This window comes from Magallana gigas, chromosome 10, assembly GCF_963853765.1.
Source record: "Magallana gigas chromosome 10, xbMagGiga1.1, whole genome shotgun sequence".
Classification (NCBI taxonomy): Eukaryota; Metazoa; Mollusca; class Bivalvia; order Ostreida; family Ostreidae; genus Magallana; species Magallana gigas.
Window position 1 is genome coordinate 1,110,030 of NC_088862.1, and position 125,473 is coordinate 1,235,502.

The 125,473-nt window shown below is 35.3% G+C and overlaps 4 protein-coding genes, 1 long non-coding RNA gene and 1 other non-coding gene across 9 annotated transcripts; 4 read left to right on the forward strand and 2 right to left on the reverse strand.

Annotated features, from left to right (window-relative positions):
• Positions 1–10,590: 10,590 nt before the first annotated feature.
• On the forward strand, positions 10,591–47,105 carry LOC105340585 (adenylate cyclase type 1). 4 transcript variants are annotated; one of them, XM_034454857.2, is made up of 21 exons: positions 10,591–11,432; positions 15,648–16,627; positions 25,217–25,366; positions 25,845–25,966; positions 27,316–27,427; positions 28,625–28,752; positions 29,141–29,299; positions 29,452–29,593; positions 30,348–30,527; positions 32,699–32,757; positions 33,206–33,353; positions 34,399–34,496; positions 35,896–35,980; positions 40,701–40,796; positions 40,956–41,212; positions 41,486–41,723; positions 42,268–42,414; positions 42,555–42,653; positions 42,743–42,860; positions 43,091–43,215; positions 43,472–47,105. In XM_034454857.2, the coding sequence occupies exons 2-21, from the start codon at positions 16,001–16,003 to the stop codon at positions 46,556–46,558; spliced, it is 6,177 nt and encodes a 2,058-aa protein (XP_034310748.2). In that variant the 5' UTR covers positions 10,591–11,432; positions 15,648–16,000; the 3' UTR covers positions 46,559–47,105. The 4 variants fall into 4 exon arrangements, with proteins under 4 accessions (XP_034310748.2, XP_034310749.2, XP_065928829.1 ...); XM_034454858.2 differs by having other exon boundaries at positions 15,651–16,627; XM_066072757.1 differs by lacking the exon at positions 10,591–11,432 and adding an exon at positions 15,409–15,427.
• A 3,901-nt stretch (positions 47,106–51,006) lies between these two features.
• LOC105325038 (indoleacetate--CoA ligase) lies at positions 51,007–53,264 on the forward strand. Its single transcript, XM_011424410.4, has one exon. The coding sequence runs from the start codon at positions 51,135–51,137 to the stop codon at positions 52,839–52,841; it is 1,707 nt and encodes a 568-aa protein (XP_011422712.3). The 5' UTR covers positions 51,007–51,134; the 3' UTR covers positions 52,842–53,264.
• Positions 53,265–53,687: 423 nt separating this feature from the next.
• LOC105325046 (ethylmalonyl-CoA decarboxylase) lies at positions 53,688–55,498 on the reverse strand. Its single transcript, XM_020065687.3, has 3 exons — positions 55,386–55,498; positions 54,973–55,156; positions 53,688–54,384 (listed from the first exon to the last, which is right to left on the reverse strand). Exons 2-3 carry the CDS (start codon positions 55,151–55,153, stop codon positions 53,705–53,707), a joined length of 861 nt encoding a protein of 286 aa, XP_019921246.3. The 5' UTR covers positions 55,154–55,156; positions 55,386–55,498; the 3' UTR covers positions 53,688–53,704.
• Positions 55,499–60,806: 5,308 nt separating this feature from the next.
• Positions 60,807–64,032, forward strand: LOC105346561 (uncharacterized). Its single transcript, XM_034453168.2, has 5 exons — positions 60,807–60,943; positions 62,170–62,309; positions 62,503–62,627; positions 62,733–62,844; positions 63,025–64,032. The coding sequence occupies exons 3-5, from the start codon at positions 62,613–62,615 to the stop codon at positions 63,405–63,407; spliced, it is 510 nt and encodes a 169-aa protein (XP_034309059.2). The 5' UTR covers positions 60,807–60,943; positions 62,170–62,309; positions 62,503–62,612; the 3' UTR covers positions 63,408–64,032.
• Positions 64,033–69,732: 5,700 nt separating this feature from the next.
• LOC117684097 (uncharacterized) lies at positions 69,733–72,598 on the forward strand. Its single transcript, XR_010710193.1, has 4 exons — positions 69,733–70,097; positions 70,780–70,973; positions 71,081–71,187; positions 72,310–72,598. It is a non-coding gene; the product is annotated as an uncharacterized protein (transcript).
• A 66-nt stretch (positions 72,599–72,664) lies between these two features.
• Positions 72,665–73,201, reverse strand: LOC136272066 (uncharacterized). Its single transcript, XR_010709951.1, has 3 exons — positions 73,085–73,201; positions 72,901–72,968; positions 72,665–72,730 (listed from the first exon to the last, which is right to left on the reverse strand). It is a non-coding gene; the product is annotated as an uncharacterized lncRNA (long non-coding RNA).
• Positions 73,202–125,473: the final 52,272 nt, after the last annotated feature.

Below are 125,473 nucleotides of genomic sequence, written 5' to 3' on the forward strand. Positions count from 1 at the left end.
ATGGTGTGATTACACACTTGTTCAATGTCACAATGGTGATTACACACTTGTTTAATGTCACATTGATTAACATACACTTGTTCAATGTCACAATGGTATGAATACACACTTGTTCAATGTTACAATGGTGTGATCACACACTTGTTCAATGTCACAATGGTGTGATCACACACTTGTTCAATGTCACAATGGTGTGATTACACACTTGTTCAATGTCACTATGGTGTGATTACACACTTGTTCAATGTCACATTGATTAACACACACTTGTTCAATGTCACAATGGTATGAATACACACTTGTTCAATGTCACAATGGTGTGATCACACACTTGTTCAATGTCACAATGGTGTGATCACACACTTGTTCAATGTCACAATGGTGTGATTACACAGTTTTTCAATGTCCCTATGGTGTGATTACATACTTGTACAATGTCACAATGGTGTGGTTACACAATTGTTCAATGTCACAATTGTGTGGTTACACAATTGTTCAATGTCCCTATGGTGTGATTACACACTTGTACAATGTCACAATGGTGTGATCACACACTTGTTCAATGTCACAATGGTGTGATTACACAATAGTTCAGTGTCACATTGGTATGATTACACACTTGTTCAATGTCACAATGGTACAATAGTTCAATGTCCTAATGATGTGATTACAAACTTGTTCAATGTCACAATGGTGTGATTACACACTTGTTCAATGTCACAATGGTGTGGTAACATACTTTTTCAATGTCACAATGGTGTGGTTACACAATTGTTCAATGTTCCTATGGTGTGATTACACACTTGTACAATGTCACAATGGTGTGATTACACACTTGTTCAATGTCACAATGGTGTGATTACACACTTGTTCAATGTTACAATGGTGTTATTACACAATAGTTCAGTGTTACATTGGTATGATTACACACTTGTTCAATGTCACAATGGTGTGTTTAAACACTTGTTCAATGTCACAATGGTGTGATTACACACTTGTTCAATGTCACAATGGTATGATTACACACTTGTTCAATGTGTGAATTGTGTGGTTACACAATAGTTCAATGTCTAAATGGTATGGTTACACAATAGTTCAATGTCCCAATGGTGTGTTTACACACTTGTTCAATGTCACAATGGTACAATAGTTCAATGTCCTAATGATGTAATTACAAACTTGTTCAATGTCACAATGGTGTGATTACACACTTGTTCAATGTCACAATGGTGTTTGTTACATACCTGTTCAATGTCACAATGGTGTGATAACACACTTGTTTATTGTCACAATGGTGTGATCACACACTTGTTCAATGTCGCAATGGTGTGATTACACATTTGTTCAATGTCACAATGGTGTGATTACACACTTGTTCAATGTTAAAATGGTGTGATTACACAATAGTTCATTGTCACAATGGTGTGATTACACACTTGATCAATGTCACAATGGTGTGATTACACAATAGTTCATTGTCACAATGGTGTGATTACACACTAGTTCAATGTCACAATGGTGTGATTACACACTTGTTCAATTTTACAATGGTGTGATTACACACTTGTTCAATGTTACAATGGTGTGATTACACAATAGTTCATTGTCACAATGGTGTGATTACACACTTGTTCAATTTCACAATGGTGAAATAACACACTTGTTCAATGTCACAATGGTGTGATCACACACTTGTTCAATGTCACAATGGTGTGATTACACACTTGATCAATGTCACAATGGTGTGATTACACAATAGTTCATTGTCACAATGGTGTGATTACACACTAGTTCAATGTCACAATGGTGTGATTACACACTTGTTCAATGTTACAATGGTGTGATTACACAATAGTTCATTGTCTCATTGTCACAATGGTGTGATTACACACTTGTTCAATGTCACAATGGTGTGGTAACATACTTTTTCAATGTCACAATGGTGTGGTTACACAATTGTTCAATGTTCCTATGGTGTGATTACAGACTTGTACAATGTCACAATGGTGTGATTACACACTTGTTCAATGTCACAATGGTGTGATTACACACTTGTTCAATGTTACAATGGTGTTATTACACAATAGTTCAGTGTTACATTGGTATGATTACACACTTGTTCAATGTCACAATGGTGTGATTAAACACTTGTTCAATGTCACAATGGTGTGATTACACACTTGTTCAATGTCACAATGGTATGATTACACACTTGTTCAATGTGTGAATTGTGTGGTTTCACAATAGTTCAATGTCTAAATGGTATGGTTACACAATAGTTCAATGTCCCAATGGTGTGTTTACACACTTGTTCAATGTCACAATGGTACAATAGTTCAATGTCCTAATGATGTAATTACAAACTTGTTCAATGTCACAATGGTGTGATTACACACTTGTTCAATGTCACAATGGTGTTTGTTACATACCTGTTCAATGTCACAATGGTGTGATAACACACTTGTTTATTGTCACAATGGTGTGATCACACACTTGTTCAATGTCGCAATGGTGTGATTACACATTTGTTCAATGTCACAATGGTGTGATTACACACTTGTTCAATGTTACAATGGTGTGATTACACAATAGTTCATTGTCACAATGGTGTGATTACACACTTGATCAATGTCACAATGGTGTGATTACACAATAGTTCATTGTCACAATGGTGTGATTACACACTAGTTCAATGTCACAATGGTGTGATTACACACTTGTTCAATTTCACAATGGTGTGATTACACACTTGTTCAATGTCACAATGGTGAAATAACACACTTGTTCAATGTCACAATGGTGTGATCACACACTTGTTCAATGTCACAATGGTGTGATTACACACTTGATCAATGTCACAATGGTGTGATTACACAATAGTTCATTGTCACAATGGTGTGATTACACACTAGTTCAATGTCACAATGGTGTGATTACACACTTGTTCAATGTTACAATGGTGTGATTACACAATAGTTCATTGTCTCATTGTCACAATGGTGTGATTACACACTTGTTCAATGTCACAATGGTGAAATAACACACTTGTTCAATGTCACAATGGTGTGATCACACACTTGTTCAATGTCACAATGGTGTGATTACACACTTGTTCAATGTCACAATGGTGTGATTACACACTTGTTCAATGTTACAATGGTGTGATTACACACTTGTTCATTGTCACAATATGTTGATCACACACTTGTTCAATGTCACAATGGTGTGATTACACACTTGTTCATTGTCACAATGGTGTGACCACACACTTGTTCAATGTCAGAATGGTGTGATTACACACTTGTTCAATGTCACAATGGTGTGATTACACACTTGTTAAATGTCTCGATGGTATGATTACACACTTGTTCAATGTGTGAATTGTGTGGTTACACAATAGTTCAATGTCCCAATGGTATGGTTACACAATAGTTCAATGTCCCAATGGTGTGTTTACACACTTGTTCAATGTCACAATGGTACAATAGTTCAAAGTCCTACTGATGTGATTACACACTTGTTCAATGTCACAATGGTGTGGTTACACATTTGTTCAATGTCACAATGGTGTGGTAACACACTTGTTCAATGTCACAATGGTGTGATTACACACTTGTTCAATGTCACAATGGTGTGATTACACACTTGTTCAATGTCACAATGGTATGATTTCACATTGTTCAATGTGTGAATTGTGTGGTTACACAATAGTTCAATGTCCCAATGGTATGGTTACACAATAGTTCAATGTCCCAATGGTGTGTTCACACACTTGTTCAATGTCACAATGGTACAATAGTTCAATATCCTAATGATGTGATTACACACTTGTTCAATGTGTGAATTGTGTGGTTACACACTTGTTCAATGTCACAATGGTGTGGTTACACACTTGTTCAATGTCACAATGGTGTGATTACACAATTGTTCATTGTCACAATGGTGTGATTACACACTTGTTCAATGTCACAATGGTGTGATCACACACTTGTTCAATGTCACAATGGTGTGATTACACACTTGTTCAATGTCACAATGGTGTGATTACACACTTGTTCAATGTTACAATGATGTGATTACACACTTGTTCAATGTCACAATGGTGTGATCACACACTTGTTCAATGTCACAATGGTGTGATTACACACTTGTTCAATGTGTGAATTGTGTGGTTACACTATAGTTCAATGTCCCAATGGTATGGTTACACAATAGTTCAATGTCCCAATGGTGTGTTCACACACTTGTTCAATGTCACAATGGTACAATAGTTCAATGTCCTAATGATGTGATTACACACTTGTTCAATGTCACAATGGTGTGGTTACACACTTGTTCAATGTCACAATGGTGTGGTTACACACTTGTTCAATGTCACAATGGTGTGATTACACAATAGTTCAATGTCACAATGGTGTGATTACACACTTTTTCAATGTCACAATGGTGTGATCACACACTTGTTCAATGTCACAATGGTGTGATTACACACTTGTTCAATGTCACAATGGTGTGATTAAACACTTGTTCAATGTTACAATGGTGTGATTACACACTTGTTCATTGTCACAATGTTGTGATCACACACTTGTTCAATGTCACAATGATGTGATTACACACTTGTTCATTGTCACAATGGTGTGATCACACACTTGTTCAATGTCACAATGGTACAATAGTTCAATGTCCTAATGATGTAATTACAAACTTGTTCAATGTCACAATGGTGTGATTACAAACTTGTTCAATGTCACAATGGTGTGATTACACAATAGTTCAATGTCCCAATGGTATGGTTACACAATAGTTCAATGTCCCAATGGTGTGTTTACACACTTGTTCAATGTCACAATGGTACAATAGTTCAAAGTCCTACTGATGTGATTACACACTTGTTCAATGTCACAATGGTGTGGTTACACATTTGTTCAATGTCACAATGGTGTGGTAACACACTTGTTCAATGTCACAATGGTGTGATTACACACTTGTTCAATGTCACAATGGTGTGATTACACACTTGTTCAATGTCACAATGGTATGATTTCACATTGTTCAATGTGTGAATTGTGTGGTTACACAATAGTTCAATGTCCCAATGGTATGGTTACACAATAGTTCAATGTCCCAATGGTGTGTTCACACACTTGTTCAATGTCACAATGGTACAATAGTTCAATATCCTAATGATGTGATTACACACTTGTTCAATGTCACAATGGTGTGGTTACACACTTGTTCAATGTCACAATGGTGTGGTTACGCACTTGTTCAATGTCACAATGGTGTGATTACACAATGGTTCATTGTCACAATGATGTGATTACACAATTGTTCATTGTCACAATGGTGTGATTACACACTTGTTCAATGTCACAATGGTGTGATCACACACTTGTTCAATGTCACAATGGTGTGATTACACACTTGTTCAATGTCACAATGGTGTGATTACACACTTGTTCAATGTTACAATGATGTGATTACACACTTGTTCAATGTCACAATGGTGTGATCACACACTTGTTCAATGTCACAATGGTGTGATTACACACTTGTTCAATGTGTGAATTGTGTGGTTACACTATAGTTCAATGTCCCAATGGTATGGTTACACAATAGTTCAATGTCCCAATGGTGTGTTCACACACTTGTTCAATGTCACAATGGTACAATAGTTCAATGTCCTAATGATGTGATTACACACTTGTTCAATGTCACAATGGTGTGGTTACACACTTGTTCAATGTCACAATGGTGTGGTTACACACTTGTTCAATGTCACAATGGTGTGATTACACAATAGTTCATTGTCACAATGGTGTGATTACACAATAGTTCAATGTCACAATGGTGTGATTACACACTTTTTCAATGTCACAATGGTGTGATCACACACTTGTTCAATGTCACAATGGTGTGATTACACACTTGTTCAATGTCACAATGGTGTGATTAAACACTTGTTCAATGTTACAATGGTGTGATTACACACTTGTTCATTGTCACAATGTTGTGATCACACACTTGTTCAATGTCACAATGATGTGATTACACACTTGTTCATTGTCACAATGGTGTGATCACACACTTGTTCAATGTCACAATGGTGTGATTACACACTTGTTCAATATCACAATGGTGTGAGCACACAATTGTTCAATGTCACAATGTTGTGATTACACACTTGTTCATTGTCACAATGGTGTGATTACACAATAGTTCAATGTCACAATGGTGTGATTACACACTTGTTCAATGTCACGATGGTGTGATCACACACTTGTTCAATGTCACAATGGTGTGATTACACACTTGTTCAATGTCACAATGGTGTGACCACACACTTGTTCAATGTCACAATGGTGTGATCACACACTTGTTCAATGTCACAATGGTGTGATTACACACTTGTTCATTGTCACAATGGTGTGACCACACACTTGTTCAATATCACAATTGTGTGATCACACAATTGTTCAATGTCACAATGGTGTGATTACACACTTGTTCATTGTCCCAATGGTGTGATTACACACTTGTTCAATTTCACAATGGTGTGATCACACACTTGTTCAATGTCACAATGGTGTGATTACACACTTGTTCAATGTCACAATGGTGTGATTACAGACTTGTTCAATGTCAAAATGATGTGATTACACACTTGTTCAATGTCACAATGGTGTGATTACACACTTGTTCAATGTCACAATGGTGTGATTACACAATAGTTCAATGTCACAATGGTGTGGTTACACACTTGTTCAATATCACAATGATGTGATTTCACACTTGTTCAATGTCACAATGTGATTACACAATAGTTCAATGTCACAATGGTGTCATAACACACTTGGTCATTGTCACAATGGTGTGATTACACAAGTGTTCAATTTCACAATGGTGTGATTACACACTTGTTTAATGTCACAATGTTGTGATTACACACTTGTTCATTGTCACAATGGTGTGATTACACACTTGTTCAATTTCACAATGGTGTGATCACACACTTGTTCAATGTCACAATGGTGTGATTACACACTTGTTCAATGTCACAATGGTGTGATAACAGACTTGTTCAATGTCACAATGATGTGATTACACACTTGTTCAATGTCACAATGGTGTGATTACACACTTGTTCAATGTCACAATGGTGTGATTACACAATAGTTCAATGTCACAATGGTGTGGTTACACACTTGTTCAATGTCACAATGATGTGATTTCACACTTGTTCAATGTCACAATGGTGTGATTACACAAGTGTTCAATTTCACAATGGTGTGATTACACACTTGTTCAATGTTAAAATGGTGTGAGTACACAATAGTTCAATGTCACAATGGTGTGGTTACATACTTGTTCAATGTCACCATGATGTGATTTCACACTTGTTAAATGTCACAATGGTGTGATTACACAATAGTTCAATGTCACAATGGTGTGATTACACACTTGGTCATTGTCCCAATGATGTGATTTCACACAATAGTTCAAAGTCACGAAAGTTTGATTACACACTTGTTCAATGTCACAATGGTGTGATTACACAATAGTTCAATGTTCCTATGGTGTGATTACACACTTGTTGAATGTCACAATGGTGTGATTACACAATAGTTTAGTGTCACAATGGTGTGATTACACACTTGTTCAATGTCACAATAGTGATCACACACTTGTTCAATGTCCCAATGGTTTAGTTACACACTTATTCAATGTCACAATGGTGTGATTACACAATAGTTCAATGTCACAATGGTGTGATTACACACTTGTTCAATGTCACAATGGTGTAATCACACACTTGTTCAATGTCCCAATGGTGTAATTACACACTTGTTCAATGTCACAATGGTGTGATTACACAATAGTTCAATGTCACAATGGTGTGTTTACACACTTGTTCAATGTCACAATGGTGTGATTACACACTTGTTCAATGTCATAATGGTGTGATTACACACTTGTTCAATGTCACAGTGATATGATAACGCAAAACTTCAATGTACTAGTAACAACGGTGTGATAACATGATAATCTAATATCACAAGAGTGATTTTACAGCAGGTTTTTTCCAAAATCATGGGATTATTTATTAAATGGTTCAATTACAATTTTTTTTGAATATGCAAATCTTTTGAAAACCAAACAAAATAAAACAATCCTTTTCTGTTATCAGAGAATTGAAAACACATTATCCCTATATCAAGGCCAAATAAGCCTCTCTCAAAATCTTCCATGCAGGTTTTCAATATCGAGGGAAAATGTAGAAACAGGAGTTCATTAATATAGATTGAGCTTTTCTTCATGTTGTCATCTGTGCGGAGATAATGTTTTAAATCTGTATGACGGAAACACTACTTTGAATGACCCAGCGTTATGATGAATTTCTTTTCGATAAAATCTCCTGTCTTTTCGATTTCATCAAACAATATTCAATAATTCATATGATGTTCAAAGTTATCAAGTCATAAATTTAACTTGATCGTAAAAGATATGTTGGCGATTTTTTTTTTAAATTATGAATTTTCTCTTCTATAAAATCTAATGTGTTTTTATATAACGCTTTTCGATTCCAATAAACAATATTTAATAATTCATATGCATGATATTTAAAGTTGTCATTAAGACAAAAATATAGCTTGAAAGTGTAAAATATTCTGGCGATTTTGAATCAAAACAGTCACGTAATTTAAAACAAGTGAAAGCTTTAAGCAGGCAGTAAAATACAGTTATAATAAGCATACTAACCGACCCGTCGGAAAATGAAGTAAGTTTAGAGGGTTAGATTGTAGTGGCCATTTTTAGACTGTATTTATCTCCTTTAGAAGAGCTCTATATAAACATATAGGAAAATACCCCAATTTAAGAAATAAGATAAATGTATTTTTCTATATCAAATATTAGTTTATAGGTAAATAAATCATATCTTGAAAATTTCATCAAATCTGATGGTTAGTTTGTTGGCCATCCAGCCTCTTTAATCCACGTCCAGTTCGAGAGTCGCCATTTTTTTTTTACATATACACAAATTGGTAATGCTGTTTCAAGGCATATATGTCAGAGCCAAGTAAAGAGACGATATATCAGTAGTAAATTGGAACGCCATATATAGCTGCCTTATGTGGCTATTTCATAAGAAGATGGTGCTTTATTATATGAAGATGATGCTTTTTTACGAAGGTGATGCTTAATTATATGAAGATGATGTTTAATAATATGAAGATGGTGTTTTATTATGTAAAGATTGTGCTTTATTATGTGAAGATGGTCCGTTGTTATGTGAAGATGGTGCTTTTTTATATGAAAGTGGTCACTCGGAACTTTATTTTTGAAGACTGTGTTAAACATAATATATTATTTTATTTCGAAATTTTGAAATCTAGGTTACGAGATGAACTGTACGACTTGATCTCAACTGAATTGACAAATTAAAATTAACAATTACAAGAATAACACAATATTTTGTTAGTATTTCTTGACATTTTACTTTTGCCTTTACCACTTGTAAAAGGGCCTTCTTTGAGCTATATTGTTGTATAGTAGACCTTTCCCTTTGACTTTTCCTTACTTTCTCTTCAAGTCAAATCCGATCACCTAGGGCATCAATCTGTTTAAAATCAGATCCTCAATCCGTTTCTTTTTTTTTTATAGAATGTTTTGTTTTGAAAACACTCAGAGTGTGAACTCTTCCTCCAGCTCGCCACTTAGGTTAGAGAGGGGGACGGTCATCAATGATGAGGACCGGCTGGGCAGTGACAATAACAAAATTAGGAGCGGATCAAGATCTGATTTTAATCCGATTGCTAAAAATACTAGGCTTTAATTCTTGTAATATTCCGCCATTATATAGTTGTCACTTAATAGACATAAGTTCAGTTGAGGTTAAGTCGTACACATATCATCTCGTTAGCTTATATACTAATTATGCCAGAAAAATAAAAAGGAACTAGCATTGGTGTATAAAATGGACTTTGATTGCAAAAAATTTTTATTTTACTTTTTCGAGATAAATCGTAAATTAACTCAATATTTAAAAAAAGAGGAGTTCCGAGTGATCATCTTCACATTAAAAAGCACCATCATATATAAAAGCACCATCTTCACATAAAAAAGCACCATCTTTATACTTGTATAATAAAGCACCATCTTAATATTCACATGAAAATACCACAGCATAATATAATAAAGCACCATTTTCACATGAAATAGCCACATAAGGCACCTATGGCGTTCCATTATATGGAAAATTGTCTGAAAAATTTAATGATACTAATTATTTAACAGAATTTGTGGGATGATTCTATTAATCAACCAAACACTAGCGCATTTTTTGTGCTAATTGCAATATTTTTAATACGAACGGAACTGTACGCAGCTCCCAGGTCGTTTTCATACACGTGAACATGTATTAAATCATTTTAAAATGAAATAAATCTCTGTACACCCTGTAGCTTTTTTCAAAATTTCCATTTAATATCCTGATGTTTCGACCCCCCGCCCCCACTCCTGATCGCGATCCGCCCCCGTGTTTGTGTACGGATCACCGGGTGTCGGGGCAGCGTGCTGGGTCCTCGTCTCCGTGATAACATCTCCCACCGTGACACTGTCAGACAATGCGGCCCATTGTTTGACCACGGGGCACAGAGGCAAACAAGATTAAGCGATCTCCGCCATCACTCTCACACGATTAAATCCACGCTACCCCTGTCCACGGTCAGCTGAGTGGGACATTTACTCGCTTGACTTCTTAAGAACACCTTCCATCCAATATTAATGTGTTATTCTGACCTTTGAACCGCGATCCCCGGAGAAAGGCGAGAAAAATGTAAACAAACAAGGCGTGCAGGTATTGGGTTCGGCGCAGGTAGAGAATGGCCCAGCACTTCATTCAGGAGTTTGGGATTTAACAAAGCCAATATTCTTCTCAATTAACAACGAGTTTACACGTAACTTTTCGGCCGTGACTGACAGAAAGCTTTTCTGACAGATTCTAGGGGGAGATATTCTCTGTACCCCCGCTTCCGCTGAAGTTTTCCCCCTAATTTTTGCAGACGACATATGCACAGATTGGGTATAGCCGTGTACACACGTGGGGAACAGCGGAGGTACAGCGCAAGGCATTCCGCGCCGTGGAGGGTTTCTTCTCGTTCTCTGTCGAACCCCGTGTTCCCTCAGCGGCGGTCATTGATGAGAAAGGTAAAAATCAGGAACTTGATTCTCGACTAGATCAGTTGATCTCTTGATAGGGAGATTGTGAGAGAAAGAAAGAACAAGGGACCCGCCATCAGCTGTGTAGTGTGTTGTGAAGGATTTTAAAACTCCCCGAGTCTCTCTCGCCACTGCTGATTTTTAACAAAGACGTTCCCCTTCAATTTGACCGGAGAAATTGTTAAGATAATACATCCAGTCCACGAAAGGTAAGGACAACTTTTCTCTGTAAATCAATGGGTTATTCAATTTTAAAAAGAATTAGTGTTTGGATTTTTACACACCAGAGAGTTTGATTTTTATCATTATTTTATCAGAACATTATCCTGTATAATCGGACCGTTGTTAATGTTCAACATGTAGATACTATAGTTGTAACCAGCGTTTGGCAATCACCGTGTATTAATTAATTTCCACAATCAATTCATCTTTGAAAAATCATGTCGAAAACCACTATGATTGACATTTATACTTAAACTAGGAGAGAGGATATTTTCTTCATAGCTTTTGAATTCTTACCTAGCCCCGATCCCGTTTGTAAGACCCCCCCCCCCCCCCCCCCCTCCAACACACACACATACACTCCTCATATTTTTACCTAAAGTTATACAACTACGTTATTAGCCGAGTGGTATTAATTTTCACAGAAGCTTACATAGGTATTAGCGGCAGTATAAATAGAAGGATTAAATCAGCTTACTAGATAACACTTTTCTCTAAATCTAGAACTGATTGTCCATCTCTTACATTTATATGTTAACCCCCAATCGATGTGATTATAGAAGCCTGACCCCACATGCTGCGGTGTTACGCATCTTTTGATAAGCAGATGGATTCTCTATATTATTTCATTTCCATAAAAATGCGAAAAATGTGTTGTCTTTCTCTTACATGTTAAAGTGTCTGTAAGAGAGAGAGAGAGAGAGAGAGAGAGAGAGAGAGAGAGAGAGAGAGAGAGAGAGAGAGAGAGAATGATGTAACAATAATGTTGAATTCTTTATTCCGCTGTTCTCTGGCTTTTCCTACACGGTAGGGGATCCGGATTCTGAATTGCTTTTTTGACGGTTTTTGATCTATTACACGGCTGATGTTCGGGGCACGCGCCAAAAAACACTCGTATTAGAAGGCTGCCAAGTTCTTTGTTTCCGCCATTTAGCGTTTTCTTTTGTTGTAAGAATCTGGTCGTCACTATCAGTGAAGATGGTACAGGGCATCCAGATTCATTCAGAGCAGAATAAACTCTATCAGCGAACAGCTAGAGGACGAGCCTACATAGGGTACATAGACAAAATAGTACATTGAGAGATCAACAGAAATGTTTCGATTAGTTAGAACGACGGTAAACTACATATAATGTAATGCATGTGAAATGCCAACATGGAAATAAGTGCATTTTCCGACGAGGTTTTAGATATACTCGCGATATGCACACTGTGTGACGATGATTACAGAGATACCGCGGAGAGTGCAGGTGCATTGCACAAAGTTTACTGACGTGCCTATGTGTATCACACGGAGATGAATACAATCACAATGTAGACAGTACGACTTACAGCTGACAGCGATGCACACGTGACAGTAAAACCCGTGACATTTATACACGTAACAATAGTCGTGTATGTTGACAACAGTGCACGGACGGTGTCAACGTGTAATGCACGTTTACTGACAGTTTACTGTACACGTGTACAGTGGCAATAAACAATATATGTACACCTTTACAGTGGCAATACACAATATCGATGCATTGTGTAGAAAAAACAGATGAAACTTTGTAGTCAAGACAAAATTCTGCCATATTCTCGACAATTTGAGACACCTTAGTGCGTTAGACACAATAATACATAGACATCACTATCAGAATGATGTTTGAAATGATCTGAGACATCTTACTGTTTAAATGCTGTATAGACTTGATATTGAAATACAATAGTATTTTAAGTGGAAGTACAATAAACACGTATAACAAAACCTCTGGTAACGCCACATAAAAGAAATCGTTTCAGCGTTATGCGTCATTAAGTGGGTTAAAGTCGGCTTAGACTCCCCCCACCCTCCCCGTCTGTTTTCCCCTGACTAATATCGTACAAATGATGACCCCCTGTCAGCACTTTCTCATTACCCCCCAATAATCGGTCGCCAGTGCAACGATCGGACCCTCATATCTCTGAGAACCTTGTCATACTAAGAAGAGAGGGATAATCTGAGGAATATATCCACGCTAGGGCTTTCAATTTGAGTCCGTCCGGTTTTTCATCAAATCTGTACCAGATATGTGGAATAGCTTTGATCTGGTCGACCCTTTAATCAAAACACTCTGCTGTCTATAATGTCTGGCACGCGCCCTCTGTGGGTGTTTGAAAGCAGGTGCCCGCGCACGCACATGCATTCATGCATTTTTTAGAATCCGAAAATTACATTTTTTTAAAAGCGATTAATGAAACATTATATCAGCCATTCAATGTTCTTTCGCTCATAAAATTCATACCTGAAATATTTTGCGATCAGATTTAAGTAAACTGTTTATATTGAGGCATTTTTTGGCTTAATGACAGCTATTATGATTAAAGGCAGTGTCCTATTCAAAAATACGATATCGAATTGTGTTTGTTTTTATTAGACACCTGTTATGAATTATATTTGATTATAAATATTCTGACATTCTGATAAAGTGTTTATCTGCTTGCATTCTCCTGATTTTGTAACAAACTTTTTTTTTTGTATTTTTTATTTTATTCTCCAAGTTGTGGAAAAAATCTAATTAAGACAATATATATTCAATCTTTTCATTAATTTATTACATTTCTAAGCACTAATTTAAAAAAAAAAAATTTACTCTTTTTTCTTCACCCATGTATTTCCTATCATTTGATACAATTTCTCTTGCGAAAGGAGAACATGGCATTTTTGTACAGAGCTATTACATTGTCAAAAACAACTCCCACGTAGGGACATTTCCTAGTTCTGTTTAATTCTGTTTTACGAGCCATCAACACGTCAAGAAGGGTCTCTGTAAAATCAAAAGACCATATTTTAACCATCAAATTAGTTCCTCGTCCATTAAAAAAAAATGGCCGTGAATTTTGACGTGCGCGTGGCTGCTGCCGGGCTATCAGCCTCTGAGATTCCTAGGGAGCCGTGTCCCTGACATCTCTCCGTGTATCTCCACGGCCCGACACAGAGACAGGAAATGGTCGTCTTAGAGAGAAGTTGTTGGTCCTAGAGATTCACTTGTCGTTTTGTGAATCGTCTGTCGGCGTTGTTGTAGCATTTGTGTATTGATAATCTCTTTAGACTGAAGGGTCTGTATCGCTTCGTCATGGATATCAGAAGGTGCGACCAGACATGCAATCGGTATAAAAAGTTCATCCCCTAGTCCCTCAAATATGCTAGTGTTTACTATAATGGTTGACTCTGGACTTGTTCGGTCTGAAAACTTCCAGTCTGATAACTTCCTCCCTGATGTGAACGATTGCCTGATTTCAAACTGAGCACCCTCTGTGCATAGATTGAAACTGAGCTGGCCGTGAGAAATTATCACCAGGAATGCATTGGTCATCTACAGTGACTGACAGGCTGTGATTGGGTGCACTACGGGCAACTGTGCCGATGTACATTGTAGTATCATAATAGGATAATCGAGTCCATTATGTGAAATGCTTCTGGTTTGTTCGTAAAGTTATCCACAATGATTACAAAAACAAGAGAGTGAGAACTACACGTACTTGTTTCAGTTCTAGAATTATGTCAGAAAGGTAAACATGTATTTCAGAAATGTTCAGAATTGTGAAAAAACCGGTATCTGTGTGACTGATGTAAACTTGTGGTGGGGTGTTGGTGGGGTGTTGGTCAGGGTGGAAACTGAACACATAGTGTGCCTACGGTCTAAGTTTAACAGCAGTGCTAAAGGTAGGGACGACACTTCTTCTAGGTAAATGAATTACATATGTATTTACTTTATGTGAAATGCCACATAATTACACAGGTAAACTCCAGAAACACACAGACACACGATGAAATCACATTCAGGCTCCGCTGAACGTACATATTGTTTTATCTGACCCATAAATGAACTCTCGTCAGAATAATTAGATTTCTGCTTCGTTACCTGAAAATAGATTAGCAGACTAAGATAAAACCAAGAGATGTTCCGCAGGAGCTCTGTATAGTTCTCTAGGGCGATCACTGTAAAACGTATGTGTAGGTAGGTACTATGTATGTATGTATGTGGATAAGAGAGAGAGAGAGAGAGAGAGAGAGAGAGAGAGAGAGAGAGAGAGAGAGAGAGAGAGAGAGAGAATGAATGGAACGCTGAGACATTTTTATAGAGAGTACACAGTGTTTGTATATCATGCACAATTTTGCTTCAGTTGATATAATATTTACCTGTGTAAATTGATTATTGAATTCTTTCATTATTCTAGCAGGTAAATCAACAAGATCACAGACCTACATCTAAACACAGCAAAATGTGAAGCAGAGAGAAGAGACGGGGAAAATCGAAGTCAAGTTTGAAATGAACTTGCTACAAAGCTATTTCAAACTGCTTCAAGAAATGTCATAGTGTAACATGGTTTAAGCATGGAGAGGTGTGGTTTTTACGGAGCTGCCTCGGCTGACATGGGTTAGTATCAGATTTTAGGGATAAAATCATTGGTGTTTGTACCTGAAGCACGCAAGGATAAGAAAATGACAGAGGACGCAAGAATGTTTCAAAGCCTACATTTATAAAACCTATAAGCCAGACTCAAACAAAGAAAAACTTTCAAAACCGGAAATGCAGAACAACAGTGCTGACGAGACGGATCCGGAAATGGAGGGTGGACCGGAAACAAAGCCTCTGACAAAACGAAAAAACTTGATGAAGCGGCGACTGAGTCCATACAAGTTCAAAAGTGAGGAGTTAGAGAAATTGTACCAGAGGTATATATACAACCTCCAGCAGTCGGCCCTTCGGTACACATTAGGAGTGTTCATAATTCTCACGGCAACCCTATCTGCATTGGAGTTTGCGTATATTCGGGATTTTACCATCTATGGCCTGTGTCACGGAATTATGTGTCTTATCTTCATCGCAATGTTCATTCTGATGCTGTTCTTCCTCTTTAAGTACGACTGCATGAGAGAGGTCCACTTCCGGGTGGTGGTGCACGTGATTCTGTTCTTCATGGTGTGTTTCGCCGTTCTGTCGTTCCCCTTTGACCTGGACCACCCCCTGGCGCCCCGCCCCACCTACACGCACGCGGACGGTGTGTGGCAGATCGTATTCGTGGTGTTCATCATCTACTCCCTCGTGCCCCTAAGGACCCTACTCGCCGTCATCTGTGGCGTCATCATTCCAGCCAGTCACGTGGTCGTCTGCATCGTCACCAAGACCGAGAACGATTCTGATTGGTGGAGACAGGTAAGCGTTCGTAGAAAAAAACTATTTTTGAAAATCTTTGATTCAGTTTGCTTCATCTAAACCACAGTTAATCAGACACACATATACCACACTTTGCTAAAACTGTAGTCTAGATCCAGAGAACACATGTATATCTGTTTTCTTTGTTGTAACCAGACAGTCGTTCTAACGAAATCCCGAACAAGCAGACTATACACCAAACGACCTTGATAGATGATCTTTTGTGACAAAAACTAATTGAAGTGGTTAAAAAAAATTAAAATTCGCTTTAAGATTATAAAATTTCACTTTCAAGAAAAATGAGACAACAACGTCTGTTGTTTGGTAAAAAAAAAAGTGTGGTGTGTGAATCGAGGTTCTCTCCAGGTCCCGGTGCCCGCCGGAAGGAATGTGCCCCAGTTAATTGGGGAAACCAATAGTGTAGCCCCTGGAATGCCTGAATCTGACATAAAGACAATCTGTAAGAAATGTGTTACACATCAAAATGTTGTTTTATTTACGCAGAAGTATCTTGCTGCTAATCACATGTTGTATGAATATAGTTTTATTGATTTTTTTTTTATAACCATAATTGAAAGCGAAAATTGCAAACGAAATATATGACAATTGTGAATTGATACTGTAGATTCTTAATTAACCCCGAGGAATTACTTTCCGCGTAAAATCGCGAGAGGCACCCTTCACGGATTTTTAAATCTCGCTATTATTTTCTTAAGAGTTAAAAACTAAAAGAAATAAGGATGGGAATTCCGTGATCGCGTTTTCTTTTCTCGCAATTTGATCCGAAACCGCGGGATCGCGGAAATAAGTACTCGCGTAATATAAAGAATTTGCAGTAAATAGCTAGAAATAAATGTGCTGATGATGCAGACATTGAAGTTTATTTTCTATATCAATTATAATTGTATAGGCCTACTTATAAACATGTAATTCATAACGTTTGATTGATGCTTAACGTAAGCTGGGCTCATTAACTGACAGAAAGGTTTCTAGGAACTGTACCGCCAGCCGTCCACCAACATGAGAAAGATCACACTCGGCTTCATTTCTTCGAATTCCAAGTAAATACGTTAAATAATGACGTCACCATATAATAGAACATAGAAATAATTTTAACACCAATAAACCGCGATAAATGGTATATGGACTACTAAAGCCAGAAATATTAAATTCCATGTACCTTAATGAAACTGAAGGAGAGTAATCAAAATTTGATACTCAGTTTCTGTAAATCTATCCGATTTTAATGACAAGACTTTGGACATGAAGAAATGTAGGATCTCTGAGATTGGTGGCTGATTCCTCGGATACCACACGCATTTTGTAGCACGTGATTGAATTGTATGTAAAGAAGCAGTTAGTGTCAGTGTAAAAAGTCCCACATCGATCCACAGTTCTAACAAACTGAACTCAAACAGTTTAAGCTATCAGAGCATTTACTACGTTAAGCATTTAAGATCTCAATTTTATGGCACAAAAAGAACCATGAGAGAACTTCAAAACTCATCGGGTTGAACATCCTCAAGATTTCGCTTTTTTTTTTTAACGACCCATTATCTTTAGAGGAGGTATTCTAAATCAATTTCAGAGTAGGGTCCAGATTGTAGATAATTAGTAATTACTGTTTAACGGGTTCGGTAACTCGATTTCTAAGTGCTTGTGTACGCATTAGTGTGGTGCCCAGATGTAGATGTATTCAGTTCTGCTGTTCAAAGCTAAACACCTTGTTTAAAGATGTCACACAACACTTATTTGCGACAATGCGATGTATGAATTACATCACAGAAACTTGAATTCATTAAAACATATAACGCTGTTGCGTTAAAGCGCTTTCATGCAGACGCCTAACGAGTTATGGCGTAATGGTCAACGACATCACGGCGTAATGTTAAAAAAAACATCGACAATAAACGCTTACAAATTACATGTGTGTGTTAATGTACTGGAGAACGTCAATTTAGATAAAATCTCCGGCTTTTATATTTAGCATCACTCTATCAAATGGAGGACTTCTGATGCGCGAATGATTATGATTTTATTGGTTGTAATAGCAATAAAAGGATGGAGAAAGTAGACTCAACATCATAAGGATTTTCCCTAGAGTCGTGCAGCGCTAAAAGAAATGTATTGCATAATAACACTCATTACGTTAATAAAAGATAAAAATACGACCGCTTACATCAATTTGGCTGTTCAGACCGTTTACATCAATTCGGCATTTCATAATGAATAGTTCCCCTGTTGATGGTTAGTTTACATAAGAATGTTAATTGTTATGAAAATAATCTGTATAGAGCACAGATTATTGCAATTGAAGAAAAAAACACAGCATAAAACATCCACAGAAATAGAGAGATAGGGGCGGTCAAGGGCAAGAGGCATCGGGAGAAAAACTGCTTGCAGTGCACTCTGGGATTGATAAGAAGGCTGAAAATGAAAAACGATTTAAAATGGCTCAATGATTAATTAACGAGTTAATAATAATTTGAGGCCCTCGTTAAACGCAGCGGTAGGTGTTGACAAGTCGTACGCCGATATCCGCCATGATGGATCGCCCTGTCAACGCGGGATCATGCGCGCGGTGATGCAATGGTAGATAGAAGGATGTGCGTTTCCTGCAGGTTGCGCCGAGTTTAGAACTTTATCGCCGATACCACAGCGATATTGAGGCTTGAGATACACGGCGCTTGCTAAGGTGAACACCACAGTACACCTTCAATCCGTCAACCCACGGCCTTATCTTGTTCGTCAATCTCCTCCTCTCCCCTACCCTTACCCTAGTTCTCATGAGAAGAGGCAGTGGATGGAGGGCTATACTGGATGTTGTGAGGCAGTGGATGGAGGGCTATACTGGATGTTGTGAGGCAGTGGATGGAGGGCTATACTGAATGTTGTAGAAGAGTGGATGGAGGGCTATACTGGATGTTGTAGAACGACCGCTAGTACCACCAAGCATGTCCAGGCCGCTCTGTCTCTTGACCATGCAAGGCATGGGATATTTAGTTGGATGCCTGTTTATTGCATGAGACGACCTGCGCTGTAGCTTGTCTGAGAAATCAAGGGGGCAGTGGTAGAGGGCACATGTTGTTAATGCAGATACATGTACATGGTGTACCTTAGGAAATGGACACAATAGGTCGAAGGTCATGAACAGGTTCGGCGGTATACTGTGTAACAATCCTTGTTTGATTGGTTGTTTTTTTTCATTTTCATCCTCCTCAGAGTCTTATAAATTCATTGAGAACAAACAACTTCACGGCGATCGATTGTGAGTATAAAAAGGCGAGCTTTTAGAAAACACACGGGACATTAGATGCCATAAGAAACTATCAGAAATTGAAATTAATGGATTAATGCATGCCCGATTACAGGACCCTGATGGCGGGCCACATAGATAGATAGATCTAATCTGACGGAGATCGATAAAAAGACGGCGACAGGGCGAATCTTAAGGTGAACATACCCACTCGACAGGACAGATAACCCATTAATGCACATTTACTGAGATTGCTATCCTTTCAAGTAAATGCAGATATTATCTTTGTAAAATAAAATGAAAATTGGATCGAGTTCATACATTGAGTAATAATTAATTGCGATTAAGAATCGAAATGACACGTCGTATTTTCAAGTAAAAGATACAATCTATATAAAATAAGCACATGAATAATATACATAAATTTGGTTGCTATGGTGATTAATCTTAATAATGAAACGAACTTGTAGACTAGAGCAAATATTCTCCCCTTCGGTTTTCTACTGGCAGACATCATGATAAGGATAAAAAAAGTCTACAAGACTAACTTAACCCATCTGTGTAAATCAATCGATGGATGGGTTAACACTATTTTAAAATTCTTGTTTCCGTAGTCCAAAATGTAGATTTTCAAACAGAGATACATTGTAAATCAATTACAGGACAATGAACGCCACTTCCGGTTAGTTTCCTCGTGAAAGAGATGACATTTTATTGCATTATACGTCTACTTCCGTCCAAACATCTATCTATTGATGTATATACACTGGTCAGTCCCCAGACATAGAGGGGTCCTGATTACATCGACCGAGAGGTCTGTTAACATTGCATATACCAGCCATTAATACAGCGGCAAAGCCAATCTGATTATTGCGGAACAAATCTAATTGCCGGGTATATCTGTGTAAACACAGATCACAACACGATACTGAACCACAAGTCAGCGATACAAACACTCTTTGCAATTCCTATATATATAGCATCTAATCAAAAAATTTAAAAGATTATTGCAAGTAAACTATTTACAAGTGATACATGACTACAAAATTCTATCCTCGCCCCATTTCTTTTCGGTGTGCATTGTTGACCGTTCTTTATAATTCATCGAAGTATTCCAGTCAGTATCGTATTAAAGATTTTACTTCAGCTAGAAAAATCTGGCATTAACTTTTCATACTTATTTAAAATATAGAAGACCAACTGCTTGTTTCATTGCATTCCTTTTTAATCTGAAACATTTTCCACTCGTGTCTCAAGTTATTTTTAATTCAATTTTAATGATAAATTATTGATAACGCAGTTAAAAATACTACATAGGAAACTGTGTTATTCATGTTATCTGAAATGAATTTTGGGGATTTTTTTAGAATACTAAAAATTGAAAGAATTTAAGACCGTAGCTTAAAGCAATCAAAGAAAAATTAAAGACTTTAAAATTTTTCTGAATGGATCGTATCAAAGCGCGTGAAAAAAGGGAGCTTTTCGCTTTTGGGTTTTGAAGGCGGGATTTGAATGATACGAAAACTTTCTTTTTCATGATTTTTATTCTTGGGGTGAAAAAGTTATTCGAATGTATGTCCCTTATGAAAGTAATATTTTTGTCAATGGCTCGTGTGGAATACCAGACAGCAAACAGTCGATATCTCCTTTACAATCATGATTATTTAAGATAACAAAAAAAAAAGCCATGGCATACGCTTATCATCCCACCATTGTTAAATCCCAAATGTTTTCATACGAATTTTAAATTAATTGTCAATATTTTATACTTCACTAATTTCGGAAATAAGGAAACGAAAATAAAAACGAAAGCCTCATTCATGAATACCATCCTTTGTTGTGCTTTAAGAGAGCACCTCCCATCATCTGACATGTGTTGACTTTGTGATGAGTTCATTGAGACTCGGTAAGTAGCTCCACAAAACAAACAAGGAATGGTGGCGGCAAGATGACGTCACAAAAGGAACAGACGATGAAAGAGGAAGCAGGCGCGCGTCTGTAGCCGATGTTGTAAAGCGATGTTTGCATACCTCCTCATTAGACGGAGAAAGTGTTTAAGATAGAACGACGGATGCTGGAAGGAGAGAGAGTGTGTTTACATGTAACACTGCTTCAAATGATACAGAGCTCGGTAAAGAGAGGAAATTTTGTATATGTAACAATGCTTTAAATGATACAGGGCTCGGTAAAGAGAGAAAATTTTGTATATGTAACAATGCTTTAAATGATACAGAGCTCGGTAAAGAGAGAAACGTGTGTATATATAACACTGCTTCGAATGAGTTGAGTTGTAGGCAACAGCAGTAAATAACTGTGAATAAGTAAGTGAAGTCTTTACAGTGGCGGATCCAGAATTTATTGAAAGGGGGCCCAAAACGCTGGAGATATTGGGCCACCTTCATGCCCCCAGTGGGTCCAGGGCAAAAACCCTGATGGGGGCCCAGGGGGCGAAGCCCGAGGAAACTTCCAGGTTTTGGGTTTTTAAAAAATAACTTTTTAGAGCTATTAATCTAGCTATTCTTGACTTATTATAAGATGGATGAATAGCAACAAATACTGATTTGCTGTAGTATACTACTAATTTGTGGTTGTTTTTTTTTTTTACATTTTGATCACTAAAGGAGATGGGGGCATGCCCCCCCCCCCCTTCCCCCTCTAAATCCGCCAGTTTTTACTGGAAAATATACTTGCATTTCACAATAACTGATACATCATGAAAATACACTTTGGTTTCACATAGCACGGTACTAATATTTTATTTTAAATATAAAGTAAGACAACATTACGAAAGGTCTGCTTCAATATGTACGGTACGGATACTGTATATACGAGAGCTAGATCGAGATAGAGGAGGAGAGAGCAGCAAACTTGTAGAATAATAGTATGAGAATGTCTGAGTACGAATTATCAATTCAACAAATTCAAAGAAAGCTTATTATCGTAGCTGACAATTACAACCTCAGCTGCTGACTGTCTATGGGTCCTTGCACCCTACACGGCCTTCATAACGACCTCCAAGCGAAGCGTCGCGCTGAGAAAACGACTGTCTTTGGATACTCGTCATTAGTTATTAAAGAAGACAGAATGCTTTAATCTTGGAGGATTAGAGAAAACTTGTTTATTTTTGGTTTAATTAGAGCTCACTTAAATGCAGGAATCAGACGGTTGTTGCTTTAGTGCATTAGGGTCAGAGTATATTTGTTTAGTCTCTACTCTGATTTCACTTCCTTGTTTCGACAGAAACCAGTTTTGATGGTTTTGCACTGGCTTCATCTAACGATGCCTGATTTTGAATTTTTTTCAATATTTCTAGAGAAGATATTTGGATTCTTTTATTTTTAGGAAAGGTACATGTTTTATCTCTCTGAGAGAGAGAGAGAGAGAGAGAGAGAGAGAGAGAGAGAGAGAGAGAGAGAGAGAAGAGAGAGAGAGAGAAAAAGATGGCAGAGAAAATATTAAAGAGTTGAACAATGATTAACATAGTGAAGAATCAAATTACTTTCTTTTTCTTTTCTGTTTTTTTTTTTTTGCAAAACTTCTGCACAATTTAAGAGAAACGAACTTTTATTTGCAAACATTTGAGATTTGTTACAGACGAGGAGTATGGAAAGCGTTGTACCACACGAAGTAAATCCTCGGATAGAAATAAATGCTAAAACCCTGCTCAATAAAAGTCACAGAAAAACACACGAACATCTTGAACTCCGCCGACCTTTGGTTAAAAAGTGAGCGTAGATCCTTTTTGACTGTTATTACCTTTCTTACAAATATACGTATCCAGTAAATGCCCGGATGTGACGAGTTTACGAGAGCGTTGACTGTGGGGCCCTGTCCGCTAATTAGGAACCCCTTAGCTGTGATTTCAGTACTTCACGTTTTTGCAGTAGAGATTAAGAAAATTTAACATAGCTACCGTCCTCCTACCTTCTGAGGGAGGAGATACTGTGGAATCACCGTTGTTCGTGGAAGACCAATGTTCGCGGCTTTCATGGATAACCATTGCCCTCGAATTTACATCCCCGCGAACTTATATATGCAATCATTTGTTTTATATTTTATTATAACTACTCCGATTACACTACCAACGAAACTACGTCCCCACGAAACAGGAACATTTTGGCTACCCCACGAAAATTATTGCACGGTAATGTCAAGAAATATGACTACTGTGGAATCATTAGATTTCGTGGTGGTCAATTTTCGTGGATTTCGTGGGTATCTCTCATCCACGAATTAACATCCTCCACAAATAATATTTTAGGGTTATAATGTCATGTTTCGTTTTATAGGAATAAGAAAATACACGAAATTACGTCCCCACGAACCTATAAAATTTCAGCAATCCACGAAAATTGACCCCCACGAAAATTAATGATTCCACAGTAACTAAATTGGCTATTTCAAAAGTATATGAATTGACTTCTTTAATAAAGTTGTGCATACCTTTAAGATTTTGAAGAAGATTTTGCGTGTTGATTATTTAATTTGTCTTGTGTATCATCTGGTTGTAACACATGCTGGAGGTTTATCAGCCGAAGGAATTTTCACTTCAAAGAGAGTGTAGGGATACACCTTTTTTATGAACCATCATTTTGATCTGTTACGATTGCCGGAGAAAGGGAATTTTAGTGATTTTGCACAATTTGTTATTCTGTTACACTTAACATCATAAACCGAGTGTCTATAAATTGTATATAAACTCGCTTTTCATGAAACATTATTATCTCGAGCTTAAACATAAAACACAACAACAAAGAAAACAGACCGAAAGATAACGTAACAAAAAGTGGTAAAACGTCTGGAATTACACGAAACGGAATCCGTGGTAGCTGCCACCATAACATATTACTATATGCTGGTATAGAATCACTTGCACCACCACGGCTTCACACAGCTATGACATTACAACATGTAACAATGCAGGCAAACAACGCTTACCAAACTATCAAAATAAATATCTTGTAATATATACGTCGAACCATACAAGCAACATTAACAATGGTAGTCACAACCAAAGTACATGTACACTGTACATGTGTATATATATATGTACACAACGATGTTGCATATAATTGATACAAGGCAAATTAGAAGGATAACATTAAACGAATTTTCATTTCCAAAAGATGTTATATATGTAGCCTTTACTAATAGTTAAAAATTGATAACTGACGAATTTTTTGCCACGTAAAAATGATTTTCCAAGAATCTTGTTTTACTGTATAGGACATGTTTATAGCTGTTGATCGGATCTCTCCACACATTTATTCTGTTTGTGTTGATTGTAATTGTTTGTGTTGATTGTTGATTGTAGTTGTTTGTGTTGATTGTAGTTGGTGGCCAACATCATCCTGTTCGTCTCGGTCAACGTGGCGGGAATCTTCATCAACAACGTGACCCAGCGCGCCCAGAGGAAGACCTTCGTGGACACCCGCAACTGTATCGCGGCCCGGAAGGAGATACAACAGGAAAACGAAAAACTGGTAAACTTTGCTGACGTTGCTTTTATCATTTTTAATTTTTGTATGATTTGGACTTTGGGCATACATGTAGACGTCAATCTGTTATGTTTTTATAGAAGGAAAAATAGTTGCATTAAATCTCGAAGATTGATTTTTTTAAGAAGTTATTTTTTAACTGTTATTTGACAGATGTTATAGCTAGCTCTTACGTCGTTATAAGAATAAAAAATAATTTTGTATCTTCAAGTAGGCTTATTCTTTCCTTGATTAATCCCGCTGTATTTTGACGGGTGATTATTTCTGAGTAACGAGGATTCCAGTAGCACCTGCTACCATCTCTCATTCCCTTTTTTAAATATGAACAAAATATGTTTATTTATAAACTGCATTTTGACGTATGAGAGGTTTTTTCCTCTTATTTTTATACTATTTTTTTATTATTTTGTTCTACCGGTGTGTTGTTTTGTGCCTGAGTTTTTATTTTTTTTCCCTCCTACAGGAGCGCTTATTACTAAGCGTGCTCCCGCAGCACGTGGCGTCAGAAGTCAAGGATGACATCACAATGAGAGACAACGAGCGGCAGTTCCACAAGATCTACATCCACCATTACGAGCCAGTCAGGTGAGGGACCCCCTTAAACTGGAGGGAGGGGTGTTAAAAAGGCACCATTGACACAGTCTGCGTTTTTCAATTATTTTCCGACGGTATTCTGTGGTGGAACGAAGTAGTTGAACATTTTAAATTCTAATTGATGAAGAATATTTTTAAAATGAAAATGAAGAAGAATAAATAACTACATGTGATCACGAGTATTTTATCGCTATAACGACCCTCGGGGATAGATAATTTTTGAAAAACTGAGCTTTATTTATTTTACAACGATTGATAAACAAATTCTACAACTTATATTAATATCCCTTATTGGTACCGATGTTAGCGTGAATGGGTCATTGATGTGGGAGGAAGCCGGAGTACCCGGAGAGAAACCCACGTGTCCAACAGATAGATATCATATTACGAGCCCACGAGGTATTCATTACATACTGTAGTATTAAAGGACAGACTCACGGGAATCCCTAGAACAGTTAGAAGGCTGCTTATGATATTCTGGGGGTTGGTTGGGTGGCTAAAACATTTTATAAAATACCCGACCGGAGACTAAATAATCACAGAGAGCTCGTCGCTAGTACATGTAGTATGAAGTCTGTGTTCCTTTGAAGTTGATCGACTCAGAACTATATTTTGGCGAGGCTTTACCAGATCAACATTTTATTACAGAAAACTGACATGTTGTCGATTGAATCGTTTTAGAACTACTTTTATGTTATCACGTAAAATCGAGAATGTTATTTTTTGAAACATTACGCAATTATTTGCAATGAATTCCAAAACCAGCACACATTTCGATTTTTAATTGAAGGTCAATAACTGTTCATTTTCCTTTCATTCATCATTTTTACTGCATATTTATTTGTATTTCAAAGCATAGACGTATAACGGACGATTGTATGTCTATAATTAAATTGTTCAACACTGCACATTTTGCATACAAAAACCGTTTACCAAAGTGACTGCATATTTCTCCACATCGATCGTTCTAAACTGCACATGTTTTGAATAAATCATTTAGAACTTACTGTACTTATAAGATAACATTTACATTGACCGTTTAAAACTGCACATTTTATTAACAGATTACCAACTAATTTCTTACATTGACATGCGCGGATCTAGATAGGGGGCCTAGAAAAATCAAACTTCTTGAATTCACTTTATAGAAATACAGAATTAAGTTTTTGGACTTCTCAGTTAATTAAAATACTTTAAATAATCGACCCCCCCCCCCCCAAAAAAAAAATCCCGATTCGCGCATGATATCACCGTTTACTGTTTTGTATTACAGTACATGTATTTCTTTGCTTGTTCGGTATATTGTTTGTTTTTATTTATACGTTTTTTCATCATTCCAGCATCCTGTTCGCTGACATCGTGGGCTTCACTAAGATGTCCTCTCAGTGCACGGCACAGGAACTGGTCACCGTCCTCAATGAATTGTTCGGCAGCTTCGACCGACTCGCTAAGGTACGGATGTCGTAAAATCTTGTATCGCCGAAGTACGGTAGTCGTAAATGTATTTCTATTAAGAATTTGTGGTATTTTGATCACACTGCGACGTCAGATATTAGCATCAGATTTATTTCCGCCATTTGAATTGGGTTTAATAAAAAATTAAAACTGTTAAAGATAGATTATATGAAGAAGAAGAAAAGTAAGTTACTGTTCCGCCGCAATCCAAACTATTGTTCATTTGTAATTAAATGTGACATCATCTTTATACGATATGCTATGAATAGCATCTTTTCTGCAAAGCTTTGCTCAAGCATACACATTCTAAGCGATTTCTTAAAGGTCTCAGATCGAATAGACAACACAGAATGACATGTTTTCAAGTTTATCTTCGAGAAGAACTTAAACCGTTATCACATGGCTTTTCACAAAGAGATAATACATTGTTTGCAACGCAGCGACACCTCGCAATATCACAGCTTAGCTAGCCGAAGTATGGCTTTCCGATAAAAAAGGGATAACATGCCTGTCAGGTACATGCGTCTTTATGTCTAGTATCTTAATCTTCATCGATTGCTACTGAAATTCAGTCCTGTTTGTTCAAGATTGAATTAAATTGCGCTAAACATACACATTAAAATAAATTACACTAAACGTGCACATGAAATATGTCTGACTGTGATAGACCTATATTTTACAGTTCTTGCATGTCTGATTCTCATATATCCCTCTCTATGACTGAATACATACGGTTAACCAATCTTGTTACATTTCTACCGATTGTCACATACCCTTCTTGGTACAATTTAACGACTGTCTGGTTACAGTAGACCTATCTCGTTACAGTTCAGTAACTGTCTGATTATCGTAGACCTATCTCGTTACAGTTCTTCGACTGTCTGATTATTGTAGACCTATCTCCTTACAGTTCTTCGACTGTCTGATTATCGTAGACCTATCTCCTTACAGTTCTTCGACTGTCTGATTATCTTGTACCTGTCTTATTATCGTAGACCTATCTCGTTACAGTTCTTCGACCGTCTGATTATTGTAGACCTATCTCCTTACAGTTCTACGACTGTCTGATTATCTTGTACCTATCTCGTTACAGTTCTACGACTGTCTGATTATCTTGTACCTGTCTGATTATCTTGTACCTATTTCGTTACAGTTCTACGACTGTCTGATTATCGTAGACCTTTCTCGTTACAGTTTTACGACTGTCTGAGGATTAAGATCCTGGGCGACTGTTACTACTGTGTGTGTGGAGTCCCGCAGCCAAACGAGGACCACGCCAAGATCTGTGTGGACATGGGGCTCGACATGATTGACGTCATCAAGTAAGACAGTCTGAGGTCATCCTAACGCAAGCGAGTTAATTTAAAAAATCATGGTGTGATTTCATTTTATACTATTTTTCAGCTGTATTACTTTGTGGTATTTTACTTCTTGACGATTTGTTTTGAAAAGTTCCTAATGTCAAATAGATTTGTTACATGGCTTCAATGTTTTTTTTTCATTAACTTTACGATATTTGTTATTTTTATTTATTTATAGTTTATGTTCCCGACAGACAATTTATAACCTTAACTTTGTTAAGAGGTCAATTGATTTTTTTTTTCTCTGTAAGTTTTACAACTCCACATTATTAATATGAATTATTCAGGTACATTTTTATAATAATAAGTCGAACATAGATGATTTTTAAATAAAGTTCTCAAATTTCAGGATGGTTTGTGATAGAACGGACGTGGCATTGAACATGCGCGTGGGGCTACACACTGGACGGGTGCTGAGCGGAGTCTTGGGATTGAAAAAATGGCAGTTTGACGTATGGAGTAATGACGTCACACTAGCTAACCAAATGGAGTCCGGGGGAATCCCAGGGTACATTTGACTTAGTTTAAGACAAAGCTAACCATGTAAAATTTTCAGAAGAAATTTAATCCCGAATTTCATATAACTAAACAAACTGAGTTTTCAACGCTCTTCCGTGTAGAAAAGTAAATAAACATTGCATATTCTTTTTTCTTGTTTAGGCGAGTCCATTTGACACGGGAGACATTGCGACATCTTCCGGAAGAATACAAAGTGGAGCCCGGAAACGGCGGAGACCGGAACGCCTATCTCAAGGAGCGGGGAATAGAGACCTTCCTGATCACCGAGAGTCCGCCCAGAAACGTAAGTCACGTGTCAACACGAGTTTTGTGTTCTGTGTCACGTGTATTCATATGTTGTGGAATCTGTAGAATTCCTTGGGGCTGTAAATTGATTGGGTACCATTCAACCACAAAGACCCTGCCACAAATAAACATCCCAATGAAATTTGAATAACTGTATATTTTTTAAAGTTGTAATTCATTAAACACACAAGATGATGAATGAAATTTCATCTCAATAATGAAAACTCAGTGAAACTGGTCCCCACAAATCAAGATCATTGCACCCAAAACAAACTAGGAGTACTGACCGACTGTCAATTATTGCACACTATACAAACTAGGAGTACTGACCGACAGTCAACCTTTGTGAGTCATTGATGAAGTACAAGTACCCTACAGCGATCGTTTTATTTAGTCTTTTATTCATTAACTACAGAAAGATGAGCCAATGCTCATATAAAAAAGTTATGGTACATGTATCTTATATCTTACAAATTGGAATTAACAAACAAAAGGGCTTCCTGGAAATAAGAGGACAAAGAAAAGACATTTATTAACAAATTTTGGTGAAATGTCGGTCGCTTAAAAGCCACTATCATCGCTTACTTCTGTACCGTGCATTCCATTATCATTGTAAGATAATCCTTCATTCTTGCAAAGCTTTACAATGTTTTGCTGACGTAATACCATTACTGAAAAAGAATCGTTAACTTTTATCAACCTCCATGTGGATTAAACAGCCAACATTGATAAATAAAACTCACTCTTTACAGACACCTGGAATCTGCATGGGACGAAGTAACATGATCAAAGCCAAGAAACCCTCCTTTCGGAACACTTCTAGAATCGTCCTGCGTCTGATGCAGATCCGGTTTAATGCGGAGATCCCATTTTCAGATGTTCTGAACCCCCAGTCTACTGACACGCACCGCCAAGAACCCGGATCTAAGCTGGTGAGGAGGATTCAATTCTTATTTATTTATATATTTTACAATGTTATTGTAATATGTTAGATTATACTGACTTAAGCCTAATTGTGCCCTTAACTGATATGATTTTAGAGAATTATGAGGACTAATAACAGTAGCTTAAGGGTCCTCCATACACCTGGGAAAAGTTCTGCATACAAACCTGGATTTCTAGCATGTCTCTTTAAAATGACAGAAAAAAATCCGAAAAATTCATTTCTTTAAAATTCTCAGCTATTCATGAAAATTCCTGCAGTATTCGAACTTGGGACCTGCAGATTGGTAGATTGAAGCTACCCCCATTGCGCCACAGTTATAAACACTTTACTGCTTGATAATGCGTTCAAATCGCCATGTTGTGACATATTGTCATAAAAAGTAGAAGTCACGGGGTGTCGAGATTCCTTAAAAATAGACAGATATAATGACATGTATGATCAATCTCTCTATACGTTTTATTTTACATCATTGTCAAAAATGATCAGTAAAATGATTAGACTTACCACCTTTTCGCGGCGAATGTATCACGAAGTTGCAGAATATGATTACAGGAGTTCGTGTACAATACTTTCTGTTATAGCCATATAAACCATTCACCTTTTGCCAATCTAATCAAGACCGTGGCTTATCGAAAACCGGGGAGTGGATAGAAATTCTAATTTTAAATAGATTGCCTTTTCTTGAAATAAAGAACAAACCACAGGTTTCATCTGGCATATTTTCATACACCATATCAGAAATACATTTGTGTTATTTTACTACATTATGGTAAACTCACACTGGAGTAATACCACTTAAGGTACCTCACTACACCGAGACTTATACTTTTTAAGACACTACGTCACAAGATGGCGATTTAAAGGTTTTGTTAAACTGTTTGTATCAATCGATTTAGATGTATATCATAATAGCTCAGTGGTTAAAGCATCAGGCTTGTGAACCGCAGGTCATGAGTTCGAATCCGCCTGGGGCTTTTGTTCATGTTTACTGAATGAAATTTTTTGAAAATATAATTTTTTTAAATCTAAAATTGCACATTTTTTCGCCTATTTGACACATATACTTCTTATCCATCATGCTATTTATCATAATCAAAGTAATTTTCTGCTGATTTGAGAGAATATTTCAAGGTGTAGTGAGGCACCTTAATCAATATTCCACGATGTGGTTGGCTTTTGACTTGATTATCACAAAAATATACATCTAGAAAAGCATTGTAGGAACGTCTCATACCATAAGATATTCTAGAATTCATTATTAATCATTTTTTAAATAAAAGAATATATAATTTTTTTTTAGAAGTTTAATATAAACCGTACGTGTTACTTCTCCAAAAAAGAAAATTAATTCACATTCCTTATTACTTTAAAAACATATATATTCTTTAGAAACGAAACTTGCTGAAAAACAATTCTGCTCTAAGTTCGCTGGCTTTGAAAACCACACAACGTGAATTCGTGCATGATAGCATATATTTCTAATCTGTAATCTGGCCATTAATTTCCGACAGGAATTTTTAAGTAACCCTTTTTTTCCCTGTCAACTGAACATACTAATCGATCAGTGCGCGCGGGCCGGTGCTGTCTTGATTTCCCACACGGCTGCCTGTAAATATCGCTGTCCCCGAGCTCTAATATTTCAGGCTTCAATAAAGTTACGCAACTCCCTGATGTGTAATCAGCCAAATTTTTTGTTTGAAAACGTGATAAGAAAAGGTGTTTCTGAATTTATAAAAAAATCTTTTTTAGTCAATTACTGCAAAATTCTCCTCGTGTCTTTTACGAACTTTTATTTTACTAAATTAAGTTAAGTGCACGACTTTTTAAAAGTCATAGACTTAATTAGATTTGATAAAAATCAAAATTCAGTAAACGACACTCTTATGCATTTGAAGTAAAAGAGCAGTGTTTCGAAGCTAAAGTCAATATAATTAAGATCATGTTATACCATATCACTTCCTACCAACCTTATTTCAACCTCATTTCAAGACAAGGTGTGTCAAATATTGTGTATCTAACCATGTGTTATTCCTGTTTAGATTCGAACCCAGTTTATTGAGAAAAAAAATGTCGGATGTGATAATCAACACATAAAACAGATAAGTTATAAGTTTATCTGTAGATGATGTACTAATGAGACCTTTATTTTTTTGGTAGTCGAACTTCGGATACTCTGTAAGAGACAAAATTAGAAAGGCCTTCCAAGGGCAGTCAAGGTATGCAATCAATGACCTGTACATGATTAAATTGAGGAGAATGATTATAACGATAATCAATTACGTATGTTTACTGTTGTAGCAATAATAAGTCACGCTGGCATTAGCGTTTTAGCGTCCATTTGTGTGATCTCTTCATTCTTAGTTTTAAAAAATTTCTTCACATACTCATAATATATTTATGATAAATTTACCAGTACATCAATTTGTAAAAAAATTTGTCAATAGTTATACATCTTATATAGAGAAAATATGACTACGTTTATATCTTTATTTAAAATTTTGTCAAAATCTCATGATGCATCACATCAAAAAATAGTTTCATGAACAGTTATCATAAAAATATGTTCTTGTGGTCTGTATTCAATGGGATGCCTTCTACTGATTTAAATGGTCTTATAAAGGAGTGCAATGTGTTAACTGTAGGGTTTTTTTCTCTCTCGTTCAGTCGGAGTCCGTCCAAACAGCAGACAACCACAGAGTCGGCCAACAAGTACATCTCCCAGGCGCTCAAGGCCCGGAACCTGGAGAAGGAGAAGCGCGAGCAGGTCAACAGCTTCACGCTCAGGTTCAAGAGCTCCTTCCAAGAGAAACAGGTACCAATGACTAAATTTTCTACCTCATTGGTTATATTGTTTTTGTAGTTTCATTATTATCTGAGGACTTCAATTTTTAATTGTTTTCGAAAATACGTAGATTTGAGATTTCGTAAGCTCAATGGCAATGACAAGACTGAACCAACACATTGTTTTCATATTTTTTATTTCTTTTAAGTTAAGGTAATTTGAAAGTGAATCGCTTAAGGACTTGCTTAACAAAAACGACATAAAAACTAATAATAATGAATCAAAGACGTTAGAAACTAAAATGAGTTATCCAAGTTTTTAAAATCAGACAGCTTTCAGTTCTTTCATTCTTTAATTCTATTTGACAGTTTAAGTCCACCAACGACTATGTATTATTATCATTAGACATTCATTATTTAAAATTCTAATTGATAGTTTCTATTCGACAGCTTTCAGAACTTTCATTGATTTGATTTTTTTCACAGCTTTCAGTACTTAAATTACTTTGATTCTAATTGACAGTAACAGTGCACCAACGACTTTTCCTTCAAAAGTTCTACTGCTTTAAACAGAACCATATACACTTAAATTAGTTATCCTAGATTTTTTTAGCTAGACAGCTTTAAGTGTTTTCATTACCTTGAATCGATTTGACTGTACCAGTCCAATAACGACCTTTTTATCTATTTGACAGCTTTAAGCCCTTTCATTATTTTGTCTTACGTTTTGACAGTCTTTCAGTACTTTCATTACTTTGACTGTATTAAAAAACTATTTGACAGAATCTTTTAGAAAGCTTTCAGTACTTTCATTACTTTGATTGCATTTTTCAGTATCTGACAGTATCTTTTAGACAGCTTTCAGTACTTTCATCATGCGCGGATCCAGAAAATTTTTCCAGGGGGGGGGGGGGGGTCCGAAGGATAATTGTGTTTGCCAGGGGGGGTCCGAGGCATATTTTCGCGATAATTTTACTATGTAAATTTAATAAATTTTCATTTTCCAGGGGGGGTCGGGACCCCCCCGACCCCCCTCTAGATCCGCGCATGTTCATGACTTTGATTGTATTTGACAGTACCAGTCCACCAACGACTTTGCCTTCAGCAGCAGTATGATCTGTTCCCTGGTGATGTTGATCTGTATGGCGGGGATGCAGACAATCATTCTTCCAAGGTAAGTTATCGGCATTAACTACACCATTTACAAAGGAAAACTACTTTTACCTTAAAAAATCGAACTTCTGCAGATCCATTACGATATTTGAATTAGTCGAAAGGAATATTGCAGTAGATTTAAAGACGTAAAGAAAACTGAATTAAAATTAAAATTACTAAAGAGCACAAATACATTCTGTCAGAATCTAAACACACTTGGGGATTTTTCTTCAGTTCCCTGAAGCGTTCTTGAAACATCAAGTGAACTATCAAAATTTTATATTTGCATTTCCATTGTTCTTTCCCACTGTAAGCCCATACGGAGGAGCTGCAATTATATCTCTATAATCGCAATTGCTCTGTCAGTATACTATGACGTCATAAAGGTGTAACGTTATAGGCGATATACTTTTCCATGACGTTATAGATTTAAACCACTATAAGATACATCATGTGTTTTCTCCAACTCCATTAAAATTGACGTATTTACATGTAATATTAAAACATGTTTTTGATAACATTTTAAAGGAATTACTGTTATATAACATATCATTGATTCTGTTAACAAATCTATGTGAATTAAAAAGATACATTACAGTCTGAATGTTTACTTTTGATGTAATAGCTAAATGTCAAGGTCTAGGCTAATACAGAGTATTTGCGAGTGGTAAAATGCAAATATAAGTAATAAACAACGATTATTTAGTGAACATGGCGTTATGAATAGCAACTGCTCTGCTGGCATATTTTCCATGATGCGCTAGCGCGCATCATGGAATATGCCAACAGAGCAATTGCTATTCATAACGCCATGTTCACTAAATAACGTTGTTTATTTCTTAAATATTTACATTCTACTGTGTTTTTCCATTAAATGCCGTGATGTTTAAATGCCTCTAAATGCAACAAGTAGTCAAAGGTCAAATTGGCGAGTTTTATTATGACGTCACAAACGTTGAACGCTGTAAACTGCAACGTCACAAGCGAAAATCAAAGTTCACGCTCGTGGCTGTTACTGTGGCTCTTCCATCAATATTAATTACCCTTAGGATAAGATAGGAATTTTAAGGTATGAATCACACTTGCAGACAAGGCAAGAAGTTAAAAAAATGTAAATATAAGCATTAAATCATGATTTTTTGAAGTATACACTCTCATAACTGCAGCGGTGTGTGCATACAAATTTTCATAACGCGCTAACGCGCGTTACTCAATTTGTATGCACACACCGCTGCAGTTATGAGAGTGTATACTTCAAAAAATCACGATTCCATGCTATAGTGTTTCACATCTTATGTTAGATTAAAAAAAAGCTTTATTTCAATTTACATGTATGGTTATGTTACTCCTTATTTATTTCAATGCATTTATATGATGTATATCATTCAACTCATTTAATTTTATTATATTAATTACAGAACGCTGCTGTTGTTGATTCTCTTCCTGACGACATTTTGTTGGATCGCCCTCGTTTTGATTCTCATTCTCAGCGTCAAACTCAAAGTAAGCAGACGATAATGCATACGTCACTATTGATCGATCTCACGTGATTATTGAGAATGATTGTCCAACTTTAAGTCCAATCTCGCATTTTAGAAAAAAAAATCAAAATAACACATGCTGTTTAACAGAAAAAATAAGTAAACATGAAATGAAAAGTTCATTCAGTGGCATCGCAAACTATGGTCATATACAGACTTTGAAGTGTTTTGTAGACAGAAGCCACGTGAATTCATAAATTAAATAAGAATAACAGTAAAAATCGAAAGAAGTTTCATGGTATACAAACAACAAACTCGTATTTCACCACCGACATAAACAAGGAATACATAGAGTTATGATTATATGATGTATGAATACAATGAAAGCGATTAAAGCTGATTTACGACTGAATCCTTTTTAACGCGGAGCTTTATCCTCATAGATTTAAGGATAAGCCCATCAGCACTGTTCATTTGTCTGGTGTTACACAGAACAGATGTCCTGTAAATTTGAAGCACTGTTTGTCAGATGTATATGATATTTAAGGTTCACAACCCCTCCATATACACCTGTATGTTATCTCTTCTGATGATCATATCATAAATTGATAAATTGACTTAGAGGTACTAGTAATATTCATACACCTTAATAAGAGTTACTTCCCTTGTGAGAGGGAAAATTATCCTTAACCATAAGTTGATGAAGCGATGTTGTTACAGGTCTTTCTGGGAAGATTGCAGGTTATTCATTTTCCCCTTAATGTCAGATTTGGTTTTGGCAGATGGTTATTTGTTAAAATTTGCTTCCAGTTTTCTTTTTACAATTACTGATAAGTCTGTAGTCATGCTTTACTTTGAATTTGTTCTTCAACAATACGTTACTGGTCAGTGTTTTCAATAAGTTTTTGAATAGAAGGAAACAAATTTGGAACAGCAGGCAACCTAATCTCGGCGAGGGGTCTGGGGGCCGCCTCAGGCCCCCAGCGGGTCCAGGGCAGAGCCCTGGTAGGGGTACCAGGGGGGGGGGGGCAAAGCCCCCCGGCCGAAAACGAAAATAATCATTTTTGAAGTTACTTTTGCTGCTCTTAAGGCCATCTAAAAGTATAAGTTTTATGAAATGTCTACTGCTAGACAAACTCAAAAATTCCGAAATTATGAGGATGTTAGCTATCATAAACACAGCTCTAACCAATAGGAGGTATCCTCATTAGAGCCTAATTTATTAAATTGAAAAGGTGAGTAATGTTTTGGTGTTACACATTAGTTTTAACCTTTAATAAATATTTCATTAAAAGCACTATTTTTTTAAATTTTAGTTTTTTAAATATTATATAGCACTACTGTAATTATTTTAAAGAGCTGTGATAATATAAACGAATATAAACGAATAAGCATGCTGATTGGCTTTTGTTGTGGTTAATTTTTTTATTTATTGTTTTTTATGTTTATTTTTAATTTTTGTAAGCAAGTACTGTTCTTATCGGGATAACCACGACGCCCTACCAGGGCCCAGACTCAATTTGCCTAAAAAAACCCACAATATCTTACAAGCATTAATATTAAAATTACGGCACAGTATCTGTAATCTTTATTCTCTAATTATGTGAATTATTGTAATGGAAAGTAACATTAATATAACATAAATAATATCCATGTGGAATAAAATAGACACGCAACTATTACGGAATTATCAAGTTGGTCCCGCATGATCGAATCCATGCAGTTTTAATTACCCGGTTTTTCTTAAAAACTGTTATTAATTGAAAAATTATTACTTTCCGTTCAATAAATGACTATTTCTTATAAGTACATTGTATTTTATATGTTTTACCGGAATTAAACGTAAAGGTTCATTTTTTTCTTAAATAAGTCCACAAAACCGTATAATGTCGACCCGGGTTTGCCTACCCATTTTACCAACTTGGAAATCAACAATCGTCGATAAATTTCTAAATACTCATTGTTTTCCAGAAATGTTTACGGCGAATACAGTTATACAGATTGGTGACATATCCTGAAAATTTCAATGAGATTGGTTGACTGTTCACAAAGAAAATTGAAAAATATCGATCTGCCCCAGCTTTTATTTTGCCCCGGCCCGGGTTTGCCTACCCATTTTACCAAGACTCCGTTGATGTGGGTCATTGACGTGTTACTATTTTGATGCCATATTTTCAAACGCATTAACGATAAGGATTTTGGTATTAATTCTAGCCTAGTACCCGAGGCCTTCCGAGTGCACTCGGAAGGCCTCGGGTACTAGGCTAATCAAGCTCCTATGGGAGAATATCGGCAGAGGTTTTTAAAGACGGAAATCTCAGCCGGAAAATTTTATTATACAGGCGGTTAATTTTGCCGGTTGCCGGCTCTTATTGAAAACACTGCTGGTTATAAGTTTCCCTTGCATGAATTGATGTTATAAGTATTTTCTCTTGTGTTAGTTTTTTAGCTCACCAAGCTGAAAGCTCAAGTGAGCTATTCTGATCACATTTTGTCTGTCGTCCGTCTGTCTGTCCGTCTGTCTGTAAACTTTTCACATTTTCAACATCTTCTCAAGAACCACTGGGCCAATTTCAACCAAACTTGGCACAAAGCATCCTTAGCGTAAGGGGATTTAAATTTGTGAAAATTAAGGATCACGCCCTTTTGCAAAGGGAGATAATTAGGAATTTATGAAAATTTTCGAGAAATTTTAAAAAATCTTCTTCTCATTAACCATAAGACCAGGAAAGCTGAAACTTGTGGGGAAGCATCATCAGGTAGTGTAGATTCTAATTTGTGAAAATCATGACCCCCGGGGGTAGGGTGGGGCCACAATTTGGGGTCGAAGTTTTACATAGGAATATACAGAGTAAATCTTTGAAAATCTTCCTCTCATGAACCATAAGACCAGGAAAGCTGAAACTTGTGTGGAAGCATCCTCAGGTAGTGTAGATTCTAATTTGTGAAAATCATGACCCCCGAGGGTAGGATGAGGCCACAATGGGGGTCGAAATTTAACATAGGAATATATAGAGTAAATCTTTAAAAATCTTCTTCTCATGAACCATAAGACCAGGAAAGCTGAAACTTGTGTGGAAGCATCCTCAGGTAGTGTAGATTCAAAGTTGTGAAAATCATGACCCCCGGGGGTAGGATGGGGCCACAATGGGGGGTCAAAGTTTTACATAGGAATATACAGAGTAAATCTTTAAAAATCTTCTTCTCATGAACCATAAGACCAGGAAAGCTGAAACTAGTGTGAAAGCATCCTCAGGTAGTGTAAATTCTAATTTGTGAAAATCATGACCCCCGAGGTTAGGGTGGGGCCACAATTGGGGGTCGAAATTTAACATAGGAATATATAGAGTAAATCTTTAAAAATCTTCTTCTCAGAAACTAATCAGCCAGTAAAGCTGACACTTGTGTGGAAGCATCCTCAGGTAGTGTAGATTCAAAGTTGTGAAAATCATGACCCCTGGGGGCAGGATAAGGGCCACAATGGGGGATCGAAGTAAATCTTTAAAAATCTTCTTCTCATGAACCATAAGACCAGGAAAGCTGAAACTTGTGTGGAAGCATCATCAGGTAGTGTAGATTCTAATTTGTGAAAATCATGACCCCCGGGGGTAGGGTGGGGCCACAATTTGGGGTCGAAATTTAACATAGGAATATATAGAGTAAATCTTAAAAAATCTTCTTCTCATGAACCATAAGACCAGGAAAGCTGAAACTAGTGTGAAAGCATCCTCAGGTAGTGTAGATTCAAAGTTGTGAAAATCATGACCCCCGGGGGTAGGATGGGGCCACAATGGGGGATCGAAGTTTTACATAGGAATATATAGAGTAAATCTTTAAAAATCTTCTTCTCAGAAACTAATCAGCCAGTAAAGCTGACACTTGTGTGGAAGCATCATCAGGTAGTGTAGATTCATAGTTGTGAAAATCATGACCCCCGAGGGTAGGGTGGGGCCACAATGGAAGGTCAAAGTTTTACATAGGAATATATATGGTAAATCTTTAAAAATCTTCTTCTCAGAAACTAATCAGCCAGGAAAGCTTAAACTTGTGTGGAAGCGTCCTCAGGTAGTGTAAATTCAAAGTTGTGAAAATCATGACCCCCAGGGGTAGGGTGGGGCCACAATGGGGGGTCAAAGTTTAACAAAGGAATATATATATGGTAAATCTTTAAAAATCTTCTTCTCAGAAACTAATCAGCCAGATGATTCTTTATAATTGTTAAGACTTTGGCCCCAGGACAATTCTTTGGCCTCACAAGAAGGTTCAGAGTTTATGTACGTTTATATCCCATATATAAACAATTGTTAAGGATCTTTTTGAGAACTGCAATACTCAACATATGATATGACTATAAAATCGTCCTGTTAGAAAAGGGACTAATGATTATAAACATAAGAATATCCAGGGGAAAATGGATTTTATTTATACAGGATCAACATGTATTATTGTACATTGTCCAGATAGTTTGTATTATGACTCCATTAAGCTGATTTTATCATACCTATTGTTCCTCAGATGAGCGATGTGGCCCATGGGCCTCTTGTTTAATTACATGTTATTAACTTTTTTTCCCGTCAAATCTGATTATAGTTCTATAGATAAAAAGAATTCTTTTTTTATCCACCGAATCATTTTTCAAATTATATATTTTTGTAAAAAATTGTTCTTTATTTTGCTTACATTAACTACGTTATTTTTTATTTTTGAATTTAGTATTGAATTTGAGTGCCTTTATTTTACAGTGCACAGTGTTTGATATTCGGAAATCATCTGGACTTAGGCTATTTATAATGCTGGCGACTATTATTCTCATTTACTCCATGTCCCAAGTAAACATTGTAAGTAGCATTCAAACAAACTGGTTACCAACTTTAATTCGCGAAGACTTTGTTTCGCAATTAAAAGTTGGTTTTCAATATATATATATATTTAGAAGTTCAAAACCTAAATTGAGGCTGTAAACTTCCTCTTTGAAAAACTTATGTTTCAAATTTCAGTTTTGTTGTCGTTCCTCCACGCTGTTTGAGGAGTTGACCTTAAATGGCCTTAGTGGGGGAGGAAAGATGCACCTCTCGTGTGATTACCCACAATACATCTTCCTAGCCGGCGTGCTGAGTTTTATTTCCGTTTCCGTTTTTCTGAAGCTAGCGGCGGGAATCAAGTTCCTTTTGATGGCCGTCATGTTGGTCGTGTACATCGTTGTCATGGAGATCACACACCGGGACATCTTCGAGACGTTTGACATGGCTAACAGGTAGGAACGTGTTTTATATCAAAAAGCCTTTATACAGCTTGACTTCTAGTTTTGTCCTATTGGACGATTTTTGTTAAAATACATCTTGATTTTTAAGAAGAAACACCGAGCTCTCGTTATAAATACAATTTAATGTCGAGGTTTACGTCAGTGTTTTCAAAATAAAACCAGAGCTCACTATGCGTGAACAGACAATCTCATTTATGGCTTTTAGAGATCATTTTAAAAATTTTAATAGAAGTATAATCATTATTTTCTTTTGGTATTTTGCAGACATCACGTGCCGACACGGGTCACTGGCGTTGTCGTGTTAATCGTATTCATGTTGACCCTGTACTTACAAGGTCGCCAGCAGGAGTGGACGTCACGGATCGACTTCCTCTGGAAATCCCAGGCCACAGAGGAGAAAATCGGGATGACGGAAGTCCAGAACAATAACAAACGGATTCTGTGCAATCTACTTCCGGCGCACGTAGCCGCGCATTTTTTAGATACTTCTAGCAAGAAAACGGTAAGACAACACAACATTAAAAACCAGATCTAAATAAAATCAACGTATTAATGAATGTAATACGGTAAATGTTAAAAAATAGAAAAATACACAAAAAGCAAGAATAGGAATAGAATATATCAATTTAAAGCTTATCATAAGTGGTTAATGTATCGGGTTTGTAAACAACAGGTCCCAAGTTAAATCCGCGTAATGCTTTCTTTCCTCTTTACTGAATTTTACTTAAAAAATCCTATTTTTTTTCAAAATTGCTTATTTATCTAATTGACCTGTTACTTATCACGCAATATTCTATCAAGTTGTTTTCTGCTGATTTGAGAAAATATTTTAAAGTGTTATAGTGAATCACCTGAAAGATATCTGAATGTTTGCTTTATTTGAAAATCAATCAATGGTCACATAAAGATTTGGCCATAAATCCTTCATAATTAATTTCATCTGAAATTGAACTATGATAAAACACTGAACTACTTCTGATGAGCTGTTTATAAACATGTATAAATTTAACGTATACAACTATACAAAATTATTCTTGTGTTTTCAGGAGCTTTACAGTCAGTATTATCCTAAAGTGGGTGTATTCTTTGCGTCCATTCCGAACTTCTCTAACTTTTACATAGAACTAGACGCCAACAACCAGGGCATGGAGTGTCTGAGAGTACTCAACGAAATCATCGTGGATTTTGACGAGGTGAATAAAATACAAAATAAAATCATTATATGTATGAAATAGTTTAATGTTTTATCTTCTTAAATATCATATACTTTTGTCATATGTATTTGATTTAAGAATGCATTTTGTATTTCCTTATTTTCCTCGACATATTTCAGCTTTTGAACGAGCCTCGTTTCCGTGCCATCGACAAAATCAAAACCATTGGTAGTACCTATATGGCCGCAGTCGGTCTGATGCCGGATTACAAAATACAGGTAATATGGTTTCATAATAGAATTTAAAATCTTCAGGCAATTATATGAAATAAGTGTATTTTAAGGTGTAAAATCATTTTTTTGTTCAGGAAACACGTGGCTCTATGAGTCATTACATGGAGATACTGGTGGAGTTTGTTCTGGCAATGATGGATAAGATGAAAGTCATCAATGAGAACTCGTACAACGACTTCCAGCTCAAAGTCGGTTAGTGATTGGTGATAGTTTACCGTTGTATAGTAGGGTGTCTATGATAAACAGGATTTCGGTGACTAATGTAAAATGAATGAAAAGGCGATATACTAAGTGACATTCAGTTTATAACTTGTCACGGATATCTTTAACTTTGTTAAAATAATTATTATATTTGTACCTTCAAACATTTTTGTACAGAATTTGTAAAAGCCAAGTTCTGATAACGTTTTGTTCGTTTCCAGGTATAAATGTTGGTCCGGTGGTGGCGGGGGTTATCGGCGCCAAGAAGCCTCAGTACGACATCTGGGGAAACACGGTGAATGTGGCCAGTAGAATGGAAAGCACGGGGAAACCGGACCTCGTGCAGGTAAACCATTACACCTGGTCCAGGGGCCATAACACTTAAACAAGACACTTGAATGTTCGTCTTACTTATCCTCTATATGTTCAATTTGTAAACATGAGACTGAGATTAAAAGCCAGGTTATCTATGCGTTATGGTCATAAACCCTGTAACCTATCAAACAGACATTTTTGTCCGTCACTCCAATAGTGTTAAATACCTTTTATCATTTAAAAAAATGATCACTCACATAAACTGCTCTTATTTCCTCTTGTTTTAGGTGACAGAAGATGTGTACAATGTCTTGCACGAGAAATATGAATTTCAATGTCGAGGGGTCATTAAGGTTAAGGGTAAAGGTGACATGGTGACCTACATACTAGTTGGCAGGAGGAGGCCCTGCAGTATTCTTCAGACTGCGTCATCGCCGCGACTATCAACAGCGGCTATTCCAAATTCGCCACCTCTTGGTGTTTCCCCAAGTTCGCCTAACATCCCCAAGTCTGGATCACGTTTGTCGGCGATTAATGGGTCGCCCAGCATCAACAGCATGGGCAATGTATCCAACAGTCACGTGACAGGCCAGTCGGCGTCCGGAGCTCTCATCGTACGGAATCCAAGTGCTGCCAGTCTGTCGTCACATGAAAGTATATCTAGGAATGAGTCTCTACGCTCCCAGAATCGCTTGCCGTTAAACTTTGAACCCGCCAAAAGTATGCCGACTCCTCCCGGAAGCTTGAATCGAAAACGGAGGAACAGTTCTGACAGCCCCAAATATCCGGCCCGCAAACCGTCCGCAAATGCTCTGTCACATTGCATTTCCGGTCACATATCTGAAACGGAGTCTGAGGTGACTTATGCGCGCATGGATTCCCCAGAACTTCCTGCTGTACATTTCATGAATGTGAGAACTCAGAATGTCCTCCCTCTGCAGAACTCCATGTTTGATAACCTTAAGACAAGTCCAGGTACTTCCGAACAGCCAAACGATCATTTTGTCCGCAGTCTGAACTCTTACCCTGGTCATAGTTCCTCACGCCATCCAATGAACGATCTATATGCCACCCCCATATTTGAAGACGAGACTATTAGTGTAAACAGTCCACTTCTGCCCCATTCGCCTCCGCCACAGACTCGGGGCGGAGATCACTACAAACAAATCCACAGGAACATCAGCGATAGCAACATAGTGGGCCATCATCAATCCCCCTCCGGAATCCCACGCAGCACAAGTTCCCCCTGTGCCTACAGTATGTGTAATATCACCTCTACTAGTGGGATTGCTGACCCCAATGACAGGACGCAGCACAAGGAGAAATACACGGCGCCCTACTACGCCTCTGTGCAACCAATCAGAAAACCGACTCAGATGCCGGTCAGTCAGTCTAAAGGACCGCCTGTCACCAAACCCTGCCAGGTGGTCAGCCCCACGGTACCCATGGTTAGGCCAACTCCGTTTGTAATGGCAGGGGCTGTTCCCGAGCTACGACAGTCTGTGAAAGCAGCGCCTGGTCTACAACCCCGAAAGGTTCAGAATGTTCCACCAGTTAGTCCTTTTGGAAACCCGTCTTTCTTTAACCAAAGCAATAACGACAGACCGGATCCCAGTGAGATTCCTGAAGAAAGCAGAATGATGATATCCAATATGTTGAGAGAACTAAATCAAGTCGTTAGTCCTTCAAATCCAAATCGTAGAAAGTCCAACAGATTGGACGGCAACGAGACTTCACACAATAGAAATCCGTCGGATGACATCTTTGTGACAGCCACCTATCGTGAGCCACTGAGTCCTCAACAAGCTTTCCACGCTCCTAATCAGGCCGGTCATCAGCAAGGCAGCAGCCCTCACAGAAAACCTCCATCGCCTCTTCACGGCTCCTCCCAAACCTTCGCCTCACCTCCAAGACAGAGTCCGATGGCGTCTCCAGCGAAAAGAAGCTTATTTGATAGAACGAAAGAAGAAGACTCACGGTGTTCGATTTCGCCCCCACCACCTCCTATTCCGCCTAAGCCAAACCTTGAGGGAGGCCGGAGGGTGTCCCGAGGGTCGCGAGCCAGCAGTACTTCCTCACAGTCCACGCTGACACCCTCTCCTGCTTTGGTCGCCAACATCGACGGACGAACCATGTCCATTATGTCGAGTCCTGAGGACGAGGCTTTTCAGCAGTCAGAGTCCCAGCCTCCGCCATTACCGGTCAGGAGAATGCAACCCGAGAGAGCGAGCTCGCAGAGAACGGCCGAAGTGAAACCAAACGCTCTGGTTCAGCGAAGTAATTCTAGTCCCCGGGTCAGGCCCCGGTCATTACGTAATCGGAAGGACACTCTTACACCTGTTCTGTACTCCGACGATGACCGGGAGTCTGTGAGTTCCAAGCCGTTCAGCGAGCACTCGTCAGTCGTGTTGTTACAGCCAATTGAGTTAAAGCTTTCCAGGCCCGCTTACGTTAAGCAGCTCTCGTGTCCCGCCGACGACTGCTACACTCAGTATACCCGTGCCTTCCTCGCTAACACCGACTTTATGATATCAAATTTAGACCGAAATTTCTCCAGGTCTAGTGATACTATATATTCTAGCTTTTCCCATGGACCTCCGACTCCCAAGTTTCCAGTCTTGAGTTCTGCTGCTTCTTCATCCTTGACCCAATTACTTCAAGAGTTGGCTGGGGAACAACCTAATAAAAGTAATGAATATTCCTCCAAGCATAACCGGTCCCAACCGTTCAGAACCGGAGAGACAGAAGTAGAGGATAAACTGCTAAACAAGTCTCAATCTAAAGGACTAACTGGACAAAATTCAAAACGGAAACCAACACGCCTTCCAGTTCCAATAAAACCAAAACAAAATTCTGCTAAGGATGGTTCATCAAAGTCTCCGTCTGCTCAAAATTCATTTCAAGTCAAGCGGCGTGGAAATTTTACAATGCCAGTCCGGCCCTGTAAAAGTCTGGATTATATACCGAGTGATCGAGAGGACAACGCGTCTTCGGCTGCGTCATCAACATGCGGCAGTCCCAAAATGACGCGGGAATACGTAGACCCCTACTATCAGGCTCGGATCGAGGAATACCTCGCTGGCAGAAATCTCCTCGGGCTCGAGAGCCTGAGTCTGTCGTCCATCGCTAGCAGTAGCGAGATGTCTAAGAGTGACCCCGCCCTCAACATGGACTCAGGATCGGCGGCGTACGAGTCGGAGTACGACAATTACCGGCCGGGGATGACCAGTGACGACGACTTCTTTATATCTGACCCCGTCAGTGACCTTGACTTGCTGGATGAACTTGACATTGATCACGTAACAGTCAGTGATCATTTCAGTCTCGATATGCCGTTACCAGGGTTACAAAAGAAAACGACGACGGATGTGTAATGACGTCACTGTGTAATTTATTGAATTGTTATTAAGTAATTACAGTATTATAATTATCGCTGTCGGTTAGCTGAATATATGTGTGATCCAAACATTTGATGTGCAATTATTTTTAAATACAAGTGCAATTTGATTCTATTATATTGAACGCGCTTTAATATTGTTTTAGTGGAATCTTTTGCAAAAGGAATGCGAGATGTATGTTTTGTTTCCAACAGTTTAGACTTTTATGTGTGTGTGTGTGTGTGTGTGTGTGTGTGTGTGTGTGTGTGTGTGTGTGTGTGAGAGAGAGAGAGAGAGAGAGAGAGAGAGAGAGAGAGAGAGGGTAGTAACGAATGAGAGATGTTTTCCTCAATTCTGACTGTTTTCATGTGCATATGGACACGTTTATTGGCTGTTATATGTAACACTTGTTTGGTGCTTTGGTTGTTTTGATTTGATGAGGACTATATGTATGTGCTTTCTCCCCACACTAGTGTTCAGTTCGCAGTCCATGTCAAGACAACGCATTGTGTGACCTGAGATTAAACTCAAATAGAAAATGGCAGTATTTGTTTTGAATTATTTCTAATCATTTGATTTCCGTTAATGTATCAATCAATCAATCAATAAATCAGTGATTGGTTTCAATTGTTACAGGAATATAAACCGGTATGTCATCCAAAGACTATAATTTGTTGAACTTGTCAAGGGGAATGGCTTAGAAAATGCATAATTTATAGAAAATTTCATTTTACTTTGACAAGAACATCTATAGTTTTGAATAGCTTGAAAAGAGGAAAATTTCAAATCGCATTGGCTTTTGTGTAGATAAATTCATTTTACATCTGCATGAGGTAATCCAAAAGTAATGTTACAGTTTCATGGTGATAAAATGATGATAGCTTTCCATCAGGCAACAAATAGTCGTGCTCTGGTATATCTACTTATTTTAATCACATCTGAAAAGTTCAACGCCAAAAACATTTGCTTATGAATATACCATACAGTCGTTTTACTGGTAACGGACCAGTGTGCGGTTTTGTCGTGCATGCGACTATTATTATCGGAATTCCAAATGTTTTTATTTTTTGTTTAATTAAATCACGTTTCTTTGTCCTTCTAAACTGTAGTATCAAACTTCCGAAAATATAAAGGATGAATTACGGAGATAGTAAATTCAACACCCCTTCCATTTTCCTAGTTTCGAATACGTTTTCCAGTATCGAATTAAGCGCACTCTATCACTTCTGACCGAATATTTTGGGGCGGATTAATTTCAAAAATGCACTAGAGGTACATGTCAATAGACTTATTAATGAAGAAGGAAAAATAATTGTGGAAATATGTTATTTATACAAATAATATGATCGTTATTTTTATCGTACCGTTTTCCCGTCAAATTGAAAATGGACTTGAACAGTTTTCATTTTGCGTTAAATTATGAAATTGAATTTTCATGAAAACACTTTATAATAGTAATTAATGATAAGTAGTTGCCATTTGCCTTTGTTTTGCCCGTATATCTTTCAATATATCCAGCCAAATAATTCTTCTGTCGCAATGCACCGACACTAGGAAAACTACACGTGGTTCTATCTGAAGTCGTAATTTCATTCAAAGCTCAATTATTATTTGATATGATGCATAATCTCATTAAATGGATTACAATTACTAATCAGCCACTAAAAAGGGTTCAAAAACAAACTTATTTTCATAGTTAGGTTTAATTTTTTTCACACTTTCGTTTTTTCTGCCTTGCACTTCCGGCAGTTCATATCTGGGTCACCTTTTTAATTTGTAAACAATACGGTAAATAATCGTGCAAATGTCAAACAACTCCACACACTGATAGAATATTTATTTCTGTATATTAATTACCTAGCTTGGATTTTTTTAAAACCTTAACTTTGTTTTTCATCAATAATTTTTCTAAAAATTATTCGATACTGGCAAATATTCGTTACCGTTAAAACGACTGTACATGAACTAATATATAGAACGTGGTTTAACATACAATAATATATAGAACGTGATTTAACGTACATGAACTAGTAAATAGAACGTGACTTAACATGCATAAACTAATATATAGAACGTGATTTAACATACATAATATACAAATATTGACTGGGGTTGAGGGCAACATTGATTATATTAGCCCCCGAGGGACGAAATATTGCCCGACGCGAAGCGGAGGGCAATATATTCGTCCCAAGGGGGCTAATATAATCAATGTTGCCCGAAAACACAGTCAACATTTGTTTTGTTATATGAAGAAACAAATCAAAATTTAAGAAATTAATTGAAAACAGATCGCCGTAATTTTCTCAGCTCAACAAAGAATTCACGAATTCAATTTTGTGCAAAGTTCATTTCCAAAATATCCTCAGCATCAAACGGTCACTTGTGATATTCCGCCGACCGTAAGAATTATCAGACAGGTGTTCTACCTGATTTTACTTCACAGTAATTCGCAAATCCTTATATCCGTTATGATAGCAAACCGTTGCATTGCGCGTTCGTTGTTTACTTGCCTTGACTGACTGTCTATTATGACGTCACCTTGTTTTGGAGTCGCGAAGAATTATTTACGTCACCGTTTACGAATCAACAAATCAGAGGCGATTATTTGAAATAGAGGGAATGTTCTCTAGATATTATTCCTAGCCGGTCAATATCTAAAAAATATTGACCGGTCAATATTTTTCGGACGAGCTGATATTACAATTATTGACTATTCGTCTATATAGAGTTATATAGTGAGAATATACTACTGAATATAACAATCTAATTTGTTATACTTTCATGTTAAATACTGAAATCTGATTGGTTAAGACGCAGTTAATAATATTTACTATTACCCTCAGCGTTAGCAACGCACTTGGCAACGGGTAATATTAAAAAATGTTACATGCGCGAAAATTATGCGCGTACGGTTCGCTGTAGAATTCACGTTATTCCTATATAAAAGCAGTAAAATTTTCTTAAAATTTTTAAAAAAGACATTCAGTATAACAAAATAAATAGTGCCTGTTTGGGAGGATAACAGTTGAAATTGACACCCCTCGAAAACCATTGTCAACCTCCGCTTCGCGTCGGTTGACAATGGTTTTCTCGGGGTGTCAATTTCAACTGTTACCCTCCCAAACAGGCACTATTTATATAATATAGAACGTGATTTAACGTACATAAACTAGTATATAGAACGTGATTTACCAAACATGAACTAATATATATAGAACGTGGTTTAAAGATGTTAGCCGCACTCCTTTGACGCTTTGTTTTGATTCCTAACGTCTTAATTCAAATCCATAACTAAGTCCTTTAGAAAGATGGACGTAACTTTACAAAACCTTAAATGACGTTCGTTGATGGCTTCAAAGTCCTTTCGGCTATCTATTTTACTTAAGGAATGGATTCAATATTTATTTGTTTTATACGATATAAAATGGTTTGGGGCAGTTTACGCTTTATAAACGCGAAGTGGTTTATAAAAAAGCGTAAACTGTTTCAAACCATTTTATATCGTATAAAACAAATAAATATTGAATTCAATGCTTATAATGTATTTTTTTTACTCTTCATTGTAGATAAAAACGGTCATTTGACCTTTAAAATGACGTAAAATTGTACAAAATTCAAACGAAACGTCAGGTGTATTGATACGTTTTTGACTTTAGTCTTACTATGACGTAGGCAACATTCTTTATACGATATAAAATAATTTTTTAGCCAATCAGAAAGCGCGTTACAACCGGAATTAAATTATTCAAATTTAACTGAAGTTTAAAATTGTAAATGTTTATTTTATTTTATTGTTTTTTTTATTTCATGACTTTCACAAACTTTTGCTACATTGTAGAGTTGTTCCTATGCACAATATATTGTTTTTATTGATATGCATGAATGTAGAAGCATTTAAATGGAATTACATGGTAAAATTTTGTTCTTATTCATTGCACTTGACAACAGATTTAGAATCATTAGCTATTTTGGCTGATATTTTAAATACAATATTGAATAATAATGAAAGCACTACAAATAGGCAAATGATTGTAAAATTACTGTTAAATCAGGCTTTTGGAAATTAAGGATGTAAACACGTCGTTATAACACCGTAATATGCAATATGTTTGAATGTCCCTGATGTAGCAGATGTAAGCTATTCTTGTTATTAAAAAAAAATAATGATTGGTAATTTTAATGGTCGTAAAACTACACTAAGATAAATATAAAATAAACCCTACATAAATGCCACTAACCATGCATGCAGGTTATCTGCCTCATATAGAAAAGAAAATACAGTAAAACAATTTGACTCGAGTGTACTGTTATAAGCTAGCAGTAGACTAAATTTAGGGTCACGTCAAAGTAGGACACAGTCAGACCTAATGTATGCAATTCAACAGACAAAACATCCGTCGACCAAATTAAATTCAATGACATGGCTTTATTATAAATAGTTGGTTTACTTATGCAGCAGTGTTGTACAATGCTTAAAAACCAATGACAGTCGTTGCTATAAATAGATTAATATCGCGTTATAGTTTTGCACGATCGACGGGGCGACTGTGAAAATCCTTTGGAAAAAAAAATGGCTGGCAGCTACTTAAAATGTGACACTGTTCTGGACATTCCATACACTTCTTTTCCAGATTTACTAAAAAGGCGAGCAGTCGAGACTCCAAATAAGGCAGCGTGTGTTTTCTTTTACGAGAACAATGAACGGTACGTACTTGCATTCGGAGATCTTTACGACAGAGCAACCAAGTTTGCAAAAGCACTGGTCCAGATGGGAGTTAAGAGGGGTGACATCATCGGAGTCAGCGGTAGAAATGTCCCAGAGTGGCTTGTGGCTTATTTTGGGGTACAAATGGCGGGCGGGTGTTCCCTGTGTTTGCCGTTTCAGCAAAACGAAACACAAATCATAGCATTGTTAAAAAGTATCGGAGATGTGAAACTACTGATTATAGATGCAGGTACCGGAGGACAAAACTGTCAATATGTAAAGAACATACTTGACGAGAGTCTTGAATCTGGAGACTTAGATTCGGGGAAGGTTTTGGGGTTACAGCAAGTTATTCTTTTTAACCACAACGAGGGTTTGCCCTCTCTCCACAACGTTGTGGATATGTGTTCCCAAGATGTTGGCGTGGATCTCCCAAGGATTGACCCGGAGGACATGGCGATTATTTTGCTGTCCTCGGGCAGCACGGGTCTCCCTAAAGCCATACCGTACTCACAACATGCCCTGGTTATCTTCGCCTGTCATTGTGTTAATGTATACCAAACAAATAACGAGGACGCGGTATTTTACAATGACAGGGCCTTCTTCTGGGCAGCAGGGCACCCGTGCTGGGAAATCGGTGGAGGGAAAACCCGAGTTACAATGACCAATGCATTACATACGTCCTCTATGGCTGATGCAGTTGAAACAGCTTGTAAAATAATGACGAGAGAGAAAGCAACACAAGCATTTCTAGTTCCATCTGTGCTGGATTTGATTATAAAGAACGGTTTCCCATTGAAGATACAGAGAATAAGTACGGGAAGCATGGTGGTTAAGTCATCAATGTTGGAATGTATTGGCAAAATTTGTGATGAATTTCAAAATATATACGGTACCACGGAATTGGCACTTATAGGATCCAGAATTTACACCGTAAACGACAAGCCACTTGTGAACCAGGGAGTCGTCAGTTGTCGGCCTGACCCCGGGGTCGAGGTGAAAGTCACGGATGACGAGGGGTTCGTACAACCGATCGGTCAACGCGGGAAAATATGGATCCGGACTATCAGGAGATTCACGGGGTACCTCAATCACACATTTTCTCCCGAACTAACAGAGTACATCATACGAAGTGGATGGTTCAGCCATGATGACGGTGGGTACATCACAAAGGACAACTCTTTGATCATTGAGGGACGGAACCAAGAAATGATTGAAGTGCTCGGCCGGAAGATATATCCTATCGAGATCGAGGACGTCATTAAGTCAAAGAGCAATGTCATTGCGGCCATTGTGGTTCCGATAAAGGAGAGAGAAACCGGGCACTTTGTTCCCAGCGCCGCCGTGGTTTATCGACCCCAGGGTGAGGACTCGGTGGAGAGTATGCAGCGGTACCTCAGAAAGCAGTTCAATATCACGGCTGAAGACCATTTGAACGAATACTTGTATGTCCCATCCGTCATCATCAGCGTCAAAGAGTTTCCGATATTGGCCAATGGTAAGCCAAATCGCAAGGCCGTCAGCCAGCTCATCTTTGATAAAATTGATAGCCAAAGATACGATACTTCATAAAAGTATTGACACAATTATTGCTAAAATCTTGTTATTTCTAATATCACTCAGAACAAATCTTTTTGGATATGGCCATGTAGGACGAGGTACTTACCGACATGAATTGAGGATAATTAAACCAGTTGAATGTGATATTGGTATTTGGCTGAGCGTTGAAATAGTGCACATCAATTTTTATGGAATTAATTAAAAGTTCTCCATTTGAGTATATAAACAGAACTTTTGACAGCATTTCGAATTTTGTTATTTATAAGCAATATTCATTTTCCGCTCATGCACGCAAACTTCATGTGTTTATTAACAATTGTCTTTTTCACACAGCGCGTATGAAGAAACTAAAAAACTACTGTGTAGGACATTGGAGTTTCATAATACATGTATATATATTTAAGGAAGGGAAATGATATGTTACTGGTTTTGTTTTGTTTAAACAATACACAATTGTTATTGAGGTCCAAAATGTTGCAAACATTTTAAGTATGAGAATTGTAACAAATATTAAGGTTTATCATGAGAACGTGTTTCAACTAATAAATTTTACCAACAAATCTGTGTTTATGCATGTATGAAATATTTTAAGATACATAATTTACATGTACCTCTTGTTTGAAAACACTTTATATCAATTGTTCAATTTCAAAGAATGTATTTGAATATCTAGTAAGTGATTAAATAAATTTGATGTCTCAAGATGAAAAACGTATTGGTGGATGTTTAAAATAGCATGTTGCTGTGTAAAGGGCGAGGAGTATGTCCAACTGAACCAAGAAGTCGCAGGAATAAATCATTTAGAACAGTACGCCGAGCCCGATGTTTGAGCCCAACACATACCGGTATAATCAAGCATGTAATACAATATAACTTTATTCTCTATGTTTAATATTGCTATTCATTGCATCCACATGTAAAGATTGTCCCCAGGTTGACACAAAAATGTCTCTTTCATTCTGTAAAGAACACCGACTCTCCAGCTCTGAAGCCCCTATGATGATCTTTTTCATTTGTCTGGTCATCTCTGTATTATGGGGAAAGTTATCCTTAATCCAGTCTTTGGCCTCTTCAACGCTGTCACCTTTTCCTGACAGAATGTCATCAGCTAGTCCCATAGATTTACTTTCTTCGGCCCTGTATACTTTACCAGAACACAGCATACGGAGAGCCTGCGACCGTCCGATGATCCTAGTCAGCCTGGTCCCGCCCCCGAATCCAGTAACCACGCCCATTTTGATTTGGACAAATCCAATCTTTGCACAGGGCGTCAATAACCTAAAGTCACAGGCTGTGGTCAGTTCTGCCCCACCCCCAACGGCTATCCCAGGGATCACTGCAACACTTATTAATGGAAGGTTAGAAAATCGCGTCATCAAGTCGTGTAAATGTAAACTCATCTTTTGACCGCCTTCCGAATTAAGGATATTTCTGACCAAGTCTAAGTCCACACCTGTACAGAAGTCGCCCCCGTGACCACTCAGTATCACAGCTTTACCGCTTGACCACTGTTCCAATCTCTGGGTTATTTTATCAAACTCTGCCATCATTGACCCTTGATTAAGTAAATCAGTCAATATCTATACAAATCATGATCAAAATACAGTTTGAGCACGTTTAATAGCTTGATACTATATAAAAATCCCATGAGTAGTAATAATCAACTGCACAGCCCAATAAAATGCATGGTTGCTCTTAATCCGCAACATTTAGAAACGTAAAGACACTATTAATAAAATATGTTCTATAACAAGCACACAATTGAGTCACTAAATCTGGTAATGAAATCAGCTGAAATAACCTCAGAGGTGAAACGAATGTTAATTTCAACCAAGTAAAAAATTTCCCGAATTTTCAAATTAAAAGCACATATATATATATATATATATATATATATATATATATATATATATATATATATATATATATATATATATATATATTGCTAATTAACAATCATATTTTTAAGTAAATTATGTGCATATACAAGGAAAAGTACACTTACTGAAAACTGAGAAAAAGAAAATGATAAAAAGAAACTAAAAACAAAATACAAAAACACAATTTAAAGCAAAAAAATAAAACAAAAACAATTTGGCTTTCTCTAATCGACTTAATATGTGGATAACGTCCACAAACCTACCTGACAAGGTGTTCTTCTTTCCCGGATTATCCAGAGTAACTACAGCGATCCCCGAGGACTCGTCTTGTTGCATGGTCACCCGCCCACTTCCGGAGAAAAACTCTGATCCGCCACTCAAAGACCGAGATCTTGCACTATACACCGACCTCCGCCATGTCATCGTTATTGGTTTCCGAAACATGATCTGAGTATAGCATCAAAACAACCACTTCACGTAACTTTACTGAACGAAATAATACGTATATGTTAAACCGTGTGATAAGAGACACAGTAATTGTGACCCCCGGCCCCCGGCGCACACACACACACACATACACACTAAAGAAGAACCGTTCACATCCCTTGTTATATCACTATTTAATATTTATTGTATAAATCTTGCTTTGACACTATAGACAAGGTAAAAACCTTACCGAGTAAACACGAAATCTTCTAAAATATACAATCTCGTTTACATCGTCGTGTTAAGGTTAGATCTTTTTAATTTATCGACTATATGATATCGTGCTTTCGAGCCCGATTATTATGAAGTTCTGAGACTCAAATTTCCATAGGAGACGATTTGGTCGTTTCTTTTAGCTAACGTACTGATGTACATTAACAGTGATTAAGTTAATTAACTAACTGTTTACATCATTTTTTTTTCACTTCAATCAATTTATTAATATTGAAAGAAAGATGTAAATATAAAAAAAAAAAATCTTTGGCGATTTATGCGGGTTATGAAGGTAGCGATCATTGAAAAAAAATTACATGATTTTTTTCTGCAAGGTTGCCACCCTAATATCCCACATGAATCACCAAAGAAAGCATTTTATTGTTTAATCACTATTCAATTACTAATTATACAGCAGTTTGTGGTCAAGAGGCAGGTTTTGTTTTTGCTCGCCCCAGCGGTCAAAATTGAACATGACGCATTTGGAAAGTCACATTAAAGAGAAAATGATAATCATATCAAGATCTTAACATAACGTTTTTCAGTGTGTTAACTAAATAAAGATTATAATCAAGTTTTTTTTCTTCTGTAACCGTACTAAATTAGTGTGTGTCAATTGTGATTATGATACATTCATGTTAAATACTGATCGGTGAGGAAGAAGTGTATATTAAACGTAACATCGGTGTGTAACCCTTAAATATTTTAAATACATGTAAAATGATTTAAACTGGCATATGCGTGTCAAAACCTCCAAATAGTGTCATTTTTATAACTTCAATGCCTTTTTTATAGAGTGGGTCTGAGCTCCATATTTTTGCCATAGTCTGAATGTGCTTTAATGGAATTTAAACCGATTTCCATCAACAAAAATGTGGAAGATTACCTACTATACTTTTAAAATGTCATTTTGTAGCCCAACAATTGCATGTTTTACTAAAATAACTCAAGTCCGTAAATTCGTGGCTAATGTCCCATATAGCATTTAAACAACACATTTTGCTGTGAATGCAATGAGTGGGTAGAGCACTAGACATTAGGTAAATTTATAAAACTTGGCTTTTTAGGTTGCGGGTTCGATACCACCAACTCCATTGGCCGAGGACAGCATTGACCTCATTCATGTCCGCAAATAATTCCAGAAAATCTGTAGCCTAAAAAAGAATGTGGTTATCATTAAAGAACATTATCAATATACAATTTCTTTCACCAATAAGCATTGTATTACAATAGAATAGATTTGCAAGAAACTAAATAAACTGTATAACCTATCCCCACCCAAACTAAACCTCATGACGACTGTCATCTCAAGGACACTACTAGTACGCATCCAAACACTCAGAGAATCATTATTCCCTCTTGGGGAAAGAAAAACCTGGCAGATAAAACACCGAAAGCTGAAAACCCATGGTGTACACAGAACAACTCTACCCAATTCCAACCTTAGGAATTTATACCATGTACTAAAGGTCCTCAACAAACACTAAACTTGGGTTTTCATAGGTTAATTCCTAATCAAAATAAGCAAATAACATACACACCACTCCCATAAAATTTATTTATTTATCTAAGGCAAATATCGACCCTTGTCCAGGGCCTTGCTTAAGCTTTTTCTTGGAACAAGGTTGGCAAGTTTGACACCCCCGTGCAACATCGTCAGTCATTCCTGGCCAATAAAAACGATTTCTGATGGAATGCAGGGTTCTCTCACGCCCAAGATGTCCCGACGTCTTAGCATTATGCAATATTGCATAATGTCCCCCCTTAAAGACTTTTTTTGGTGCAACAAGCTGGTGACGAATTTTATTTTCATTTTCCTCCCCTACTATGTGAAGTATCTTTTAGTCGATTCTACTGGCGGAGCAAAGTGTTAACTGTTGGCAGAGGATCATTCTATTTCGGACGTTTTCTCTGATGAATGATAAGATGCTTAACTTTAGATATTGCCATCTCTTTATCTTGTTGTTCCTTTAAGCAATCTATTGCTCAAACCAGCTTGATTCGGATCTACTCATCGTGGTAATGTCTGGATGTTAAGTATCTAGCGAGCTTATAGCATTGACTGAGCATTCGCCTGATGAGCATTAGGTGCATTCTTCTCTTTTGCAGCCTTTCCGTGGTTTCCTAGATAAGCCATCTGCATTGCCACGAAGACTTCCTTTTCTGTGTTCAATTTTGAAGTCTTATGTTTTCAGTAGAGATATCCAGCGGGCAATGCTTTAACCAGATCAGTAAAGAATGGTCTGTTCTAAACAGAAAGGGTCTTCCGTATAAATAATGTCGGAATTGTTTGACAAAGGTTACAACTGCAACAACTTCTGATATGTAGTACAATATCCCATTTGGGATCTAGAGAGTATCTTACTACCATAGACAGTGACAACTTCCTCTCCATTTTGCATCTGCGAGAGCACAGCTCCAACTGTATCGAATATAAATGTATCTGTTGTTGAGGGATGCGATAACACTGGTGCAGTTGTAAGAAGGTGCTTTAAGGTATTTAAAGCATTTTGACATTCCTCTGACCATTCAAACATTTTATTCGTCTGTGTCAAACGGGTAAAGGGGTAAGCGACATTCGAAAAGTTATTCATAAACCTCCAATAGTAAGATGCAAGTCCTATGAAGCTGCGTACCTCCGATACGGAAGTTGGTACAGGCCAATTCATTACAGCTGATATCTTATCAGGGTTACATCTTATACCTTCTTGGGATACAGTATGGCCCAGAAATTCTACTTGCTCTTGAAATAAGGTACATTTCTTCAGTTTAAGATCCGCTGTACGAAGTCTGTCAAAGATGACAGTCAGGTTCTTTAAAGTGTCCTCAAATGTGGCGCCAAAGGTAATGATGTCGTCTAGATAAACTAAACATTTTTCCCATTGTAGGCCAGAAAGAACGGCCTCCATCAAGCCTTCAAATGCCACAGGGCTATTAGATAAACCAAACGGTAAAACTTTAAACTGGAACAGACCCTTGTGGGTTGCGAATGCTGTCTTTACCTCATCAGATTCGTCCATAGCGACTTGCGAATAGCCGCGAGCCAGATCGAGATTCAAAAGAATTTGGTGCCAGAAAGCGTGTCTAGTAATTCGTGGCAATGAATAAGCATCCTTAATTGTTACGTTGTTTAGCATTCGAAAATCCACACAAAACCGCGTAATTGCACCCCGTTTCTTCACAAGAACTATGGGTGCAGCCCAAGGTGAATTGCTTGGTTCAGTTATATTAGCTTTCAGCATTTTGTCTCTCTCCTGATCTGCTATAGATTTTTTATGCATAGGGAGACGCCTTGGTGGTAACTTGATTGGCTTAGCATTACTAGTATTAATTGTGTGTCTCACAAGGTCTGTACACCCTAATGGGGTATATGGTCCATGAAAACGTCAGCGTTACGTGTCAATGTATCGGCGTTGTTTTTCAGTGAGGTTGCTCGATCTATTGTTAACCAGAGGTTGCAAATAGTCAGGTAAGCTTTGTAAGCTTGTTTCCACTGGGCGGCTTTCTGTGACCTTACTGCTGCTAAATTCAGTGACAGATTCAATTGTTTCGACTGACGTCACTTTGGCGCTTTTGGGAGTTGATTTAAATGCAGTTACTCAGGCAAACCGAAAGTGAAACATTGTTTGGACCTAAGCACAAATCAACACCGCTGACAACATTTAGTTCTAATCGATAAATTCGATGTAATGAGTTCTTAGGCATTGTTTTTTGAATGAAACTTATTTATAGATACCTTGTAAATAGTCAGACTTTAAAAGGTACAAACAATTTAGATAATTTTTGAAGTCGTACATTTTATATATTCCTACTCCAGAGCTCGTTCAACCAGACGCTCAACTGTCTCCGTAAATCTACGACAAGCAGAGTGTCTCTCTTGCTTGTCGGTGGTTAACGGATACAGCTGAGAGTGTAGTTGAACGAGACTAGAGTTCTATTTTGCTTGGATCCATACAATTTCTCATAACTATACCTAGTTTGATGGAATAGATCTATGACTATTATACAATATGATTCATATTGGGTTTTCACGAAATTCCTGTGGGAGAATTCATATTATAAAAAATGTGCGTAATTCAAATACATATAGGAAAGTAATTGCCATGCAAAATAACATATCATTGATTTTAAAATTAATAATAATCGATAAAATCAACTCCCATCAGTTCTTCAGTACTTTGATTCTTATGTGTCACTGTCTCTGCTGTAGGGTTTAGGACTGAGAAAAGGACTTTGCTATCTCGTACTTCGACAACAGATTTTGGCAACAAATTCCTTTACCATTAGACAGCGGTTCTAGCAATCCTTCTGTGAAAATGCACAGTTCGTGCTTCCTTTCACAAACATTTCACATTTAGCGGAGTTGCTTACTGTCTCAGTCATGTGGATGCGTGTACATGTACTCTGTAACTTGTCCTCTTTGACCAATTTAAGCCAATCTCACCAAAGAATGGTGAATGTATACGTCCAGCATTCATGTCCATTTTAGCCTCATATTCAGGAAGGAAGTCCAGTCCGAGTATACAAGACAAATCTCCTAGCTTGGCAACAACAAGAGTTGTTGAACATTCCATCTCATTTATACACAAGTCTACATCTGTTTTACCTTTTACCGAGAGCAAATCTCCATCGGCTGTTAATCTGTAGATCTAGAAGGTCTTTGTTTCCAAGTAATGAATCAAATATTTCATTTGATATTAAACTGGAACCCGTATCAACCAGAAAGTAAATATCTTTATTTCAAATTTTTGTTTTTACAAACCAACAACGTATCGAAATACTGTACAAACTAGGGCTGGGTATTGAAAGTTTTTTTCCGATACAATACAAATTGCGATACAGAGGAGCGATATGTATTGTCAATACAGTTTTATGTGAAAAAATTCTTTCTTTTTTTCAAAATATTTGTTGTTTTTTTGTGATTTATTGAAAATGGAGACTTTCTTAATTGCAGCATATGTGTCATAAAATAATAAAACTATATTGAAAATCCTTGTTCTTTTATTTATTACACTTATCAATGATTCTGCCCCATGTTTCTTCATCATTAGTAGTGTTTTTAGTTTTGGGACCAAGGGCACTTGCCTACTCTAAAAAATGAACAATGTTCTGTTGTGCAGTTTTGCTGTTCTAGCAATGATCCATGGTGTGACAGAAAAAGTACTGACACTTTTCACCGACGGTGGGGTTAGTGTGTTGACGTTGGCTGTGATAACATCACTCGCCGATGAAGCGACAACTAAAATATTTTATTGATTGCTTTAAGTTCGAATTAACTAAACAGTGCTCTGAAATTTTAAGAAAATCTGATTTGATATTTTCTGTTTGACGCTTTTTTTACCTACCGAAATTGCCTCCATGTTTTGTTGTGGCGAACACGTCAATGTTGTGATGCCGTCTTAGTTCGATCACAAACCACGGTCACTGCAGTTCGACTAAACTAAGATCGAACTCACTTTAGTCGGTGGAAAATGAAACCGCGGTTAAACCAGCGGGAATACACTGGTCACGTTGGTTCAAAGATGGCGGAGAAAGGTGAGACCTGAGATTTTGCAGTAAAAAAATCGATATAAAATGCTTAATCTTAAATTTGAAGATGTAAATTTTGGTTTCATTTGTGTATATTACACGTGCTCCCTTTTTTGTGGTATAATACAATTACGTATTGCAGTATTTCATTGAAATAAAAGATTAATCTTATGATGGGTACTTGTGTAAAAGTGGTCCGAAGCCAGTCATAAACACTGATAAATTTTTATCAATAAGTCGCTCAGTAAATCCGGGTGGTTTCGCTCCGATCGCTTGTTCGCGCTGAGTGGTTTCGCTCCGAATACATGTTCGCCCCGGTTGGATTCGCCCGGATAGTACTACAATAAACACTACTTGTTGCATTTGTTTTTAAATACGTAATTTAAATTATTTCTATCTATACATAAGTGGTAAATTAAATGTGTTAGAAGATAATTTAGTTTAATTAGACTAATTTTATACACATGCACGAACATCGCATGAGCAGTTTAATTAGTCGGTAATTAATCCACCATCAATGAAACCGTTAAATAAACAGCTTTGACTGCGATCTAATTTGGAGAACTAGATGATGAGTATCTCAAGAACTCGTTAGCACGTTTTTTTTGGAACCAGTATTCTGAAAGAGTATAGCAAAGAAATGGTTCGTGAATGCTGCCTCTACTGCCATAAGTTGATGAGTAACTAAAACATAATGCATTCTATGATAGATAATAAAATGAATTAAATAATGCCCAAAATTCCATAAGATGCTCGCATATACATGTTTAATTAATTTTCAATCGGACTTGGAATATTTCCTATTGTGCAAGCTATATAATATTTTTTTATGTCCATTTGGCCAATGCATATATATTATTAATGTCATATTTTGTATACTGTTTTTAATGACGGAAAATTGGCTAAAAATGCCTTCACTTCACAAATGTTTATAAAAGGCATTAATTAAGACATCTCGATTAGGTGAAATCACGATAATTTTAAATTATTTCATAAAACACAACGTTAGCAATTATTTGGGGTTTGCTTAGATCGATAAATACAGGTGATCCTTGATATTTATATATTATATTGAAAAGGGGCGAAACCACTCTTCGCGAAACCTCTCAGCGCGAACAAGCGATCGGAGCGAAACCACTCGTTACCTTATCGACTGACTTACTGATAAAAATTCAGGTGCCTGTGGTATACCTTGTACAAGTATACATTAATTTTTTCACATGTACTTAAAGATGGCAGATTCAGTTGAAGAGCGTAGATCCCACTGGACGTGTTACATCTGCAAACGAAAGGCACCTATTCATTCCCTCGATTCTTTGGAGACTCAGGAAAAGTCTAAGAAGACTGAAATATTTGTTGATGGTAATTACAGGTATGGCTATGCATATCATTATTAGTGACATAAGTGAATTTTCATTTTAAAAAATTAACGTTAGACTTCTTTCTTTAGAAGACGCTTAAGAGTAAATCTGCAATACTCTTTAATGTTATTATTCAAAAAGTAACAAGTGTTTTTTCAATGCTAAGTAATAAGAAAATTCACGCATCTCATTCTTTTTTATTAGGATTTATTTGCGGTGTCCATATTGTAAAGACTGCTTCCATGCACAGTGTGCTTTCTATGAGCTAGAACTGATTCTAACTAAAGAACTAACAGATACTCTTTGTGAGAAGTATGCAACATAACAAGGTATACATTTACGATATAAAATGATTTTATAACTGGTCGTCACTGTATGCAAACTGTTTAAGATTTTTTTGTACTTAGAATGAACACAGTTTTCTTGTATTCCAGATTAGAATGTCTACAGATCAGAGAACTCTTGTTCTGAGGAACAGTGATGGAAGTGAAAAGCGGGTGCGGTGCCAGACAGAAGTTTTTAACATGCTGCTCTCAAAGGAGACAGGTACATGAAATGATAGTGGGTTGGTATATAAATAACAATAAATCTAAAAAGTTAGATTTTAAGCAGTAATAGTATCATGTGGCCTCGTTATTGTTTTGTAGTAGATCAAGGTCAGTTAGGTATTTTTCACAGCCATTAAAAACACCTGCATTTCACTTGAATATTAACTTTTCCCCCCAGATCCATCAGTCAAAAGCTTAGTTCTACAGTCTCTTCTAAATGAAGAAAAGTCGGATCTGCCATCCAGCTTTAGTAGATCAGATGACCAGCATTCAGCATCATCTGACACTTCATCATTCACTTCAGCATCATCGTCTAGATCGGAATCCCCTATTACTTGTGAAAATACCAGCAACACACACGTTTGGAAGGCAGAAGAAGAAGATGTTTTGGTAAATCTCAGGCATGAGAAAAATGAGAAGTTTTTAAAATCCAAAAACCATTCCACGTTGTGGAAAGACATTACTGCTCAACTTAAAGATACTCTCCACTGTATTGTTACCCCTAATCAGGCAATGAACAAGTATTACAGTCTGAAAAAAACGCTGGAAAGAAGTTGTTGATGCCCCAACTTGAACTGAAAGGAAATATTTTCGACAGAAAGAGCAGTTTGATGAAATATATGGTACAAGAGAAAGTACAAAACCCACCATCACGTTAAACACATTGGAAAAAACCCCTGAAAGACAAGGACCTAAACAGTCTTCAGAGCAACCTAGAAGGAATAAAGGTACAGCGAAAAGACGTTCAGACGGGCTGGAAGTACTAGAAAGACATAACAAACAATTCAATGACAAAATGGAGCAGATGCACACAGATAAAATGGCAAGACTAGACATACTTTTAAATCTTTATGAAAGAGAAATTGAAGCAAAAGAAAGCTGCAATAAGTAAATGATTTTTCGATATCGCTTTCATTAGACTAGTGCACATTTTACTGAAACTAAACATTTAGAATTTTATTTGAACACTAAGTAAAGTGACAAGTGACCTAAGTGATGAAAGCAGTAAAGAACTGTTTTCAAGTTTGAATGTTATTTTAAAAAAACCTGAATAATGTTAACCGTTTAGCATTGGTTTTCAGCATTTCCAGACTTCCCTAATGTCTTTTTAGAATGCAATGTTGTACTCTATTTTCTTTTTTGGACAAACATATTTTTGGTCGTATACTTGGGTTTAATTAATAATCGTTTTTTATGGAAGAAAACATCATTACACAAAGGATTCAATTTTCTTCTAAATGTAGATTATCTGTCGTGTAGTTACACGTATTTCGGACTTTGGTCTTAAATATGCATTTAAGAGACATAATTACAATGTATATGTAATTTTATGTAATACACGAACTAGTTGATGCATGTCTGCATATAGTTTATGAATTATTTCTTATAAGCTGTTCAGCAACAATGCTTCTATAAAGTTTATCAGCTTGAAACAAAACAAAGCTGCAATAAATAAATGATTTTTCAATATTTTTTTTCTTAAGTGCACATTTAACTAAAAGTAAACATTTAGAAAATTTCATTTGAACACTTAAGTAAAGTGACAAGTTGATGTGCGGACATTGATATTGTGATAATTAAGCTGTTATGTGTTTTTCTTGTGTTACAGATTACTTTATATTGTGCCAAATAGCAATTTGTTGAAGTTTTGTTATTCATTTTATAAATAAAATGTCAAATTTATTAATCTGTTCATTTTTTTTTATCCTGAAGACATAGCACAAAAATAATGTTTTCTTTAATATTAAAGCAAATACAAATGAGTAGTCAAGATTTTTTTCTTGCTGATGGTCGTAACTTTTATTGCATTTGACACAAATTATATTAAAATTTCAATTTGTTTTATATTGTTCTACAACATACCATACAAAATGATCACTTGCAAATTGCAAATTAAAAAAAAAATTTCAATACAATTATTCAGCCATTTAAGTTATCAGTTTAAGCTATTGACAAGCTGCAATCTCCTCACAATGCCATTGTGTCCGTTTTGGTAAATGTTATCACACTGGCAGTCATTTGGATCTTGTAATTGTTCTTCCATGATGTAATCTTCAACTTCATCATCATTAAAGATGCACATGTTATGTAATATGCAGGCAGCCAAAATCATTTGGCAAATTTCTGTGGAGCTGTGTAACGGAATGTCCTGCAGTCGACGAAACCGTCCTTTTAAATGACCAAAAGCACGTTCGACAGCTTGTCGTGCACTTGACACTCTTTTGTTGAAACGGACTTGCGTGGGGTAAGATTTCCCAATGTTTTAAACGGGGTTATTAACCAGTTCCTGAGAGGATATGCACTGTCAGCGAGAATATAGTGATCAACGAGAACAAGGTTTCCTGCCTCAACCTCTGTGTATAAAGTGGAATTTCTCAAAACACGCGCATCATGGACACACCCTGGCCACCCAGCATAAATATTTGTAAAGGACTAAGTGCGGTTTTATGCAATTTTTGCCCCCCAAAATCAAAGTTTTAGAAAGAGCTTGAAAATAAGGTGAAAGATAGTTAAAATCATATTGGAAATAAAGGTGTAAAAGGTTATCACCACAGTGACGTCATAATGTAGAAATGACGTCATGAATATTGCATTATTTTGATAAATTGATGTTTTGTAGCAAAATATGGGTGTTTTCCGATGGTTTTTCGACTGGGAAACATCGAGCGCAGGCTTGCTCAAGTACCATATTTTAGTATAATGTGTATAACTATCTGAAGAAAAACATATGTTAAAATCGCACTTGAGCAGACCTGCGCTCTATACTTCCGAATGCAAAATATAGAGCAAAAATGAGAATATTTTCATTTGTTTGCAAATTTGCGGGAATTGGGCCATTTAGGTGACGTCATAGATACACAGCGAAAGAGCAATGATGACTAAAATCATTATTATAGTTATAGGCATCCTCTATACAATAATTTGTGAAGATTTTATTTTTATACGATACTATTGAAAAATTGGTTAAAATCGGGGGCAGATATTTGACCATACCGCACATAGTCCTTTCATTTGGTGATCTATACTGCCTGCAAAATATATTACATGTATATACATGTTATCAAGAAAATGTATGCAAAGGTGTGGAAATCATGTTTTGTTATTGCTCTTTAAAAAAAAAAAATCTTCATTTTTAATAAGCATGGAGTTTATTTTAACATATACACCTTAAATTAATGTTTTTAGGTAATCTGTTTGAAAAATCACGAGAATATTTAATGCTAAGTTAGATAGATATACATTGTACAACCATATATAAATACATGATGTGTATAGGATTATCAAAATGATGTCAAAAGATGAAAATGTGGTAATGGGATAAAACAATGGTACCATGATAATACCCAAGTAATTACTTTTTGCCAAGTTTAAGTTAATGCAAAGTTATGACATTAAAACATTTATACAAGCAAGATACTTTTACATTTGCTATATACCTGTACTTGAATGGACGGAAATCCTTTTCTGTTATAAAAATCCCTTTCACCATTGAGGGCTGATGATAGTCTTATGTGCGTTCCATCAAGGAATCCAACTACCCCCTGGAAGTCCACATATGTTCTCAACTTCTCGAGAGATTTCTTTTTGTCGCTCAGCATTTTGCCAGCAAATCACCTTTAAATAGAACCAATAATTAAATAAAGTATACAATCAATATAAATTACAGGTTCTTGACATTTGAAATCAATAATTGAAAATCTATACCCATTCATTGAATACATGTGTGATATGAACATATTATTATTTGATAGAATAAGTAAAACACTTATGATGTATATTATGCCTTGTTAAAATATATGCATCAAACATTTGTGCTGATCTATTTAATGTGTAGTACACAGCAGCTGCTGTTTATCTTATAGTGTATCATATAAAATTCTAATTTACTTATCACACGTACCTTTATGCTCATAGGCGTCAGAACCCGGGGGGGGGGGGGGGTTGTCTTGATTTTTTTATAAGTCTAGCCCCCCCCCCCACTTTCAATTGCTTCCGACGCCACTGATAAGCAAGAATATTTTTTAAATTTAAGTGAACTACTTACTCTTGGTTTTAACTCTTGAAGTGCATCCAACACTCTCAGAACCCGGGGGGGGGGGGGGGGGGGGGGGGGGTTGTCATGATTTTTTTATAAGTCTAGCCCCCCCCCCCCCCCCACTTTCAATTGCTTCCGACGCCACTGATAAGCAAGAATATTTTTTAAATTTAAGTGAACTACTTACTCTTGGTTTTAACTCTTGAAGTGCATCCAACACTCTCATACAACTGCATGAACTGTTGATTTTGACAAGTTGATAATATGAGCTAACTCTCTCATTGACGACATATTTGACAGGTACCACAGACAAACAAGGAGTTCGCGGGTATGATAAGGCAACTAATAGCGATCAAATTCCTCTGATCGATATGACGTCACAGTAAGCAGCATGATGTCATATTTTACTCAGAAACATGTCGATTTTAACTTTATCTTTGGTTTAAATTATAAAAACTACAAACATAAAATATCACTAAAAACTCTTCTAACTGAATATATCTTTGATTTTTCTCTAGTACGTATAATTATCATTGATGACGTCACAAGCATGTTTAATAGAGAAGATCATGTCGGGAGACAAATCATCGGAATGCAGTGTAAACAATGCCGAAATAAGACTTATTTAATAAAGATACCTAAGATTTAGATGAGTGTCAGTTAGGATATAATCAGGATAATACAGGCATGGATATTTTGTTTAATCAGCGAGTGTTATAAGGTAAGCAGATCGACATTTATATGGCTTGACCAGCCTTTCCTCTGTCAGTGTGTACAGAAAAAGGCAAAAGTGTAACACTACCCCGGATATTATGAAAGATGACTTTGTTAAATATCAACGGTGTATGACCTAAACTACTTGAAAAGTGCTGCTAGAATCCTGTGAATTGTTGTTTTAAATGAAATTTACGTAATATTTTCCATGAAATTATAGAAGTTGAGAGGGTTTCCGATAAATATTTACAATATTTATTTTATGCGATTAACAATAGGATTCTAGCAGTAGTACTAATAAACCTGAACTAATTGCCGATCGAATTATTGTAACAAACAGACAAATGAACTTCGGGGTAGTGTTACACTTTTTGATTTTTTGTTAAGGTAAAAAATTGATCTATTTATAACTGTCACGTGATACCATGGCACGGCAGCTTCAAAGATCGAGTCGATTCCAAAGTAGAAAAATAATATCTTGGTGAACACGTTCACTTGGTATTAATATAACACACTGTTTTCATAAAAATAAACAGTTTTCAAATAGATCATAATTTTGACGGTCATTAAACTAAAAGTTGCCTTAACCTACCCGCGTTGTTGTGGAGGTTCTATGGCGTTGTATGGCCCATATCCATTTAAAAGTAAACCTCCATATATTTCCCGAAGAATAATTTCAAACAGGTTTCTACTAACACGATAGTGTACACGAAAGTCATCAATGTTTTGTGGAAGTCCAAATTCGGTAAACACTGTTTCCATATAGCTAGTAATTTTTGGGGTCCATTCTCTCTTCCTTAAAGACCAATATCTATCCGCTTGATGACGAGCAAAGAAATAAAAGTAATCGTCTTCTTCTTGTAAAAACTCCAAAAGAGGTATTTTCACTTTAAGGATCGAAGAAATTTCGGCCATGTTTACAAACCAAAGTGAAACTAAACTCAGTTCGATCACGGACATGCGCAATAGCACTTACCATACTAAACATTAGTTGGTGATCGATTTCGCCCTTAGATGGGAAGATAGATTAGTTGTTCCGCCAGAACGTGCGACTTTTTGTGGTCAAATGATACATTTTGCCTTTTAACCGTCGACTTTTGTGTAATGGCACCAAACTTTCGACATCGTGGTGTCTAGCTTGCACGCATGCGTTTAAATGAATTAGACCAGCCTTTATAGAGGGGGTTAATTAGGTCGTACGAAAAGCAAGACGAAATTATTTTATTTAAATGTCAAAATAATATAGAAATTATAGAGCAATACACAGGCATCTCTGTATCGGTTATAGTATCACTGAAAAATACCGATATATACCGATTACCGGGTCGATATAGTGATCCAGCCCTAGTACAAACGAGGCGGTACATCTCGTTTTGGCCTATTTTTATGACTCAGCTTTTCAGGGACTGGGCTTACGGCCATGGGCTCAGCCCATTCTTATTTAAATTACGGTTGTCATTATGGTTTCCGTTACTATAATTCAACTTTAGGTTTTTTTGGACACCTAGAACTAATATGGCCAGTTTCTTTGCAAGCATAGCAAAATACTTCTCGAGGCCTACCACGACCTTTTAGTCGTCGTTCTTAAGGGCCATCATGCCATTTAAATTCCAAAGTGTTTTCTGAATCATTTGTAGAAAATATTCTTCAAGGTTTTCCAGATTTACATGACTATTGTTCTCATTTTTATCCACAGGCGGAAGAACAGCGCGTGCATAACCAACATGTGGTTTCTCAAATGTCCCGTGGTTTCCATGGGTTGTCTTGTGACCCCTCAAACGGCCCATATTCGAGTGCAAGAGAAATAGCACGAACAAGTGTTTTGGGATGAGAAAACTGCACGTAGCGTTTTAGTTCGTGACAACGTAAACCAAGGACGACAAACTGTTCAACTGTAAGACTTTCACGCATATCAGATGGAAATGTTGGGAAAGCTTGACTAGCGAGTCGTCTTAGCGAGTTTTCATATTCAGACACTGTTTTGCCGGATTTACGCCTTCTATTACGAAACTCGCATCTGTGTGCCGTTCACGCTCATGTTGAGAAAGTCGCTGAGAGAGCGCGCATTTTAATTCAGAGTAGTAGTTTCCCAGTTCTCTATACGAGAGTTCATTTAGAACTCTTTGCGCTCGACCTCTTAAAATCATGTCTAATTTGCGGATCGCGGAATTTTGACTGACATGTCACGTGAGCCAATGAAATGACGCAGCTCAGTATCCAAAGACGCGCCGCCATTTTGCCCGACAACTTTTTTTATTGTCGGACTTTAAAGGTTGTCTGATTTTACTGATAATCATGGTTAAACGGTGTTGTTGGGGTACATGTAACACAGACAACAGGTACCCCCCGATCGTCTTGTAGAGGGGAAACGATTCATTCCTTTTCCTAAACCAGGCAGGCAACTAGAAAAAGCGAAGAGGTGGATACGGTTGTGTGGGAGGCCACACAACCAGTTAAACGGAAGCATTTTGAACGATAGAGGAAAAGCCAAACATCTGTATGTTCGAAGGTAATTTGCTGAAAATATTTTTTAAATGAGCTAAACAAGTGCTTTTATTTGTAGAATAGGGTTTTTAATATTTAGCCCGAGATTCCTCATTAACCATCTTATGCACAGTGCAGGGGTTACAGTCGGAGATAATCAATTTCAACCATGTTATTTTATGCCTACGATAGCTAAATTTATAAAGGAATATGATTTGAATCAAAACATTCTTGGAGCATATTAAATACTATCCATGCATAACAATAAGATTTCCGGTCAGAGAGAGAGAGAGAGAGAGAGAGAGAGAGAGAGAGAGAGAGAGAGAGAGAGAGAGAGAGAGAATTACTTATAATAAAGAGAGAAATAGATTACTTATAATGAAGCTATAAATCTGTTATAAATGTGTAATGTCCTGTTAATTTATATTATTCAATAAAAAACAATATAGGTTTAACATAAAATAATAGAACCACAAAAACTCACACTTATCATGTGCATAGATTAGGATACTATATAGCTTTTATCAGATTTATAGAAGATTAGATGTGTTATCAAATTTCAAATATTAAGGAAAATTACAATGTTAATCTCATCATTATATAGTTACATGACTATACCTTATATTATTGAAGTGCATTTATTTCATATGTTACTTCCAGTTAAGTTTGTGTTAAAAGGAAAATTGTCATTTCATTTAGCATTTCATTGATGGAACACCAAGTGACAGGTATCCAGATCCAATATCTGCAGTTGCTACCAGCTATGCCTCAGTGACACCAGCCCGAAAACCACCCACCAAAAGAATGCATGCTTGTACAGTTACTAGAAATGCTTCTTGTGAAAGTACATATTCATCAAAGCGACAAATTCTTGCAGATACTTCTGCTATTGAGTAAGTTACTAAACAAGTATTACATATATATTTAATGTGCATAAAAATGGCATTTTATTGCTATTCATTTCAAAGTTATTGTAAAATTTCATTGTTTAAACTTTAAGGAAAGACCAGAATATGAATGCTATTAGTTCTATGGCAGGACCTTTAGAACCTCCAGCTCAGCCTGAGTGTTGTCCAACTCCTTTTGTCACGCCATTTGATAGTTCAGGTAATATCCCCATCTCAACTTAATTGTTTTTTTTAAAAAGCAGAGTTTTCCATATTTTACTTATGTCACCTTTTCTTTAAAACAAAAAAACTTATTATAGTAAGAATAAAGTAATTTTATTTGCATCCAGAATTTTTTACAAAATTGTAACAAATTCAGTAACTCAGTTAACTCCATTATTTTCCACAAATGGCTTAAAGTGATGTACATAGAACACGGACAATTTTCTGACCAATGCATCCATAGTGGGCCTGTATGAATAAATTCGTTCCACATAGAAGTCTTGCTTGGTGTATGTAATATAATCACAAAAGGGGCCCCAAATATAAGAAGTTGACCCTGGATTTGATACCAGTGTGCATGACTGTGTTTTAAAGAAAACAAATCACCATTTTTTTGGAGGAAAAATCATTTCTTGTTTCGCAAGCTCCACAAATGTACATGTCTCTGACAGAGTATGAACATAGCCGTTGTTGATTTTTCACACATTATGCCATCAGGTGTTGCACCGAGAAAAGGCAAATCGGGGTTGACTATCAAACCAACTTCATGAAGATGATTTCCTGTATTTCTGAAGTACATTTGCTTAGCAACAATTTCATTAGCTTTCCCATAGGATGTAGATGAGGATGAAAACTCTTTTTTTTCAAAAGGTATTTTTCATGAAAGTTTCACTTATGTCCTTTTTCCTTCTCATTATGAGTCCAAAGTTGGAAGCAGTAATTCTCTTACTTCGCTCCGTGTACCATCTCGGGTCAGAACTTTGTAAGCGAGTTGATCTTTCTAACGCATTGGCATCACTTTGAGTTATATTAAGATTGCTCCACTCATGTGCTAGTTGCTCCACACACTGGAGATCACAGGGGGCTAGGGCTTTTGGAAATTCTGTATCTCCACAACTCCATGCAGCTGGGGGATTTGCGATTGGCTGAATCAGTGGTGCCTGAAAAATAAAGTTGAGATAATTTATAAAATAGGTCTTAAATAAATTAGTCAGTGTATCTCTTTGGAAATTTTAGTGACTATGAAATATTCAATTATATGTTTTACTTAGTATCAAGTTATAAACAAATGTGTTTATGAAATGGAATTCATGAATTATAACCCTTTTGTATTTTGCAGATGGTATGTTAAAACTAAAACTTTTGGCTGTTGTTGCGGAAAACAAAGCGTTGAATGAAGAGAGGGAAAATCTGCTTCAAAAATATTCTGACACTCAACAACAGTTTCTACAACTACAAAAATTACAAGAGGGATGTTTTGGTTGTCACAAATTGAAAGAAAAAGACTACAAGTATTATACTGGGTTTACAAAGTAAAGTTTGATGCAGTGTACATATTTTTAGTTCCAACAGATGAAGATCCCATAAAGTGGAGTAACACTGTAAAAGGTTCCAAATCCCTATCAACAACATACCAATTTTTACTTGTTCTGATTAAACAGAGTAATGAAGGTTCTGATGGTATCTCTTTGTACCCAGAGATCTTCCACTGCTCCAGTGCATTGACTACAGCTAAGACATGCGCACATTGTCCATACACCCTGCATAATGTATATTACTATTTATCACTAACACTGTAAAGACTATGTGTATCAATAATTATGCCTCATAATACGTGACACAACACGTTCTCTCTCTCTCTCTCTCTCTCTCTCTCTCTCTCTCTCTCTCTCTCTCTCTCTCTCTCTCTCAGATTCAACAAAATACAAACCTCATCTTCGAGTTTGAAATATTTTATGCTGATATCCTTTGAATGCTGATGCCAACTGCATGCATTAACTTGAAAAAGAAAAAGTAACAAGGAACTGAATATGATTCAAACAACAACATTAAACAAAAACATCTGAACATGTCAACAACCAAAAAATGAACTTTGAAACAAACAGTTTACATACCCAGCTTTGCAACTGTAATGTGCATCGTTGAAACTCTTCCCAGTGATATTAACGTCGAGATTAACTCGATGGGGATCCTCGCTCTTTCTCTGACTTCTGAATATTTTAGCGGTAATTAAGGTCTTCCGTTTCCAACGGAAGGCCTTATAGTGATTGTTAGGTTTTTTCTTTCTTATTAAGGTCTTCCGTTTCCAACGGAAGACCTTATAGTGATTGTAATGTTTCTTTTTATTAAGGTCTTCCGTTTCCAACGGAAGACCTTATAGTGATTGTAATGTTTCTTTTTATTAAGGTCTTCCGTTTCCAACGGAAGACCTTATAGTGATTGTAATGTTTCTTATTATTTAAGGTCTTCCGTTTCCAACGGAAGACCTTATAGTGATTGTAAGGTTTTTTAAGGTCTTCCGTTTCCAACGGAAGACCTTATAGTGATTGTAATGTTTCTTATTATTATTTTTTTTTGTCCGTTTTTTGTCCACAAGATTTCTCAGAGATAGCTGAATAGATTCTCTTGAAATTTTCAGGACTGATAGAAAATAATAATATCTCTAGGCGTTTTTTTCATTTTTTCAAAATTCACTTCCTGTCGTCCGTTTCCTGTCCCGCGACAAAAAGCTATGGACAATGAGATCTCAGAAACGATAAAGACTTGAACCTCCAAACTTTGAGGGATGATAGACCTATAGCTGTAGATGTGTTTAAACTATTTTGTTTTGTTCGTCGTAACTTTCGGTCGTCACCGGAAGCACTTCAAAAATTATGTTTTTACGCATTTTATTTGTTTAACACTGAAATGATATAAAGGTATAAACGCTTTCATATGTCATCTATCCGATGATTAATAAACAAAAAAATTACTTCCGGTGAGATATCTCAAATATCTCAGGTAGTCTTTTTAAAACAAATATTATGACAGCGAAGTCTCATAAACTGTAAGTGACCAAGACACAAAACTTACACGGATGATAGACATTTGATAGAAGATGTGTTTAACCGTTTTTATTTTGTCAACCGTCACTTCCGGTCCACACCGGAAGAGTTCAAACAATTCATGTTGTTTAAGAGATTTACTGCTTCTGTTTGACAAAGTAAGACAAATTGATAGTCAATTAAGTCCTGTTGTCTAATGGTTATGAAATACTGAGAGAAGCAATGTCTTACAGTTAAATTGATACATGTATATCAAAACGGAAGACCTTTTTGTTGCTTTTGCAACAAGAGTCTAGTTAAGGTCTTCCGTTTCCAACGGAAGACCTTATAGTGATTGTAATGTTTCTTATTATTATTTTTTTTTTCCTTTTTTTGTCCACAAGATTTCTCAGAGATGGCGGGATGGATTTTCTTGAAATTTTCAGGACTGATAGAAAATGATAATATCTCTAGGCGTTTTTTTCATTTTTTCAAAATTCACTTCCTGTCGTCCGTTTCCTGTCCCGCGACCAAAAGCTATGGACAATGAGATCTCAGAAACGATAAAGACTTGAACCTCCAAACTTTGAGGGATGATAGACCTATAGTTGTAGATGTGTTTAAACTATTTTGTTTTGTTCGTCGTAACTTCCGGTCGTCACCGGAAGCACTTCAAAAATAACTATTTTTTCGCATAAAATTCATTTTCGATAAAATAAATATATAAGTATAATTCTATGCATAGGTTATCTATGCGATGTTAACTCAACAAAAAATTTCGACTTCCGGTGAGATATCTCAAATATCTCAGGTAGCTTTTTTGAAACACATTTTGTACAAACGAGATCTCAGAAACTATAAGTGATCCAAGCACAAAACTTTAATGGATGATAGACATTTGATTGAAGATGTGTTTAACCGGTTTCGTTTTGTCTTCCGTCACTTCCGGTCCACACAGGAAGAGTTCAAACAAATCGAGCTGTTTATCAGTTTAACTGTTTTCCTTTGATATTTGTAGTGAAGTCGATGAACAATTAAGTAGAAAGGGCAAGTACAAAAAAAATATTAATTACAATTTACATTGAGCACTTCCGTTTGTCCGTTTCCTGTCCCGAGACAAAAACCTTGATTCCTGGAGATCTCAAAAACGGTAACGACTTGAACGATCAAACTTTGTGGGATGATAGACCTATGTATGTACATGTGTTTACACTATTTTGTTTTGTTCGGCGTAGCTTCCGGTCGTCACCGGAAGCACTTCAAAAATTTGTTTTATTCATTTTACATAAAATGAAAATATCAGTATACAATCTTACATATGTCATCTATATAATTTTAAATTGGCAAATAAATTTTACTTCCGGTGAGATATCTCAAATATCTCTATGTAGCTTTTCTTTTTACAAATTTGATGTCCGCAATATTTTCGTCATTGTAAGTGATTGAGACACCAATCTTTCATAGATTGTTTGATAGAATTTTGATTGGGGATGTGTTTAACGGGTTTAATTTTGTCAACTGTCACTTCCGGTTCTTACCGGAAGGGTTCAAACAAATCCTGTTTTTAACAAGTTTAGCTGACTTTTTGGGAATTTCATCTAGCCTGATAAACAGTGATGTACATTAAGCAAATGTACGAGAAATACCAGCTTTTGTTTTTATTAATCACTTTCGTTCGTCCGTTTCGGTCCCGAGACAAAAAATATTGTTTCAAAGAGATCTTAGATTTGGCAGAGTCGTGAACAACAAAACTTTGAGGCAAGATTGACTTATGATTGTACAAATGGTTAACATGTTTGTTTAGATCGGCGTTACTTCTGGTCGTCACAGAAAGTACTTAAAAAATTGATTTCTTTTTCATTTTCGTTGTTTTACATGTAAGTAACGTCTGGATATATCATTCACAATAATTATCATATCAACTTTTTTTGCATGTAAGAGAAGCAATGTCTTACAGTTAAATTGATACATGTATATCAAAACGGAAGACCTTTTTGTTGCTTTTGCAACAAGTGTCTAGTTAAGGTCTTCCGTTTCCAACGGAAGACCTTATAGTGATTGTAATGTTTCTTATTATTATTTTTTTTTTTCCTTTTTTTGTCCACAAGATTTCTCAGAGATGGCAGGATGGATTTTCTTGAAATTTTCAGGACTGATAGAAAATGATAATATCTCTAGGCGTTTTTTTCATTTTTTCAAAATTCACTTCCTGTCGTCCGTTTCCTGTCCCGCGACAAAAAGCTATGGACAATGAGATCTCAGAAACGATAAAGACTTGAACCTCCAAACTTTGAGGGATGATAGACCTATAGTTGTAGATGTGTTTAAACTATTTTGTTTTGTTCGTCGTAACTTCCGGTTGTCACCGGAAGCACTTCAAAAATAACTATTTTTTCGCATAAAATTCATTTTCGATAAAATAAATATATAAGTATAAATCTATGCATAGGTTATCTATGCGATGTTAACTCAACAAAAAATTTCGACTTCCGGTGAGATATCTCAAATATCTCAGGTAGCTTTTTTGAAACACATTTTGTACAAACGAGATCTCAGAAACTATAAGTGATCAAAGCACAAAACTTTCATGGATGATAGACATTTGATTGAAGATGTGTTTAACCGGTTTCGTTTTGTCTTCCGTCACTTCCGGTCCACACAGGAAGAGTTCAAACAAATCGAGCTGTTTATCAGTTTAACTTATTTTCATTGATATTTGTAGTGTGCTGGATGAGAAATGAAGTACAAAGGGCAAGTTTACAAGATATATTAAATACAATTTAGATTGAGCACTTCCGTTTGTCCGTTTCCTGTCCTGCTTTGAAAAAGCTTGTATCAACGAGATCTCAAAAACGGTAAAGACTTGAACATCCAAACTTTGTGGGATGATAGACCCATAGCTGTAGATGTGTTCACACTATTTTGTTTTGTTCGTCGTAACTTCCGGTCTACACCGGAAGCACTCAAAAATAACTACTTTTTCGCATAAAATTCTTTTTCCATAAAATAAATATATAAGTATAAATCTATGCATAAATTGTCTATGCAATGTTAACTCAACAAAAAAATTCTATTTCCGGTGAGATATCTCAAATATCTCAGGTAGCTTTTGTGAAACACATTTTGTACAAACGAGATCTCAGAAACTATAAGCGATCAAAGCACAAAACTTTCATGGATGATAGACATTTGATTGAAGATGTGTTTAACCGGTTTCGTTTTGTCTTCCGTCACTTCCGGTCCACACAGGAAGAGTTCAAACAAATGGAGCTGTTTATCAGTTTAACTGTTTACCTTTGATATTTGTAGTGAAGTCGATGAACAATTAAGTAGAAAGGGGAAGTACAAAAAAATATTAATTACAATTTACATTGAGCACTTCCGTTTGTCCGTTTCCTGTCCCGAGACAAAAAACCTTTATTCCTGGAGATCTCAAAAACGGTAACGACTTGAACGATCAAACTTTGTGGGATGATAGACCTATGTATGTACATGTGTTTACACTATTTTGTTTTGTGCGGCGTAGCTTCCGGTCGTCACCGGAAGCACTTCAAAAATTTGTTTTATTCATTTTACATAAAATGAAAATATCAGTATACAATCTTACATATGTCATCTATATAATTTTAAATTGGCAAATAAATTTTACTTTCGGTGAGATATCTCAAATATCTCTATGTAGCTTTTCTTTTTACAAATTTGATGTCCGCAATATTTTCGTCATTGTAAGTGATTGAGACACGAATCTTTCATAGATTGTTTGATAGAATTTTGATTGGGGATGTGTTTAACGGGTTTAATTTTGTCAACTGTCACTTCCGGTTCTTACCGGAAGGGTTCAAACAAATCCTGTTTTTAACAAGTTTAGCTGACTTTTTTGGAATTTCATCTAGCCTGATAAACAGTGATGTACATTAAGCAAATGTACGAGAAATACCAGCTTTTGTTTTTATTAATCACTTTCGTTCGTCTGTTTCGGTCCTGAGACAAAAATATTGTTTCAAAGAGATCTTAGATTTGGCAGAGTCGTGAACAACCAAACTTTGAGGCAAGATTGACTTATGATTGTACAAATGGTTAACATTTTTGTTTAGATCGGCGTTACTTCCGGTCGTCACAGAAAGTACTTAAAAAAAATTGATTTCTTTTTCATTCTCGTTGTTTTACATGTAAGTAACGTCTGGATATATCATTCACAATAATTATCATATCAACTTTTTTTGCATGTAAGAGAAGCAATGTCTTACAGTTAAATTGATACATGTATATCAAAACGGAAGACCTTTTTGTTGCTTTTGCAACAAGTGTCTAGTTTATTATTTTTTTTTTTTTTCCTTTTTTTGTCCACAAGATTTCTCGGAGATGGCTGGATAGATATTTTTGAAATTTTCTGGAATGAAAGACAATGATAATATCTCTAGGCGTTTTTTTCATTTTTTCAAAATTTTATTTCCGGTCGTCCGTTTCCTGTCCCGCGTTGAAAAAGCTTGTCACCTCGAGATCTCAAAAACGGTAAAGTTTTGAACACCCAAACTTTGTGGGATGATAGACCTATAGCTGTAGATGTGTTAAAACTATTTTTTTTTGTTCGTCGTAACTTCCGGTCGTCACCGGAAGCACTTCAAAAATTATTATTTCTACGCATTAAATTTCTTTTCCATAGAATAAACATAAAACTATAATTCTATACATAAGTTACCTATGCAATGTTATATCAACAAAAAAATTCTACTTCCGGTGAGATATCTCAATTATCTCAGGTAGCTTTTTAAAAACACAATTTGTACCCGCGAGATCTCGAAAACTATAAGCGATCAAGACACGAAACTTTCATGGATGATAGACATTTGATTGAAGATGTGTTTAACCGGTTTCATTTTGTCTTCCGTCACTTCCGGTCCATACCGGAAGAGTTAAAAAAATCGAGCTGTTTATCAGTTTAACTGTTTTCTTTTGATATTTTTTAGTTAGATAAATGAAAAATAATGTACAAATGGCAAGTATACAAGAAATATTGAATACAATTCAGATTGAACACTTCCGTTTGCCCGTTTCCTGTCCAGAAACCATAAACCTTATTTCGACGAGATCTCAAAAACAGTAACGACTTGAACAACAAAACTTTGTGGGATGATAGACCTATGTATGTACATGTGTTAACACTATTTTGTTTTATCCGGCGTAACTTCCGGTCGTCACAGGAAGTACACCCAATTTTGATTTTTAAAAAATATTTTGGTTATTTAGCATTGAAGTAACATTTAGCTATAGAAATACAAAAAGTCATCTACACATGGTAAAAAAAAGTTCTACTTCCGGTGAGACATCTCATATATCTCAGATAGCCTTCTTTTTTAAAAACAAAGTATAAATAAGATCTCAGAAACTGTGATAGATCAAGACACAAAGCTTATATATATTATATCCATTTTCTGTTTACAAGATAACTGGATTTTTTGTGCAGATTAATACATGAGGAACGGAAGACCTTTTTGTTGCTATAGCAACAAGAGTCTAGTTATTATTATTATTTTTTTCCCAGTTTTTGTCCACAAGATATCTCAGAGATGGCTGGATAGATTTACTTGAAATTTTCAGGATTGATAGAAAATGATCATATCTCTAGGCGATTTTTTCATTTTTTGAAAATTCATTTCCTTTCGTCCGTTTCCTGTCCCGCGACAAAAAGCTTGTCACATCGAGATCTCAGAAACGATAAAGATTTGAACACCCAAACTTTGAGGGATGATAGACCTATAGTTGTAGATGTGTTTAAACATTTTTGTTTTGTTCGGTGTAACTTCCGGTCGTCACCGGAAGCTCTTCAAATTTTTTTGTTTTTACGTATCTAATTTATTTTCCATAGAATAAAGATATTAGTATATATCCTTACATATGCCATCTATACAATGTTGAATAAACAAAAAAATTCTACTTCCGGTGAGATATCTCGATTATCTCAGGAAGCTTTTTTAAAACATATTTTGTACCCGCAAGTTCTCAGGTACTGTACGTGATCAAGACACGAAACTTTTACTAAACATAGACATTTGATTGAAGATGTGTTTAAACAGTTTCATTTTGTCTTCCGTCACTTCCGGTCCACAGCGGAAGAGTTCAAACAAATCAAACTGTTTATCCGTTAAACTGTTTTAATTTGATAGTTTTAGCTACTTCGATGAATAATAATGTAAAAGAGGAAAGTAACAGGATATAAAAAATTTAAATTTCATTAAGCACTTCCGTTTGTCCGTTTCCTGTCCCGAGACAAAAAACCTTATATCGACGAGATCTCAAAAACAGTAACGACTTCAACAACCAAACTTTGTAGGATTATAGACCTGTGTATGGACACGTGTTAACACTATTTTATTTCATCCGGCGTAACTTCCGGTCTTCACAGGAAGTACACCAAATTCTGATTTTTTAAAAATATGTTGGTTATTTAGCATATAAGTAACATTTTATCTATAGAAATACAAAAAAAGTCATCTACACATGGTAAAAAAATGTTCTACTTCCGGTGAGACATTTCATATATCTCAGATAGCCTTCTTTTTTAAAAACAAAGAATAAATAAGATCTCATAAAGTATGATAAATACAGAACCAAAACTTATATCTATTATATTCATTTTCTGTTTACAAGATAACTGGATTTCTTGTGCAGATTAATACATGAGGAACGGAAGACCTTTTTGTTGCTATAGCAACAAGAGTCTAGTTATTATTATTATTTTTTTTTGTCCGTTTTTTGTCCACAAGATTTCTCAGAGATGGCTGGATGGATTTTCTTGAAATTTTCAGGACTGACAGAAAATTATAATATCTCCAGGCGTTTTTTTCATTTTTTCAAAATTCACTTCCTGTCGTCCGTTTCCTGTCCCGCGACAAAAAGCTATGGACAATGAGATCTCAGAAACGATAAAGACTTGAACATCCAAACTTTGAGGGATGATAGACCTATAGTTGTAGATGTGTTTAAACTATTTTGTTTTGTTCGTCGTAACTTCCGGTCGTCACCGGAAGCTCTTCAAAAATTATGCTTTTACGCATTTAATATATTTCTCGGAGAATTGAAATATAAGTATAAATGCTTACATATGTCATCTATCCGATGATTAATAAACATAAAAATTCTACTTCCGGTGAGATATCTCAAATATCTCATGAAGCCTTTTTTAAAGTAAATGTTTGAACCCCGAGATCTCAGAAACTGTAAGTGATCAAGACACGAAACTTACAGGGATGATAGACATTTGATAGAAGATGTGTTTAACCATTTTTATTTTGTCGACCGTCACTTCCGGTCCACACAGGAAGAGTTCAAACAAATCAAGTTTTTTAAAAAGTTAACTCGATTTTTCAGAGATGCATGGATGAATTTTCTTGAAATTTATAGGACTGATAGAGAACGAAAATATCTCTCGGCATTTTTTTCATTTTTTCAAAATTCACTTCCTGTCGTCCGTTTCCTGTCCCGAGACAAAAAGCTATGGACAATGAGATCTCAGAAACGATAAAGACTTGAACCTCCAAACTTTGAGGGATGATAGACCTATAGTTGTAGATGTGTTTTAACTATTTTGTTTTGTTCGTCGTAACTTCCGGTCGTCACCGGAAGCTCTTCAAAAATTATGTTTTTACGCATTTAATATATTTCTCGGAGAATTGAAATATAAGTATAAATGCTTACATATGTCATCTATCCGATGATTAATAAACATAAAAATTCTACTTCCGGTGAGATATCTCAAATATCTCATGAAGCCTTTTTTTAAAGTAAATGTTTGAACCCCGAGATCTCAGAAACTGTAAGTGATCAAAAAACGAAACTTACAGGGATGATAGACATTTGATAGAAGATGTGTTTAACCGTTTTTACTTGGTTGACCGTCACTTCCGGTCCACACAGGAAGAGTTCAAACAAATCAAGTTTTTTAAAAGTTTAACTCGATTTTTCAGAGATGCATGGATGGATTTTCTTGAAATTTATAGGACTGATAGAGAACGAAAATATCTCTAGGCATTTTTTTCATTTTTTCAAAATTCCCTTCCTGTCGTCCGTTTCCTGTCCCGCGATAAAAAGCTATGGACAATGAGATCTCAGAAACGATAAAGACTTGAACATCCAAACTTTGAGGGATGATAGACCTATAGCTGTAGATGTGTTTAAACTATTTTGTTTTGTTCGTCGTAACTTCCGGTCGTCACCGGAAGCACTTCAAAAATTATGTTTTTACGCATTTTATTTGTTTAACACTGAAATGATATAAAGGTATAAACGCTTTCATATGTCATCTATCCGATGATTAATAAACAAAAAAAATTACTTCCGGTGAGATATCTCAAATATCTCAGGTAGTCTTTTTAAAACAAATATTATGACAGCGAAGTCTCATAAACTGTAAGTGACCAAGACACAAAACTTACACGGATGATAGACATTTGATAGAAGATGTGTTTAACCGTTTTTATTTTGTCGACCGTCACTTCCGGTCCACACCGGAAGAGTTCAAACAATTCATGTTGTTTAAGAGATTTACTGCTTCTGTTTGACAAAGTAAGACAAATTGATAGTCAATTAAGTCCTGTTGTTTAATGGTTATGAAATACTGAGAGAAGCAATGTCTTACAGTTAAATTGATACATGTATATCGAAACGGAAGACCTTTTTGTTGCTTTTGCAACAAGAGTCTAGTGTTTCTTATTATTATTATTTTTTTTTTTTGTCCGTTTTTTGTCCACAAGATTTCTCAGAGATGGCTGGATGGATTTTCTTGAAATTTTCAGAACTGACAGAAAATTATAATATCTCCAGGCGTTTTTTTCATTTTTTCAAAATTCACTTCCTGTCGTCCGTTTCCTGTCCCGCGATAAAAAGCTATGGACAATGAGATCTCAGAAACGATAAAGACTTGAACATCCAAACTTTGAGGGATGATAGACCTATAGTTGTAGATGTGTTTAAACTATTTTGTTTTGTTCGTCGTAACTTCCGGTCGTCACCGGAAGCTCTTCAAAAAGTATGCATTTACGCATTTAATATATTTCTCGGAGAATTGAAATATAAGTATAAATGCTTACATATGTCATCTATCCGATGATTAATAAACATAAAAATTCTACTTCCGGTGAGATATCTCAAATATCTCATGAAGCCTTTTTTAAAGTAAATGTTTGAACCCCGAGATCTCAGAAACTGTAAGTGATCAAAACACGAAACTTACAGGGATGATAGACATTTGATAGAAGATGTGTTTAACCGTTTTTACTTGGTCGACCGTCACTTCCGGTCCACACAGGAAGAGTTCAAACAAATCAAGTTTTTTAAAAAGTTAACTCGATTTTTCAGAGATGCATGGATGGATTTTTTTGAAATTTATAGGACTGACAGAGAACGAAAATATCTCTAGGCATTTTTTTCATTTTTTCAAAATTCCCTTCCTGTCGTCCGTTTCCTGTCCCGAGACAAAAAGCTATGGACAATGAGATCTCAGAAACGATAAAGACTTGAACATCCAAACTTTGAGGGATGATAGACCTATAGTTGTAGATGTGTTTAAACTATTTTGTTTTGTTCGTCGTAACTTCCGGTCGTCACCGGAAGCACTTCAAAAATTATGTTTTTACGCATTTTATTTGTTTAACACTGAAATGATATAAAGGTATAAACGCTTTCATATGTCATCTATCCGATGATTAATAAACAAAAAAAATTACTTCCGGTGAGATATCTCAAATATCTCAGGTAGTCTATTTAAAACAAATATTATGACAGCGAAGTCTCATAAACTGTAAGTGACCAAGACACAAAACTTACACGGATGATAGACATTTGATAGAAGATGTGTTTAACCGTTTTTATTTTGTCGACCGTCACTTCCGGTCCACACCGGAAGAGTTCAAACAATTCATGTTGTTTAAGAGATTTACTGCTTCTGTTTGACAAAGTAAGACAAATTGATAGTCAATTAAGTCCTGTTGTTTAATGGTTATGAAATACTGAGAGAAGCAATGTCTTACAGTTAAATTGATACATGTATATCAAAACGGAAGACCTTTTTGTTGCTTTTGCAACAAGAGTCTAGTTATTATTATTATTTTTTTCCCAGTTTTTGTCCACAAGATTTCTCAGAGATGACTGGATAGATTTATGTGAAATTTTCTGGAATGGAATAAAATGACAATATCTCGAGGCGTTTTTTTCATTTTATCAAAAATCGTTTCCGGTCGTCCGTTTCCTGTCCCGCGTTGAAAAAGCTTGTACCAACGAGATCTCAGAAACGGTAAAGACTTGAACATCCAAACTTTGTGGGATGATAGACCTATAGTTGTAGATGTGTTTAAACATTTTTGTTTTGTTCGGCATAACTTCCGGTCGTCACCGGAAGCACTTCAAAAAATTTTGTTTTTACATATCTAATTTATTTTTCCATAGAATAAACATATTAGTATAGATCCTTACATATGTCATCTATACAATGTTAAATAAACAAAAAAAATCTACTTCCGGTGAGATATCTCGATTATCTCAGGAAGCTTTTTTAAAACATATTTTGTACCCGCAAGTTCTCAGGTACTGTACGTGATTAAGACACGAAACTTTCACTAATCATAGACATTTGATTGAAAATGTGTTTAAACAGTTTCATTTTGTCTTCCGTCACTTCCGGTCCACAGCGGAAGAGTTCAAACAAATCAAACTGTTTATCCATAAAACTGTTTTTATTTGATAGTTTTAGCTACTTCGATGAATAATAATGTAAAATAGGAAAGTAACAAAATATAAAGAAAATTAAATTTCATTAAGCACTTCCGTTTGTCCGTTTCCTGTCTTGAGACAAAAAACCTTATATCGACGAGATCTCAAAAACGGTAACGACTTCAACAACCAAACTTTGTAGGATTATAGACCTGTGTATGGACACGTGTTAACACTATTTTGTTTCATCCGGCGTAACTTCCGGTCGTCACAGGAAGTACACCAAGTTCGGATTTTTTAAAAATATGTTGGTTATTTAGCATGGAAGTAACTTTTTAGTTATAAAAATACAGGAAGTCATCCACAGATCGTAAAAAAACCCCAAAAAAGTTATACTTCCGTTGAGACATCTCAAATATCTCAGGTAGCCTTCTTTTTAAAAAACAAACTACCCCCTAGATCTCAGAAACTTTGAGAGATCAAGACACAAAACTTGTATGGATAATTGACATTTGAATGAACATGTGTTTAACGGGTTCCATTTGGTCGTACGTCACTTCCGGTTTTCACTCGAAGTGTTCAAGCAATAAAAGGTTGTTGTTTTTTTTTAATTAGAATTTATTTTAGCATTTTCTCAATGTGACGAACAATAACTTATCATAGGTAAATGTACTAAAATACGTATTTTCAATTTCTTAATCACTTCCGTTCGTTCCTTTCCGGTCCCGAGACAAAAACCATTTCTCAACGAGATATTATAACTAACAAAAACTTGAACACCCAAAATTTGAGGAAATACAAGGCAATGTATGAAGATATGTTTACTATGTTTTGTATGATCCGGCGTAACTTCCGGTCGTCACAGAAAGTACTCAAAAATGACGTTTTGTCTTTTTGTTTTGTTCATTTCTTGGGAATTCCTTTTCAGTATAAATAATATCCATTTTCTGTTTACAAGAGAAATGAATCTTTTGTACAGATTTATACATGAGGAACGGAAGACCTTTTTGTTGCTATAGCAACAAGAGTCTAGTTAAGGTCTTCCGTTTCCAACGGAAGACCTTATAGAGATTGTTAGGTTTTTAAGGTCTTCCGTTTCCAACGGAAGACCTTATAGTGATTGTAATGTTTCTTATTATTATTTTTTTTTTTCCTTTTTTTTGTCCACAAGATTTCTCAGAGATGGCTGAATAGATGTTTATGAAATTTTCTGGAATGAAAGAGAATGACAATATCTCGAGGCGTTTTTTTCTTTTTGTCAAAAATCATTTCCGGTCGTCCGTTTCCTGTCCCGCGTTGAAAAAGCTTGTATCAACGAGATCTCAGAAACAGTAAAGACTTGAACATCCAAACTTTGTGGGATGATAGACCTATAGCTGTAGATGTGTTTAAACTATTTTGTTTTGTTCGTCGTAACTTCCGGTCGTCACCGGAAGCACTTCAAAAATAACTACTTTTTCGCATAAAATTCCTTTTCCATAAAATAAATATATAAGTATAAATCTATGCATAGGTTATCTATGCAATGTTATATCAACAACAAAATTCTACTTCCGGTGAGATATCTCAAATATCTCAGGTAGCTTTTTTTAAAACACATTTTGTACAAACGAGATCTCAGAAACTATAAGTGATCAAAGCACAAAACTTTCATGGATGATAGACATTTGATTGAAGATGTGTTTAACCGGTTTCGTTTTGTCTTCCGTCACTTCCGGTCCACACAGAAAGAGTTGAAACAAATAGAGCCATTTATCCGTTAAACTGTTTTCCTTTTATATTTGTAGTAAAGTCGATAAACAATTAAGTAGAAAAGGCAAGTACAAAAGAAATTTTAATTACAATTTACATTGAGCACTTCCGTTTGTCCGTTTCCTGTCCCGAGACAAAAAATCTTGTTTCGACGAGATCTAAAAAACGGTAACGACTTAAACTATCAAACTTAGTGGGATGATTGACCAATGTATATAGATGTGTTCACACTATTTTGTTTTGCTCGGCGTAACTTCCGGTCGTCACCGGAAGCACATAAAAAATAAGTACTTTTACGCATTTAATTCCTTTTTCATAAAATAAATATATAAGTATAAATTTTATGCATAAGTTATCTATGCGATGTAATATCAACAACAAAATTCTACTTCCGGTGAGATATCTCAAATATCTCAGGTAGCTTTTTTTAAACATATTTTGTACAAACGAGATCTCAGAAACTATTAGTGATCAAAGCACAAAACATTCATGGATGATAGACATTTGATTGAAGATGTGTTTAACCGGTTTCGTTTTGTCTTCTGTCACTTCCGGTCCACACAGAAAGAGTTCAAACAACAAATAGAGCCGTTTATCCGTTAAACTGTTTTTCTTTTATATTTGTAGTGAAGTCGATGAACAATTAAGTAGAAAAGGCAAGTACAAAAGAAATATTAATTACAATTTACATTGAGCACTTCCGTTTGTCCGTTTCCTGTCCCGAGACAAAAAACCTTGTTTCGACGAGATCTCAAAAACGATAACGACTTAAACTATCAAACTTAGTGGGATGATTGAGCAATGTATGTAGATGTGTTCTCACTATTTTGTTTTGTTCGGCGTAACTTCCGGTCGTCACCGGAAGAACATAAAAAAAACTACTTTTACGCATTTAATTCCTTTTTCATAAAATAAATATATAAGTATAAATTTTATGCATAAGTTATCTATGCGATGTTATATCAACAACAAAAATCTACTTCCAGTAAGAGATCTCAATTATCTCAGGTGGCTTTTTTGCACCACATTTTGTACAAAGGAGATCTCAGAAACTAAATGTTATCAAAGCACAAAACTTTCATGGATGATAGACATTTGATTGAAAATTTATTTAACTGGTTTCATTTTGTTTTCCGTCACTTCCGGTCCACACAGAAAGAGTTCAAACAAATCGAGCTGTTAATCAAATTAACATCATTCTTCTGATATTTGTAGTGTGCTCGATGAACAATAAAGTACAAAGGACACGTATACAAATAATATTTAATACAACATACATTGAGCACTTCCGTTTGTCCGTTTCCTGTCCCGAGACAAAAAACCTTATTTCGACGAGATCTCAGAAACGGTATTGGCTTGAACAATCAAACTTTGTGGGATAATATACCTATGTATGTACATGTGTTTACACTATTTTGTTTTGTTCGGCGTAACTTCCAGTCGTCATCGGAAGCACATCAAAACATTTTTTTTCTTTATTTATATATAAGACATGGAATGAATATATCAGTAAACAAATCTTAGTAACTTCATATATATAATGTTAAATTAGCAAATAAATTTTACTTCCGTTGAGATATCTCAAATATCTCTATGTAGCTTTTCGTTTTCCAAATGTGATGCCAGCGAGATTTTTGTCACTGTAAGTGATTGAGACACGCAGCTCTCATGTTTGATAGAAATTTTATTGGGACTGTGTTTAACGGGTTTAATTTTGTCAACTGTCACTTCCGGTTCTTACCGGAAGGGTTAAGACAAATCATGTTTTTTACAAGTTTAACTGACTTTCTTGGGTGTTTCATCTAGCCTGATAAACAGTGATGTACGTTAAGCAAATGTACGAGAAAAACCATCTTTTGTTTTCATTAATCACTATCGTTCGTCCGTTTTTGGTCCAGAGACAAAAAGATATTGGATCAAAGAGATCAGAGATGTGAACAACCAAACTTTGAGGAAAGATTGACTTATGATTGTACAAATGGTTAACATTTTTGTTTAGTTCGGCGTTACTTCGGGTCGTCACAGAAATTACTTTAAAAATTGATTTCTTTTTCATTCCCGTTGTTTTTATAAGAAGTAACGTCTGGATATATCACTCACAATAATTATCATATCCACTTTTTTTCTATGTGAGAGAAGCAATGTCTTACAGTTGAATTGATGCATGTATATCAAAACGGAAGACCTTTTTGTTGCTTTTGCAACAAGAGTCTAGTTTATTATTATTTTTTTCCCAGTTTTTGTCCACAAGATTTCTCAGAGATGGCTAGATAGATTTACTTGAAGTTTTTAAGATTGATAGAAAATGATCATATCTCCAGGCGTTTTTTTCATTTTTTGAAAATTCATTTCCTGTCGTCCGTTTCCTGTCCCGTGACGAAAAGCTTGTCACCTCGAGATCTCAAAAATGGTAAAGACTTGAACATCCAAACTTTTTTGGGATGATAGAACTATAGTTGTAGATGTGTTTAAACATTTTTGTTTTGTTCGTCGTAACTTCCGGTCGTCACCGGAAGCTCTTCAAAATTTTTTGTTTTTACGTATTTAATTTATTTTCCATAGAATAAAAATATTAGTATAGATCCTTACATATGTCATCTATACAATGTTAAATAAACAAAAAAATTCTACTTCCGGTGAGATATCTCGATTATCTCAGGAAGCTTTTTTAAAACATATTTTGTACCCGCAAGTTCTCAGGTACTGTACGTTACCAAGACACGAAACTTTCACGAATCATAGACATTTGATTGAAGATGTGTTGAAACAGTTTCATTTTGTCTTCCGTCACTTCCGGTCCACAGCGGAAGAGTTCAAACAAATCAAACTGTTTATCCGTTAAACTGTTTATATTTGATAGTTTTAGCTACTTCGATGAATAATAATGTAAAACAGGAAAGTAAACAAGATATAAAAATTTAAATTTCATTAAGCACTTCCGTTTGTCCGTTTCCCCTCCCGAGACAAAAAAACTTATATCGACGAGATCTCAAAAACGGTAACGACTTCAACAACCAAACTTTGTAGGATTGTAGACCTGTGTATGGATACGTGTTAACACTATTTTGTTTCATCCGGCGTAACTTCCGGTCGTCACAGGAAGTACACCAAATTCTGATTTTTTAAAAATATGTTGGTTATTTAACATGGAAGTAACATTTTAGTTATAAAAATACAAGAGGTCATCCACACATGGTAAAAAACCAAAAAAAGTTCTACTTCCGGTGAGACATCTCAAATATCTCAGGTAGCCTTCTTTAAAAAAAAAAAACTACCCCCAAGATTTCAGAAACTGTGAGAGATCAAGACACAAAACTTGTATGGATAATGGACATTTGAATGAACATGTGTTTAACGGGTTCCATTTGGTCGTACGTCACTTCCGGTTTTCACTCGAAGTGTTCAAGCAATAAAAGGTTGGTTTTTTTAACATTATAATTTTTTCAAAATGTGATGAACAATAACGTATCATAGGTAAATGTATTAAAATACGTATTTTCAATTTCTTAATCACTTCCGTTCGTTCGTTTCCGGTCCCGACACAAAAACTTTTTCTCAACGAGATATTATAACTAACAAAAACTTGAAAATCCAAACTTTAAGGAAAGACAAGGCAATGTATGAATGTATGTTTACTATGTTTTGTATGATCCGGCGTAACTTCCGGTCGTCACAGAAAGTACTCAAAAATTGACATATTGTCTTTGTGTATTTGTATTTTTGGGGAATTCCTTTACAGTATAAATTATATCCATTTTCTGTTTACAAGAGAAATGGATCTTTTGTACAGATTTATATATGAAGAACGGAAGACCTTTTTGTTGCTATAGCAACAAGAGTCTAGTTAAGGTCTTCCGTTTCCAACGGAAGACCTTATAGTGATTGTAAGGTTTTTTATTAAGGTCTTCCGTTTCCAACGGAAGACCTTATAGTGATTGTAATGTTTCTTATTATTATTTTTTTTTTTCCTTTTTTTGTCCACAAGATTTCTCAGAGATGGCGGGATGGATTTTCTTGAAATTTTCAGGACTGATAGAAAATGATAATATCTCTAGGCGTTTTTTTCATTTTTTCAAAATTCACTTCCTGTCGTCCGTTTCCTGTCCCGCGACCAAAAGCTATGGACAATGAGATCTCAGAAACGATAAAGACTTGAACCTCCAAACTTTGAGGGATGATAGACCTATAGTTGTAGATGTGTTTAAACTATTTTGTTTTGTTCGTCGTAACTTCCGGTCGTCACCGGAAGCACTTCAAAAATAACTATTTTTTCGCATAAAATTCATTTTCGATAAAATAAATATATAAGTATAATTCTATGCATAGGTTATCTATGCGATGTTAACTCAACAAAAAATTTCGACTTCCGGTGAGATATCTCAAATATCTCAGGTAGCTTTTTTGAAACACATTTTGTACAAACGAGATCTCAGAAACTATAAGTGATCCAAGCACAAAACTTTAATGGATGATAGACATTTGATTGAAGATGTGTTTAACCGGTTTCGTTTTGTCTTCCGTCACTTCCGGTCCACACAGGAAGAGTTCAAACAAATCGAGCTGTTTATCAGTTTAACTGTTTTCCTTTGATATTTGTAGTGAAGTCGATGAACAATTAAGTAGAAAGGGCAAGTACAAAAAAAATATTAATTACAATTTACATTGAGCACTTCCGTTTGTCCGTTTCCTGTCCCGAGACAAAAACCTTGATTCCTGGAGATCTCAAAAACGGTAACGACTTGAACGATCAAACTTTGTGGGATGATAGACCTATGTATGTACATGTGTTTACACTATTTTGTTTTGTTCGGCGTAGCTTCCGGTCGTCACCGGAAGCACTTCAAAAATTTGTTTTATTCATTTTACATAAAATGAAAATATCAGTATACAATCTTACATATGTCATCTATATAATTTTAAATTGGCAAATAAATTTTACTTCCGGTGAGATATCTCAAATATCTCTATGTAGCTTTTCTTTTTACAAATTTGATGTCCGCAATATTTTCGTCATTGTAAGTGATTGAGACACCAATCTTTCATAGATTGTTTGATAGAATTTTGATTGGGGATGTGTTTAACGGGTTTAATTTTGTCAACTGTCACTTCCGGTTCTTACCGGAAGGGTTCAAACAAATCCTGTTTTTAACAAGTTTAGCTGACTTTTTGGGAATTTCATCTAGCCTGATAAACAGTGATGTACATTAAGCAAATGTACGAGAAATACCAGCTTTTGTTTTTATTAATCACTTTCGTTCGTCCGTTTCGGTCCCGAGACAAAAAATATTGTTTCAAAGAGATCTTAGATTTGGCAGAGTCGTGAACAACCAAACTTTGAGGCAAGATTGACTTATGATTGTACAAATGGTTAACATGTTTGTTTAGATCGGCGTTACTTCTGGTCGTCACAGAAAGTACTTAAAAAATTGATTTCTTTTTCATTTTCGTTGTTTTACATGTAAGTAACGTCTGGATATATCATTCACAATAATTATCATATCAACTTTTTTTGCATGTAAGAGAAGCAATGTCTTACAGTTAAATTGATACATGTATATCAAAACGGAAGACCTTTTTGTTGCTTTTGCAACAAGTGTCTAGTTATTATTATTTTTTTTTTCCCCTTTTTTTGTCCACAAGATTTCTCAGGGATGGCTGGATAGATTTTCTTGAAATTTTCAGGACTAATAGAAAGTGTTAATATCTCGAGGCGTTTTTTTCATTTTCTCAAAAATCATTTCCGGTCGTCCGTTTCCTGTCCCGCGTTGAAAAAGCTTGTACATTTGAGATCTCAAAAACGGTAGAGACTTTAACATCCAAACTTTGTGGGATGATAGACCTATAGTTGTAGATGTGATTAAACTATTTTGTTTTGTTCGTCGTAACTTCCGGTCGTCACCGGAAGTACTTCAAAATTAACAACTTTTACGCATTAAATTCCTTTTCAATAGAATAAATATTTAAGCATTAATCTACACAAAAGTAATCTTTGCGATGTTATATCAACAACAAAATTCCACTTCCGGTGAGATATCTCAAATATCTCAGGTAGCTTTTTTGAAACACATTTTGTACAAACGAGATATCAGTGACTATAAGAGATCAAAGCACAAGACTATTATGGATGATAGACATTTCATTGAGGATGTGTTTAACCGGTTTCATTTTATCTTCCGTCACTTCCGGTCCACACAGGAAGAGTTCAAACAAATCGAGCTGTTTATCAGTTTAACGTTTTGTCTTTGATATCTGTAGTGTGCTCGATGAACAATAAAATGCAAAGGGCAAGTATACAAAAAATAACTAATAAAATTTACATTGAGCACTTCCGTTTGTCCGTTTCCTGTCCCGAGACAAAAAACCTTATTTCGATGAGATCTCAAAAACGGTGACAAGTTGAACAATAAAACTTTGTGGGATGATAGACCTATGTATGTGCATGTGTTTACACTATTCTGTTTTGTTCGGCGTAACTTCCGGTCGTCACCGGAAGCTCTTCAAAAATAACTATTTTTACGCATTAAATTCTTTTGCCATAGAATAGATATAGAAGTATAAATCTCTACATACGTTATCAATGCAATGTTATATCAACAAAAAAATTCTACTTCCAGTGAGATATCTCAAATATCTCGGGTAGCTTTTTTGAAACACATTTTGTACAAACGAGTTCTCAGAAACCATAAGTGATCAAAGCGCAAAACGTTCATGGATGATAGACATTTTATTGAAACTTTGTTTAACCGGTTTCATTTTGTCTTCCGTCACTTCCGGTCCACACAAGAGGAGTTCAAACAAATCGAACTTTTTATCAGTTGAACTGTTTTTCTTTGATATTTGTTTTGAGCTCGATGAACAATAATGTACAAAAGACAAGTATACAAGAAATATTTAGTACAATTTACATTGAACACTTCCGTTTGTCCGTTTCCTGTCCCGAGACAAAAAACCTGATTTCGACGAGATCTCATAAACGATGTCGACTTGAACAATCAAACTTTGTCGGATGATAGACCTATATATGTACATTTTTTTAAACTATTTTATTTTGTTTGGCGTAACTTCCGGTTGTCACCGGAAGCACTACAAATAATATGTTTTTTCTTTATTTATTTCTTTTACATGGAATGAATATATCAGTATACAATCTTAGATGTGTCATCTTTATAATGTTAAATTTTCAAATAACTGTTCCTTCCGGTGAGATATCTCAAATATCTCTCTGAAGCTTTCCCTTTTACAAATTTGATGCCCGCAAGATTTTTGTCACTGTAAGTGAATGAGACACAAAGCTTTCATGAATGATAGACATTTGATTGATGATATGTTTAGTGGGTTTTATTTTGTCAACTGCCACTTCCGGTTTTCACCGGTAGGATTCAAATAAATCAAATTTTTAACAACCAAACTTTGTAACCTGTTTTGTTTAGTTCGGCATTACTTCCGGTCGTCACAGAGAGTACTTCAAAAATTGATTTCTTTTTCAATCTCGTTGTTTTACATGGAAGTAACGTCTGGATACATCATTTACAATACTTATAATATTAACTATTTTCTCTATGTAAGAGAAGCAATGTCTACGGTTAAATTGATTCATGTATATCAAAACGGAAGACCTTTTTGTTGCTTTTGCAACAAGAGTCTAGTTATTATTATTTTTTTCCCCTTTTTCTCTCGTGAATTTCTCAGAGATGTCTCGATGGATTTTTATAAAATTTTCAGGAATGACAGAAAATAAAAAGATCTAGAGGATTTTAATTAAAAATATTCTAAACTCACTTCCGGTCGTCCGTTTTGTGTCCCGCGACAAAAAGCTTGTCACCTCGAGATCTAAAAAACGGTAAAGACTTAAACATTCAAACTTTGTGGGATGATAGACCTATAGCTGTAGATGTGTTTAAACACTTTTGTTTTGTTCGTCATAACTTCCGGTCGTCACCGGAAGCACTTAAAAAATATATTATTTTACGCATCAAATTTTTTGTCCATAGAGTAAATATATAAGAATAAATCTATACATGGGAATTCTCTGCGATGTAATATCAACAAAAAAATTCTACTTCCGGTGAGATATCTCAATTATCTCAGGTAGCTTTTTAAAAACACATTTTGTACCCGCGAGATCTCAGAAACTATAAGCGATCAAGACACGAAACTTTCATGGATGATAGACATTTAATTGAAGATGTGTTTAACCGGTTTCATTTTGTCTTCCGTCACTTCCGGTCCATACCGGAAGAGTTAAAAAAATCGAGCTGTTAATCAGTTTAACTGTTTTCCTTTGATATTTTTTAGTTAGATAAATGAAAAATAATGTAAAAATGGCAAGTATACAAGAAATATTGAATACAATTTAGATTGAACACTTCCGTTTGCCCGTTTCCTGTCCAGAAACCATAAACCTTATTTCGACGAGATCTCAAAAACAGTAACGACTTGAACAACCAAACTTTGTGGGATGAAAGACCTATGTATGTACATGTGTTAACACTATTTTGTTTTATCCGGCGTAACATCCGGTCGTCACAGGAAGTACACCCAATTTTGATATTTTTAAAAATATTTTGGTTATTTAGCATTAAAGTAACATTTAGCTATAGAAATACAAAAGGTCATCTACACATGGTAAAAAAAGTTCTACTTCCGGTGAGACATCTCAAATATCTCAGATAGCCTTCTTTTTTAAAAAACAAAGTATAAATAAGATCTCAGAAACTGTGATAGATCAAGACACAAAGCTTATATATATTATATCCATTTTCTGTTTACAAGATAACTGGATTTTTTGTGCAGATTAATACATGAGGAACGGAAGACCTTTTTGTTGCTATAGCAACAAGAGTCTAGTATTATTATTATTTTTTTTTTCATTTTTTTTTGTCCACAAGACTTCTCGGAGATGGCAGGATAGATTTTTTTGAAATTTTCTGGAATGAAAGAGAATGATAATATCTCTAGGCGTTTTTTCATTTTTTCAAAATTCATTTCCGGTCGTCCGTTTCCTGTCCCGCATTGAAAAAGCTTGTCACCTCGAGATCTCAGAAACGATAAAGTTTTGAACACCCAAACTTTGTGGGATGATAGACCTATAGTTGTAGATATGTTTAAACTATTTTGTTTTGTTCGTCGTAACTTCCGGTCGTCACCGGAAGCACTTCAAAAATAATCATTTTTACGCATTGAATTTCTTTTCCATAGAATAAACTTAAAACTATAATTCTATGCATAAGTTATCTATGCGATGTTATATCAACAAAAAAATTCTACTTCCGGTGAGATATCTCAATTATCTCAGGTAGCTTTTTTAAAACACATTTTGTACCCGCGAGATCCCAGGAACTATAAATGATCAAATCATGAAACTTTCATGAATGATAGACATTTGATTGAAGATATGTTTAACCGGTTTCATTTTGTCTTCCGTCACTTCCGGTCCACACAGGAAGAGTTCAAAAAAATCAAGCTGTTTAACTGTTTTCTTTTGATATTTTAAGTTTTTTTAATTAACAATTATGTACAAAAGGCAAGTATACAAGAAATATTTAATACAATTTACATTGCGCACTTCCGTTTGTCCGTTTCCTGTCCCGAGAGAAAAAACCTTATTTCGACAAGATCTTAAAAACGGTAACAATTTGAACAACCAAACATTGTGGGATGATAGATCTATGTATGTACATGGGTTCACATTAGTTTGTTTTATCCGGCGTAACTTCCGGTCGTCACAGGAAGTACACCCCATTTTGATTTTTTTTAAATATTTTGTTAATTAGCATGGAAGTAACATTTAAGCTATAGAAATACAAAAGGTCATATACACATTATAAATAAACAACCAAAAGTTCTACTTCCGGTGAGACATCTCAAATATCTCAGGTAGCTTTCTTTTTTAAAAATTAAAGTACCCACAAGATCTGAGAAACTTTGAGAGATCAAGAAACAAAATTTATATGTATAATTAACATTTGATTGAACATGTGTTTAACGGGTTTCATTTGGTCGTACGTCATTTCCGGTTCTCACTTGAAGCGTTCAAGGAATAGAAGTTGTTTTTTTTAACTTTAGATTTGTTTTAATATTTTACTTAATTTGATCAACAGAAACGTACCGTAGGTAAATGTACTAAAATATCTACTTTTAATTTCTGAAATCACTTCCGTTTGTTTGTTTCCGGTACCGAGACTAAAAACCTTTTTTCAAAGAGATATTATAACTTACAAAAACTTGAACATCAAAACTTTGAGGAAAGACAAAACAATGTATGAAGATATGTTTACTATGTTCTGTATGATCCGGCGTAACTTCCGGTCTTCACAGAAAGTACTCAAAATTGACATTTTGTGTTTTTGGTTTTTTTTTTAATTTCTTTGGAATTCCTTTACAGTATATGTTATATCCATTTTCTGTTTACAAGAGAAACTGACTTTTTGTACAGATTAATACATGAGGAACGGAAGACCTTTTTGTTGCTATAGCAACAAGAGTCTAGTTATTATTATTTTTTTTTTCCTTTTTTGTCCACAAGATTTCTCGGAGATGGCTGGATAGATATTTTTGAAATTTTCTGGAATGAAAGAAAATGATAATATCTCTAGGCGTTTTTTTCATTTTGTCAAAATTCATTTCCGGTCGTGCGTTTCCTGTCCCGCGTTGAAAAAGCTTGTCACCTCGAGATCTCAAAAACGGTAAAGTTTTGAACACCCAAACTTTGATGGATGATAGAGCTATAGCGGTAGATGTGTTTAAACTAGTTTTTTTTGTTCGTCGTAACTTCCGGTCGTCCTGGAAGCAGTTCAAAAATTATTATTTCTACGCATTAAATTTCTTTTCCATAGAATAAACATAAAACTATAATTCTATACATAAGTTACCTATGCGATGTTATATCAACAACAAAAATCTACTTCCGGTGAGATATCTCAATTATCTCAGGTAGCTTTTTTAAAACACATTTTGTACCCGCGAGATCTCAAAAACTATAAATGATCAAATCATGAAACTTTCATGAATAATAGACATTTGATTGAAGATGTGTTTAACCGGTTTCATTTGGTCTTCCGTCACTTCCGGTCCACACAGGAAGAGTTCAAACAAATCGAGCTGTTAATCAGTTTAACGGTTTTCCTTTGATATTTTAAGTATTTTTAATTATCAATTACGTACAAAAAGGCAAGTATACAAGAAATATTTAATACAATTTACACTGAGCACTTCCGTTTGTCCGTTTCCTGTCCCGAGACAAAAAACCTTATTTCGTCGAGATCTTAAAAACGGTAACAATTTGAACAACCGAACATTGTGGGATGATAGATCTATGTATGTACATAGGTTCACATTAGTTTGTTTTATCCGGCGTAACTTCCGGTCGTCACAGGAAGTACACCCAATTTTGATTTTTTTTAAATATTTGGTTAATAAGCATGGAAGTAACATTTAAGCTATAGAAATACAAAAGGTCATATACACATTATAAATAAACAACAAAAAGTTCTACTTCCGGTGAGACATCTCAAATATCTCAGGTAGCCTTCTTTTTAAAAAACAAAGTACCCACAAGATCTCAGAAACTGCAAGAGATCAAGAGACAAAATTTATATGCATAATTAACATTTGATTGAACATGTGTTTAACGGGTTTCATTTGGTCGTACGTCATTTCCGGTTCTCACTTGAAGCGTTCAAAGAATAGAAGTTTTTTTTTAACTTTAGATTTGTTTTAATATTGTTTTATTATTTTTTAATGTTTTAATATTGTTTTGATATAAACTTACCGTAGGTAAATGTACTAAAACATCTTCTTTTAATTTCTTAAATCACTTCCGTTTGTTCGTTTCCGGTACCGAGACTAAAAACCTTTTTTCAAAGAGATATTATAACTTACAAAAACTTGAACATCAAAACTTCGAGAAAAGACAAAACAATGTATGAACATATGTTCACTATGTTCTAAATGATCCGGCGTAACTTCCGGTCGTCACAGAAAGTACTCAAAAATTGACATTTTGTCTTTTGTTTTTTTTTATTTCTTTGGAATTCCTTTACAGTATATGTTATATCCATTTTCTGTTTACAAGAGAAATGGACTTTTTGTACAGATTAATACATAAGGAACGGAAGACCTTTTTGTTGCTATAGCAACAAGAGTCTAGTTATTATTATTTTTTTTTTCCTTTTTTGTCCACAAGATTTCTCGGAGATGGCTGGATAGATATTTTTGAAATTTTCTGGAATGAAAGAAAATGATAATATCTCTAGGCGTTTTTTTCATTTTGTCAAAATTCATTTCCGGTCGTGCGTTTCCTGTCCCGCGTTGAAAAAGCTTGTCACCTCGAGATCTCAAAAACGGTAAAGTTTTGAACACCCAAACTTTGATGGATGATAGAGCTATAGCGGTAGATGTGTTTAAACTAGTTTTTTTTGTTCGTCGTAACTTCCGGTCGTCCTGGAAGCAGTTCAAAAATTATTATTTCTACGCATTAAATTTCTTTTCCATAGAATAAACATAAAACTATAATTCTATACATAAGTTACCTATGCGATGTTATATCAACAACAAAAATCTACTTCCGGTGAGATATCTCAATTATCTCAGGTAGCTTTTTTAAAACACATTTTGTACCCGCGAGATCTCAAAAACTATAAATGATCAAATCATGAAACTTTCATGAATAATAGACATTTGATTGAAGATGTGTTTAACCGGTTTCATTTGGTCTTCCGTCACTTCCGGTCCACACAGGAAGAGTTCAAACAAATCGAGCTGTTAATCAGTTTAACGGTTTTCCTTTGATATTTTAAGTATTTTTAATTATCAATTACGTACAAAAAGGCAAGTATACAAGAAATATTTAATACAATTTACACTGAGCACTTCCGTTTGTCCGTTTCCTGTCCCGAGACAAAAAACCTTATTTCGTCGAGATCTTAAAAACGGTAACAATTTGAACAACCGAACATTGTGGGATGATAGATCTATGTATGTACATAGGTTCACATTAGTTTGTTTTATCCGGCGTAACTTCCGGTCGTCACAGGAAGTACACCCAATTTTGATTTTTTTTAAATATTTGGTTAATAAGCATGGAAGTAACATTTAAGCTATAGAAATACAAAAGGTCATATACACATTATAAATAAACAACAAAAAGTTCTACTTCCGGTGAGACATCTCAAATATCTCAGGTAGCCTTCTTTTTAAAAAACAAAGTACCCACAAGATCTCAGAAACTGCAAGAGATCAAGAGACAAAATTTATATGCATAATTAACATTTGATTGAACATGTGTTTAACGGGTTTCATTTGGTCGTACGTCATTTCCGGTTCTCACTTGAAGCGTTCAAAGAATAGAAGTTTTTTTTTAACTTTAGATTTGTTTTAACATTGTTTTATTATTTTTTAATGTTTTAATATTGTTTTGATATAAACTTACCGTAGGTAAATGTACTAAAACATCTTCTTTTAATTTCTTAAATCACTTCCGTTTGTTCGTTTCCGGTACCGAGACTAAAAACCTTTTTTCAAAGAGATATTATAACTTACAAAAACTTGAACATCAAAACTTCGAGAAAAGACAAAACAATGTATGAACATATGTTCACTATGTTCTAAATGATCCGGCGTAACTTCCGGTCGTCACAGAAAGTACTCAAAAATTGACATTTTGTCTTTTGTTTTTTTTTATTTCTTTGGAATTCCTTTACAGTATATGTTATATCCATTTTCTGTTTACAAGAGAAATGGACTTTTTGTACAGATTAATACATAAGGAACGGAAGACCTTTTTGTTGCTATAGCAACAAGAGTCTAGTTATTATTATTTTTTTTTTTTCCCAGTTTTTGTCCACAAGATATCTCAAAGATGGCTGGATAGATTTACTTGAAATTTTCAGGATTGATAGAAAATGATCATATCTCTAGGCGTTTTTTTCATTTTGTCAAAATCTATTTCCTGTCGTCCGTTTCCTGTCCCGCGACAAAAAGCTTGTCACATCGAGATCTCAGAAACGATAAAGATTTGAACATCCAAACTTTGAGGGATGATAGACCTATAGTTGTAGATGTGTTTAAACATTTTTGTTTTGTTCGGCGTAACTTCCGGTCGTCACCGGAAGCTCTTCAAATTTTTTTGTTTTTACGTATTTAATTTATTTTCCATAGAATAAAGATATTACTATAGATCCTTATATATGTCATCTATACAATGTTGAATAAACAAAAGAATTCTACTTCCGGTGAGATATCTCGATTATCTCAGGAAGCTTTTTTAAAACAGATTTTGTACCCGCAAGTTCTCAGGTACTGTACGTGATCAAGACACGAAACTTTTCCTTAACATAGACATTTGATTGAAGATGTGTTTAAACAGTTTCATTTTGTCTTCCGTCACTTCCGGTCCACAGCGGAAGAGTTCAAACAAATCAAACTGTTTATCCGTTAAACTGTTTTAATTTGATAGTTTTAGCTACTTCGTTGAATAATAATGTAAAATAGGAAAGTAACAAGATATAAAAAATTTAAATTTCATTAAGCACTTCCGTTTGTCCGTTTCCTGTCCCGAGACAAAAAACCTTATATCGACGAGATCTCAAAAACGGTAACGGCTTCAACAACCAAACTTTGTAGGATTATAGACCTATGTATGGACACGGGTTAGTACTATTTTATTTCATCCGGCGTAACTTCCGGTCTTCACAGGAAGTACACCCAATTTTGATATTTTTGAAAATATTTTGGTTATTTAGCATTGAAGTAACATTTTAGCTATAGAAATACAAAAAGTCATCTACACATGGTAAAAAAAAGTTCTACTTCCGGTGAGACATCTCATATATCTCAGATAGCCTTCTTTTTTAAAAACAAAGAATAAATAAGATCTCAGAACTATGATAGATCAAGACACAAAACTTATATATATTATGTTCATTTCCTGTTTACAAGATAATTGGATTTCTTGTGCAGATTAACACATGAGGAACGGAAGACCTTTTTGTTGCTATAGCAACAAGAGTCTAGTTAAGGTCTTCCGTTTCCAACGGAAGACCTTATAGTGATTGTAATGTTTCTTATTATTATTTTTTTTTTTCCTTTTTTTGTCCACAAGATTTCTCAGAGATGGCGGGATGGATTTTCTTGAAATTATCAGGACTGATAGAAAATGATAATATCTCTAGGCGTTTTTTTCATTTTTTCAAAATTTTACTTCCTGTCGTCCGTTTCCTGTCCCGCGACAAAAAGCTATGGACAATGAGATCTCAGAAACGATAAAGACTTGAACCTCCAAACTTTGAGGGATGATAGACCTATAGTTGTAGATGTGTTTAAACTATTTTGTTTTGTTCGTCGTAACTTCCGGTCGTCACCGGAAGCACTTCAAAACTAACTATTTTTTCGCATAAAATTCATTTTCGATAAAATAAATATATAAGTATAATTCTATGCATAGGTTATCTATGCAATGTTAACTCAACAAAAAATTTCGACTTCCGGTGAGATATCTCAAATATCTCAGGTAGCTTTTTTGAAACACATTTTGTACAAACGAGATCTCAGAAACTATAAGTGATCAAAGCACAAAACTTTCATGGATGATAGACATTTGATAGAAGATGTGTTTAACCGGTTTCGTTTTGTCTTCCGTCACTTCCGGTCCACACAGGAAGAGTTCAAACAAATCGAGCTGTTTATCAGTTTAACTTATTTCCATTGATATTTGTAGTGTGCTGGATGAGAAATGAAGTACAAAGAGCAAGTTTACAAGATATATTAAATACAATTTAGATTGAGCACTTCCGTTTGTCCGTTTTCTTTCCCGCGTTGGAAAAGCTTGTATCAACGAGATCTCAAAAACGGTAAAGACTTGAACATCCAAACTTTGTGGGATGATAGACCCATAGCTGTAGATGTGTTCACACTATTTTGTTTTGTTCGTCGTAACTTCCGGTCGTCACCGGAAGCACTTCAAAAATAACTACTTTTTCGCATAAAATTCTTTTTCCATAAAATAAATATATAAGTATAAATCTATGCATAGATTGTCTATGCGATGTTAACTCAACAAAAAAATTCTACTTCCGGTGAGATATCTCAAATATCTCAGGTAGCTTTTTTGAAACACATTTTGTACAAACGAGATCTCAGAAACTATAAGCGATCAAAGCACAAACCTTTCATGGATGATAGACATTTGATTGAAGATGTGTTTAACCGGTTTCGTTTTGTCTTCCGTCACTTCCGGTCCACACAGGAAGAGTTCAAACAAATCGAGCTGTTTATCAGTTTAACTGTTTTCCTTTGATATTTGTAGTGAAGTCGATGAACAATTAAGTAGAAAGGGCAAGTACAAAAAAAATATTAATTACAATTTACATTGAGCACTTCCGTTTGTCCGTTTCCTGTCCCGAGACAAAAACCTTGATTCCTGGAGATCTCAAAAACGGTAACGACTTGAACGATCAAACTTTGTGGGATGATAGACCTATGTATGTACATGTGTTTACACTATTTTGTTTTGTTCGGCGTAGCTTCCGGTCGTCACCGGAAGCACTTCAAAAATTTGTTTTATTCATTTTACATAAAATGAAAATATCAGTATACAATCTTACATATGTCATCTATATAATTTTAAATTGGCAAATAAATTTTACTTCCGGTGAGATATCTCAAATATCTCTATGTAGCTTTTCTTTTTACAAATTTGATGTCCGCAATATTTTCGTCATTGTAAGTGATTGAGACACCAATCTTTCATAGATTGTTTGATAGAATTTTGATTGGGGATGTGTTTAACGGGTTTAATTTTGTCAACTGTCACTTCCGGTTCTTACCGGAAGGGTTCAAACAAATCCTGTTTTTAACAAGTTTAGCTGACTTTTTGGGAATTTCATCTAGCCTGATAAACAGTGATGTACATTAAGCAAATGTACGAGAAATACCAGCTTTTGTTTTTATTAATCACTTTCGTTCGTCCGTTTCGGTCCCGAGACAAAAAATATTGTTTCAAAGAGATCTTAGATTTGGCAGAGTCGTGAACAACCAAACTTTGAGGCAAGATTGACTTATGATTGTACAAATGGTTAACATGTTTGTTTAGATCGGCGTTACTTCTGGTCGTCACAGAAAGTACTTAAAAAATTGATTTCTTTTTCATTTTCGTTGTTTTACATGTAAGTAACGTCTGGATATATCATTCACAATAATTATCATATCAACTTTTTTTGCATGTAAGAGAAGCAATGTCTTACAGTTAAATTGATACATGTATATCAAAACGGAAGACCTTTTTGTTGCTTTTGCAACAAGTGTCTAGTTAAGGTCTTCCGTTTCCAACGGAAGACCTTATAGTGATTGTAATGTTTCTTATTATTATTTTTTTTTTTCCTTTTTTTGTCCACAAGATTTCTCAGAGATGGCAGGATGGATTTTCTTGAAATTTTCAGGACTGATAGAAAATGATAATATCTCTAGGCGTTTTTTTCATTTTTTCAAAATTCACTTCCTGTCGTCCGTTTCCTGTCCCGCGACAAAAAGCTATGGACAATGAGATCTCAGAAACGATAAAGACTTGAACCTCCAAACTTTGAGGGATGATAGACCTATAGTTGTAGATGTGTTTAAACTATTTTGTTTTGTTCGTCGTAACTTCCGGTTGTCACCGGAAGCACTTCAAAAATAACTATTTTTTCGCATAAAATTCATTTTCGATAAAATAAATATATAAGTATAAATCTATGCATAGGTTATCTATGCGATGTTAACTCAACAAAAAATTTCGACTTCCGGTGAGATATCTCAAATATCTCAGGTAGCTTTTTTGAAACACATTTTGTACAAACGAGATCTCAGAAACTATAAGTGATCAAAGCACAAAACTTTCATGGATGATAGACATTTGATTGAAGATGTGTTTAACCGGTTTCGTTTTGTCTTCCGTCACTTCCGGTCCACACAGGAAGAGTTCAAACAAATCGAGCTGTTTATCAGTTTAACTTATTTTCATTGATATTTGTAGTGTGCTGGATGAGAAATGAAGTACAAAGGGCAAGTTTACAAGATATATTAAATACAATTTAGATTGAGCACTTCCGTTTGTCCGTTTCCTGTCCTGCTTTGAAAAAGCTTGTATCAACGAGATCTCAAAAACGGTAAAGACTTGAACATCCAAACTTTGTGGGATGATAGACCCATAGCTGTAGATGTGTTCACACTATTTTGTTTTGTTCGTCGTAACTTCCGGTCTACACCGGAAGCACTCAAAAATAACTACTTTTTCGCATAAAATTCTTTTTCCATAAAATAAATATATAAGTATAAATCTATGCATAAATTGTCTATGCAATGTTAACTCAACAAAAAAATTCTATTTCCGGTGAGATATCTCAAATATCTCAGGTAGCTTTTGTGAAACACATTTTGTACAAACGAGATCTCAGAAACTATAAGCGATCAAAGCACAAAACTTTCATGGATGATAGACATTTGATTGAAGATGTGTTTAACCGGTTTCGTTTTGTCTTCCGTCACTTCCGGTCCACACAGGAAGAGTTCAAACAAATGGAGCTGTTTATCAGTTTAACTGTTTACCTTTGATATTTGTAGTGAAGTCGATGAACAATTAAGTAGAAAGGGGAAGTACAAAAAAATATTAATTACAATTTACATTGAGCACTTCCGTTTGTCCGTTTCCTGTCCCGAGACAAAAAACCTTTATTCCTGGAGATCTCAAAAACGGTAACGACTTGAACGATCAAACTTTGTGGGATGATAGACCTATGTATGTACATGTGTTTACACTATTTTGTTTTGTGCGGCGTAGCTTCCGGTCGTCACCGGAAGCACTTCAAAAATTTGTTTTATTCATTTTACATAAAATGAAAATATCAGTATACAATCTTACATATGTCATCTATATAATTTTAAATTGGCAAATAAATTTTACTTTCGGTGAGATATCTCAAATATCTCTATGTAGCTTTTCTTTTTACAAATTTGATGTCCGCAATATTTTCGTCATTGTAAGTGATTGAGACACGAATCTTTCATAGATTGTTTGATAGAATTTTGATTGGGGATGTGTTTAACGGGTTTAATTTTGTCAACTGTCACTTCCGGTTCTTACCGGAAGGGTTCAAACAAATCCTGTTTTTAACAAGTTTAGCTGACTTTTTTGGAATTTCATCTAGCCTGATAAACAGTGATGTACATTAAGCAAATGTACGAGAAATACCAGCTTTTGTTTTTATTAATCACTTTCGTTCGTCTGTTTCGGTCCTGAGACAAAAATATTGTTTCAAAGAGATCTTAGATTTGGCAGAGTCGTGAACAACCAAACTTTGAGGCAAGATTGACTTATGATTGTACAAATGGTTAACATTTTTGTTTAGATCGGCGTTACTTCCGGTCGTCACAGAAAGTACTTAAAAAAAATTGATTTCTTTTTCATTCTCGTTGTTTTACATGTAAGTAACGTCTGGATATATCATTCACAATAATTATCATATCAACTTTTTTTGCATGTAAGAGAAGCAATGTCTTACAGTTAAATTGATACATGTATATCAAAACGGAAGACCTTTTTGTTGCTTTTGCAACAAGTGTCTAGTTTATTATTATTTTTTTTTTTCCTTTTTTTGTCCACAAGATTTCTCGGAGATGGCTGGATAGATATTTTTGAAATTTTCTGGAATGAAAGACAATGATAATATCTCTAGGCGTTTTTTTCATTTTTTCAAAATTTTATTTCCGGTCGTCCGTTTCCTGTCCCGCGTTGAAAAAGCTTGTCACCTCGAGATCTCAAAAACGGTAAAGTTTTGAACACCCAAACTTTGTGGGATGATAGACCTATAGCTGTAGATGTGTTAAAACTATTTTTTTTTGTTCGTCGTAACTTCCGGTCGTCACCGGAAGCACTTCAAAAATTATTATTTCTACGCATTAAATTTCTTTTCCATAGAATAAACATAAAACTATAATTCTATACATAAGTTACCTATGCAATGTTATATCAACAAAAAAATTCTACTTCCGGTGAGATATCTCAATTATCTCAGGTAGCTTTTTAAAAACACAATTTGTACCCGCGAGATCTCGAAAACTATAAGCGATCAAGACACGAAACTTTCATGGATGATAGACATTTGATTGAAGATGTGTTTAACCGGTTTCATTTTGTCTTCCGTCACTTCCGGTCCATACCGGAAGAGTTAAAAAAATCGAGCTGTTTATCAGTTTAACTGTTTTCTTTTGATATTTTTTAGTTAGATAAATGAAAAATAATGTACAAATGGCAAGTATACAAGAAATATTGAATACAATTCAGATTGAACACTTCCGTTTGCCCGTTTCCTGTCCAGAAACCATAAACCTTATTTCGACGAGATCTCAAAAACAGTAACGACTTGAACAACAAAACTTTGTGGGATGATAGACCTATGTATGTACATGTGTTAACACTATTTTGTTTTATCCGGCGTAACTTCCGGTCGTCACAGGAAGTACACCCAATTTTGATTTTTAAAAAATATTTTGGTTATTTAGCATTGAAGTAACATTTAGCTATAGAAATACAAAAAGTCATCTACACATGGTAAAAAAAAGTTCTACTTCCGGTGAGACATCTCATATATCTCAGATAGCCTTCTTTTTTAAAAACAAAGTATAAATAAGATCTCAGAAACTGTGATAGATCAAGACACAAAGCTTATATATATTATATCCATTTTCTGTTTACAAGATAACTGGATTTTTTGTGCAGATTAATACATGAGGAACGGAAGACCTTTTTGTTGCTATAGCAACAAGAGTCTAGTTATTATTATTATTTTTTTCCCAGTTTTTGTCCACAAGATATCTCAGAGATGGCTGGATAGATTTACTTGAAATTTTCAGGATTGATAGAAAATGATCATATCTCTAGGCTATTTTTTCATTTTTTGAAAATTCATTTCCTTTCGTCCGTTTCCTGTCCCGCGACAAAAAGCTTGTCACATCGAGATCTCAGAAACGATAAAGATTTGAACACCCAAACTTTGAGGGATGATAGACCTATAGTTGTAGATGTGTTTAAACATTTTTGTTTTGTTCGGTGTAACTTCCGGTCGTCACCGGAAGCTCTTCAAATTTTTTTGTTTTTACGTATCTAATTTATTTTCCATAGAATAAAGATATTAGTATATATCCTTACATATGCCATCTATACAATGTTGAATAAACAAAAAAATTCTACTTCCGGTGAGATATCTCGATTATCTCAGGAAGCTTTTTTAAAACATATTTTGTACCCGCAAGTTCTCAGGTACTGTACGTGATCAAGACACGAAACTTTTACTAAACATAGACATTTGATTGAAGATGTGTTTAAACAGTTTCATTTTGTCTTCCGTCACTTCCGGTCCACAGCGGAAGAGTTCAAACAAATCAAACTGTTTATCCGTTAAACTGTTTTAATTTGATAGTTTTAGCTACTTCGATGAATAATAATGTAAAAGAGGAAAGTAACAGGATATAAAAAATTTAAATTTCATTAAGCACTTCCGTTTGTCCGTTTCCTGTCCCGAGACAAAAAACCTTATATCGACGAGATCTCAAAAACAGTAACGACTTCAACAACCAAACTTTGTAGGATTATAGACCTGTGTATGGACACGTGTTAACACTATTTTATTTCATCCGGCGTAACTTCCGGTCTTCACAGGAAGTACACCAAATTCTGATTTTTTAAAAATATGTTGGTTATTTAGCGTATAAGTAACATTTTATCTATAGAAATACAAAAAAAGTCATCTACACATGGTAAAAAAATGTTCTACTTCCGGTGAGACATTTCATATATCTCAGATAGCCTTCTTTTTTAAAAACAAAGAATAAATAAGATCTCATAAAGTATGATAAATACAGAACCAAAACTTATATCTATTATATTCATTTTCTGTTTACAAGATAACTGGATTTCTTGTGCAGATTAATACATGAGGAACGGAAGACCTTTTTGTTGCTATAGCAACAAGAGTCTAGTTATTATTATTATTTTTTTTTGTCCGTTTTTTGTCCACAAGATTTCTCAGAGATGGCTGGATGGATTTTCTTGAAATTTTCAGGACTGACAGAAAATTATAATATCTCCAGGCGTTTTTTTCATTTTTTCAAAATTCACTTCCTGTCGTCCGTTTCCTGTCCCGCGACAAAAAGCTATGGACAATGAGATCTCAGAAACGATAAAGACTTGAACATCCAAACTTTGAGGGATGATAGACCTATAGTTGTAGATGTGTTTAAACTATTTTGTTTTGTTCGTCGTAACTTCCGGTCGTCACCGGAAGCTCTTCAAAAATTATGCTTTTACGCATTTAATATATTTCTCGGAGAATTGAAATATAAGTATAAATGCTTACATATGTCATCTATCCGATGATTAATAAACATAAAAATTCTACTTCCGGTGAGATATCTCAAATATCTCATGAAGCCTTTTTTAAAGTAAATGTTTGAACCCCGAGATCTCAGAAACTGTAAGTGATCAAGACACGAAACTTACAGGGATGATAGACATTTGATAGAAGATGTGTTTAACCATTTTTATTTTGTCGACCGTCACTTCCGGTCCACACAGGAAGAGTTCAAACAAATCAAGTTTTTTAAAAAGTTAACTCGATTTTTCAGAGATGCATGGATGAATTTTCTTGAAATTTATAGGACTGATAGAGAACGAAAATATCTCTCGGCATTTTTTTCATTTTTTCAAAATTCACTTCCTGTCGTCCGTTTCCTGTCCCGAGACAAAAAGCTATGGACAATGAGATCTCAGAAACGATAAAGACTTGAACCTCCAAACTTTGAGGGATGATAGACCTATAGTTGTAGATGTGTTTAAACTATTTTGTTTTGTTCGTCGTAACTTCCGGTCGTCACCGGAAGCTCTTCAAAAATTATGTTTTTACGCATTTAATATATTTCTCGGAGAATTGAAATATAAGTATAAATGCTTACATATGTCATCTATCCGATGATTAATAAACATAAAAATTCTACTTCCGGTGAGATATCTCAAATATCTCATGAAGCCTTTTTTTAAAGTAAATGTTTGAACCCCGAGATCTCAGAAACTGTAAGTGATCAAAAAACGAAACTTACAGGGATGATAGACATTTGATAGAAGATGTGTTTAACCGTTTTTACTTGGTTGACCGTCACTTCCGGTCCACACAGGAAGAGTTCAAACAAATCAAGTTTTTTAAAAGTTTAACTCGATTTTTCAGAGATGCATGGATGGATTTTCTTGAAATTTATAGGACTGATAGAGAACGAAAATATCTCTAGGCATTTTTTTCATTTTTTCAAAATTCCCTTCCTGTCGTCCGTTTCCTGTCCCGCGATAAAAAGCTATGGACAATGAGATCTCAGAAACGATAAAGACTTGAACATCCAAACTTTGAGGGATGATAGACCTATAGCTGTAGATGTGTTTAAACTATTTTGTTTTGTTCGTCGTAACTTCCGGTCGTCACCGGAAGCACTTCAAAAATTATGTTTTTACGCATTTTATTTGTTTAACACTGAAATGATATAAAGGTATAAACGCTTTCATATGTCATCTATCCGATGATTAATAAACAAAAAAAATTACTTCCGGTGAGATATCTCAAATATCTCAGGTAGTCTTTTTAAAACAAATATTATGACAGCGAAGTCTCATAAACTGTAAGTGACCAAGACACAAAACTTACACGGATGATAGACATTTGATAGAAGATGTGTTTAACCGTTTTTATTTTGTCGACCGTCACTTCCGGTCCACACCGGAAGAGTTCAAACAATTCATGTTGTTTAAGAGATTTACTGCTTCTGTTTGACAAAGTAAGACAAATTGATAGTCAATTAAGTCCTGTTGTTTAATGGTTATGAAATACTGAGAGAAGCAATGTCTTACAGTTAAATTGATACATGTATATCGAAACGGAAGACCTTTTTGTTGCTTTTGCAACAAGAGTCTAGTGTTTCTTATTATTATTATTTTTTTTTTTTGTCCGTTTTTTGTCCACAAGATTTCTCAGAGATGGCTGGATGGATTTTCTTGAAATTTTCAGAACTGACAGAAAATTATAATATCTCCAGGCGTTTTTTTCATTTTTTCAAAATTCACTTCCTGTCGTCCGTTTCCTGTCCCGCGATAAAAAGCTATGGACAATGAGATCTCAGAAACGATAAAGACTTGAACATCCAAACTTTGAGGGATGATAGACCTATAGTTGTAGATGTGTTTAAACTATTTTGTTTTGTTCGTCGTAACTTCCGGTCGTCACCGGAAGCTCTTCAAAAATTATGCATTTACGCATTTAATATATTTCTCGGAGAATTGAAATATAAGTATAAATGCTTACATATGTCATCTATCCGATGATTAATAAACATAAAAATTCTACTTCCGGTGAGATATCTCAAATATCTCATGAAGCCTTTTTTAAAGTAAATGTTTGAACCCCGAGATCTCAGAAACTGTAAGTGATCAAAACACGAAACTTACAGGGATGATAGACATTTGATAGAAGATGTGTTTAACCGTTTTTACTTGGTCGACCGTCACTTCCGGTCCACACAGGAAGAGTTCAAACAAATCAAGTTTTTTAAAAAGTTAACTCGATTTTTCAGAGATGCATGGATGGATTTTTTTGAAATTTATAGGACTGACAGAGAACGAAAATATCTCTAGGCATTTTTTTCATTTTTTCAAAATTCCCTTCCTGTCGTCCGTTTCCTGTCCCGAGACAAAAAGCTATGGACAATGAGATCTCAGAAACGATAAAGACTTGAACATCCAAACTTTGAGGGATGATAGACCTATAGTTGTAGATGTGTTTAAACTATTTTGTTTTGTTCGTCGTAACTTCCGGTCGTCACCGGAAGCACTTCAAAAATTATGTTTTTACGCATTTTATTTGTTTAACACTGAAATGATATAAAGGTATAAACGCTTTCATATGTCATCTATCCGATGATTAATAAACAAAAAAAATTACTTCCGGTGAGATATCTCAAATATCTCAGGTAGTCTATTTAAAACAAATATTATGACAGCGAAGTCTCATAAACTGTAAGTGACCAAGACACAAAACTTACACGGATGATAGACATTTGATAGAAGATGTGTTTAACCGTTTTTATTTTGTCGACCGTCACTTCCGGTCCACACCGGAAGAGTTCAAACAATTCATGTTGTTTAAGAGATTTACTGCTTCTGTTTGACAAAGTAAGACAAATTGATAGTCAATTAAGTCCTGTTGTTTAATGGTTATGAAATACTGAGAGAAGCAATGTCTTACAGTTAAATTGATACATGTATATCAAAACGGAAGACCTTTTTGTTGCTTTTGCAACAAGAGTCTAGTTATTATTATTATTAGGGTCTTCCGTTTTCCAACGGAAGACCCTTTTGTTTTTCTTCGGTTTCTTTTTATTATTAGGGTCTTCCGTTTCCAACGGAAGACCCTCTTGTTATTCTATTGTTTCTTTTTATTATTATTATTATTCTTTTTCTTTTCTTCTGACTCCTTTTTTGCTTCATAACTCAAAAGGTTTTTAACTGATTTTTATGAAATTTTCAGAGATTTTTGCAAGTTGGCGTCCCTCAAAAGTATTAAAATTTTAAAGAGAACGTCACTCCCGTTTTGACGTGACGTCATTTTTAAAAATTTAAAAAAGTCATTTTGTCCCGGATTTTTCTCAAAAACGCTTTAAGATAGAGGCCTGAAATTCTCAATGGTTGTGATTTGGTCGATTTACCTCTGTAATAAGGCTCAAAATGAAAATTGGTCGCTTCCGGTCGAAACCGGAAGTGAAACAAATTTTTCGAAAAAATGAATTTTCAGATCAAATCAAAAATGAATATGTGTTTTGTAGAGCTTATTAAGCTAAATATAACACTGAAAGCCGTTTTGAAATCGGACGATGCATTACAGAGATATCGGGGTTAAAAAATTGATTTTTCCGGAAATTTTGATTCCGCGTTTTTGGTTAAGAAAGTAGTATCAAGTTCTTGGTTAAATTAACTTGTACCTAAACATTAATTGTTAAGTCGTACTGTAACACATTCGGATTTTTTTTGTTCAAGTCGTTCTTGAAATTGGAAAGGTTTTTGTTAAGTCGTTCGTAAAATCATTCCGATTTTGTTAAGACGTACCAGGAATAATTCGATTTTTTTCATCTTTTATATAGTTACTCTTGTTATTGGTTTAAGAGATCTGCTTCTTACAGGAACTTCCAGCTTTACTTCCGACATTAACGGAAGACCCACTCGTTGCTTTGCAACGAGCTTTGCTCTAGTTATTATACTTTTTCTTTTTTTTCTGACTCCTGTTTTGCTTCATAACTCAAAAAGTTTTCAATCGATTTCAATGAAACTTCCAGAGATATTAGCAAGTAATCGTCCCTCAAAGATGTTAAAGTTTTGAAGACAACGTCACTTCCGTTTTGACGTTACGTCATTTTTAAAATTTTAAAAAAGTCATTTTGTCCGGGACTTTTCTTAAAAATGCTTTAGGATAAAGGCTTGAAATTTTCAATGGTTGTGATTTGGTCGATTTACCTCTGTAATGAAGCTATATAATAAAAATTCGTCACTTCCGGTCGAAACTGGAAGCGAATCAAATTTTTCGAAAAATTGAATTTTTTGATCAAACAAAAAACGTATACGTATTTTGTAGAGCTTTTCAAACTGAATCTAATGCTGAAAACTGTTTAAAATTCGGAGGATGCATTACAGAGATATCGGGGTTTAAAAACTGATTTTCCCGGAAATTTTGATGCCGCGTTCTTGGTTTTAAAAATAGTGCAAAATTCACACTGAAAGTAACTTCTACTGTATCAATTCGTACTGATCATAAAACTTTATTAAAAACATAAAATTTTATGAATATTGTATAGTTTGCAAAGCTAAATACAAAACTTAAATTCGTTTAAAAATCGGATACTGCATTGCAGATATATCGGGGTTTAAATATTGATTTTTCCGGAAATGTTGATTCCTCGTTATTGGTTTAAAAAATAGTGCAAAATTCACACTGAAAGTAACTCCTGCTGAAAAGATTTCGTACAGGTCATAAAACCGAACTCCTTTTTTATATAGTTTATCAGAGTGTTTATTGAAACAATTTCGTTAATTCGGTCGATAATTAGGTTGTTAGTTTTTATTAGTCTTATTAGTTTTAATGGAAATAATTATCGTACGATTCACCATGTCAACTGGCCATGTTTTGACTGCGAACAACAGCTGATAGCGGCAGGGACGTATATACTTCCCTGATAGCGGTGTGTCAGAAGAATGGCCTGCAAGACGGCGATAGTGGAAATTTCAGCTCAACTAACGTATGACAGATTATAAAGGTATGTTTCAATACAGAATATGTCGTATTGACTTTTACTTTTCAAAGTGTTTGTGCACTTTTCAATCTAATCCGACATTCCTCTGACTCTAAACTTCGCTTTTGACGTGCGTAACAATATAAAAGCGGCCATTTGAGTCAGAGAAATCTCGGGATATTATCTGTTCAATGTATTATCATGTGTATGTTTTGCTCACTACTCTTTTAAATTTCTATTTATTATTATGTACATGTATATGTACAGTACCTGGCCATAATACAGTACGCAAAATGGCCGCCGTGTCAGTAAAACTTTTTCACACTTGGAAGATTTGTTTGTTATTTTTTCACATGAATTAAAGAAAATTTCTCTTACCTTATCAGTACTTGGTAATATATCCTTTTGCCTTTATTGCAGCCCTTAATCTTTTAGGAATTGACGTATACAGACTTTTTATAGTGTCGGAAGTGATCGAGGCCCATATTTCTTTAACAACGCGAATCAAGTCCTGTCTATTTTTGATTTCATGTAAGCGGTGTTCTAAACGAATCTTAATTGTTCTCCATACATTTTCAATAATGTTAATATCTGGTGATTGACTTGGCCATGTAAGTATATCTATATTATTTTCATCTTTCCATGCAACTGTCTGTCTAGACTGATGTACGGGGCAGTTATCTTCTTGCAACATCCACGGACTGTCACTGAATTATTTCGCAACAATTGGCCACAAATTGTTATCCAAAACAGAAATATACTTCTCGGAATTAATATTCCCCTCAACTTCGGTCAAAGTTCCCTCACCATTGTATGATAAACAGCCCCAAAACATGGCTGATATGCCAGAGTGGGGGGAGTGACTGATGTACATACCAAGACATGCGGGTTGAAATCGCTCTTCAGGTTTCCTCCAAACATGAACTTTCTTGTCCTTGCCCAAAACAACTTTCATTTCATTGCTAAAGATGACTTTAGACCAGTTTTCTTCAACTGTCCAAGCTAATTTAGACCGAGACCAGGAAACTCGGGATTGACGATTGTTCTTTGATATCGTTATTTTCTTGGAAACAGAGCATCGCTGATAACACTGCTCCTTCAATCTACGTCGAACTGTTCTGCTAGAAATTTGTTCGGTTACAGAATCATTAAAAACACTGGTTAAATCTGACAAAGTCTGTAGCCGGTTTTTCTTAACCAATCTTTCCAAAACACGATCCCCCCTGCCCGACACCAATCTCTTCCTTCCCGATCTTTCCTTGTTTTCCACTGATTCACCTCTATCAGAATTCCGTTTTAACACCTTCTGCACAGTATTTGGGCTAACACCAATCAACTCTGAAATTTTCCAGCTACTTAATCCATTTTTACTCATACTAACAATCGTCTGCTTTTGCTCTGTTGATAGGTCTTTCCCTCTGGGAGCCATTTTGTATGACGTATTTTTTATTCTAAGAATAGACTAGTGGAACCCTTATTGCACGTGACGTCAGTTATGACGCTAATGTATGGATGCGTGTGACTGTCAAAATTTGTTACTCTACAACAACCGAAAAATCAAGAAAGGAAATTTGTGTATATTTGATTTGATTTTACGGCGGCCATTTTGCGTACTGTATTATGGCCAGGTACTGTATGTCTTATTTTGTATTGAACAACACACCACACACTGTAAAACAGTGCAATTAAAAGGGGTGGGGGTCCAAAGGCACACAAGAGTAGAATGATGTAATTAGAGTGCATGTTTGCATGATGATAACTTTACCCTAAATATTTGAATATAGCATATCTTTACCATATCACCTCCACTTAATTAATGAATTAAAGAACTCAGACTGGCTTGTGCTTAATTAAATAAATATATTTGACATGGTAAATATTCAGTCTAATTAAAATTAGAACTTTTGTCTGGCTCGCCGTTATATATGATTATCGCCTGTGAAAGAGCATGTAAAACAGAGTGCAAGATGAAAAGAACTTAATTTTAAGTTCAGATTTTAGGTTAATGTACGTTCCCTGATAAAACATTCTTCTCAAGATTTGATTATTTCACAGAACCATTGTAAATTCGTTGAGATTAGTTTATCTTTTATATATATTGAATTTTATTGATTCAATTTAGGTAAACTTTACATGCAGAACACATCTACATTGTTAACAATTTTTACAGTAAGACAAATGTATGAATAATTTTTACTACATGTGCCTCAGATCTCTCTCTCTCTCTCTCTCTCTCTCTCTCTCTCTCTCTCTCTCTCTCATGCTTTTAATCTTGGCAATTAGCATCACAGAGCAACATCATTTTGTGCATATTTCTATCTAGTAAAAGAAATCAACAATGCTTTAAATTTCAAAATGAGCATGTATTATCGTGCAATCCCTCATTTTTTCATCGTACAACTAAAATCCAAAGCTTTGTAAAATTGTGTATGGAATTTTATACGTACTAAACATAATATTGTTTTTAAAACCTGTCATTAATAAGAAAAGAGAAAAAAATCTTCGCTAAATTTATTTGCAAAAAAAACCCAGTAGAATTCATTTAATAAAAAATGGTATAGCAGAAAATTATACTTTGAGGCTGTTCGGATAAAATACTGTAAGTCGTTTTAATTCCACCGTGTTAAAATTTCATGATTTTTACTAAAGTATCAATTGCGATGGTTTTAATTTCACGATGTTTAAAAAATTCAATTGATCAGAATAGAAGCATTTAAATTTCATAATATTTGGTTAAAGTGTTCAAACTAATGCTTCATAGGAAAATCAAAAAATAGGGGGAGGGTATACATGTAAGGGTATTTCTAAGTGATGTGATGCTTTTGTCATGATAATGTCATGTATATGTATATAGTTTTGAATAAGGTTTCTTATTTAGGGAGGTTGAACAACAGTTGACCTCTAAAAAATTAGGTAAAGATGCTTTATTTATGGAGAGCCCTATGAATCTGTGTTAAATAGAGGAAAGTGGAAATGCTGGGTTCACTTAAATGGCCATATTTTTCTTAATCCTTAATGGAATTGGCAAAATGAGGTATACTTTTTCTCAGAATAGCATAAGCTTTGTAAGTTTAGGACAAGATGACTTTTCAGAGAATGTTAGTGTAAGATTCAAGACTACATGGTATTTTCAGATTTCTCATTTAACTGTAATTTTTAGTGGATTTTGTACCAAAAGTAGTCTATTTTGGGAAAATGGATGATTTTGTTGGTTAGATATGTCATTACATGATTTATTAGCTATAATATACAAGGGAAGTAACTCCCTTTTAAATGTTTAGAATGACCACCACTAGAGTAAATTGGCTTAGAAAGTAGGTACCGGTATTTCCTATCCTGATGACAATTAATAGGCTTAAATTAATTACCGAGATAAGAATTATTACTGTAAAAGAGTTTTGATCAATTGAATTATTTAAATTATAAATTTGCAGCAAATAAATTTGCAGAAATAACATTAAGCAACCTGACTTATATAGCTAAATTTTTTTTAAAACAGCATATTTTTATTTCAAATAAAATTCACATGTAGACAAATGCAGTTATCAAAGTATACAATATGTCAAAAAACTCAAGTTTTTGCTCCTTCCTATCCGAAAGTGATATTTTAGATATATTTACAGAATTCAAAAAGCCACCCCCTCTTTCCAATTGTCTCCATTACCATTACATGTTGGATATGTAAATGTACATTTGACCTTGAAATAACATCTGCTATAATAATTAATCTCGAAATGATCAAGAAACAACATATTTTTACCCTTTTATTGTATATATGCATCAAAAATGTAGGAAAACATGTAAAATTTGAACATTTATCATGGAATTCTCATCCGTCCCCAGGTACCCGGTTGTGTTTGAATTTCATTTCAATTAAGAGCAGACATCATACTTGTAGGTCTTACTATTTTAGCAAAGTTAAAAGTAGACTAGAAACCAGAATAAATTAGATATTCACTAAATATGGTTATAAGCTTACTGTTTCATAAAAACAAGAAATCACATGTAGAGCGGCATGTCTTTTTTTGTAAGAAATGTTACATTTCATCCATTTATCAAGAAAAGATCAATTTTCAATATCAGTGATGGTTGTTTTTAAATATGTGTGAGAAATGACTCAAGGGAATTGCCACAAGTTTCATAAAATTAGGTTAAAGTGTTCAAACTAATGCTTCTTAGGAAAATCAAAAAATAGGGGGAGGGTATACATGTAGAGGGATTTCTAAGTGATGTGATGCTTTTGTCATGATAATATCATGTATATGTATGTAGTTTTGAATAAGGTTTCTTATTTAGGGAGGTTGAACAACAGTTGACCTCTATAAGATTAGGTAAAGATGCTTTATTTATGGAGAGCCCTATGAATCTGTGTTGAATAGAGGAAAGTGGAAATGCTGGGTTCACTTAAATGGCCATATTTTTCTTAATCCTTAATGGAATTGGCAAAATGAGGTATACTTTTTCTCAGAATAGCATAAGCTTTGTAAGTTTAAGACAAGACGACTTTTCAGAGAATGTTAGTGAAGTTAAAGGTAGCAAGGGACAGTTTCGGATAAAGTACACGTCAATATTTTTGTAAAATTGAGAGTTGCTGTACTTGAAGGCTTATGTGTGTTGCTAAAATTCATGAAATGATTTTTAATGATTATCATTAGTTAGAGGGATGTCTCTTGTTGAAATTGATATTCATTATGTAGGCCCCATATGTTAGGTACATAAGATTCAGAAGTAAAATGCGAAACCTGCAGCTATGACTGTTGTGTTGACTTTAGACAGTGAAAATGTTACAGACGGGAGGGTAAATAACACGAAAAGTAGGTGGATAAGACATTATAAACTATACACCAGTAAGTTTCTGACATGTGATGGTGCAACATGCACATGGTACGGAAGGTCAACCCTTTGCAGGGAATTGGCTGGGGGAGGTCTAAAAAGCTGAAAAATCATGAAAAATTAGCAAAATATGGAAGGGTCAAAATCTCATAAAAACCAGTATGTAGAAAATTTTACAGGTTTTGACTAGTAATTTTCTTCAGAAATTGGTGATTGGCCTTATAAAGAGTGAATTAAAGGTATTTGTGCTGAATGGGAACTGAGGAAATTCTAGTTACAGGGTTCCGAAGACACACGTCCCCAGGCTACAATGAAATGTATAAAAAAAAACTGTCCTGTGCCATCTAATGTCATGTATCGGGATATGTCATACTATATAATTACACTGCATGGTCAGTGTATTTTTTTTTCAGAAATACTATGCATATGTTAATGTTAACCCAGCTATTATTAGTACCGGTACATGTATTAACACAGCTTATTGATTTTTTTAATTTCAGCTATTGGTGGCCACATGGTTTTTACCTGTTGATTCTTTTCAGCTCTTGAGGTTAACCTGTCACCTCTACCCACATGCATATTCCTTAATATGTTCTACAGACAATAACCAGTAATTCAAATTAAATCTGATAATTCATGAACAGTTACTGTAATGGAACTTTAAGAAAGCATCATGCCTTGTTGTGGTTTGTGTTTGATAAGAAATTATAAAAAAAATTATGGCTGTTTAAAGTAATTTACAATTGTTAGCTGTGATAATTTGTTTTTCAATAAAAGTATGCAATTATGTTTCCTTTATTTTGTTTTTAGCTCACCTGAGCCAAAATCTCAGGTGAACTTTTCTGATCACAATTTGTCGTTGTTGTTGTTGTAAACTTTTCATATTTTCATCTTCTTCTCAAGAACCACTGGGCAGATTTCAACCAAATTTGGCACTAAGCACCACTAGATGAAGGGGATTCAAGTTTGTTCAAATGAAGCTCAAAAAGTTTTCATCCGATTACGATGAAATTTTTAGAGCTTTTTTTAAAGTTACCGTGTCTCAAACATGTTAAAGTTTTAGCTTTGACGTCACTTCCATACAAAATTCACTTCCGTACAAATTTGACGGCCAGTTTTAATTTTTAAAAAAGTGATTTTGTCAGGAGCTTTTAAGATATCGCTTTGAAATGTTTACTGATGATAGATGTAGCAATTATATGGTGTACTGGGGGGGGGGGGTTAAAAAAATTTTCATCAATTTTACTTAAAACCGGAAGAAGTTCCAGTTTTTGGAAATTTTCAATTTTTGAACAAAAAAAAGACAATACTTCAGTATTATAGAATTTGCCATGGTGAATTCAAATCTGAAATCTGTTTTAAAATTGGGCGATGCATAGCAGAGATATTTGGGATTAAAAATCGATTCTTCCGGAAATTATGATTCTGCATTCGAGGTTTAAAAAATAGCAAATAGTTGAAAGGAAATTAACCCGTACCAAAATTATTCTTGTTCTTGAAATCGTTAAGGTTTTTATTTATTCGTACTCAAAATCATTCGGATTTCGTTAAGTTGTACCAATAAATATTCGATTTTTTTTTTGATTTTTTTTAAGTTACCCTAGTTATTGTTTTAAGAACTCTGCTTCTTACATTGACACCTAGCTTTACTCTCTACATTAACGGAAGACCCACTCGTTGCTTTGCAACGAGCTTTGCTCTAGTTATTATTATTTTTTTCCCCGATTTTCTCAGAGATGACTGGATAGATTTTCTTGAAATTTTCAGGAATAATAGAGAATGATAAAGTGTAGGAATGATTTTTTCATTTTTTAAAAATTCATTTCCGGTCGTCCGTTTCCTGTCCCGCAATCAAAAAGCTTGTCACCTCGAGACCTCAAAGATGGTAAAGACTTGATCAACCAATTTTTGTAGGATGATAGACCTGTGTATGTAGATGTGTTTAAACACTTTTGTTTTGTTCGTCGTAACTTCCGGTCGTCACCGGAAGCACTTCAAAAATAGTTATTTTACGCATTAAATTCATTTTCCGTAAATTAAATAAATAACTATAATTCTATGCATAACTTATCTATGCAATGTTAAATCAACAAAAAAATTCTACTTCCGGTGAGATATCTCAATCATCTCAGGAAGCCTTTTTAAAACACATTTTGTACCCGCGAGATCTCAGAAACTATAAGTGATCAAGACACGGAACTTTCGTGGATGATAGACATTTGATTGAAGATGTGTTTAACTGGTTTCATTTTGTCTTCCGTCACTTCCGGTACACACCGGAAGAGTTCAAACAAATCGAGCTGTTTATCAGTTTAACTGTTTTTCTTTGACATTTTTAGCTAGATAAATGAAATATAACGTACAAAAGGCAAGTATACAAGAAATGTTTAATACAATTTACACTGAGCACTTCCGCATGTCCGTTTCCTGTCCCGAGACAAAAAACCTTATTTCGACGAGATCTCAAAAACGGTGACGACTTGAACAACCAAACTTTGTGGGATGATAGACCTATGTATGAACATGTGTTAACACTGTTTTGTTTTGTTCGGCGTAACTTCCGGTCGTCACCGGAAGCACTTCAAAAATTTTGTTTTCTTCATATTTTATTCATTTTACATAAAATGAAAATATCATTATATAATCTTACATATGTCATCTATATACTGTTAAATTAGCAAATAAATTTTACTTCCGGTGAGATATCTCAAATGTCTCTGTGTAGCTTTCCATTTTACAAATTTGATGTCCGTGAGATTTTTGTCACTGTAAGTGATTGAGATTATTCACAATATTTATCATATCCACTTTTTTTTCTAAGTGAGAGAAGCAATGTCTTACAGTTAAATTGATACATGTATATCAAAACGGAAGACCTTTTTGTTGCTTTTGCAACAAGTGTCTAGTTAAGGTCTTCCGTTTCCAACGGAAGACCTTATAGTGATTGTAATGTTTCTTTTTATTATTATTATTATTAAGGTCTTCCGTTTCCAACGGAAGACCTTATAGTGATTGTAAGGTTTTTTATTATTATTATTTTTTTTTTTCCTTTTTTTGTCCACAAGATTTCTCGGAGATGGCTGGATAGATATTTTTGAAATTTTCTGGAATGAAAGACAATGATAATATCTCTAGGCGTTTTTTTCATTTTTTCAAAATTTATTTCCGGTCGTGCGTTTCCTGTCCCGCGTTGAAAAAGCTTGTCACCTCGAGATCTCAAAAACGGTAAAGTTTTGAACACCCAAACTTTGTGGGATGATAGACCTATAGCTGTAGATGTGTTTAAACTATTTTTTTTTGTTCGTCGTAACTTCCGGTCGTCACCGGAAGCACTTCAAAAATTATTATTTCTCCGCATTAAATTTCTTTTCCATAGAATAAACATAAAAATATAATTCTATACATAAGTTACCTATGCGATGTTATATCAACAAAAAAATTCTACTTCCGGTGAGATATCTCAATTATCTCAGGTAGCTTTTTAAAAACACAATTTGTACCCGCGAGATCTCGGAAACTATAAGCGATCAAGACACGAAACTTTCATGGATGATAGACATTTGATTGAAGATGTGTTTAACCGGTTTCATTTTGTCTTCCGTCACTTCCGGTCCATACCGGAAGAGTTAAAACAATCGAGCTGTTTATCAGTTTAACTGTTTTCCTTTGATATTTTTTAGTTAGATAAATGAAAAATAATGTACAAATGGCAAGTATACAAGAAATATTGAATACAATTCAGATTGAACACTTCCGTTTGCCCGTTTCCTGTCCAGAAACCATAAACCTTATTTCGACGAGATCTCAAAAACAGTAACGACTTGAACAACCAAACTTTGTGGGATGATAGACCTATGTATGTACATGTGATAACACTATTTTTTTTTATCCGGCGTAACTTCCGGTCGTCACAGGAAGTACACCCAATTTTGATTTTTTAAAAATATTTTGGTTATTTAGCATTGAAGTAACATTTAGCTATAGAAATACAAAAAGTCATCTACACATGGTAAAAAAAAGTTCTACTTCCGGTGAGACATCTCATATATCTCAGATAGCCTTCTTTTTTAAAAACAAAGTATAAATAAGATCTCAGAAACTGTGATAGATCAAGACACAAAGCTTATATATATTATATCCATTTTCTGTTTACAAGATAACTGGATTTTTTGTGCAGATTAATACATGAGGAACGGAAGACCTTTTTGTTGCTATAGCAACAAGAGTCTAGTTAAGGTCTTCCGTTTCCAACGGAAGACCTTATAGTGATTGTAATGTTTCTTATTATTATTTTTTTTTCCTTTTTTTTGTCCACAAGATTTCTCAGAGATGGCTGGATAGATTTTTGTGAAATTTTCTGGAATGAAGGATAATGACAATATCTCGAGGCGTTTTTTTCATTTTGTCAAAAATCATTTCCGGTCGTCCGTTTCCTGTCCCGCGTCGAAAAAGCTTGTACATTCGAGATCTCAAAAACGGTAAACACTTGAACATCAAACATTTGTGGGATGATAGACCTATAGCTGTAGATGTGTTTAAACTATTTTGTTTTGTTCGTCGTAACTTCCGGTCGTCACCGGAAACACTTCATAAATAACTTCTTTTTCGCTTAAAATTCTTTTTCCATAAAATAAATATAAAAATATAAATCTATGCATAGGTTATCTATGCGATGTTATATCATCATGAAAAAAAATTCTACTTCCGGTGAGATATCTCAAATATCTCAGGTAGCTTTTTTAAAACACATTTTGTACAAACGAGATCTCAAAAAGTATAAGTGATCAAAGCACAAAACTTTCATGGATGATAGACATTTGATTGAAGATGTGTTTAACCGATTTCGTTTTGTCTTCCGTCACTTCCGGTCCACACAGGAAGAGTTCAAACAAATAGAGCTCTTTATCAGTTTAACTGTTTTCCTTTGATATTTGTAGTTAAGTCGATGAACAATTAAGTAGAAAGGGCTAGTATAAAAAAAATATTAAATACAATTTACATTGAGCACTTCCGTTTGTCCGTTTCCTGTCCCGAGACTAAAAACCTTATTTTGACGAGATCTCAAAAACGGTGACGACTTGAACAATCAAACATTGTGGGTTGGTTGACCTATGTAAGTACATGTGTTTACACTATTTTATTTTGTTCGGCGTAACTTCCGGTCGTCACCGGAAGCACTTCAAAAATAACTACTTTTACGCTTAAAATTCCTTTTCCATAAAATAAATATAAAAGTATAAATCTATGCATAGGTTATCTATGCAATGTTATATCATCAAAAAAATTCTACTTCCGCTGAGATATCTCAAATATCTCAGGTAGCTTTTTTAAAACACATTTTGTACAAACGAGATCTCAAAAAGTATAAGTGATCAAAGCACAAAACTTTCATGGATGATGGACATTTGATTGAAGATGTGTTTAACCGATTTCGTTTTGTCTTCCGTCACTTCCGGTCCACACAGGAAGAGTTCAAACAAATAAAGCTCTTTATCAGTTTAACTGTTTTCCTTTGATATTTGTAGTTAAGTCGATGAACAATTAAGTAGAAAGGGCAAGTATAAAAAAATTATTAAATACAATTTACATTGAGCACTTCCGTTTGTCCGTTTCCTGTCCCGAGACTAAAAACCTTATTTTGACGAGATCTCAAAAACGGTGACGACTTGAACAATCAAACATTGTGGGTTGGTTGACCTATGTATGTACATGTGTTAACACAATTTTATTTTGTTCGGCGTAACTTCCGGTCGTCACCGGAAGCATTTCAAATTTATTTTTTTCCTTAATTTATATATTTCACATGGAATGAATATATCAGTATACAATCTTAGATATTACATCTATACAATATTGAATTAGCAAATAAATTGTATTTCCCGTGAGATATCTCAAATATCTCTATGTAGCTTTCCTTTTTACAAATTTGATGCCCGTGAGATTTTTGTCACTTTAAGTGATTAGGACACGAAGCTTTCATGAATGATAGACATTTGATTGAAGATGTCTTTAACGGGTTTTATTTTGTCAACTGTCACTTCCGGTTCTCACCGGAAGGGTTCAAACAAATCATGTTTCAACAAGTTTAACTAACTTTCTTGGGTGTTTCATCTAGTCTAATAAACAGTGATGTACGCTAAACAAATGTACGAGAAATACCAGGTTTTGCTTTTATTGATCACTTCAGTTCATCCGTTTCCGGTCTTGAGACAGAAAACATTGTTTCGAAGATATCTTAGATTTGGCAGAGACATACACAACCAAACTTTGAGGAAAGATTGACTTATGATTGTACAAATGGTTAACATGATTTGTTTAGTTCGGCGTTACTTCCAGTCGTCACAGAATATACTTCAAAAATTGATTTTTCATTCTCGTTGTTTTACATGGAAGAAACGTCTGGAAATATCATTCACAATAATTATCATATCCACTATTTTTTCTATGCGAGAGAAGAAATGTCTTACAGTTAATTTGAAACCTGTATATCAAAACGCTTTGTGGGATGATAGATCTATGTATATTCATGTGTTAACACTATTTTGTTTGATCCGGCGTAACTTCCGGTCGTCACAGGAAGTACACCCAATTTCAATTTAAAAAAAAATATTTTGGTTACTTAAGATGGAAGTAACATTTAAGCTGTAGAAATACAAACGGTCTTCTACACATGGTAAAAAAACAAAAAAAGTCCTACTTCCGGTGGGACATCTCAAATATCTCAGGTAGCCTTCTTTTATGAAAACAAAGTACCCGCAAGATCTCAGAAACTTTGAGAGATCAAGACACCAAACTTATATTGATGATGGACATTTGATTGGACATATGTTTAACGGGTTTCATTTG

Bases quoted from the DNA above. Each gene is read 5' to 3' on its own strand.
- LOC105340585 (XM_034454857.2), top strand. From the start codon at position 16,001: ATGCAGAACAACAGTGCTGACGAGACGGATCCGGAAATGGAGGGTGGA. The intron at 34,497-35,895 runs GTAAGTTATCGG...TATTAATTACAG, and splicing joins CAGACAATCATTCTTCCAAG to AACGCTGCTGTTGTTGATTC. The intron at 42,415-42,554 runs GTGAATAAAATA...GACATATTTCAG, and splicing joins TCATCGTGGATTTTGACGAG to CTTTTGAACGAGCCTCGTTT.
- LOC105346561 (XM_034453168.2), top strand. The intron at 62,845-63,024 runs GTACATGAAATG...TTTTCCCCCCAG, and splicing joins GCTGCTCTCAAAGGAGACAG to ATCCATCAGTCAAAAGCTTA.
- LOC105325038 (XM_011424410.4), top strand. From the start codon at position 51,135: ATGGCTGGCAGCTACTTAAAATGTGACACTGTTCTGGACATTCCATAC.
- LOC105325046 (XM_020065687.3), bottom strand. From the start codon at position 55,153: ATGTTTCGGAAACCAATAACGATGACATGGCGGAGGTCGGTGTATAGT. The intron at 54,385-54,972 runs GTAGGTTTGTGG...TACTTAATCAAG, and splicing joins AAAGAAGAACACCTTGTCAG to GGTCAATGATGGCAGAGTTT.